This window comes from Capricornis sumatraensis, chromosome 4 (genome assembly GCF_032405125.1).
Source record: "Capricornis sumatraensis isolate serow.1 chromosome 4, serow.2, whole genome shotgun sequence".
NCBI lineage: Eukaryota > Metazoa > Chordata > Mammalia > Artiodactyla > Bovidae > Capricornis > Capricornis sumatraensis.
The window spans coordinates 11,501,016-11,644,796 of record NC_091072.1 but is presented as its reverse complement, the minus strand read 5'-3'; the positions used below and the strand labels follow the sequence as shown (position 1 = coordinate 11,644,796).

The window sequence follows — 143,781 nt, the reverse complement described above, 5'->3', positions numbered from 1 at the left end:
CCTGTTTACCGCTCTTTCCCCAAGCTGTTTGCAGCCCCACAATGTTTTAAGATTCTCTTCATTCAGGGAGAGCCAAGAGACAAAACTGCAGTCTGCCTGAGAAACAAAAGAAACCCGGGCTCGGAGGAACCGTCTGACTCCCCGTTGCGGGGGTGGCTGCCTACCACTCTGCCCTGCGATGTGATGACTGCAGTCATTAAGCCTGTCTGGTGGTGGGGAGGCTGAGTGAAGAAAAACAACAATAAAAGAGAGAGAAATGAGTCCCGGGGACTGAGAACTGTGCAGGCAGAGGGAAAAAAAAAATCCGCTGCACTCCTTTTAGAGTTCATAGCCAGAAGGATAAACACCACTTAATTTGCAAAAGATTGCCATTTGGAGATGATAAAAAAAAAAAAAAGCAAATGTGGCTGGAAGAAACACTTACATGGAAATCGCTAGATCCTGTGCTAAGAACGTGTGTGAATTTCTCAGCGGTCTCTGTTTGCAGCTGGACTTCACGGCAGTTTGGGTTCTTGGTTTTTAACAAACAGTGTGGCGGACTTGGGTGAGAGGGTGATTCCGCCCCCACCCTTCCTGAAGTCATTTATTGATGTCCTGTAGACGTTTTCAATCGTCACAACTCCTGTGTGTGTGTGTGTTTTAAATTGTCACAACTCCTCTGTGTGTGTGTGTGTGTGTGTGTGTGTGTGTGTGCGCGCGCGCGCGCGCGTAGCGGGGGTTGGGTTGTGAACACTGGGCAGGTTCATCCCTGGTCAGGGAACTAGATCCTGCTTGCTGCAAGCAAAGATCCCGTATGCCACAACCAAGATTGAATAGCCCCGTGTGCTGCAAATAAGCCCAGTCTTAGTTCCATTTAAGCACAGTCAAATGAATAAATATTTTTAAATAATAATAATAAAATCTAGGTGAAGATATGGGCAGCCATCGCCACCTTCCATGGACCAAATGGATCAGAGGTCCATATATGTACCGCCACTGCCCTCTAGGGGAAGAAATGCATGGAGCTGCCCACTGTGAGGACGGTTTCCAGGCAATGGGCTAAAACCTCAGGAAGCCCCTTAGTCACTTTAATGGCGTCGGGTGTGTGCATGCATGCTAAGTCGCTTCAGCCGTGTCTGACTCTGCAACCCCACGGACTATAGCCCCCCGGGCTCCTGTGTCCATGGGGATTCTCCAGGCAAGAATACGGGGCTGGGTAGCCATTCCCTCCTCCAGGGGATCTTCCCGACCCAGGGACAGAGCCCGCGTCTCCCGTGTCTCCTGTATTGCAGGCCGATTACCGCTGAGCCACCGGGGAAGCCCAGTGGCATCCGGTAAAGGACCCCAATTTTTAAAATTTTATTATTTATTTATTTTTGACCGTACGTCCCTGCTGCGTGGGCTTTTCTCCAGCTGCAGCGAGTGGGGATGACTCTTCGTTGAGGTCTGTGGGCTTCTCATTGCGGTGGCTTCTCTTACTGTGGAGCGTGGACTCTAGGATATAGAGGCTTCAGTAGCAGAGCACAGGCCCAGGAGTTGTGACGGACTGGTGCCTGTGGGATCTTCCTGGACCAGGGATCGAACTCATGTCTCCTGCATTGACAGGCGTATTCTTTATCACTGAGTCACAAGGGAAGCCCCCCAAACCCTAATTTTATGGTCAGGAGACTGGTTTCAAGCTCTATCACTTGCTCAGACTGACAGACCTCCTAACCTCTCTTAGCCCCCAGTCATGCCCTTTGTACTTAGTCGGTTCCAGGCATCTCACAGGAGCTTGGCTGAGCCAGTACTGGAGAGGCAAGAACATAGCACATAAATAAACATACACTGTTATGGTAACTCTAGGATTATAAGGTCGTGCATGCCTGCTAAGTCACTTCAGTTGTGTCCAACTCTTCGTGACCCCATGGACTGTAGCCCGCCAGGTTCCTCCGTCCATGGGATTCTCCAGGCAAGAACAGTGGAGTGGGTTGCCATGCCCTCCTCCAGGGAATCTTCCTGACCCGGGATCGAACCCGAGTCTCTCATGTCTCCTGCATTGGCGGGGGGTTCTTTACCACTAGCGCCACCTGGGAAACCCATAAAAAGTAAAAGTGAAAGTGTTAGGTGTTCTCTGTGACCCCATAGGTTTATCACCAGCCAGGTCCCTCTATCCATGAAAATCTTCAGGCAAGAATAAAGGAGTGGGTAGCCATTCCCTTCTCCAGGGGGTCTTTCCCACCCAGAGATCGTACTTGGGTCTCACGCATTGCAGGCAGGTTCTTTAGCATATAAGGTCAGAGATGCTCAGTTATTAACAGTAGTTACTGAAGGCCTGTCACGTACCACACTCCCTTGTAAAAGCTGAAAATGTAAAGTAGACCTGACTAAGTCCATTGCTGGGGGAGACGGATAACAAACTGTCAACAAATAAGGTAAAATTGTTCTACCAGCTGGTGTCCATGGCTGTGGGGAAATGCATTTAGGATGATGGCATAGAGTAAGACTGGGGTTGGGAGGTGGACACTGCTTCAGTTAATCCAGGTGGTCAAGAAAGGGACAGAGAAGAAAGTGCCCTTATGAACAGAACGACCCTTGGACCAAGGCACGTGGCAGCCTCTGGGCCCTGAGTGAAGAGGGCTCTAAGCATCCTCACTACTTTACTGTTTGGACGCCAGGGAAATGCTTTTCCACTCTGCTGTCATGAGGCAAAGTAACACGGAGAGGATTAGCATGGCGGGGGCCATTCAGGAGAGGGAAAGGACAATGGACTAATGAGTTAATGGTTAAACTCCTCTCAGATGGCATCGGTGCAAAGAATACTGCCTAAAGAATTGTTTCCCAGAACTCCGAACATCCGTTGGTTTTTCCGTTGGTTTTTTTTTTTTTTTTTTGGGGGGGGGGGTTCTTTGTGTTCTGGAGATGCCCATGGTGCAATGTTAATAACTCATATTTCTCTTAAAGTTGTATGTAGGTTGGTCTAAAGGTTAGATGCCTGATGCATACCAATCATTTTCCTTGACAACGACATCGACATGCAAGACTCATCAAAGAAGAATTTTTAAGAAGAAGAATATTCAAGGCTTCCTTGGTGGCTCAGTGCTAAGAATCCACCGGCCAATGCAGGAGACACGGTTTCGATCCCTGGTCTGGGAAGATCCTATAGACCTCGGAGCAACTCAGCCCGTGCACCGCAGCTCCTGAGCCTGTGCTCTTGAGCACATATTCCACAACATGAGAAGCTCGTGCATTTTAACAAAGAGCAGCCCCGACTCACCACAACTGGAGAAAGCCCCCGCAGCAGAAAGACCCAGCACAGCCCCAAAGTAAATGATGAATATTTTTTAAAAATTAATACAACTTTGGTAAATACTCCTCCAAAGTTCTTCAGCTTTATTTAAATAATTCTAAGTTAAAATGGTCACACCTGCCAACTATCATATGTATTTATGTCATCTTAAATAATTTTGAATGTTTGAGGAAAATAACTTCTTGAAAACATACATGAGAACATTTTTAACTTTTCATTGTGTACACTTAACGTTCAGTTACATTTTTAATGACAATATATTCAGATTTTGTACCTCTGAAGACAATAACATTTAAAGCCTTTTAGATCATTCATCTCAATAGAATACAAATTATTCAAAGATGATTTTATTAGTGATTTCACTTAAAAGCAAAACAATGAATTTTTGTGAAGTAAACATATAAGTTATGAATAATGTATGTCTCTCTCGCTCATTCTAATGCCACCCGCCAACCCACAGACCCCTCAAATATGCACAATAATAATTAGATTCAATTTTGTTTTGTATTTTACTAACATATAGTCGTAAAAACCATAACTCTATGCATATTTTTCCATTTTGCCATTAGAAAGTCATTTGTCACGGTAAGAGGACACAGCATACCTTATGTTAGAGTTTAGTGGTGTGGGGGCCTCCATTTGCAGTCTCTTCCTGGGCCCCTCGAATGTTAGAGGTGAGCCTATGGGGAAGGAGGCAGTAACACAGTCAAAGGTCCTGAAGCAGCAAAGCATTTGGTGTATTGGTGCGGCCCAGCCTCGGTAGTTGAGGTTGGAAGGGTGGGCCGGGCCTTGTGACATGGTGAGGGGTTTAGAGCTCCCTATCCTGAGAAACCAGGGGAGGGTGTTAGGCTGGAGAAGATGGTTCTGGCTGCTGTGCAGAGAGTGATGTCTGGGGAACCAGGGACCTGACTGTCAAGCGGCTGCATTAGTCCCAGCAAATGAGAGTGCCTTTGACTTGGGTGTCAGGAATGGAGGTGATGAGCTGGTCATTTGAAGGAATTCAAATACAGAATTACTGATGAATTGAGTGTTGGAGTAGGGAAAGAGGGAATGATTTCTAGGGCTTTGGTTTGAGCAACTGGTGTATAGTGGAGGGAACCTAGAAAGCAGAATGAGAACGTGGAGAAGACCTTGTACAGTGAGTCCCCTACATACGAACCTTCAAGGTTCGAACTTACAAAGATCTCAATGTGTGTTCCATCAGTGTCAGGCCTGAGTGACATTGCAGCTTGTCCTTTGACTCCTATTGTTGACAGTCCTTCAGCTCCACCATCTCCCACCTCCCCTCCCTTCTCCAGTCAGTCAGTAACTCTTCTTGCCTGTTCACGCAATGCTAGCCCCTAGATGCCAGCTGTTGTATTGTACTTTTATTAACTTTATTTTTTTGCCGTATTGTACTAACTTTTAAAAGTATGCTATACTTTTTAAGGTACTGTAATGTTAGATTGGAGAAGGCAATGGCACCCTACTCCAGTACTCTTGTCTGGAAAATCCTATGGATGGAGGAGCCTGGAAGGCTGCAATCCATGGGGTCGCTGAGGGTCAGACACGACTGAGTGACTTCACTTTCCCTTTTCACTTTCATGCACTGGAGAAGGACATGGCAACCCACTCCAGTGTTCTTGCCTGGAGAATCCCAGGGACGGGGGAGCCTGGTGGGCTGCCGTCTATGGGGTCACACAGAGTCGGACACGACTGACGTGACTTAGCAGCAATCTTAGATTTAAAATGTTTGTTTTTTGTGTTTGTCTTTACATATTATTTGTGCTAAAATATTATAAACCTATTGTAAAACAGTGCTATACAGCCAATTGTGTTAGTTGGGTGCCTAGGCTAACTTCATTGAACTTATGAACAAATTTCACTTACCAATATACTCGTGGAATGGAACTGGTTCACACGTAGAAGACTTACTGGGTTTGGAAGAGAAGTCCTGCTTAGGTATAAGTGCTTATGCTACAGGAGAAATCAAGAAGCTAGAGGAAATTTTAGTATTGTAACTTCTGTTCCTATCAACAGCCTTGCAGGTCTCACTGGGGTTTGTGACCCAGGTGCCAGGTGGAGCCTGACCATCATCCCTGCCAGATTTTGACAGGATAACTAAACAATTGGGCTTCCCTGGTAGCTCAGCTGGCAAAGAATCCGCCGGTAATGCAGGAGACCCCAGTTTGATTCCTGGGTCAGGAAGATCCCCTGGAGAAGGGATAGGCTATCCACTCCAGTGTTCATGGGCTTCCCTGGTGACTCAAACAGTAAAGAATTCACCTGCAATGTGGGAGACCTGGGTTTGATCCCTGGGTTGGGAAGATCCCCTGGAGGAGGGCATGGCAACCCACTCCAGTATTCTTGCCTGGAAAATCCCCATGGACAGAGGAGCCTGGAAGGCTACAGTCCATAGGGTCCAAAGAGTCAGACACGACTGAGCAGCTAAGCACCACACATCGGAACTATCAGCCACTGAACTCCTTCCCAACTTTGAAATTCTATGATTTTAAGATGACAAGGTAGGCCCTCAAAGTATTTAAATTTGAAGAGGAGGCTTTTTGAAGAGAGAAGAGGAGTCAGTCTGTAAACGTGGAGATGTGTGTGTGGCAGACTTTACACCAAAGGGGTTGCACCTTCACGCAGACGTCCTACAGCCAGAACTAGAAGCCTAGATTAGACGTCGCCGTGCGCTCTTCTACGAGCCCACAGCGCTAGCCCTGAAAGCCACGGACCACGAGGACCAGGAAGAAGCTTAGGGCACAGCTGCTCTGTTAGTTGTCCTGATAAAGAAAGTGGGGCTAAGCTGCCACTTGATGGTGGATGGTACTGTTACTGAGAGGTCTGGCTCAAAAGCCAATGAAGAGGCCACGTTGGTGGACAGTTCGCTTTATTTTGGATGCCAGCCACTAAGGTGGGGGCAGGGGGAGGGCGAATGTCTGTCCAAAGGCCGACTCCACCCCCTGGGCGGGGCAAGAGGTTTAATAGAGAAAGGGAGGGGGCTCCGCGCAGCAACAGCAGTCAGCTCTGACAGTCAATTTGAAATTGGTCATCAGTGGTCTGACCAGCATCATCTTTTGATTGTTTTAAGTACAGTTAATCTTCAGTTCCAGGGTTGGTTTGTTTCCGTTTCTTTGAGGCCAGTTCTTGGAATTGTGCAAGATGGAGCAGCTTATGTCATGCCTGTAGTCCGGTCATCACACAGCTAACTTTTCCACCTGGTGGGGTTTCAGTATCTATGAGACAGCTCACAGGATATGGCTCAGAATAAGATCTATAGCCCTTGGGAAGGAACTAAAGGTCCCTGAGTATGCGTAATGACTGCATTATTTGGTCTCCTCTATTTCCTTTGTTTCTGTATTTAAGCATTTTGATTAAACTTATTCTTCAGCTAAAGTTTTTCCATAGACAAAAAGCAGGCAGAGGACATGGGAGGCTGCTGTGTTTCGATACGATCACACAGCCAGCTGGTGCTGGACGTAAGCCCTGAGCCCAGAAGCTGGGACTTCCAGCCCAGCGTGCTTCCCACAAGTAGAGTCTCTCTTCCTGGGGTGAAGCAAGGGGTTGTGCAGGGCCAGGACCTGACTTCAAAACAGGTCTCAGATTTCTTGCCGTGACAGCACATTCAGGCCATTTTCAGCTCTGTAGAACCTTATCATAAATCCCAAGAGCTCAGAGTTCTTTCATAAATATAGCAGCAGCATCCCCACTGTCATTCATTCAATCGACCATTCAATGGAACATTTAGATGAGTGGCAAGCTCAGCAGTACTCAGGACACAAAAAAGAACACAGCGTGTCCTCAAGGCACTGCCCACGTCTGTGTGTGATGGGGAGGGTGGAGGCGGGGGACACACTGACATCGAAGATTCCAGTGCAGTGCGTTCGGTTGGGAACCGTGGTGGCAGCGTGCCCAGGGTCCCCAGGGATGGCCCAAGACTGGCAGCAGAGAAGGGTAGGTACCGCACCTGCCAACACTGAGCCCTGGGCTGCAGTCAGGGGCTGCTACTGCTGCTGCTAAGTCACTTCAGTCGTGTCCGACTCTGTGTGACCCCATAGACGGCAGCCCACCAGGCTCCCCCGTCCCTGGGATTCTCCAGGCAAGAACACTGGAGTGGGTTGCCATGTCCTTCTCCAATGCATGAAAGTGAAAAGTCAAACTGAAGTCGCTCAGTGGTGTCTGACTCCTAGCGACCACATGGACTGCGGCCCACCAGGCTCCTCCATCCATGGGATTCTCCAGGCAAGAGTACTGGAGTGGGTTCCCATTGCCTTCTCCTGAGAGTTAAACACCCGATCAGTTGCTCAGTCGTGTCCAACTATTTGCAACCCCATTGACTGAAGCTCATCAGGTTCCTCTGTCCATGTAATTCTCTAGGCAAGAATACTGGAGTGGGTTGCCATTTCCTTCTCCGAGTTAAATAGGAGAGAAGGGAAAAGTGTTGAAAGCCGTTTTGGGAAAAGGGAACAGAGCGCGCAGAGGCAAAGAAGGAAGGCAGAACCTGACACATTTGAAAATTTTCCTGTACTTGCTCCGGAGGCGGGGCGGGGGGGCGGGACATGGGATGAGGAGTGGGCGGGGCCAGGGACTGTCGCTTCAAGACGCTGGTGCTTCAATCCGAAGCAGGTGAGATTCCCAGGCCTTCAGGCTATTCGCTCCAGGGTCAAGAAATGCCTCCTCCTCCGGGGTGAGGGGGGGGGGGGTGGGGTGGCGGTGATGCTTAACCAGTGGAAATCTTCGGAACTAATATCAAGGATAAGCACTGGCTCAGCAGACCAGGAACCTATTCATCACCAGGTACCCAGCATGTCAGTATGTGCTTGCTATATTTTCGTCATATGAACGAACGATGTGAATGCATCCGTAGAGATTCTTTTGCTTTGTTCCCCCACCGCCCCTTTCTCTCATGGGCCAGGCCCCAGATCTGATTAGCTGGGGTTGGAGAGAGAGGAGCCCCATGGGTTTTGTGTGTTAGACGGCTTCAGGCAAGCCGTCAACTTTTATCCTCAGGACACCCTTGCGGTCCATACTGCAAATCCACAGTCTCTTACCCAAAAGCCAGGTGTGCTTCGGAATTCTGATTCATTTCAGATTATGGAAAGGTAGCGCTGACATTTTATGATAGTAAGCCCCCAGTGGACCCAGGGAGCACTCTACTCAGAGTCAAACTCTACTCGGAGAGGGGGGATCTGAGTTAGCACACAACTTCGCCCAGCTCCAAAGCCCATGCTCTTTCCACAGCACATTCTGGGCTCCTCTGCTGGTCTGCTGCCTGATGCAAAAAGGGGTAAAGGGCAGACATTGCTGATTCTCAGCTGCCCCAGCAATCAGTCAGTTCAGTCACTCATTTGTGTCTGACTCTTTGCGACCCCACGGACTGCAGCACGCCAGGCTTCCCTGTCCATCACTAACTCCCAGAGATTACTCAAACTCACGTCCATCATGTCGGTGATGTCATCCAACCATCTCATCCTCTGTCATCCCCTTTTCCTCCCATCTTCAATCTTTCCCAGCATCAGGGTTCTTTCCCAATGAGTCAGTTCTTCGCATCAGGTGGCCAAAGTATTGGAGTTTCAGTTTCAGCATCAGTCCTACTGAATATTCAGGACTCATTTCCTTTAGGATTGCCCCAGTACTCTTGCCTGGCAAATTCCATGGACGGAGGAGCCTGGTAGGCTGCAGTCCGCGGAGTCACTAGGAGTTGGACACAACTGAGCGACTTCACTTTCACTTTTCACTTTCATGCACTGGAGAAGGAAATGGTGTTCTTGCCTGGAGAATCCCAGGGACGGGGGGCCGTCTTTGGGGTCACACAGAGTCGGGCACGACTGAAGTGACTTAGCAGCGGCAGCAGCAGCAGCAATACCGAGTTTGGCAAGTTTTCTTCCTGGAATAACAATGCCGCCATCTAGTGGGCAAACCTGAGAATGACATCCAATGGACACGGAGAGAGCGGTTGATTGGCATGGTGGTGGCCTCTGTAAAGGGCAGCGGAATTTTCTTTCCCTCTGTAACCTTGCAAGCCGTATTCTAGGGACCAGCAAGCTGCTAATAAATTACCTCTATGTAATCCGTCCTTCAAAACAGAAGAACGATAATAAGAATGAAACTTCTTTTACCCAATTGCCAGAAATTCTGGACCACTTTCACCATTCTCACTCAGCACCTCTCAGAGCACCTCTTCTATAACATGACTCTCCCATGCTTCAGACTTTCCATCAATTACAGAACCAACTCCATAGGCCTGCTTAAAACCACACTTGCCGCTCCAGCCATTCCCCATGACATACATTCTCTGCTTTCGCCGGGCCCTTATCTTACCTGTTCCTTCTATTGCCAATGACACTGCCTTCTTGTTTCCTTTGCCAGACTCATAACTCCTGTACATTTCAGGCTACCTGGAATATAGTAGGAGTTTGATCACTTTTGAGAGATGAAAAATGAGAATGAATGTGTTTCATTAGCTTAAAACACTCAACATTTTGTACATTAATTACATACACACAGTCAGAGCTGTCAGGATCCTAAATCTCAGGTAGTTTTACGTTCAAAGTCCTTCTTAACATGCAGTTTGGTAGAGGGCAGGATAGAGAGAGTCTGGGGATATTTGTGTCCCCAAAGAAGGAAGATTATTAAAGAATCTCAATACGCAGAATAATGTGTTCCTCTTAGAACATGATAGTTGGGAGCTCCGTGGTGGTCCAGTGGTTAAGAATCCGTCTTCCGATGCAGAGGACATGATTCAATCCCAGGTCAGGGAGCTAAGATCCAACATGCCGTGGGCTATTGAGCCCGTGCACCACATACAACTAGAGAGATGCCCCCCACACCCGCGCCGCAGTGAAGATCCTGTGTGCCACAACTAAGACCGGACGCAGCCCAAAATAAATAGTAATAATAATGAATGACTCTTTCCTCGAGTTTCCCACAACCTCTTTTCTTTTCTCAAACAGTGTCTTGAATTTCTCAAAATAAACCTTCAGATGAGTTAGTCAAGGAAACAAGAAATTATACTCAAACTATGGCACTTAAGAAGTTGAGGTTAGGTTACAAAATATACAGAAATAGTTATCTTTTCAGGGATGTGTATTATTTTTGCAATAGCTTTATTTAGATATAATTTACATGCCACAAAGTCACCTATTTAGAGTGTACAACTCAGTGATTTTTAGTATATTTACACAGTTGTGTGATAATTGCCACAATCAGCTTGAGAACATTTTTATCATCTCCCCCACTAAAACCCTGTACTTCTGTATCCTGTACTATCTCCTCCCAGCCCCCAGTTCCATCACCACCCCAATCCTTGACAACCATTAATCTATTTCCTGTCTCTAGGGATTTGCCCATTCTTGACCTTGCAGGATAAATGGAATCATATAGTTTGTTGTCTTTTGTGTTTGGCTTCTTTCACTTTAGCATGATGTATTCAAGGTTCATCCACGTTGCACATAAAGGTTTGTGCGTGTGTGCATGCTAAGTCACTCCAGTCATGTCGGACTCTTTGCAACTCATGAACTATAGCCCACCAGGCTCCTCTGCCCATGGGGATTCCCCAGGCAAGAACACTGGAGTGGGTTGCCATGCCCACCTCCAGGGGATCTTTCCCATCCAGGGATCGAAATCCAATCTCTTCCATCTCCAGTACTGGCAGGAAGTATCCCAATTTGTGGTGGCATTTGACAGTTCACAGACATGACACCCTCCAGGTGACTGTTGACAGCTAAATCTTAGGATGCCTATTTGCCCCACACATCCCCACACAGCACCTCCAAGAATCACAACCAGGAATCTTCCAACCTCATCCCTTGCAGGGGAGGTGGGAGGGGCTGAGGAAGAGGAGCTTGTAATTGGACCTGCTCTCCATTTAGGAAAGATAGCCAATTCCTGGGCTTCCATCATAGAAAGACCTAGAACTAGGAGAGAGCTGGAAGCCAATCACTACCCCTCCCCTTTGACACGCAGCACGCGTGGCCAGTGGGCAAAAGTGTGTTTGGGGGTGAGAGGAGGCTGACCCAAGAAGGACCCCAGGAGCCCACAAACTAAGAACATTCTCTCTGCCATCTTTCACCAATTTTATTATTTTTGTTATTTTTCCATTAGAGGGGTAGGGGGAAAAAGTCAGGAGGGATGTGGGTGTGTATATTTCTTGGAATCCAAAGGTTCAGAGAAGGGAGGAAATTCATCAAAAATGTCCCCAGTACAAAAGTTGGCAAAACAAATAGCTCTCTCTCTCTCTCTCTCTCTTTTTCAATCTGAACTGTGTAACAGGAGAAATTCTCTCACAAGGGGAGAGTGTTCCTGAGCCAAGTTTAGGCCTAGGGAAAATTTTTCCAGCATGTCAGGAACGAAGCTGACGGTCCATTAAGGAGGGAAAAAGGCAAAAAAAAAAAAAAAAGGTGCTGGAGGAAAGCGTAAGGCGGGGAAAGCTCCAGGATTCAGACAGAGCTTTGCATTCCAGACCGGGCCGCAGTTGAGAGACCCCCGGAAGCTCCCTCTAAAGGGAGGCTGTGGAAATGCACCCTGGGCTCCCAGCCCTACTGCACACTTCCTGTTCTGCCCCTGGACATTCAAGCCAAAACTTACAAAACATCCTTTCCCCTGGAACCAAGTGCTTGCTTAGGGAGACCCACCCCTCCCCACGTCAGTGATCTCAGCCTGCCCTCCCCTTCCTTCCGCGGAACCTCTCCCACATCAGAGGCTCTCGGCTTCCCGAGCAGAGATGCTGGATCCGCGGGAGCAGGTGATGCCCGAGGGAGCGAGGTGACTGGGGACCACTGGCCACGAGGTAGGAACGAGGGGCTGGGCGCCCTGGGTTCACTTGGCATTTATTGAGCAAAGCGAGGGCTTGACCTTTAAGCCTCGGGCTGGGGTGTTTTCTGGCTGATGGGGATATGCAGTGGGTGAGTGGACTCCGGGGGAGGTCAGCCTTTCTTTTCCCTCTTTTTTTTATTCCAAATTTAACTTTAATTCTGGAGTCTCTGGAAGCACGCCGTTATTTGCCTGGTGTGGCAAGTGCTAGGGCAGAATTCTGGGGATTCCTTGATTTCTTTTCTCTTTTGCTTTCTTTTCTTGGAGAGAGGGGGCATGGGGAGGGGAGTCCTGGAATATCAGGGAAGGTTCATAAAGACCTTCGGCTCTGAATAGATTCAGAGAGAAAGGACCACGTGGATGCACAAGGAAAAGGCATTTTTGACTTGATGAGCTGGAGTCTGGCTGTTTCCCAGGACCTGGGTCATGTGTCTTCCTGGCCCCTGATGCCCCCCTCCCACCCACCCACAGCCTGCCACCTGCTGTCTTGGAGACACACACCGTGAGCTGTTTCTCAGCATGGAGGTGTGGCACACGGCCCCAGTGGCATGTGTTAATGGGCAGAACCCAGGCATCCCTAGAGACTTAGATGTCTGTCTGTGGTAGAGCTAACTGGTCTACCTGGAAGGCAGCATGTGGCTTGTTAAGGACATGCCCCAGCTGGTGGCTGAGAGGCTGGCCTTGGCAGCACATGCTGACATTGGGCTGACAGTGAGCTCAGCAGGGCTTCTGCACAAGGAGTGCTCAAAATTTTATGAAGCAATAATAAGTGAAGCATTTCAAATGCCCTTTCTCTGAACTCCTATGGCCTTTACTTCTCTGCAGGACGCATTTGGCTCCTTATCCACATACTGCCTTGCACTGTTTTCTGGGCTTGCCTGATAGCTCAGTTGGTAAAGAATCTGCCTGCAATGCAGGAAACCCTGTTTCAATTCCTAGATCAGGAACATCTTCTGGAGAAGGGATAGGCTACCCACTCCAGTATTCTAACCAGCCAAATAAATGTGAGTGTATTGGACAAATGAGCCATAATCTGTTATTTGGTGATCCTGAGATGGGTACTAACTCTTGTTGAGTCCTGGCTGTGTGCCAGGCACCATTCTGAAGGTGGCAGATATCATTATCATCCCCACTTTACAGATGAGGAAACTGAGGCTGTAGACACAACTAGTAAGTGCAGAGGAGGAATCTGTATTAAGTCCAGGCCGCCATCCTCTGAAACCAGGATGGGGTTTGACTCTGGGGTCCTGCATTGTCTAGCTGGGTGACTTCAGACAAGTTAAATGTCTTCAGCCTCAGTTTCCTCATCTGCAAAATGAGCCATTAATAACCCCACCTGACAGAGGTGTTGTGAGAGATAAGCTAATCTTAGAAATTATTTTACTGAAGCAGGTCAAAGATTCAGGCATGCTCCTCCCAGCCCCTATCTACCCTGTGCAGTATAAACACGGAGGAAACTTTTGCAACTGAAAAGCTTCAGGGCCCTGTAGAAGGTAGCAATGGTGCCTTGCTAGGATTGCTACCTTAAACGAGGAACACTGGAGTTCACTTACCAGCCAGTGCAAACCTGTAGCCACCAGCTCACTAGACTCTAAGTTCACTAAGAGCAAAGTTCATATCGTACACAGGTTCTGCGTTCAAACAACCTCGGAAGGCCATCTCCAAAAAAATTCCAGAAAGTTCCCCAAAGTAAAACTTGAATTTGCATGTGATTATTTACATAGCATTTAGATCATATTTGAATTTAGATTGTGCTTACATTTAGGATGTATTTACATTCTTCTATTAGGTTTTAGAGATGATTTAAAGTATAAGGGAAGATGTATGTAGGTTATATGCAAGTTCTGTGCCATTTTATGAGCGTCCTAGGTGACACTAGTGGTAAAGAACCTCCCTGCCAGTGCAGGAGATGTAAGAGACACAGGTTCGATCCCTGGGTAGGGAAGATCCCCTGGGGGAGAGCATGGCAACCCACTCCAGTATTCTTGTCTGGAGAATCCCATGAACAGAGGAGCCTGGTGGGCTACAATCCATAGGGTTGCAAAGAGTCAGACACAACTGAGGCAACTGAGCTTGCATGCCCTTTTATGAAAAGTACTTGAGCACGGGTGGGTTTTGGTGCCTGCAAGCATCTTGGAACTAGTCCTGGGGGCAGGAGGAGCCAAGGGATGACTATACATTTGTTTCTCTTGGAGTATGTTTCTCAAGCTGTGGTCTAAAGACCTCAGTGCCCTTTCTAAGGGACATGGGGTTCCTCTGGGGAGGAGTTCAACAAGTAGGTGCTCCAGGAGCCTCCTCTTCCCTCTCCCGACAAAGCAGCTCCGTCTTCACCTGACGGTTAAGGGGCTGAGTCGAAAGCAAGTTTTGAAATCAATGTTCAGAACTGCTAACCTGGGACAGGTAATGTTGTGTCTCGGGAGAAAATAACTGCTTACAGGATGGGGTTGATTTACAGAGGGGTTTCCAGCTTGGCCTTGTCTGGGCTCTCACTTGCCTCTCCGCATCACCTTCTACTTAATAACCATCTCCCGCCCTGGGAAACTCACAGGTGTTGTGTGCCAGGCAGGCTTGGGGGTGACCCCTTCTGTCTCAGGCAGCTGGTCCTCAGGTTCAGGGACGAATATGGGACAGGGCCCCATAGAGCATATATGACAACCCAGGTTCTCTCTGAGTCTTCTCGGAATATGACCTTCTCGGTTCTACTCACAGTGATGGACTGTACGATCAATACTCATAATAGCTCTTATTGATCTTGCTTAATGATGACAGCTTCCTTATTGAGCTCAGCGCTGTGCTGAGCACAGATATGCTCACGCAATCCCCACAAAAGCCCTGGAAGGCAGTTTCTGCCTGTTCCCCTGCTCTACTGGTGAGCATGTGTGCGTGAAGATGTGGTGTGACTTGACTAAGGGTGCCCAGCCAGTTAATGTTGAGGTTGGACTTGGAGCCCCTCGCCCAAGTCTGAGCCACCCTGCCTTGAATATTTTTGCAGCCCCCTTTGACAGAGGTGAGAAGGACATTGTTGTTAGTAGGGTGTTTCTTTCGTGTTTTTGGTAAGGGATGCCCCCTGGGAATAGGCTGGGAGAAATGGGGCTAGGACAGAACATTCTACGGAGGAAGGGTGCTGCTGTGGACACGGAGAGTCGGAATTCTTGTGCAAACTGTGTCCCTGGGAAACGTCACCTCTCTTAGGAGAGGGGATACAGTTTGGTGGGCAAGAGCCAGCTCTGTAGCCAGACTCCCTGGCCTCAAATCTCTGCTCTGCCCCAGATCAGCTAGATTCTCTAATGCAAATTTCCAAAATAACATTTCGTGTAGAAAGATGATAATAATAGTACTTATATTATAATAACGTTATGAGAGAATGACTTACATTTAAAACTGTGTCTGGCACATAGTAAGGACTCAATAAATATGTTACTATGGAGACTTCCCTGGTGGATCAGTGGTTAAGCCTTCGCCTTCCAATGTGGGTTTGATCCCTGGTCAGGCAGCTAAGATCCCTCACACCTCAAGGCCAAAAAACCAAAACGTGAACAGAAGCAATATTGTAACAGATTCAGTAAAGACTTTAAAAATGTCCACATCAAGAAAATCTTTTTTAAAAAATATGTTATTATGTGTAAAAGAGTTTGGATTAACCTTAGGTAAAGTGGTTGGGTGGCAGGCTGGAAAGAAGAAGTAGCTAGTATTTGAAAAACTCAATACCAACAATTTCAACTGTGAGCTGGGGGTGGGGATGGGGTGTTTACCCAGACCCAGGGTCCCTGAGAGACAGCTTACAACCTGCGAGAAAAAGCTTAAATGATCTCTTGGAAGTTTAATAAAACTGGAATAACTAGTCTTCAGAATTGGACTTGCCAAATTGGATTCTTTGATTAAATGAAGTTTACCTTATTTATATTTGGAGTTCTGGAAATCAGTCTCACCTCTGACCTATTGTTATTTCTGGAGAAAAAAAAAGAACCAAAAAAACAGCTTGCTTGTAAATGCCATTGGCTGAACCACTTGTACTTTTGGAAGGATGACTTTAAGATTTCAAGCTGAGATATAAAATTTAAGAGCTAAATATAGCTGATAAAGGAAAAAAAAAAAACAAACCCAGGAAGGGATCATGACTTACAAAAAATTTTGTGGTTTTTCTCAGAGGATAAATCTGTGAGCGCCGCCTAAGTTTAGACTAAGTTTGCAATCATTTTGAGATAGCATGCACCCGTTTGCCTACCCTTACTGGAAGTAAAAGTAGGCAGGAAATAAACTGGGGGACTGCCATTTATTGAGCACTTACTATGAGTCATGCTTGGTACTAAGTGCTTCATACACAGCATCTCATGTTTAATCCCTACCTCTCCCTATCAGGGGAGTACAGTTGATCCTTAAGCAACACAGGTTTGAGCTGCGTAAGTCCCTATAAGAAAATGAAAGTTGCTCAATCGTGTCTGACTCTTTGCAACTCCATGAACTGTAGTCTATGAAATTCTCCAGGCCAGAATACTGAAATGGGTAGTCTTTCCTTTCTCCAGGGGATCTTCCCAACTCAGCGATCGAACTCAGCTCTCCTACATTACAGGTGGATTCTTTACCAGCTAAGTCACAAGGGAAGCCCAAGAATACTAGCGTGGGTAGCCTATCCTTTCTCCAGCAGATCTTCCCAACCCCGGAATCAAATTGGGGTCTCCTGTTGGTGGATTCTTTACCAACTGAGCTATCAGGGAAGCTATCATAGTTACTACCCTACCTGGGGCTGGTTGAATCCACAGATTCGGAATCTTGGATATGGAGGGCTGACTCTGTGGAGGGTGGTGGTCCTGAACTCCCCCCATGGTGTTCAGGGGTTAACAGTACTACAATTATCCCCGGTTTACAAATGAGGATAATGAGGCTTGGAGAAAGAAATAATGTGCACAGAAGCACACAGCTGCTAAGCCCTTGGTGGGAGTTCTAACTTGGGATGTCTGGGTGTGGGTGTGAGGGGTTAACTCTGCTTCCCTGGTGGCTCAGACCGTAAAGAATCTGCCTGCAATGCGGGTGACCTGGGTTCGATCCCTGGGTTGGAAAGATCCCCTGGAGAAGGGAATGGCAACCCACTCCAGTATTCTTGCCTGGAGAATCCCATGGACAGAGGAGCCTGACGGGCCACAGTCCATGGGGTCACAAGAGTTGAACACGACTGAGCAACTGTGATTCACATTCATTTATGGCAAATGGAATCCTCCTGGATTTTAGCCCATTCTGTCTGCCTGAGGAGGGCTGTATTTGGAAAGGGATGGAGGAAGCAGTTACTCACAGCCTTCTTAGGCAGATGGAGAGCAGAGGTCAGAGAATGCAAAGGTGCCTGACAGAAGAGGCCCAGCGCAGCTGCAATCCCAGCCAGCAGACGGTGTCAGACTACCAGGGGTGGGGGAACTTCTGGATGCAGGGCTTTTTTTTTAGGGTAATCTCCTTTACTTGGGCTTCCCTGATAACTCAGTTGGTAAAAAATCCACCCGCAATGCAGGAGACCCCGGTTTGATTCCGGGGTTGGGAAGATCTGCTGGAGAAGGGATAGGCTACCCACTCCAGTATTCTTGGGCTTCCCTTGTGGCTCAGTTGGTAAAGAATCCACCTGCAATGTGGGAGACCTGGGTTCGATCCCTGGGTTGAAAAGATCCCCTGGAGAAGGAAAGGCTACCCACTCCAGTATTCTGGCCTGGAGAAATCCATGGATTGTACAGTCCATGGGGTCGCAAAGAGTCGGACACGACTGAACGACGTTCACTCCCTAATCTCCTTTACTTTGGGCTTCCCTGGTGGCTCAGACAGTAAAGAATTCACCTGCAGTGCAGGAGACTCGGGTTTGATCCCTGGTTTGGGAAGATCCCCTGGAGTAGGAAATGGCAGCCCACTCCAGTATTCTTGCCTGGAGAATCCCATGGACAGAGGAACCTGGCGGGCTACAGTCCATAGGGCTGCAGAGAGTCGGACACGACAAGCAACTTAACACGCATGCAGAGTTAGGGGCGAAAGAGGAATCTGTTGTATCTCCCAGCCCACCCAAGAGAGGGGACTGGGGGTTGGGGGAGGTAACACTTTCTGCACTTTCAGCCCTGGAGAGTCTCCTGGCTTCACCTTCTATCTTCAAAAGGAGGTTCCATGAAACAGAAGCAGACAGGAGTGGTTGAAAAAGCAGCCAGAGAGCAGAACAGAATGCCCCAAGGCAGCAGGGGAAGGTTTGGTGTCTGCTCCTCGGTCAGGACCCTTGGAACTTTCCACAGTTTGGCTTTCTGGCTAATGATTACCAGCTGCGTGGAACTGGCAGCCTCCTCTATGCTGGGCCAGCCAGCCTAGAGGCCTGAGGCCTCTAGAGTTTTCTTCAGGAACAGGCGGACTTGCCCCGGAGCGCTGACTCCCCTATGGCTGAGGGGCTGGCCTCTCCCTGTTGGTTGTCCAGAGCCCCTTCTTGTTCTTCCGACCTCGGGCTTCCTTTTCCAGCCTCCCCGGCTGGCTCCTTCCCCAGGAGATGCTCTGGGCCACGTGCAGTGCGATGCCCGCCCAGATCTGTGGGGCGTCCCAGAGAAGAGAAGCAAGGAAGGAAACAGCTGTGGGACTTCAGGCACATTCGGATCTGCCTTAGCCTGGGAAGGCTATCAGTCTGCTTCTGGAACCGTGAGCCTCAGATCCCCGAAAGGGCTCTCAGAGGCTTCCTGGTCCAAACCCTTCACTGTGGGGACTTCCATGGTGGTCCAGCAGTTAGGACTCCGAGCTTCCGAGGCAGGGGGCATGGGTTCATCTCTGGTTGGGGAATGAAGATCCCACAAGCCCTGCAGCATGGCTAAAAAAAAAAACACCAAAGACAAAAAAACTCATTTTACAGATAAGGAGACCATTTCCTGTGGAGGAGCACTTGGACCCACAAAACCAGCCTGCTGGACGGGTGGTCTGGAAGAGGGTTACAGTATCTCAGGTGCTGGATGTTTCCATGGGCCCCCAAGTCCCCTCCCACCCCCTTCTCCACTCTCCTCTGCATCCAGGAGGCTGACCCGAATGGCTCCTTTGCAGCTGGCTGCTAGTTCAGGTTCAGCCAACCGAGGCCTCAGGCGGGAGGCCAGAGGGAAGAGAGAGGGACGCGAAGGCACTTATTCCCCTTGCTCCCTTTCCTGCTGTGTCGCCCGGGCTGGCCATGTCCCCTGATACTCCTGTCAGTGGCCCTCTCCCCACAGCTCTGTCCCTCCCACCCCCACAGGCCCAGGGCGGCAGCGTCTCCCTGACTGTACCCACCTGGAGAACAGCCCTGTCTCCCATCTCCTGACTGCTCAAGGCCTTTGTAAACAGTCCCTTTATTAAGCTCTCCAATTGGAGAGTGTTACCCTGCCACGTCCTGGCAGATAAAAGAGGCTTTGTGTACTAGAGAAAGAAAAGTCTATATGAAAGGAAGATGAAATTTAGCAAGAGGGTGGGTTTGCTTCCTGAGGCTGCCCTGAGAAATGATCATGAACTTGGAGGCTTAAAACAACAGGCGTGGGCTTCCCTTGTGGTTCAGCGGATAAGAATCCACCTGCCAATGCTGAAGACACAGGTTCGATCCCTGGTGCAGGAAGATCCCATATGCCGCAGAGCAACTAAACTCGTGCCCCGCAATTACTGAGCCTGTGCTCTAGAGCCCGTGGTCCACACACAACAGGAGAAACCACTGCAATAGAGGCCCATGCCCTACAGCTAGAGAGTAGCCCCCCACTCACTGCAACTAGAGAAATAGCCTGTGCAGCAATGAAGACCCAGCACAGCCAAAAGCAAGATAAATAAATAAGATTGCAATACAAAACAAAAACAGGCATTTAATATCTCAAGGTTCTGGAGGCCAGAAGTCCAACCTCAGCATCACTGGGCAGAAATCAAGGCATCCTCAGGGCCATGTTCACTCCAGCCTGTCTAGGAGAGGATGATTCATGTGGGGTGGAGTTGAGTATTTCCCTTCCCAGATCAGTTAGACTCTGATCATAGCAGGGTAGACTCTGGTTAACTAGTTTTTGCTGAAGACTCACAGAATTCAAAGGCAAGGGGGAAATGGGGGCAGGGGAGAAGTATGGGATTCACATATCAGTTCAATTCAGTCTCTCAGTCGTGTCTAACTCTTTGTGACCCCATGGACCACAGCACGCCAGGCCTCCCTGTCCATCACCAACTCCCGGAGTTCACTCAAACTCATGTCCATCGAGTCGGTGATGCCATCCAGCCATCTCATCCTCTGTCATCCCCTTCTCCTCCTGCCTTCAATCTTTCCCAGCATCAAGGTCTTTTCCAATGAATCAGCTCTTCGCATGAGGTGGCCAAAGTATTGGAGCTTCAGCTTCAGCATCAGTCCTTCCACTGAATATTCAGGACTGATTTCCTTTCAGATGGACTGGTTGGATCTCCTTGCAGTCCAAGGGACTCTCAAGAGTCTTCTCCAACGCCACAGTTCAAAAGCATCAATTCTCTGGTGCTCAGCTTTCTTTGTAGTCCAACTCTCACATGCATGCATGACTTCACTATCACTGAAAGATTGACATATGCACACTACTATATTTAAACCAGATAACCAACAAGGACCTACTGGATAGCACAGGGAACTCTGCTCCACATTCTGTAACAACTTAAATGGAAAAAAATTTGAAAAAGAATAGATATATGTGTATGTATAACTGAATCACTTTGCTATACACGTGAAACTAACACAACATTGTTAATCAACGATGCTCCAATATAAATTAAAACTTGAAAAAGAAGAACGAAATTCTCTGGCGTGTTTCAAATGGTTTCCTGCCCCTTACCTTTGCCAGAAGCCCAAGGGGATTTTTCTCCGTGGGAGTCTGGTTGAGCTCCTGGAGGTAAATCTCACAATGGTGGGTCCTCTTGGAGTTTTAACCCTTCCGAGTTGTCCATACTGAGCCCCTCACAATGCGTCAGTGACTGTTCATCCCAGCGTGATTTCCCTGGTGGTTCTGGTTGTGTATTTCTGCTCTGCTAAGTGGTGACTTCCTGCCTTCCCTTGTACGTCTCTTCAGCCCTGGCTGCAGTGGTTTGCGCTCTGTCCTCCCCTCCTCTTATGAATCCCAGACGAGTTACTGACTTTTCAGTCTGTTTATCTTTTTACCTGTTGTTAGGACAGAGTGGTGACCTCCAAGCTCTCTATATGCAGAAATGGAAAACTCCACACATGTGTTGACTTGCTTCACAGAAGCATCATTCAGTCATTGGGGGATACATGTTGCTGAGAAGGCCTTTCAGCCCCCAGACTCTCTAGTTCTCTTATCTTTGGGCCTGGCAGCTGGCCATCACGGTGACATTCCCATGCTGAAGCCAGCAGACTTGTCACCAGATGAAACACCGTAGGAGGCAAAATGCTGGCAGGTGTGATGGAGACAGCAAGATTGCGGAAGAGCCCAGCCAAGGGACATCATGGGTGCGGAGGTCGTTTGACTCCAGAGTTGAATCCTAGAACTAGGGGTTGGGGATTAACAGAAGCAAACTATTGTATATAGAATGGGTGAGGAACAAGGTCCTCCTGTACAGCACAGGGAACCATATTCAATACCCTGTGATAAACCAGAATGGAAAAGAATATAAAAAAGAATGTGTATATATATGTGTGTGTATCACTAAATCCCTTTGCTCTACAGTAGAAGTTAACACAGCACTGTAAATCAGCTACACTTCTGTAAGACTGAAGAAAAGAGTTGAATCCTGGAGCACAAAAACTAGAATGCTCCCCGAAAAACAAAACTGAAAAAAAAAAAACCACCATGGACTTCTCTCGCAGTCCAGTGGTTAAGACTCCGTGCTTTCAACGCAAAGGGCATGGACTTGATCTCTGGCTGGGGAACTAAGATCCCACATGGCACGTGGCATGGCCAGTAGACAAAAACAAAACGAAAATCCGAATACCCTCAGAAATTACCTGAATCCACCACCTTGTTTTACAGATGAGGGAAGTGAGATCTGGAGAGGGGAATGTCCTTAGTCACAGCTGGTCAATGGAGGGTCCAGGAGAAGACTGGAAGTCTCAGCATTCAGTGTGAGGGCTTTGCTACTTCTGCACGGGCACAGCTCTTCCCCGGTGCCCTCCTCTGAGCAGTCTTTGCGTACTCTTTGTAGGATTGCTACCCCAGTTAGTCCCACCTAATAGAAGCTGGTGGGCAGCAGGAATGCACTGGATGTCAACTGTATGTTACTACGTGGAAGGAGGAAGCAGTGCTGAGGGTTGTGGCCGATTAGTGACCCAGCCAACATGAGAAGAGCAGGCTGAGGCAGAGGGGAGGCCACACACAGCTCCCTTCATTGAGAAAGCCTTGCTATGGAAACAAGTCAGCCTGGCGAAACAATGCATTGACGATGTGGTGGATACGCATTCTGCTACAAGTTCTTTATCTCATCACACACTAGTGTGATGATCTCCGGATAGAGGACAACTGGAAGGGCATCACTTCACTGCTGATTAAGCAAACCACCCCCTCAAATAGGTCATATTGACAGAAGAATACATCAGAGAAGACAATAGTCCCGCTGTCCAGAGTGCATCTATTGGTAGAGTTCTGATCTGGAGCTACTCTTTAAGACTGAATGGCGTTGAGTAAAATGATTGACAGGCAGATGTTAACTAAATATAGGAAAGTTAGTTTAAACACTATAAGGGAGTGATTTTTTTAAAATAACTTTTATCTTTTACAACAGTTTCAGAAAAATTGTTGAAGGGAGTGCAGACTGTTCCAATATAACCCACCTCCCAAATCCCCTGATGTTATCATCTAACAATTGTGTGAGGCGTACATGGGCTTCCCAAGTGGTCCCAGTGGTAAAGAACACTCCTGCCAATGCAGGAGATGGATGAGACGCAGGTTTGATCCCTGGGTCAGGAAAATCCTCTGGAGGAGGGCGTGGCAACCCATTCCAGTATTCTTGCCTGGAAAATTCCATGGACAGAGGAGCCTGGAGGGCTACCATCCATAGGGTTACAGAATTGGACACAACTAAAGTGACTCAGCATGCACGCCCGTGGTGCATATGTAACAATTTTTGAAACTATTTTTTTCTGTCGACCATTTTTTAAACGTCCTTATTGAATTTGTTGTAATAATTCTTCTATTTTTATGTTTTGGTTTTTGGGCCTTGAAACACGTGGGATCTTAGTTCCCCAACCTGTACCCCTTGCATTGGAAGGTGAAGTCTTAACTAGTGGACTGCCATGAACCAATATGGATACATCATTATTATTAACTAAAGTCCATAGGTCATTTAGATTTCATTAGTTTTTGCCTAATGTCCACTTTCTGTTCCCAGGATTAAATAGGACAGCCTTCAGACAGAGATGGTACAGGTCGGACTAAGTCTCTGCTGAGCTAACGTGAAGCTCTAAAGCAAAGACTGGCAGAGAGAGACTGCCCACATTGGGCTGGAATGACCAGGAGTTTGTACCCCCACCTTGCTCAGCCATTGACTGGGGGCTGCCAGAGAAGGCTGATAGCTCAGAAGCCCAGGCATTTGCAGCAACATGGATGGAGCTAAGAGTGTCATACTGAGTGAAGTAAGTCAGACAGAGAAAGAGAAATATCATATGATATCCCTTAAATGTGGAATCTAAAAGGAAATGATATAAATGAACTTATCTACAAAACAGAAACAGACTTACAGACTTGGAGAACGCATGTATGGTTACCAGGGGAGCATGATGGGGGATGGGATGGTTAGGGAGTTGGGGGTGGACATGTACACACTGCAATATGTGAAATGGATCACCAACAAGGACCTACTGTGTAGCACGGGGAGCTCTGCTCAGTGCAATGTGGCAGCCTGGATGGGAGGGGAGTCTGGGGGAGAATGGAGGCATGTGTGTGTATGGCTGAGTCACTCTGCTGTGCACCTGAAACCATCACAACATTGTGAATCAGCTATATTGAAATATAAAAGGCTTTTGTTTAAGTTAAGATAATAAATGTTTTGTTTAGCCAGATTGTATATAAAGGAAAAAAAAAAAAATCCTGGGCAGACTCTGAAAGCAATAACAGCTGGATGTTAGCAGCTACCCATATTTCTTGATATGCTGTGTCCTCAGTTGCTCAGTTGTAGACTGTAGCCCACCAGGCTCCTCTGTCCAGGAAATTTTCTAAGCAAGAATACTGGAATGGGTTGCCATTTCCTCCTCCAGGGGATCTTTCCAATCCAGGGATGAAACCCGCGTCTCTTGTATCTCCTACATTAGCAGGCGGATTCTTTACCACTGTGCCACCAGGGAAGCCCACATTCCTTGATGCTGGGTTGCTAAATCCATTTTTCACAGGAGTTTGAGTGCTGCAACTCTTTGTCTGCCAGAAAGACCTTTGCAGTTTCCAAGGAGAAGTTGGCTGACCATTGGTCAGGAATCTTGAGCAGAGGTGGTCTCATTGGCCTCTTTCAGCTCTTGGGCCCCACGACGAGCTGCTTTGATCCTGAAGACTCAAGGATTCCATTTCTCATATTCATTCCACCTTCCTCAGGCCCCTGTCTCTCTTCTTACACTTGCTAGCTCATGCCCTGCTCTGTCCTAGAGATAAGATCAGGGACCAAGCATATTCATGGAGGATGGAAACTATGACACCCACTCTGTTGCCCACACCTTCTTAGACTCCAGATGCTCAAGACAAGGCGGGGGGCGAGGGTAGATTACAGTACCAATAGCAACATGGAGTGTAGATAAAAGGCTGTGAGTACCAGCAAGAAAAAGTTGAAAAATTCAAAGCTAAGACTACACAGGCCAAATCCTGTTTGGAAATGTCCCGTGCCTTGAACATGAAAAATTGCAGAACAACAGCACTCCCTTCTGAGTTGTGCATATGCCACACCTGGCAAGGCAGGATACTTTTATTTTCTTCCATCTTAACTCCTATGGGTGCCCCTGGATTTTTGTCTGCAGATGTGGAATCACTGCAGTGCAACTCTGGTCTTTCAACCTGCAGGAAAGTGGAAAACTTCCCGAAGAAAGTGTGGCTCTGATGCTTTGTTCTACCCGTGTTACTTTTTCTTTTATTTAACTTATTTAAAAGGTTAAAAGCCTGTTTTATTCTTGCAACTTGGCAGCCCTGCCTGGCTCACAAATGTCCTAAGATAAACAAGCAAGATCTGTACATAACCTCTTAGGACAGTCTTAGCTTCTGAGCCAAAAGGACTTTTAATATTTACTTTGTTTCTCTTTAAAGATTTCCTTTTAATGTTTGTTTCTGCTTTGAAGTATTTTCAGATTCCATAGACCCTGTTTGTTTTGCCCAGCCAGAGAATAGATTTTTTTTTTCTTATATTCACTCTGCTATTTTTATACAGTGAACCATGCATACTGATTTGACTCCAAAGGTTCACATATGAAAGTGCTTCCTTGAACCCAGACCCTCAGGACTTTTGCCAGGCTTCTCATTTTCATGTCTGCTTTGTCATTTTTTGGTGGAGTAACTAAAGTAAAAACCTGCTGGGTCAGGGGGTGGAAATAAAGTATTGGTGGATGAACTCGTCTGACCTTCCACTCCCAGCACCAGACAGTGGGGTGGGAGGTGGGAGGTGGTGGTGTAGTCATTCAGTCATGTCCGACTCTTTTTCAACCCCATGGACTATAGCCCACTAGGCTCTTCTGGAGTGGGTTGCCATTCCCTTCTCCAGGGGATCTTCCCGACCCAAGGATCAAACCTGCGTCTCCTGCTTGGCAGGCGGATTCTTTACCACTGAGCCACCAGGGAAGCCCAATGGAGTGGGAATCCATGTTTAAATACCCAATGGCTATTCCAGGTCACTACCCCAAAATTACATGAGACCCAGAAAAGTCCTAAGAGTTAATATTCCAAGAAGATACTTGTGGTTACTGAATCCAGGATGTCTGAATTAGAGGCAGTTTCTGTCTCTGAACACAATACCAGAGCACAAAAAAATACTCTGCCTAAAAAGTAAATCAATAAAAAGCCCACAAAGCTTGCAGTGTCCCTGAAGCATTATATAGGACTAGAAATGGCAACTAAGTGAAATTTTTTAAAAAGAAGAAGAAGGTTTTTATGTGCGTTCATTCCTCTCCCTCAGAATACGGATTGAAATCGTGAACAGCTTCTTCCGCAGGAGACCAAGGTCACAGGTCTGAAGAACGCGCTCTCTTCTGGAAACTTTCTGCTTATGATGGATGACACTTGCTTCACCTTGAAATAGGGGAACACTTTCTCCCCCCACACCCCAACTTCTACAGCGTGTTGGAGAACAGTCACACCAAGCGGCTGTTGAATTACAGAGGAATTGCTGAGAAGTCGCCTTGGGCGAAGGGCATTTGGCTGTAAACTTGCACTGAAAAGTTACCTTGTGAGTCAGCATGTGACTTCCACCTGACTTAATTTTCTTCAGTCCCAAGGGTTCCAAGCCAGAGGAAAAAAGGTCCTGGTCTGGGCTGCTGGCATGTTCATTCTTCAGAATCAATTGGGAATCAGTTCAAAGACAAATCAGCAAAGGTAACTTCTCCCTTTGATACTGAGGATATATGGGAGGGCTCTTAAAGTAAAATGTTTTATTTTCGAATCAAAATAACAGCCGTGTAATCTTTGTATCTGGATTAGGTGTGAATGAAGGAGATAAGGATTGAGGGGAGGAACAGAGGACTGTGCAGGGATCGGCAAATCTGCCTCCGGGTTCCAACCTTGGCTCTGTCTCTTGACCTTGGGCAAGTTGCTGGTGCACCAGGGCCTTGGCTGACTTATACTAAAAAAAAGAAGGTGGAACTAGATGGCCTCTAAAAGCCTTTCCAGCTCTGTTTCAGGAATCAGCCTCTTACTTTTTCATTTTTGTTCTGTTTAGGCCAAAACAATGATGCGAGGTGGAATTAGGATGTAGATTTGCAAGAAGGTCATCTTTAAAATTTTTATTTAAAAAATTTATTTTTAATGAATATAGTTGATTTACAATGTTGTATTAATTTCTGCTAGACAACAAAGTGAATCAGTTACACTGTTGTGTATATATATAAATATATATGTGAGTGGTATATATACATATATCACATATATATATATCATATATATACAAATGGGTGGTATATATACATATATCCACTCATTTTGAGACTCTTTTCCCACATAGGTCTTTACAGCATTGAGTTCCCTGTGTTGTTCAGTAGTCCTTATTAGTTATCTATTTCACATATAGTAGTGTGTATATGTGGAGAAGGCGATGGCACCCCACTCCAGGACTCTTGCTTGGAAAATCCCATGGACGGAGGAGCCTGGTAGAGTTGGACACGACTGAGGGACTTCACTTTCACTTTTCACTTTCATGCATTGGAGAGGGAGATGGCAACCCATTCCAGTCTTCTTGCCCGGAGAATCCCAGGGACGGGGGAGCCTGGTGGGCTGCCATCTATGGGGTCGCACAGAGTCGGACACAACTGAAGCGACTTAGCAACCGCAGCAGCAGCAGTGTGTATATGTGTGTACATGTCAATCCCAATCTCCCAATTTATCCCTCACTCTACCTCTTTCCCCCTTGGTAACCATAAGTTTGTTTTCTACATCTGTGACTCTAATAAGTTCACTTGTACCACTTTTTTAGATTCCACATACTAGCAATATCTTATGATATTTGTCTTTCTTGCAAGAGGGTCGGTCATCTTGAGGCTGGAAGCAGGCTTCAGGCAATTCTCACCTCATCCAGTATGTTTGCAAAGATGAACTGAGATTAAGACAGGCTTCAAAGTAGGCGTTTATATGTACTTGTCAGATGAGTGAGTGAATCAATCAGTCAGGATAGCACCAAGGGAGAAGGCAATGGAAGCATTCCATTCAGTTCAGTTCAATTCAGTGGCTCAGTCGTGTCCGACTCTGCGACTCCATGGACTGCAGCACGCCAGGCTTCCCTGTCCGTCACCAACTCCCGGAGCTTGCTCAAACTCATGTCCATTGAGTTGCTGGTGCCATCCAACCATCTCATCCTCTGTCATCCACTTCTTCTCCTGCTTTCAATCTTTCCCAGCATTAGGGTCTTTCCAGATGAGTCAGCTCTTCGCATCAGGTGGCCAAAGTATTGGAGTTTCAGTTTCAGCATCAGTCCTTCCAATGAATATTCAGGACTCATTTCCTTTGGGATGGACTGGTTGGACCTCCTTGCAGTCCAAGGGACTCTTAAGAGTCTTCTCCAACACCACAGTTCAAAAGCATCAGTTCTTCTGAGCTCAGCTTTCCTTATAGTCCAACTCTCACATCCATACATGACCAAACCATAGCCTTGACTAGATGGACCTTCGTTGGCAAAGTTGTGTCTCTGCTTTTTAATATGCGTTAGCATTCCATTGGAGGAAGTTTATTTGGAATAGGGCATAGATTTGCTTGGGCTTCCCAGGTGGCTCAGATGGTAAAGAATCTGCCTGCAATGCAGGAGACGCAGCTTCAACCCCTGGGTCGGGAAGATCCCCTGGAGAAGGAAGTAGCAACCCATTCCAGTATTCTTGCCTGGGAAATCCCACGGACAGGGGAGCCTGGCGGGCTACAGTCCATGGGGTCGCAAAAGTGCTGGGCATGACTTAGGGACTAAATGACAAATAACAACAAATAGATTTGCTTAGCAGTGATGCCTGGGAAGAAGTTTTATGGAGAGGTTCAGCCAGAGCTGAGCTTCAGGCCTGGAAATATGAAGGTTAAGACTAGCTTACATAGCACTCTTTTTATATAGAACAAAATGGGGTGATTACTGGTAGCCTGCCTAGTACAATAATTCTTACAGCTACAGGAGTTTTAAACTTCAAGACAATGGGACTCTTCTTCTCCCTGCTTTAATGACCAGAACATTGATTTGTATTTGCCTTGGCTGAGTCTTAGAGAAATCCAAACTAACAGTGGCTAAACTGTATGTAAGTTTATTTTTCGCTTACACAAAAGAAATCTGTTGGTAGGCAATTCAGGGCAGGCTTAGAGGTTCTGTGGTGTTATGGATGAGAGTCCTTCCACCTCAAGTTTATGTATGGCTGCGTGAACTCAGCGATCTCAACAGCATTCCAGCCAGCAGGGAAAAGAAAGAGCCAAAAAAAAAAAGGGTAGGGGGGATCGCCTCCTGTCTTAGCCCATCTGGACTGCTATTACAAAATACCACAGACTGGGTCATTTATAAACAACAAAAATTTATTTCTTACAATTTTGGAGGCTGGATGTCTGAGATCGTGATACCAGCATGCTGCTTTCCAATGAGGGCCTCTTCCCAATTCATAACGATGTCTTCTAGCCGTGTCCTTACGAGGTGGATGGGGCAAAGAATCTCCCTGGAGCTCTATAATAAGGGCACTGATCCCATTCATGAGGGCTCCACCACCATGATTTTAGTGTCTCCCAACGGCTCCCTCTTCTAATACCATCACCTTTGCATGTTTGGATTTTAATATGAATTTTAGGGGGATACAAACATTCAAGCCATAGTACCCTCCCCACTGGCCATGAATGATACTTCTCGGAGGTTGAATTTGACACTTTTGTTGCCATTCCATTGACCAAAATTTAGGTACTTGGTCACATCTAAGTGCAATTGAGACTGGGAAACATAGTTTTTGTTCATAATATCTAAAAGCCAGCATTGTTTTCACTTGTTTTAAGAGAGAGGGGGAAAACAGGTATTAGAGAATATTAGTCTCTGTCACCTTGAGAGATTACAAACTTATTACAGTTATGCAATGAACTACTTTGGTACTTATCTCTTAAAACATCTGCAGGGCCCATAGCAAATTATTTTTAGTATTCCAAATGAATAAACGAATCTGTATCTTGTGGAGGTGACTTTGATTTTTGAAAGCAGGCCAAAACTGTGATGAGTAAGATGTGTGATAAAGCTGAGAATTACCATTTCATAAGAATGGGCTTTTACTCCTAGATATTATAGGCTCTACTGGGCCTGAGGACCATTCTGACGGAAGTAACTCTAAGGACTTTCCTGGTGGTCCAGTGGTTAAGAATCTGCCTTCTAATACAGGAGACATGGGTTTAATACCTGGTCGGGGACTAAGATCCTCTGTGCCTTGGGGCAACTGCATCAATTAGCTGCAGCTAGAGAGAAAGCCCACCACCACGATGAAGATTCCACATGCCACAAGGAAAGATCCTGAGTGCTGCAGCTAAGACCTGAAGCAGCTAAAAATAGATTAATTAATATATATATAAAAAGAAAAGAAACTCTAGAACTTGGATAGGATACATAATGCAATTACCTAAAGGCATTGAAGAAACAGAAATAGTTAGATTCTGGTGCTACATGTCACTTGGAGAAGAGGAGATGAGGAATTAGACAAGTGGTCTCTGTGGCACAGCTTTTTTTTTTTTTTTTTTTGGCCGCACCTGCACCTCAACGCATGTAGGATCTTAGTTTCCTGACCAGGGATTGAACCCACACCCCCTGCGCTGGAAGCCTGGAGACTTACTCACTGGACCACCAGGGAAGTCCCTGCTCCCATTGCTTTCGGCACAGGGCTAAGTGTAGTCTACACAGTGGCTTGTGTGATAAAGAGGCATACATGAGAAACTCTCAAGTCCTGCCTGCTCTTCTAAGGGATGAAAGAAGTGAAGTCAGAAAATGATGAATGCTGAAAAAGTGGGGGAACCCAGAACATCAAAGAGGAGATCCCCAAACCAAATCACTGACTGACCCTTGAAACACGAGTGCAGAAAACACTCAGAGCAGCTCCGCTACACAGAAGGTCTGCACTCAGACTGGAGCTGCCACCGAAGAAGCAGGGGGTGAAGTTCAAGCCCATCGAGAAAATGATCTGCTGAAATGAAAGAAGAACAACTCTCACCAGTGAAAAGTAATGGAGCCTGAAATTGCCACAACTTAGTATTCATGATGTCCATGATACAGTCCAAAATTAGATATCTAACATACGAAGAACTATTGGGCTTCCCTGGTGGCTCAGATGGTAAAGGATCCGCCTGCAATGCAGGAGACCTGGGTTCAATCCCTAGGTTGGGAAGATCCCCTGGAGAAAAGAATGGTTACCCTCTCTAGTATTCTTGCCTGGAGAATTCCATGGACAGAGGAGCCTGGTGGGCTACAGTCCGTGTGATCGCAGAGTCAGACACGACTGAGTGACTCACACTTTCAGTTTCACTTTTCATGAAGAGCTATTAAGCCACAAGAAAGACATGGAGAAATCTGTAATGCATGTCTTAAGTAAGTCAATCTTCAAAGGCTACATATTATGTGATTCTAACTATATGATGTTCTGCAACAGGCAGAACTATGGAGACAATAAAAACATAATATCACTGGTTGCCAGGGGAGAGGGAAGGGGAAGGATGAACAGGCAGAGAACAGAGGATGTTTCGAGCAGTGAAACTATTCGTATGACATAGCAATGGTGGAGACGTGTCATTATATATTTGCCAAAACTTGTAGGCTACATACCAAGAGTGAACCCTGATGTAAACTATCAACTTTGGGTGACAATGACATGTCAGTGCAGGTTCACTGGTTGTGACATATGTATCACTCTGGAGGGAGGGGGTTGATAGTGGGGAGCCTGTGTGAGTTTGAGGCCAGGGGCCATATATAAACTCTCTGTGCTTTCTGCTCATTTTAACTCTGCACCTAAAACTACTCTGAAAAATAAAGTCCAGTTTAAAAAAAAAACAAATAGTTTAAATGCAAAGATAGAAATAGATGAAAACTAGTTAGTTGGTTCAGTCACTCAGTCATGTCCAACTCTTTGTGACCCCACGGACTGCAGCACGCCAGGCCTCCCTGTCCATCACCAAGTCCTGGAGTTCACTCAAACTCATGTCCACTGAGCCGGTGATGCCATCCAACCATCTCATCCTCTGTCATCCTCTTTTCCTTCTGCCTTCAATCTTTCCCAGCATCAGGGTCTTTTCCAATGAGTCAGTTCTTCGCACTAGGTGGCCAAAATTTTGGAGTTTCAGCTTCAACATCAGTCCTTCCAATGAATATTCAGGTCTGATCTCTTTTAGGATGGACTGGTCGAATCTCCTTGCAGTCCAAGGGACTCTCAAGAGTCTTCTCCAAAACCACAATTCAAAAGCATCAATTCTTTGGTGCTCAGCTTTCTTTATAGTCCAACTCTCACATCCATACATGACTACTGGAAAAACCATAGCCTTGACTAAACAGACCATTATTGGCAAAGTAACGTCTCTGCTTTTCAATATGCTTTCTAGGTTGGTCATAGCTTTCCTTCCAAGGAGCAAGTGTCTTTTAACTTCATGGCTGCAGTCACCATCTGCAGTGATTTTGGAGCCCAAGAAAATAAAGTCTGCCACTGTTTCCACTGTTTCCCCATCTATTTCCCATGAAGTGATGGGACCAGATGCCATGATCTTAGTTTCCTGAATGTTGAGCTTTACGCCAACTTTTCCACTCTCCTCTTTCAGATGGATAGTAAAAGATATATCAATATTAAGCACAGAAGGCTAGAGAGGCTATATTAGTATCAAACAAAAGAGAATTCCAAAAAGAATTTATTACTAAAGATAACAGAATGATGAGCGTTAGTTACTCAAAACGCCATAAAGATCACAAATTTGTCTGTGCTCAATAACAGCTTCAACATACATGCAGCAAAAATGGACATAATTAAAGGTAGAAATAGGCCATCATAACTGGAGATTTTAACGTCTCTCAGAAATTGAATAAACAAACAAAAGTGAGCAAAGACAGAAAATCTTAACAACCGTATCAGCCACCAGGACCTAATTGATATTTAGAGAAACACTTCACCCAACAACCGCAAAGTATATATGCAAGTGCACACTGTGGGTTTATCAGGATAGATTATATTCTGGACCATAAACAAGTCTCGGTAAATTTTGAACGTTTGTCCTCTGACCACAGCAAAATTAAATTAGAAACTAAGAACAATAAGAGAGCGGGGAAAATCCCAAGTATTTGGAAATGAAACAACACCCTTTTAATATTGACTGGTGTGAAGAGGAAATCACAAGAGACAGAAAATATTTTGTACTGAAGGATAACAAAAACACATTTCAAAATTTGTGGGATGTAGCTAACATAGCACTTACAGAGAAATAATTTATAGCTTTGAATGCCTTTAAGAGGAAAAAAAGAAGGGTCTCAAATCACTGATCTAAGCTTCCACCTTTAAAACTAGAAAAAGAGTGGACCAAATTAAACCCAAAGCAATCAGAAGGAAGGAAATTATAAAGATAAGACAGAAATCAATGAAATAGAGAACAGAAAAAAGAAAACCACTAAAACCAAAGGCCAGTCATTTGAAAAAGTTAATAGGATTGGTAAATTTCAAGCTTGGCTGACAAACAAGAAGAAAAAAAATTGCCAATATCAGTAATGAAAGAAGATGTTGCTATAGATCCCTCAGACATTAAAACAGATCCAAACAGCAATCCATTATTACTAGTATGAACAACTTTATGCCTTTAAATGTGACCCTAAGGACTTCCCCAGCAGTCCAGTGGTTAAGAATCTGCTTATCAATACAGATATTGTATAGAAAAAGCTAAGGGGATGTGGATTCAATCCCAGGTTGTGGAACTAAAATCCCACATGGCAACTAAGCCTGTACGCCACGACCACAGAGTCCATGCGCCCTGGAGCCTGGGTGCCACAACTAGAGAGCCAGCACCTGAATGGAGAGCCCTCGTGCTGCGAGGAAAATCCCTCCTGTAGCCACTGAGGCCAGATGCAACCAATCAACCAGTATTAAGAAAAGGAAGGCATTTAACAAAAAATGACCACTTAGGTGAAATGGACACTTTCTGGGGAAGATGTAAATTATGAAGCTGACCCAAGAAGAAACAGAATGCTTGAACAACCCTGTATCAATGACAGAATTTGGAGTTGAAAAGCCTTCTGACGAAAACTCCAGGCTCAGATGGTTTCACTGGTGAATCCTATCAAACATTTAAAGAAGAAATAATGTTAATACCATTCCTTAAAACTCTTAAAAAATAAAGGGAGAGGAAACACTTTCCAACTCATTATATGATGCCAGTATTATCTTGATTCCAAAGCCAGATGAAGACATCTTAAGAAAGAAACTACAGACCAATATCCCTCATGAATATAGATACAAAATTCCTCAACAAATATGAGCCATCCAAATATTAGCAGCATGTAAGAAAACTATAAACCATGATCAAGTGGCTATACAAGACTGATCTAACATCCAAAAAAATAACTATGTAATTCAAAAAATTAATAGAATATGGGGAAAAACAATATGGTCATTTTAATAAATGCAGAAATAGCATTTGTCAAAATTCAACATCCTTTTATCACAGAAGTGTTTTAGTAAATTATAAATTAAAAAAAAATCTTCTCAACTGCATCTACAAAATCTGACAGCTAATATACTACAATGTGAAGGATTTTATGCTTTCTACCTAAGATAAGGAATAAGGCAAGGATTACTAGTTTTATTTAACAATGTATAGAAGTGCCTAGTCAATGCAGCCAAGCAAGGGGAAAAAAGCATACAGATTATAAAGAAAGGAGTAAAACTATCTTTATTTGCAAATGATATTGTATAGAAAAACCCAAGGAACGCACAAAAAAGCTATTAGAAGTAATAAGTGAGTTTAGCAGGGCTGCACAATATAATATACAAAAATCAACTGTATTTTTATTTATTAGCAACTAACATTTAGAAAATAAAATTATAAAACAATTCCATTTACGTAGTATAAATACACTTAGGAATAAATTTAGCAAGAGATATGTAAGACCTGTTGGCTAAAAACTATTAAACTATGGGAAATTCAAGAAAATCTTCATGAATAGACAGCTGTATCATGTCCACGGATCGGAAATCTCAAAACTGTTAAACTGGGAATCTCCATTTGAATTAGTCAATAGAATCAATAGAATCCCTGTAGAAATCCAAATAGGTTTTTAAAAAAGAAATTTATAATTTTACTTTAAATTTTATTTTAATTTATTTAAATAATTTTATAAATAAATAAAATTTATTTTAATTTAAATCATTTTATTAATAAATAAAGGATCTAGAGTAGTCAAAACTATTTGGAAAATTGAGAACAGTGTTGGAGCACTACCTGATTTCAAGAACAGTGTGTGACTCTTAAGCAGTAAATCCAGTTTTATCCTGTGGCTTATAAGTTGGCATTTAAATAATTTCCAAAACAGGAAGGATGGTACAGCTCTAAGATAAGCATGTAGCTTCCCAACTTGTCTACTTTGAAGGGTATTCATTTGGCATGATTACTGGGGGGCAGTGGGGGGGGCGGGGAATACGTGTGAAACATAAGTTTCGTAATCAAGACAGAACTGGGTTTAAATACTGGATATACGACTTACCTCTCTACTTGTCAGTTTCTTCAGCTTAAGGTGGGGTGCACAGTGTAAGAATTAAGGAAATACAGCACAGAAGCTAAGCTCTGTGTGATAGCTCTGGACCTAGCCTGCCTGGGCTAGAACCTGGGCTCTGCTCTTATTTATTCGTTTACTTATTGCTGTGCTGGATTTTCTTTGCTGTGAGACGGCTTTCTCCAGTTGCGGTGCGAGGCCTTCTCATTTGTGATGCTTCCCTTGTCGCAGAGCAAAGGCTCTGGGGTGTGTGGGCTTCAGTCTTTGCAGCACGCGGGCTCAGAAGTCGTGGCGCACAGGCTTAGTTGCTTCATGGGATGTGAGATCGTCCCAGACCAGGGATCAAACTTGTCTCCCCTGCATTGGAAGGTAGATTCTTTACCACTGGACCACTGCTATTTCTTACTGAGTGGACTTAGGTGTGTTTAATCTTTCTGTGCTTCACTTCACTTTTTGTAAATTGGGGCTACTAAAATTACCTACCCAAAATGCCATGATGTACTAAATGAGTTAATAAATCTAACGCACTGAGAACAGTATCTGGCACATAAAGTGTTCAACAGATATTACCTACTGTGACCCTTCCCCAGTACTCCAAGGACTAACTGTGGTTACTTTTGTCAACTACCGAGCACAGGGTACTCTGGTACCCATTGAGCATTAGCTCCCATCCCCCTTCTGAGCAAAAGTAACCTTCAGGGGGTAGGATTTGACACTGAAGGGTGTCTTTTGCCATCTCAGGGGAAATCTTGAATATCGGTTGGTTAAATTTTCTTTTTTTACTCTTTTTTCAATGTTTAAAAAATGCCTTACTAACAGAATTACAAAGCACAAAGGGAAACCCTAACACTGGCTATCAGATACTACCCCTCTTGGTCCCCATCAGGCCTTTTCTTTGAAAAGCCCTCATTCCGTTTATTTCCCCCAAAACAGTAATTTCCTTCACTAACAGACTCACAGACTTAAAGAATAAACTTATAGTTGCCCGGGAGAAGGATGGCGGGGAGGGGGAGTTGCGGAGTTTGAAATTGACATGTACACACGACTATATTTAAAATGGATACCCAACAAGGACCTACTGTACAGCGCAGGGAACTCTGCTCAGTGTGATGAGGCAGCCTGGATGGGAGGGCAGGTGTGGGGTAGAATGGATACATGGATATGCATGGCTGAGCTCCTTTGCTGTGCACCTGAAACTCTCACAACATTGTTAATCAGCTATATTCCAATAAAAAGTTAAAAAAAAAAAAAAAAAGAATTCCCTTCACTGACTTCACTGATGACCCGTCTCTCTATCAGCCCGGGCAGCAAGAGCAGTAAACACAAGCGTCTCAGTAGAGACGCCCTTTGCGCCCCTGTGGGACTACCTTTCACATTCTTGTGCAGACTCCTTTTCCCCTTCATTCTCTCTGTTTCTCTGCACTGCAGTAGGATATAGGCTTCATTTCTTTTCCTTTCAACCATTTTAGTGATGCTACCCTCTGCTTTTCTGCAGAAACAGTAAGAAAGCTCCTCCCAACAGCTCATCTTGTCTACTGTGGGTGGGGGGAAGGGGATAAAACTTTCCCATCCTCCTTTTCCTTCTGCCGAGGCTTCCCCTCCCATTTCCCCCTTAGAATGACCCACCTTTCTCCCTGAGAGGGGCTGAAAAGTTCCTCGGGAAGGGGCCACAGCTCTGACAGGGTTGTTAGCCTTCTCAATGACACTTCAATCACATTGCCTTAATATTCTAGACAGAATGCGGGGAGAATTCGAACTTCTAAAAAAAATTATCTGCCAAGAGTTAACTTTTTTCAACTCTATGAAATCCTCCCCACAAAACCTCATTCCCCCGTCTCACTCTACTGGTGTACTAATTAATGTTTCTTTTCCCAGCCCCAAATATTCTGCTTGTTTATGTCTATCTACAATGCAGCAGCATCCTGAACGCTGGGGACTCGCTGGCTATGGGAGGGTAAAGATAATGTATAAACAGGAAGTCAACATTTGACACACAAAAAAGAGAGAGTCATTGTAAATATAGTAGAGGTTTCCCATCCTTTGTGGAAACGTGAAAATGTAGCTGCATACTTCTTTCCTAGCTGTAGCTTCCATTCAAGGAGGAAGTTACCGTTCAGCACCAGTCTGTGTGCTTAACCACAGGTTCAGTCATTCATTTGGCAAATATTTATTGTACATAAGCCAGGATACAGGCGTTGTGCCAGGCAGTAAAGTTGGGTACAGAGATAAGGAAGTTTTCTTGCCCTTAAAGAACTGAAAGACATATAAATGAAGAGATACTTGCAAAATAAGATGGGTAGGTGCTGCTGCTGCTGCTGCTGCGTCGCTTCAGTTGTGTCCAACTCTGTGCAACCCCATAGACGGCAGCCCACTAGGCTCCCCTGTCCCTGGGATTCTCTAGGCAAGAATACTGGAGTGGGTTCCCATTTCCTTCTCCAATGCGTGAAAGTGAAAAGTGAAAGTGACGTCTCTCAGTCGTGCCAGACTCTTATCAACCCCATGGACTGCAGCCTACCAGGCTCCTCTGTCCATGCGATTTTCCAGGCAAGAGTACTGGAGTGGGCTGCCATTGCCTTCTCCGCGGTAGGTGCTATGCTGGAGGAATTAACAAGTGGTATGGGAGCAGGGTGCTAACATATGTAGGATGGAGGCATTTACCAGCAATGATGGATATCTACTAGGTATGTGCCCGGCAGTATTGGGAAGACAATGAACATGAAACAAACTTCCAGACTTCGCGGAGTTTACCTTCTAGTGAAGGACAGGCAATAATAAAAAGCTGTAAGATCAGAATGCAGGATAGTGGTGTGGAAGGCAATCTGAGTTGGGTCTGGAAGGATAAACAGGTGTTAGGAAAAGAGAACATTCCATATTTTAAACTAAAAGAAACCCTGGGATGGAGGAGAGACAGCTGGAGGGGAGCGAATTCGGAGGTGGGAACGGATGAAGAAGAGCCTGAAATATTTTGAAAGGAAGTTATAAGGAGTATGGGGTGTATGTTAGCCTCTCAGTCGAATCCGAGTTTTTGTGACCCCAAGGACTGTAACCGACCAGACTCCTTTGTCCATGGAATTCTCCAGGCAAGAATACTGGAGTGGGTTGCCATTCCCTCCTCCAGGGGGTCTTCCCAGCCCAGGGATTGAACCTGGGTCTCCTGCATTGCACGCAGATTCTTTAACCATCTGAGCCACCAGGGAAGCCCTGTAAGGAGTATGAGTAGGTACAACACAGGGGTGATGGGAGGGACAGGATCTTATTTCCAACACGAGAGTTCGGAAGAGGAATCATTCATTGGTTGTCAGACCCGGAAGGGACATTAAAAGGTCAAGAATGATCATAGTCCTCTTATTTACAAATGAAAAGAGAGCAAGACTCGGGGAGAGCGCAGGAACTTGTCTCGAGTTTTGGGGGGGCACGAACAGGTCCCCTCCGTTTTCTACACGACTCTGCGCAGCCCTCTGTGCCGGACAAGCAGCTGGGGGAGGCCGCCTGGCGGGGAAGGCGGCCCGGGTCTGGGGTGGCGGCGCACACCGCCCCCTCCCGGGGCTTCTCCGCACGGTCGCCCCGCGGGGGCCCCCTCCCAGCTGCGCCGCTGGCAGCCGCGCGCGGGGGCTCCCCGGGGGCCGGCCCGCGACCCGGGCGAACTGGGAGGGCGACTGCCGCCGCCCCCCCCCCGCCCCGCCCCAGTCCACCTGTCGCCCTCCGCCGCCCGGAGGGGGACTCTCTGGCTGCGTGACCCGCGCGTTCAGCCTCCCTCTGGCGGGATCTCCGCGCGGGGGTCCCCGGGCCGCCGGGCGGGCCGAGCCCTGCGATTGGCGGAGAAGTCGCAGCGTCTCCAGCAACGCCCTTTCGCCGGCGCTCCCGGCGGCCGGGACCCTGTCCCCGGCACCCCCGCCCACCCCGCGGCCCCACCCTTCCTCCGGCGCCCGCCTCCTCCTCTCGGCGGGGTCCGGGCCGGGCCGGCGCGCCGCGGAGCAAGCACCGGTGGGCGCAGCCGGGGCCCCGCGCTCTGAGCCATGGGAGGCGCCCACTCTCAGAGCCCGAGGGGCCGGGAGCCGACCGCGGAGAGGTCCCCGAGACCCCGAGAGACCGCGTGAGTCCCAGCACCCCCTACTCCCGCCCCCCAGACCTCCGAGGCCGCTGTTCGGGGCTTTGAGTGCCGGCTCGGGATGGGAGCGCACGGCGCCCCGTCCCACCCGGGCTGGGAAAGTGGGGACTCCCGCGCGCGCCTGCAGGGCGCAGGGGTGGGCCGGGTGGGACATGCCGCCCCGAGCCTCACCTTGCGGGGCCCGGGGAACGCACGACCACGACCCCACGGGGACAGTATCGCCGCCAGGCGGGCTGCTGACCCGCGCCCGCCCTTGCTGAGCCCGGGGCGGGGGGAGGCGGGGATTAGAGGACCCCGAAGTTTTCCAGACTCGTCCAAGCAGGAACACACACGTGTCCTCAAGGGCTCAGAAACACCCCCGAGATGGAGCCAGTTGCTGCAGGAGTAGAGATTAGAAAGGGACTCTAGTCGCAAAGATAACTCGGCTCGTGTTGGCCTTCAGGGTCCAGGAACTTGATGCCGTGCTCGTTGTTCGCAAGAACTCCCTCTTGTTTGCTCCGAGGGCTTCGTGATGATCTCAGAGAAAGGACTGTATTGTAGCGGCAGCAATTAGGCTTTTGTTCTGGGACAGCAACAACTGGGGACACCAAGTACTGAAATGCAAGTTTCGAAGGGCCATTTTTAGGAACGTGATTTAGAGCAAGTTGCTGCGGTTTGAAAGATGGCCTTGCTGTCTTATCGCAGAGAGGATGACTATTTATCTGAGAACCCAAGCCATCTTTAAGCGTTTAATTAAAAATGTTTAAAGTGTGTGTGTGTGTCTTGGAGGTAGTGTCAAAGAATCCATACTCTATTTTAATTCAGCTAGTGCCAAAGCTGTTTAGTTTGAGAAAGATACACTTAGCCACCACATACAGACAGCCTGGGCCATGGGAGGGGCCTCTTTGGATTCTCTTTTCAAGACAAAGTAATTTCCAGAATATCCAGATGATAGACGTGTTACTTGCTCCTCCTGATGGTTTACATATGTTCTCGAATCTAAACTTAGTCCAGGCATCTTATTAATCGTAAAAATAGCTGAGAATTATTGAGTAGATTAAAAATGTGCCAAACCCTGTTCTAAATACTCTGCATGTTAGTCCCCAAGAACACTGAATTCGTTTCTGTTATGACCCTCATTTTATTGGTGAGGAAGCTGAAATAACAATACAAAGAGAAGTGACTTGTTCAAGGTCACAGAGCTACAAAGTAGGGGACCGAGATTCTGATTCCAGAGGTCCTGCTGCAGCCATTTCCCACGGGAATGTTGGGATTGATTTTAGGAAACAAACTTTTATCTCAGCAGGCAGAACACACCTCACTTTTTCCTTTAATTCCTCGCAAATGAGGGGGAAATCTGAATTAGCAATGCTTATAGCTAATGAGAAAAAAATTGCCAAAGTTGATTTAAGTTTATAAAAAGCAAAAGTAAGGGATGCCTCTGGTGGTCCAGTGGTTAAGACTTTGCCTTCCAGTGCAGGGGATGAGAGTTCGATCCGTGGTTTGGGAGCTAAGCTTTCATGAGGCAGGAGCAGGTTGTGGGGGGTATGGTGGGTATGGGGCAGCTAAGCCCCTGCACTGCAACTGCTGAACCCCTCTCTGGAGATCCCTGGGCCACAACTAAGACCCGGTGCAGCCAAACAAATAAATATTAAATAAACAAGCAAATAGAAGAGGCAGTGTAATAACTGAGATGATGTTCAGAGTTCGAGAGCCAGATTGCCCGGGGTTGAATTCTAGGCTCTCCTCCTTAGTATCTGGAGCTCTTTTATCTGGTCCTTAACCTCTCTGAGTCTGCTTCCTTGTATGTAAACTGGGAATGATGACAAAGTCCACTTCACAGGCTGCTCTGAGGATGACATAAAGATCATGTATTTATATGAAAACCAAGCTAATAGGTTTTATCTCTGAGCAGTAAGTTGTTTTAGCCAAGGATGACGGTTGACTATTTAATCTTGGTGAGCATGTGGCTGGTGTAACTCAAAAGTAAATATTTAAATCGTTCTCTGATAGGATGCTGGAGAAATGAACTCAGGGCTTTTTGTGCTGGATTCAGCTGTCCAGGTGAGGAATTGATTCTCGATTGTCAGATTATCCTGTGCTTTTGCAATAGAGGATCTCTTTCTCCAAGGAGATTCTGCACATGCCTTATATATTTACCAAAGCTTGCCTAAAAATAATCATTAAAGCCATCTTTGGTCTAAGCCTAGGAATACCACCCAGGAATGCCCTACTCTGCTGGAATGAGGGCATTAAGAAGGACATAAACACATGTGGGCTGTGTTGAGAGTTTCTGCCTCATCAGAATGTGCAGGCTTAATGAGTCAGCCCTACAAACCACTTGGCACAGACCGGGTGAACGATGAGAAATATGAGCTTCGATGCCTATGATATACATGAAAAGCGAAAAGCACGCTTTTTATCCTGCCTCGTTCGGATGTACAGCCACAAGTGTCTCCACGGTCATTGTTAATGTCACCGGCTACAGATTTCCTGGCGGACACATGGCGGCCATGGATAACACTGACCTCAAGGAAGTTCCCCTGCTCAGGCTGTTACATTTTCAAAATCTATTGTTCCTTTTTTAAAAAAATAAAAATACACGAAAATCTCACAAGTGATGTGTAAATACTGGCATTTGTCTTTTGAGGGAGAAAAGTATTTCAGAATGCTCACAATTTATATTTTAGAAGAATTTAATCAAGTATGAAATTTAACCAGGTAAATCTGTCTTAACAGAGTTCTACTATGAAATATCAACACATATGGGGGACTTCCCTGGTGGTCCAGTGGTTGAAACTCCACACTGCCAGTGTAGAGGGCAAGGGCTCAATCCCTGGTTGATGAACTAAGATCCCGCACACCATGAAGTGCAGCCAATAAATAAAATAAAATTACTTTAAAAAAGAAAGGTAAACAAGTATGGACATGTATGAAGAGAAAGTTCTGATTTTAAGATAAAACTGATTATTATGGAAAATTATAGCTCTATAAGCTTGTAGGAAGGTCTACCTTCCCCAAACTGGAGGAAGCAAGTGAGTTGACTTTGGTAAAAGGTACAGGGAAGTGTCATTTCAGTTATTCAGGGAGGGTGCACAGACAGTGATTAAGAGCAGAAGCTGTGGATCAGGCAGACCTAGGCGGGAATTCCAGCAGTAGCTTAGTTCAGGAAGCTTTGGAAAGTAATCATTTAACTCTTCAGTTGGGCAGATGTCCACATCTTTAAAATGGCAATAATAATCATACCTACCTTATGAACTAGTGTGTATTATTAGTGCAGGGTTGGTACCTAAAGCGTGCTTGCTTACCTGAGTTATTAATACATTCCCATATATCAGTTCAGTTTAGTTGCTCAGTCGTGTCCGACTCTTTGCGACCCCATGAATCGCAGCACACCAGGCCTCCCTGTCCATCACCAGCTCCCAGAGTTCACCCAGACTCAGGTCCATCGAGTCAGTGATGCCATCCAGCCATCTCATCCTCAGTCATCCCCTTCTCCTCCTGCCCCCAATCCCTCCCAGCATCAGAGTCTTTTCCAATGAGTCGACTCTGCGCGTGAGGTGGCCAAAGTACTGGAGTTTCAGCTTTAGCATCATTCCTTCCAAAGAAATCCCAGGGCTGATCTCCTTCAGAATGGATTAGTTGGATCTCCTTGCAGTCCAAGGGACTCTCAAGAGTCTTCTCCGACACCACAGTTCAAAACTATCAATTCTTCGGTGCTCAGCCTTCTTCACAGTCCAACTCTCACATCCATACATGACCACAGGAAAAACCATAGCCTTGACTAGACGGACCTTAGTTGGCAAAGTAATGTCTCTACTTTTGAATATGCTATCTAGGTTGGTCATAACTTTCCTTCCAAGGAGTAAGTGTCTTTTAATTTCATGGCTGCAGTCACCATCTTCAGTGAATTTGGAGCCCCCCAAAACTAAAGTCTGACACTGTTTCCACTGTTTCCCCACCTATTTCCCATGAAGTGTTGGGACCAGATGCCATGATCTTCGTTTTCTGAATGTTGAGCTTTAAGCCAACTTTTTCACTCTCCACTTTCACTTTTATCAAGAGGCTTTTTAGTTCCTCTTCACTTTCTGCCTTAAGGGTGGTATCATCTGCATATCTGAGGTTATTGATATTTCTGGTATTCCTATGTATATGTACCTATAAACCAGGTGCTATGCTTGCTTCTGTGGGATGTATATTTTGAGTAAGGCTGAGATCAGTCCTGGGCGTTCTTTGGAAGGACTGATGCTAAAGTTGAAACTCCAATACTTTGGCCACCTCATGAGAAGAGTTGACTTATTGGAAAAGACTCGGATGCTGGGAGGGATTGGGGGCAGGAGGAGAAGGGGATGACAGAGGATGAGATGGCTGGATGGCATCACTGAATTGATGGACATGAGTTTGAGTGAACTCCGGGAGTTGGTGATGGACAGGGAGGCCTGGAGTGCTGCAATTCATGGGGTCGCAAAGAGTCAGACACGACTAAGTGACTGAACTGAACTGAGTCTGTTCTGGGGCCTTTCCAGGTGGCTCTAGTGGTAAAAAAAAAAAAAAAAAGAAAAAAGAAAACCTGCCTGCCAATGCAGATGTGGGTTTGACTCCTGGGTCAAAAAGATCCCCTGGAGGAGGGCATGGTAACCCACTCCAGTATTCTTGTCTGGAAAATCCCATGGACAGAGGAGCCTGGAGGGCTACAGTCTGTAGGCTTGCAAAGAGTCAGACACAACTGAAATGACTTAGCACCCACCCACAACTCTCTTCTAAGGGGAAGGTTGACTTGCATGCTAATTCAGCGAGGCCTCTTGGAGAACCAAGACTGGCTCTTTCGAATTAACTTTTTCCTCAATTAATTTCTGTTTTCCAGAAAGAAGCACTGTCCTGAGAATGGCCCTGTGTTTGGGGATGTGGTAGTTTGGTGAAATGTTTGAAAACACTGACTCCTGAGTTGAACTGTTTTTGGCAATGGGGCCAAGATGGGTTTTCTAAGAGCAGTAAATAATTTGTGAAGCGGTTTGGACAGTGACATAAAGCAGAACCTATTTTTCTGTAAGGACTGTGGTGTGTAACTAACTCATCTAGGGCGTGTTGAGTTTGTCCATGAGGAATGAACCATAATGCACTTGTCAACGCTTTCAGTTAAATTTCTAGGGCAATCTTGGTTTGCATTTGGAATATATTCTAATGGATTAGATTATGGGCAAAGTCAGGAGTTTCTGAGAACTGGAGTGTTTTTGCCTTGGGGTTTTCTGATCACGTGAATTACATGCAGGTTCTATAAAGGTCTCATGAACTGCAGAGATAGCAACAACAACAGAGATAGCAACAACAAAAGATAGAGCCTTTTGATGAATGCAAGTCCTGACATAAAGAGGTGCCGGCTTTGAAGTTTTAGACACAACCAAACAGGATTCAAAACAAGTAATCTTAGGAGGCAATGTACTTGAAACCCATGGCTTTCAAATTCATAATGTTGTTCACCGCTCAATTTTTACTGTCATTGAAAACATTTCGGCCCCCAGTTGCTGTAGAAATTTTTCAAAACTGTTTTAGTGTACAGTTAAGAGAGAGACTTAGAGTCAGTTTGTGGAAAAGATCCAGAAAAACCTGCTCTATGAAAAAATGTTAAAAGAAGTACTTAGCTTGAAGGAGAGACTGGTGACATGGTGGAAATATATAATTTTTAGAGGATGTTGGCTGCCTCTTTCTCTCTGGTGAAGTCAACCCCCCCCAGGAAATGGTTTGCATTGCAGGACATGGGAATTATTTGTGTGTGTATGTTGAGTTTAGATAGCACAGCTTCTAGACGGTGAGGGTAGCTGATATACTAAACAAGAGTTACTAAGGGAAGAAAAATCCCTTTTTGCAAATTATTAAAAGGTAAGAGAGATACTCTCTCAAGGATTGAGACTCCAAGGAGGTTCTGGTCTGGTTTTGCTCAATTGCCTCTTTCTTTGAGCGTCAGCGCTTCCCCACCCTTAACTCCACCCCACAGCTTCTCCCGGCTGGTGTGTATTTCGTGTCAAAAATCAAGAGGTGGGGGGAGCGGGGCGGGTGGGCACAGCTGCTGGTGTCCTGGGCTAGCAAAGCGGGTTATTTAATATCTTTGTTGGCTGGTAGCCAGAGTGGGCTGCAGGCTGTGTGAATTTGTTCACCCCAGGTCAGGAGATGAATCGGTAGCATCCTGAATGGCCATGGAATGTACCATGCAGGTCCGTGTTCTGAAACTTGCTCTGAGTCCTATAGGATGCTTTTTTTTTTTTTTTTTTGCAATTTTTTATTGTAAAGTATATGTAAGATCAAATTCACAATTTTAATCATTTTTGTGTCCAATTAAGTCCATTGAGCATGTTGTGTTACTGTCACAAGTATCCGTTCACACTTTTTCATCATCCCAAAGAGAAGCTCTGCGTCCAGTAAAGAATCACGCCCCTTACTTCCATCCCCCAGCCACCGGTGACCTCTATTCTACTTTATGTCTCTATTTACCTGTTAAATAGAGTCATTGAAAACATTTAGGTCCCCAGTTGCTGTAGAAATTTTTTGAACATCCATCGAAACTGTCATATAAGTGGAATCATAGAATATTTGGGAATCATAGAATATTTGTCCTTTTATGGCTGGCTTAGTTAACTTAGAATCATGTCCTGAAGGTTCACTCAGGTGTAGCATGTTTCAGAGTTTCATTCCTTTGATTGGCTTAATAATATTCCTGTGTATGTAGAGACCACATTCTGTTTATCTATTAATCTCTTGATGGACACTTGGGTTGCCTACACCTTTTGGCAGTTGTAAATAGTGCCGATACGCACACTGATGTGCAAGTATCTGATTGAATACCTGATTTCAGTTCTTTGTGGGTATTTGCTGAGGAGTAGGCAATGGCACCCACTCCAGTACTCTTGCCTGGAGAATCCCATGGATGGAGGAGCCTGGTAGGCTGCAGTCCATGGGGTCGCTAAGAGTCAGACTCGACTGGGTGACTTCACTTTCACTTTTCAGTTTCATGCATTGGAGAAGGAAATGGTAACCCACTCCAGTGTTCTTGCCTGGAGAATCCCAGGGATGGGGGAGCCTGGTAGGCGGCCGTCTATGGCGTCGCACAGAGTTGGACACGACTGAAGCGGCTTAGCAGCAGCAGCATTGCTGGGTCACCTGATAACTCTGGGGCTTCCCAGGTGGTACAGTTCAGTTCAGTCGCTCAGTCACGTCCGACTCTTTGAGACCCCATGAATCGCAGCACACCAGGCCTCCCTGTCCATCACCATCTCCCAGAGTTCACTCAGACTCACGTCCATCGAGTCCGTGATGCCATCCAGCCATCTCATCCTCGGTCATCCCCTTCTCCTCCTGCCCCCAATCCCTCCCAGCATCCAAGTCTTTTGCAATGAGTCAACTCTTTGCATGAGGTGGCCAAAGTCCTGGAGCTTCAGGTTTAGCATCATTCCTTCCAAAGAAATCCCAGGGCTGATCTACTTCAAAATGGACTGGTTAGATCTCCTTGCAGTCCAAGGGACTCTCAAGAGTCTTCTCCAATATCACAGTTCGAAAGCATCAATTCTTCGGCGCTCAGCCTTCTTCAGAGTCCAACTCTCACATCCATACATGACCACAGGAAAAACCATAGCCTTGACTAGACGGACCTTAGTCGGCAAAGTAATATCTCTGCTTTTGAATATGCTATCTAGGTTGCTCATAACTTTTCTTCCAAGGAGTAAGCATCTTTTAATTTCATGGCTGCAGTCACCATCTGCAGTGATTTTGGAGCCCCCCAAAATAAAGTCTGACACTGTTTCCACTGTTTCCCCATCTATTTCCCATAAAGTGATGGGACTGGATGCCGTGATCTTCGTTTTCTGAATGTTGAGCTTCAAGCCAACATTTTCGCTCTCCTCTTTCACTTTCATCAAGAGGCTTTTTAGTTCCTCTTCACTTTCTGCCATAAGGGTGGTGTCATCTGCATATCTGAGGTGATTGATATTTCTCCCGGCAATCTTGATTCCAGCTTGTGTTTCTTCCAGTCCAGCGTTTCTCATGATGTACTCTGCATAGAAGTTAAATAAGCAGGCTGACAATATACAGCCTTGACGTACTCCTTTTCCTATTTGGAACCAGTCTGTTGTTCCATGTCCGGTTCTAACCGTTGCTTCCTGACCTGCATACAGATTTCTCAAGAGGCAGGTTAGGTGGTCTGGTATTCCCATCTCTTTCAGAATTTTGGTACAGTGGTGAAGAATCTGCTGGTAAATGCAGGAGACACAAGAGACACAGGTTTAATATCTGAGTCAGAAAGATCCCCTGGAGTAGGAAATGGCAACCCACTCCAGTACTCTTGCCTGGAGAGTCCCATGGACAGAGGGGCCTGGTGGGCTACAGTCCATGGGTCGCAAAGAGTCAGACACGGTTGAGCACGCATGCACTTAGTAACTCTTTGTTTAACTTTTGAAGGAACCAGCAAATTGTTTTCCAAAGGACTTCACCATTTTACCTTCCTGCCAGTTATGCATGAGGCTTGCCATTTTTGCTCATCTAAGTTAACACAGTTAATAAATATTCTTATAATTATTTGTGCATCTCTGATCAATAATTTAGAACACATTCCTCGAAGTTTAATTATAGAGTAAAAAATGCAAATATTCTAAAGGGTATATTTTGTTATGTATTACTGTATATTGTCAAATTATTCCCCCCAAAGTCATCCCAAATTATACCCCCCACCCCCACACTGCCACTTTCAGCTTAGTTCAGTCGCTCAGTCGTGTCTGACTCTTTGTGACCCCATGGACTGCAGCACGCCATGCCTCCCTGTCCAACAACTCCTGGAGTTTACCCAAACTCATGTCTATTGAGTTGGTGATGCCATCCAACCATCTCATCCTCTGTTGTCTCCTTCTTCTCCCATCTTCGATCTTTCCCAGCATCAGGGTCTTTTCAAATGAGTCAGTTCTTCACATCAGGTGGCCAAAGAATGGTGTTTCAGCTTCAGCATCAGTCCTTCCACTGAATATTCAGGACTGATTTCCTTTAGGATGGACTGGTTAGATCTCCTTGCAGTCCAAGGGACTCTCAAGAGTCTTCTCCAACACCACAGTTTAAATGCATCAATTCTTTGGCGCTCAGCTTTCTTATATAGCCCAACTCTCGCATCCATGCATGACTACCGGAAAAACTATAGCTTTGACTAGATGGACCTTTGTTGGCAAAGTAATGTCTCTGCTTTTTAATATGCTATCTAGGTTGGTCATAACTTTTCTTCCACTGCCACTTTAGCAGTGTAATAGTATCTTTTCCTATGCTAGGCACTATCATTTTCAATCTTTGCCAGTGAGGGTGAACTCCCCCCTGTATGTTTATTCGCCTTTCTTTTGGCTGCCCTGGGTCTTCACTGCAGCACACAGGCTTTCTCTAGTTTAAAGGCTTGTCCTGGAGCACAAGCTCCAGAGCTCAGGGACTCAGTAGTTGTGGAGTGTGGGCTCAGTTGCCCAGAGACACATGGCACCTTAGTTCCCTGGCCAGGAGTTGAACCCTCATCCCCTGCATTGGAAGGAAGACTCTTAACCACTGGACCACCAGTGGTTCCTTATCAGCCATTTGTAATTTCTTAATATCTTAATTTCTCTTTGCCAGTTTTGTGCCGAGGTACTGATTTTTTCAGGGCTTCCCTGGTGGCTCAGATGGTAAAGAATCTCCATTCAATGCAGGAGGAGACCTGGGTTCAATCCCTGGGTCGGGAAGATCCCCTGGAGGAGGGCACGGGAACCGCTTCAGTATTCTCGCCTGGAGAATCCCACGGACAGAGGAGCCTGGAGGGCTACAGTCCATAGCATCATACAGAGTCGGACGTGACTGGAGTGACTTAGTATGCATGCATGCACTAATTTTTCTACATTTTTTTGGTGAGAATTCTTTATACTATGAAGTCAGCTAACACTTGCTGAGCACTTACTATGTTCTTGGAAAATGTTAGTCTCCCATGTGCATTCACTAATATGATTTTTTTAAATTATTTTTTAATTGAAGGATAATTGATTTACAGAATTTTGTTGTTTTTTGTCAAACCTCTTAAAATAACCCAGTGAAAGTATCGCTCAGTCGTGTCCAACTCTTTACGACCCCGTGGCCTATACGGTCCATGGAATTCTCCAGGGCAGAATACTGGAGTGGGTAGCCTTTCCCTTCTCCAGGGGATCTTCCCAACCCAGGGATCAAACCCAGGTCTCCCGCATTGCAGGCAGGTTCTTTACCAACTGAGATATCAAGGAAGCCCCAAATAACCCAGTGCCAGGGACCAAACTCTTGTCTCTTACGTCTCTTGCATTGGTAGGAGGGTTCTTTACCACAGTGCCACCTGGGAAGCCCAAGGAAACAGATACAGAGAGGTTAATTAACTTGTCTAGAGTGTCACAGCTGGAGTGACAGAATTGAGATTCAAGCCTAGGCCGCCTGAATCCAGAGACCTACATGCCTGGCTGTTGTCTAAACAAACCCGTTAACCATTGTCCTCCGTTTTTGTTTTGTTTTGAAGGGGAGGTATTTTGTTCATTAGCTTTTTATTTTAGAACAATTTTGGATTTACAGAAAATTTCAGCAGAAGTGCCAAGAGTCCCCATAGATTCCATAAGCAGTTTTCCTTATTATTAACGTCTGATATTACTATGGTATTTTTGTTATAGTTATTGAAACCATCACTAATATACTGTTATTAACTAAAGTCCATATTTTATTTAGATTTCTTAGTTTTTAACCTGATTTTTTTTTCTGTTCTAGAGCATATTACAGTTAGTAGTCACATTACTTTTTAATATAAAACAACCTATCACACTTTGCTTTGGGGTTTTTTCCCCCTCTGTTTTATACTTAAAGTAAGCTCTTCCCTGTCCTCAAATGAGATAACTCTTTTCTTCTAGTTGTTTTATGAATTCCTTCTCTTTATAAGAAACCAATTACTCCATCTGAAATTTCTAGAATTACTAGTGTAAGATAAGGCTCTAATATGTATTTTTTCAAAATAGATAATCAGTTACTCCAGTACTAGTATTTTTAAATAATCCTTTTTCTCCCCACCGATTTGTAATACCTTTTTTTTTTTTTTTCTTTTGGCCATGTGGTGCTGCTTGTGGGATCTTAGTTCCCCAACCAGGACTTGAACTCAGGCCCATAGCAGTGAGAGCACCCAGTCCTAGTCACTGGACCACCAGGGAATTCCCTGTGCAGTAACACCATTTAAAAAATTCTTTCCTTCTGTTTAACCCTTGATGGCTTTTTCTCTATTCTCACTCATTCAACAAATTTGAGTTGACCACTTTCTTATGTTCAGGCACTGTGACTGTTATTTATTATTTACATGGAAATTTACAAGGGCCGAGGAAAGCATTTCTAAACGTATAAAATCTGAATATTCATCGATAGTATTAGGGGCAGGACATTTGCCAGAAATTACAGTCCATGGGGTCACACGACTGAGCGACTTCACTTTCACTTTTGTGCATTGGAGAGGGAAATGGCAACCCACTCCACTGTTCTTGCCTGGAGAATCCCAGGGACGGGAGAACCTGATGGGCTGCTATCTATGGGGTTGCACAGAGTCGGACACGACTGAAGCGACCTAGCAGCAGCAGCAGCAGCAGCAGGACAAGGGGAGATAACTTGTGAAAGGAGTTTGGGGAAAAAGGACATTAATAACTTCTTGTAGGTCTTACACCACCCTGGGTCACTCTGCAGTACGTCTGAAGGTTTCATTTCAAACAATTTAGCATCCTGTGCAGAAACAGTGGTACCCTCAAATGCTCTCAGGTCACCCGCATGCTTTGGCAGGCTCACATTTTTCATGTACTGTCTAGACTTTAGTTTCTGCAGTAACATGATATAAAGTCCTAGCAGATTTAGATCAAGAATGACAAATGATAACCCACTCTCCTCCCCTTCTCCTGATCATCCACCTCTTCTACCTCTGGAGACTTGGGAACTTTGGAAAGTGTGAGAATCCTTCACTTTGGCATTTCTTCATTCTCTGGATTCTTACTGTTAAGGATATTTTGGGTATCTTTATTTTACTTTGTTTTGCTGTGCCTGGTACAATTTCACCTTTAGCCAATCTGATGATGTGTATGCTGTGAATGTTATTAATAGCAATTTTAGGTAAAATAAATTATATTTGGCTTTAAAAAAGAAATTATATTTGGCTTACTTATATTTAGGGGTTAGAATCGTATCTAGTTTCTGAAGGCAAGATAGTTCTCTTTCTAATATAACCCATACATCTGTCTTGCACTGCATGTCCCCATAAAAGCCTGATAGCTGGTGAGGATGAGGCCTCTCAGGAACCTGATAAAGACGCTTCACTTTAGAGCAACACCTTTGAAAACTCATTGAGTCAGAGATCCCGTGATAACATAAAACTTTTATAGACTTTTTTCAAACAAAAATACACATCCACACAGTACAGAAGAGGCTCCCCCAGTGACTCAGTAGTATAGAATCTGCCTGGCAGTGCAGGAGATGTGAGTTTGATTCCTGGGTCAGGAAGATCCCCTGGAGGAGGAGTGGCTGGCTGGCAACACACTCCAGGATTCTTGCCTGAGAAATCCCATGGGCAGAGGAGCCTGGCAGGCCACAGTCCATGGGGCTGCAAAAGAGTTGGACACAACTGAGCAACTGAACAGCAACGAACAGTATAGAAAAGTTACGAGAGTCAGAGACCCTGGGGCCTAGGCATTAGCTCGTTTCATCCTTTCAGGGACCCTGTGAAGTCGGTCTGTTACCTCCATTTTACAGATGAGTAAACTGAGGCTTGGAAAAGTTCAGAAACTAAAGCTGCAGAGCTGGCAGAATTCAAGTGAACCTAGCTGAAAGGAAACAATTACTGGTCATTTCCGGAATGGGTCTACCGTGGAGCAAATTATTAACCAGCTCAGGCTTCTGTTTATATGCTAGAAAATAAGTTTTTATGGGTCTCTCCCTACTGATAACACAATTTCAGGAAAGTAAATATTTGAGAGAAGTAAATGTTTGAAAAATACAGCCCATTCTGTAGACAAATACCCGAACACTGTGTTGCATTTACACAGGGAGGCTAGAATGCCTCTCTGGGGTTTCTTTGCTGAATTATTTTCATCTGTGAGTCTTCTTTCCTAACAACTGCAAAATGTTATGTTTCCATGGCAACCTCAAAACTGTTCTTAAGTAGGGGGTTGAGGAAACAAAACTCGGAAGGCTTGGGCCGGACATAATGGTGGGAAGAGGGCTGACGTTTTTCCCACTGGATATCACCTTTTTGGCATTTCTCTAAGTCCAGTGGTGTCTGTCCCTTCCCCAGTTGCCTCCTTTGCCTTTTTCGATCCGTGATTCTCTGGTTCCACCACGGGTGAAGCCATGATTCCTGTGAAATGTCCACTGATGGATATTGGGGGAAACAAGTTGTGAATAAAATGGGCCACCTTTACAGGTGATACCTGGGGCTTGGCAGGTTCTATTGAGGACAAGATTAGAACTGAGAGATGTGCCCACATTTCAGGAGTGGCTGGCGGGGAGGAGGAGACAGAGATCCTCAGTGGACTTCGCCTGTTGTCCACCGGCCTGTGGCCCGGTAGAGGGTGCTGTTCTCTAGTTCTCCCACCAGGGGGCGCCAGCCACCATGTGCTTAGTTTCTGGCCTTGGTTGGCCAGAGGTGACCAGGCCGGTCTTTAGCCGGCTCCTTGGCCGGGGGGATAAAAACCAGAGAGTCTAAGGATGCTAGCTTACATGTGCATGTAGGGGAAAAGGAAACAGACTAGGGAGCGGAGGAGGATGAAGCTGAGGGTTTTGATATTTCCATTTCCTCCTGCTGGCTGGGATCCACCTCTCCTGGGTGTGCTATTTCTCATCACTCCTCCAAACCGCGTGGTTCAGAGCATATTTTTGTGGAAGTCTCCCCCCTCCTTCCCATTGTCCACCGGTTGAACTGCAGTATAAACACCCAGGCTTGGACTCAGACGGGGCTCACTGTGACCTTTTGATGGATAGAAAAACAAAGCTGAAAGAAATGCCCTTCAAAAAAATCTGCTGATTGAATGTGTAACAGAGTTTTCTGACGCCCCCTGGTGGCTACTGTGGAGTTCGGTTTCGTCCTCAGAAAGGGGGAGACCCCCCCCACCCCACAGGTCACAGCGTCCCCTTCAACAGGCCCCGGTCATCCCAGCTTCAAGGGCTACTCTTCAGAGACCAAAGCCCAGACAGTTCTAGGACTTGACTGGCTCTTCCAACGTGCCTTTTTCTCACTTTTTTTTGCCTTACACTTTCAAATTCGTCTTGTGTTTCCCATTCGGCAATCTTTGCCCAGTTCAAGGCCTTTTTCTTTTAAGGAAAAGTTGTTTTTAATCCATGACAATTGCCTGTTTTGTTTGGTTGATTCCATACCCCTGTTTGGATGGTCAGTGCGACTGGGGAGGGTTTTGTGTTTGGGACTGAAATGCTTGAGTGCGGTGTGTGTGTGACTATGTGTGGCTGAATATATATATATGTGAGGTGTGTGTGTATGTTGTGAGGTGTGTGTGTGCGTCTGTGTGGCAGTGTGTGTGTGTGTTGTGCATAGGTGTGTGCGTATATGTGGGATGTGTGTGTGACTGTAGTGTATAGGAGGTGAGTGTATGTGTAGTATGCGTGTGTGTGTGACTATGTGTGGGAAGTATGTATATATATATGTGTGGGGTATGTGTGTGACTGTGTGTGTATGTGTATGTGTGGTATGTGTGAGTGTACATGGGATGTTGTGAGGGTGTGTGGGTGTGTACATATATGTGTGGTGTGTGTGTGTGACTGTGGGTGAATATGTGTGTGTTGTGAAGGTGTGTGTGCATCTGTGGGTGTGTGTTTGTGTGTGATTAGGTGTGTATGTATATGTGGGATGTGTGTGACTGGGTAGGAGGTGAATGTATGTTTATGTGTGGTGTGTGTGAGTTTATGTGGGATGTTGTGAGGGTGTGTGGGTGTGTGTTGTGAAGGAGTGTGTGTGAGGTTGTGTAGGTGTGTACATATATGTGGGTGTGTGTGTGACTGTGTAGGAGGTGAATGTGTGTGTATGACTATATCCTGAGAGGTATGTGTGTATATGTGTGTGGGGTATGTGTGTGACTGAGTGTGTTTATGTGTGATGTGTGTGTTTATGTGGGATGTTGTGAGGGTGTGTGGGTGTGTACCTATGTGTGGAGTGTGTTGTGAAGGTGTGTGTGTGTGTCTGTGTGTGTGGGTGTTTGTGATTGTGTGTAGGTGTGTGCTTGTGTGTGGGTGTGTACAGATGTGTGTGGGGGTGTGTGTGTGACTGGGTGTGTTTATGTGTGGTGTGTGTGAGTTTATGTGGGATGTTGTGAGGGTGTGTGGGTGTGTACCTATATGTGTGGAGTAAGTTGTGAAGGTGTGTCTGTGGGGGGGTGTTGTGATTGTGTGTAGGTGTGTGATGGTGTATGGGTGTGTACAGATGTGTGTGGGGTGTGCGTGTGACTGAGTGTGTTTATGTGTGGTGTGTGTGAGTTTATGTGGGATGTTGTGAGGGTATGTGGGTGTGTGCTGTGAAGGGGTGTGTGTGTGTGTGTGTGTGTGAGATTGTGTAGGTGCGTACGTATATGTGGGTGTGTGTGTGACTGTGTAGGAGGTGAATGTATGTTTATGACTATATGTGAGAGGTATGTGTGTATATGTGTGTGGGGTGTGCATGTGACTGTGTTTATGTGTGGTGTGTAAGTTTATGTGGGACGTTGTGAGGGTGTGGAGGTGTGTACCTATATGTGTGGAGTGTGTTATGAAGGTGTGTGTGTGTGTCTGTGTGTGGGGGTATTTGTGATTGTGTGTAGGTGTGTGCTTGTGTGTGGGTGTGTACAGATGTGTGTGGGGTGTGCGTGTGACTGAGTGTGTTTATGTGTGGTGTGTGTGTTTATGTGGGACGTTGTGAGGGTGTGTGGGTGTGTACCTATGTGTGTTGTGTGTTGTGAAGGTGTGTGTCGGGGGGGTATTTGTGATTGTGTGTAGGTGTGTGCTTGTGTGTGGGTGTGTACAGATGTGTGTGTGTGTGTGTGTGAAGGAGGCCCGGTGGTGCCAGCCCTGACTTGCTGGAGCGTCCTTTGTCACGGAGCGGTGACCCTTTCACACACACACGTGTCCAGAGGCGCGGCTTCCCCGCCGGGCTGACGGTCCGCGGTGAGTCTGGTGTGGAGCGTGAACACCCCACTGACCCATCAAATCCCGCGTTCTCCCTTTCTTTACGAAGCGCGGAGGGGATTTCTGGCGCGTCCTTGTTCGCCAGCCTGAAACTCTCTCCGGGTCCCACGTCTCCCCGGCCCGCGGCCCCTCCTCGCTGCCTGTCCGCACGCATCGCCCTCACGCGGTCGAAAGCCCTCTATGGAAGCTGAGCCGTGTCACTTCCTTTTTCGGTCAGCCTGGAGCTCTCCTGCACTTGCATCACTCGAGTGTGTGCAGCACATCAGTTCCTCGCGCTGTGTGGTCTGTAACGCGTCTGCTTTATGTGTCTGGAGTTCAGAGAGTGCCAGCGGGGCCCTGGGTCCGCCCCCATAGACGCTCTTGAACAAGTAAGTTTCATCAAAGTGTGGACGCAGAGATAAAACCATCCTGAATATCTTATTTGAGAACAAGAACAACAACAACAATCAGTATCCAAGGGGAAAAGTGAAGGTCCCAGCACAAGGGCAGGTGATGGCTCTGAGTTAGGGAAGTTCTGCGCATTTGGCCCTTGATGGTGTTGGCGAGGGGGGCAGTTCTGGGAACGTCGGAGACTCAGCTTGCCCCAACAGACACCGGGAGCCCTGGAGTGAGGCTGAGGAATGTTGCCACGCGGCCTCCACACATCCACCCCGGCACCCGCCAGCCTGGGAAATGTGTCTGCCAGCTGTCGCTGCTGAAGGCTTACGGAGTGTCTCAAATAAAGGGATTATGGACCCAGGAGGCTGGTGACTAATGGAAATGCCCATCCTGGTGGCTGATCCTAGCACAGAGTCACGTTTCTGCACGTCCGGTCCCTGAATACGGCTGAAGTGAGCTCAGCCTGTCCCCCGGGGACGCAAGTGGCCCCTCTGGGCAGTGGTCAGCACACCCTCTCTCCCTTGGGAATCCTGCAGAAGGGCCTGGATTTGCTGCAGGAAGTAGGAGGGGTAGTGATGGAAGAGTTGAGAGAGGTTGTCCAGGAAACATAAACCTTCGACGGGCTTGGGTCCTGGGCCCTTGGGGGAGCTGAGCTGTCGGCGTGGGAGGACTGGGGAGAGCGGGGGGAGGTGGTGTTGAGTCAGGCCTGAGTCGCTTTCCCACCCCTGTACTAGAGCCAGACTGCAGGTCCTGAGAGTGGAGGGTCAGAGACAAGACAGATTGTGGCTCAAAAAAGGGGACCGATGCTGGGCAGATGAGAACAGGGAGTCCCTTCTCAGCATTGATTTGGCTGTTGTGAGTTAGGTGAGTTTTGTGGTGTTAATTCACAGTCTCTCTCTTTTTAAAAAAGTTTTTATTGGAGTGTGGTTGATTTACAATGTTGTGTTAGTTTCAGATGTACAGCCAAGTGAATCAGACTTAGATATACATATATCCACTCTGTTTTAGCGTTCAGCCCTGTATAGAGTATTGAAAAGAGTTCCCTGTGCTATATGATGGTGGTGGTGGTTTAGTTGCTAAGTTGTGTTGAGCTTTTTGCGACCCCATGGACTGTAGCCCATCAGACTCCCTGTCCATGGAATTCTCCAGGCAAGAATACTGGAGTGGGTTGCCATTTCCTTCTCTAGGGGATCTTCCCGACCCAGGGATGGGTCGCTACCGCTAGGCCACCAGGGTCTTAATTAATTATCTACAGAATCTTCTGGACTAAAGGTCCTTAAATGCTGATTTAAGGAGGAAATGTTGAGCATGCTGTTGATCAAAAAGCTTTGTGTCTCCAGTTTAGAAGTTAGGGACATGTTTCTTGTACAGAGAATGAGAGTCTAGTGTGACTGAAATCCCAACGACTGAAGGCATTTCAGCGTCCATCCAGAGTGGTCATCCACTGGATGACCCATGGCCAGAGTTTCTGATTCGACAAGTCCAGCGTGGGGCGTGGGAATTTGCATTTCTAATTCCCAGGTGATGATGCTACCTGGTCAGGGACCCCTCCCCCCTTCATTTTACTAATTTCAGGCAAAGGATTGAAACACTCCACTTACCAAAAAAACAAATAAAGAAGAAAAGGAAGAAAGTCCGCCAGCGTTTCAATAAACACAGGACAAGATGTTCAGACTTCATGGATAATCAGATGTGTTCAGATAAAGCATCGCATTCCTTCCCAGTTGCCAGGGTTTTAGAAGATGGACTGACGTGGCCTGGGTGAGGATTTAGGGAAGGGGCTGTCCCCTACTCACTGTTTAAAACTGTGAATCAGTACAGCCTTGCTGGTGGGCAGTCTGGCTCTGTGTCTCCAGGTACAAAGTGTGATCTAGAGTTTTAACTCTAGGAAGTAATCCTGTACATGGGACAAGATGTATTATTCATCCCAGTTTCCTTTGTAAGGAGGAACAGTGAACCGCCTAAACATCCCTCCACAGGGAGCAAGTTTTGTAAATCACATAGACACACCAAGGCTTGTTATGCGGCTGAGAGGAGATGAGAGCGTGGGCTCTGCGGGGTCAGGAAGGGTCTTGGCCCCACTGCCTGAATTCCACTTCCTCCCTTTGGGAGCAGAGCTTGTGATGAAAACAGGAGATGCTGGGAATAAGCCCTTACCGCTGAGAACAGTACATTTATTTTTTAATACATTTAAAAAATATTCTTTTTCATTATGGTCTATCTTAGGAGATGTAAGAGTTGCAGGTTCAGTCTCTGCATCAGAAACATCCCCTGGAGAAGGAAATGGCAACCCACTCCAGTATTCTTGCCTTGGAGAATCCCACGGACAGGGGAGTCTGGTGGGCTAGAGTCCATGGGGTCACAAAGAATCAGACACGACTGAGCGACTAAACACAAACATATTTCTTAATTGGAGGGTAATTGCTTTGCAATGTTGTATTAGTTTCTATTGTACAGCAATGTGAATCAGCTGTAAGTATACATGTGTGTGCTCAGACACTTCAGTTGTGTCCAACTCTTTGCGACCCCATGGACTGTAGCCTGCCAGGCTCCTCTGTCTATGAAATTTCCTAGACAAGAATACTGAAGTGGGTTACCATGCCCTCTTCCAGGGGATCTTCCCGACCCAGGGATCGAACCTGAGTCTTCTGCGTCTCCTGCATTGCAGGAGGTTTCTTTACCGCTGAGTCACAGGGGAAGCCCATACGTATAAATATATCCCCTCAATATGTATATTTAAATTTGTTTGTTTAAAAGTACCCATCTGTCTGTCTGTTGTCTGTTTAACTGCTCATCTGTCTGTCTGCTTATCTGTCTGTCTATCTGTGCTCATAGTACGTGCTCGCGTGTAGGAAAACAGCGTGATTTGGGAGGTTTCTGTCTATTCATCCGGTCGCCACATATTACAGAGCAAATAAAACAAGATAGATAAGACGCTTTGTGTTCACAGAACACACTTCTGGTTGGGAAAGACAGTAAGTGGAAAAATAGAAATAATTTCATTCCAAGTATAAAAGTTGCTTTAAGAAAAAGATAAAAATGGGGGTGTTGCTCACCATCATCTTAACAGTTGGCTGTTTAGCCAAAAACAGAACGCTGGGTAAGTTTTCCTTTCTTGCTTGTATTTTTCGGTGCCATCCAGAATCCACCGTTTCAAAGACTGTGCTCCTTGATATTCAAGGATCCTCCCCCCCCGATCACTTGGCTTAAGTCCCACTTGCTGCCGAGCTGGGGCTGCTGACCGCACAGCCCTCAGGCTCCTCCCTCAGCTGGTCCTCAGAGCAGCCTCCCCAACTCCCTGATTCATCCCCACTCGTCCTCCCTCCTCAGCCTCCTGGGGCTCTCTGGGAGGTCCTACACTTTCCTTATACATCACCCATGACAACTAATAAGTTACACACTTTCTTTGCTTACCGAACTCACCACTGTGCAGGCTCTGTGATGGCAAGAATTGGGTCTGCCTGGGCATTTGTAAAGTGTGTGGGGTAACTGAGTGAAGGAATTCTTACTGAACTCAGGTTCGGCTGCACGCCACTCAAAAGCCAATAATTCAGGAGGCAAGGGTCAATAGAAAGGAAAGGTGCTTTCATCAGAAAAGCTGGCAGTTGCAGGGAGAAGGCGGACTCATGTCCTGAGACCACCTCCAGAGATTCTGCTCAGCCATGACAGTGTTTGGGTTTTTTGTTTTTGTTTTTTCAATATTTATTTGGCCATGCTGCGTCTTAGTTGTGGCATGAAAGATCTTCCATCTTAGACGTGCCGTGTGTGATCTAGTTCCCTGATCAGGGATTGAAGCCAGGCCCCATGCACTGAGAGTGTGGAGTCCTAGCCACTGGACAACCGGAGAAGTTCCTTCTTCCTTTTTTAAGTGTACTTAAAAAAAAAAATTATTTCTCTGGCTGCATCAGGTCTTAGTTGTGGTGAGTGGGCTCTCTCCTTGTGGCATGGGGTCAGTAGTTGCTCCACAACATGTAGGATCTTAGTTCCCCAGCCAGGGATCCAACCCACATCCCCTGCATTGGAAGGAAGGTTCTTAGCCACTGGACCACTAGGGAAATCCCTTCCTTTTCTTTATTAAACAGTTCATGTTGCCTTTTCAAACGAGGTGAATTTGGGGAGATGTTGTATCTCTGTTGCTCAGGTCAACTGTGTACATTGTTCGGGAGGAAGATATTTTCCTCTGCCCTTCAGAGTTCTTCTAGCTAGTCTAGGAATTAAATGGACGTAAGGGCTTCCCTGATAACTCTGTTGGTAAAGAATCAGCCTGCAATACAGGAGGCCCAGGTTCAGTCCCTGGGTGGGGAAGATCCCCTGGAGAAGGAAATGGCAACCCATTGCAGTATTCCTGCCTGGAAAATCCCATGGACAGAAGAGTCTGGTGGGCTACAGTCCATGGGGTCTCAAAGAGTCAGACACGACCGGGCGACTAAACCACCAGCAAGACTGATTAACAGGAGAAAATCAAACAAAAGTTCAGTAACATATTGTCCATGGCAGAGACCCCGGAAAGTTGAGCCACTCACCAAAGTGGCAGAAACCCTCACCTTATATACCACCTTCAGCTGAAGATGAGAGAGGATGTTGGAGGTAATGTTTTGGGACTTCAGACGGATGGAAGGAAAGTCACATCAAGATGGAAAAGCAAATGTTTGGTAAGCAGCTGTGTGCTGGGCCTGTGGAGACACTGGGACCCAGAGAGGACCCTGGTCTTTACACCCTGTCCCCTGCCACACCAAGCCCACTTTGCAGATGACTCTGGTGACAGCTCTATCCTGGGAAGAGGACCTCTATTTGATGTTCAAAAAATAATAATTTTATTTATTTGTTTATTTTTGGCTGCGCTGGGTCTTCCCTGCTGCTTGCAGCTTTCTCTAGTTGCAGCAAGTGGGGGCCACTCTCCAGTTGTGATGCACAGGCTTCTCTTGTTGTGGAACATGGGCTCTGGGCAGCACAGGCTCAGTAGCTGTGGCTCCGGGTCTCTAGAGTGCTGGCTCAGTAGCTGTGGTGAGTGGGCTTAGTTGCTCCCCGGCCTGTGGGATCTTTCCTGACCAGGGATCAAACCTGTGTCCTCTTCCTTGGCTGGCAGATTCTTTACTACTGGACCACCAGGGAACTCCCTATCTGAATGGTTTTAATCAGTTGGGGGAAGGTCAGAATTTCTTCCTGAGTTTTGGGGCCTTGATTATTTTTACCTTAAAGTAATCCACACGCCAAAGAGACATTTTGGGGTAGTGAATTTTGCTTCCCTATAATATCCTTCAGGGTTGGGGAGAAAGCTTAGAATTCAGATGTCCTCCCCAAGAGGTCTGAGTCCCAGCCATGCAGACTTTGGTGCCTGGTACTCCTCAGACGTACTCCTGAACGCCAAGGACTCACCTGCCTGTCTGGAAACCTGAATACTGGGCCCAGTGATCTTTGGCAAAGGGCCTTTCCAGCTAAAACTTCCTGTGGTTCTGCGAGATCTGGGGTGCATGCTTAGGCTGGGAGTCAGTGACTTGTTAGTTCAGGAAACAATTGAGAACAAATACATTCTATTCAGTAGCCAGCTGTGCCTTAACCAAAGGAAATAGAAAATACATATGATATTACTATATCATATGTGGTGAGGTGCCAAAAAGAGCAAAGGGTAACCTTGCTTATACTAGGTTTGTAAGATAATTTTAACAGAATATCCTGGGAATTCCCTGTAAGTCCAGTGGTTATGACTGCACTTTCAATGCTGAGGGCCCAGGTTCAGTCCCTGGTCAGGGAAATAAGATCCTGTAAGCCATGGAGCATGGTCAAATATATATATATATTTACTAATTATGAGCCCATAAGAAAAGAGTTTCTAGGGACTGCCCTGGCGGTACAATGGTTAAGTCTTTGTGCTTCCAATGCACAGGGTGAGAGTTTGATCCCTAGTCAGGGGGTTAATATCCCACATGCCACATGGCTTAGTCAAAAAGTTAAAAGAAAGAAGAAAATACTAAGGAAATCCTTTGTTGGGTGAGTGCTGAAAATCATCAGGCTTCCCAGGTGGCTCAGTGGTAAAGTACTACGCCTGCCAATCAATGCAGGAGATGCTGGAGACACCGGTACTATCCCTAGGTCAGGAAGATCCCCTGGAGGAGTAAATGGCAACCCACTCCAGTATTCCTGCCTGGAGAATCCCATGGATGGAGGCGCCTCGCGGGCTATAGTCCATGGGGTCGCAAAGAGTCCAACATGACTGAGCGACTGAACACGCGCATGCTGAAAATCATCACTAACGCCAGTTAGTGTTACAGACACAGGATAACAATGATTAATTCGTTTATAGAGTATCGGCCAGTTCTTTTGTTGTTGAGTCACTCAGTCGTATCCGACTCTTTGCGACCCCAGGGACTGTAACCTGCCAGGCTCCTCTGTCCATGGAATTCTCCAGGCAAGAATACTGGAGTGGGTCGCCATTTCTTTCTCGAGGGGAATCTTCCTGACTCAGGGATTGAACCCGCATCTCCTGTGGCCCCTACATTGCAGGCGGATTCTTTACCACTGAGCCACCGGGGAAGCCAGTTACTAGTTTAGTCTTTGAATTGGGATAAGATTCTCATATTTATTACATAGTATCTCCGGATTTATAAAAACCGTTATTTTCAAGGAAATCTCCCCAAACAAGATAATATCCTTGTCCAATATCCAACCTTCCTTTCCCTCAATGTATCAATATTTCCACTTACCAATTTGAATTTACCATGAAGCTAATGAAGCTTGAACTTCAAGACTCCTCAGTTATGCGGCCCCTCCTTGGTCTCCAGAGGGGCTCTGGCATTCTGTTTGTAAGGTTCTTTTGTAATTTTCTTCAGAAGAGCCCCCCACCCCTGCCTGCCTCCCAAATTCCTAAGCTTCCTGCTTCACAAAATGGGGCTTTGGCAGCCTGCTCCATTGCCACCTTCCTCCGCAGAGCCCCACCACATTTCCTACTTTTTCCCAGATGGGAAGAAAAGCTCCCAATAGTGCCATCTGCCTCAGCAATGTGGTTTCCTGGAAGAAACCAACCTAATGGGAATGTTAGAAAACAATTCAACCAAGTCAACTGAAAGATCAAATTGGCTTTATTCTATGAGCCAAGAATCAAGCAGCATCCTATGGAGCAAACAGGAAAGAGTTCCCTGGAGCTGCATGAAATGAAAGGCTTTTATGGACAGAAGGGAAGGAGAGAGGAAATAGCAAAGAGTGGGTCATTTTCAGGCAAGATCACTTCCCTGGGGGGGTGCTAACTGTAGGGGCCTATGAGGCATATGCCTCCCTAGTGCTGACCAGGGAATTCCAGACTGTCTGGTTAAGATCATATTCCTGCAAGAGGCTGAAACTGCAGTCAGGTTAGGTATTAAGTCTTCATTTGGCATGGTAGGCTTAGCACAAGTGACTCCATTTGGGCCTGTTGTCTTTTTTTGAACAGTTCCCCCTTTTGATCAGACCTTGAAAGTCACTCAGTCCTGTATGACTCTTTGCGACCCCATGGACTGTAGCCCACCAGGCTCCTCTGTCCATGGAATTCTCCAGGCAAGATACTGGAGTTGGTAGCCATTCCCTTCAGGGGGTCTTTTCGGAACAGGGATCAAGCCCAGGTCTCCTGCATTGCAGGCAGATTCTTTACTGTCTGAGCCACTAGGGAAGGCCATTTGTCACTGAGAAACGTGGTAAAAATTTAAGGTGTTAGTGCCACTCTCAGATACTGTTCTCAAGTTCTCTGTTTTTGTTGATTTACAGGTTGTAACTTCAGGCTCACTGTTTTTCGGCTGGTCATTTTCTTCATTCCTTTTCTGGCCTTCCAGTCTTAGGGAGATCATTTGCTTGGTGGTTAGTGGCTGCGAACATACATTTAAACCTTTTGAGAAAATACAGCATGACAGGGAGACTACTATGATTATTACAAACAGGAAAATTTCCTAATGTTTGGAGTGCATTTTGGAGCCATGGTCCCCATGATACAAACCAATCAACATCAAGTAAGTCAAAGAAGGACTCCACTGAAGGAGTGAGAGTTTATCTATGATACCTGCAGTTTGAGTGAATTCCTCTCTTTTCAATATCCTGGGGTTCCTGAGCCTGTCAGGCAATGATTTTTTTTGTTGTTCAGTCAATAAGTTGTGTCCAGCTCTTTGTGACCCCGTGAACTGCCGCATGCCAGGCTTCCCTGTCCTTCACCATCTCCCAAAGTTTGTTTAAACTCATGTCCATTGAGTCAGTGATGCCATCCAACCCTCTCATCCTCTGTCACCCCCCGCCCCTTTCCTTCTGCCCTCAGTCTTTCCCAGGAGCAGGGTCTTTTCTAGTGAGTCAACTCTTCACATTAGATGGCCAAAGTATTGGAACTTCAGCTTCAGCATAAGTCCTTCCAGTGAATATTCAGGGTTGATTTCCATTAGGATTGACTGGTTTGATCTCCTTGCAGTCCAAGGGACTCTCAAGTCTTCTCCATCACCACAATTCAAAAGCATCAATTGTTCATCTCTTAGCCTTCTTTGTGGTCCAGTTCTCACCTGTATATGACTATTGGAAAAACCATAACTTTGACTATATGGACCTTTGTTGGCAAAGTAATGTCCCAACTTTTTAATATGCTGTCTAGGTTTGTCATAGCTTTCCTTCCAAGGAGCAAGCATCTTTTAATTTCATGGCTGCTAAAAACCTTAATTTTTAGTGAAAATAAAGTGATAAACAATTGTGAATCTTCTTTCATATTAGCATTTTGTGGCCTGTGAATTTGTAAATACTCTGTGTATGTGTCTGTATATAAATGCTTTCTATAATCTGTAGAAATGTGTTTTCATAGTAAATTTTTCAGTGTGGCACAAAACATGTTTACTAATAAACCCAAATATTTTTAGTTCCTTTGTAGAAGAAATCCCCAAATGGACAAATCTGTGTCCAATAATTGTTTTGTCTTATTTGCAAATGATTTAGATATTTGATAACTATCCACCATTTAATTTAACTTGGCAAAACTTTAAGGTTTCAGGTTACCAAAAAGATTTGTGGAAATTATTTCAAAAGTTCACATAAAATTTTTATTTTGCAGTATCGTATTTATTTCTCCTGTTCTCAATAATTATGTTTAGACTAAACACAAAACTTTCATGAGATGTTTTAACAAAATCAGCCGCCATCCCAAGCTGTTTTTCTTGCTGACAAATTTCATAGCAGAGATAACATGAACTTTTTTTTAACCAATGAACCCAACTAGGATAATGTGCTTTGGCATTATTTTAATGCTGATAATTCTGAAGACATACCTATCCAACAAATTTAAACTAGGCTTTATTTACCAAAGATTTTCTCAGATCAAGTAAACCTGGAAAATATTTGAGTTAGTTTCTATCATATGTCTGAAAGTTGTAGGTATCCTTCATATATACAAGTGCTTTATTCTCTTCAAGCCAATTAAATAGAGCTCTTCTACAAATTAATTTTAGCAATACCATCTGAAGGTGGATACCATACAACACATATACACAGACACACACACACACAGAGGCCAACAGAGAACTTATAGCTGTTGTTGAAAGATTTAGCCATGAATCAGGTAGTATAAAAGAGATTTGATCCAAATTATATTTCTAACAGCTGCAGTAACCTAAGGTGACCTGTTCAGATGGCTAAAGCTTTTAATTAATATTTATGGAGAAGACCTTTAGGATTTTTCAGTTGCCTAAGTTTCAAAATACCTTTTATCCCTTCTGTTTTCCTTCTGATAAGAATCGCCTCCTTGAAGTTGGTATTTGAAGGAGATGACCTAAATAAGAGTTGCTGGAACAGAATTTCTGGTTTTTCAAAGATATGTGAGAGAAGGACAGTTGCTTTTAATTCCTGAGGATTTGGGCTGCAACTTAAATGATATCATAGGTCGATCCACCTATAAATCCTTTTGCAGGGGCTTTAGAAGGTTTTTCTTTCCCTCTGAGTACATAGTTTTATTTTAGGGAAGCAGGCCTAAAAGTTTTTCTATCAGGCTCTGCAACGTGGCCAGTTTCTGACCACGGAGATACTTCGTAGCTGTCACCTGGGACAAACAGTAAATATTTCTGACAGTACTGAACAACCGCTTGGATTCAAGAGGTACCTGCAAAGAGGGCACAGAAGATATTTTATTTTTGGACTTCCCTGGTGGCCCAGTGGTTAAGAATCCACCTGCAGTTCAGGGGACATGAGTTCTCTCCGTGGTCTGGGGAGATTCCACGGGGCACCCAAGCCTGTGCCCAACTACTGAGCCCATGCGCCCTAGAGCCAGGGCTCCACAGCAAGAGCCAGTGCCACGAGAAGCTTGTGCACCACAACTAGAAAGGAGCCCCTGCTGGCTTCAACTAGAGAAAGCCCACGTGCAGCAACGAAGGCCCAGCACAGCCACAAATAAAGAAACAGATTTTTAAAGATATTCTAGGCGCATCTGGAAGAGCCGACTCTGGTGAGAACTGCCACCCTTAGGTGGCTTCTGCCAATTTTTCCAGGATCCCATCTAGAGGCCACGAGTGGGATTCAGAGTAGAGAGGGGAGGACCAGTAATCTACCAGAATTTAGCCCGGTTTCTCATGAATGTTAGTTTCCCTTGGCAGTTTAAGGGAATAATGTCGTGGTTTACCAGAAAATTCTGGTAAAGAACTCACCAACTCATCAAGAGACATCTCTGGTGGTCCAGAGGTTAAGAACCAATGCTGGGAAAGGCCCATAAGGGGGCGCCTTCTTTGAGAGTAGATATGGGGGTGTCTGTGAGCCTGCAAACTTGGTGGACTTTTGTTTATTGTGTTGTGGTCTCTTCAGAGTAGAAAGACATTCGGACAGAGGATTGCTAGAAAGAAGTGAGTGCTCAGAGGAGGAGAGAGGGGAGCTTTTACTGAGTTCCTTAGATAATAACAGTGCCAGCTTTGGGTTGCCACTATTTTCCTCAGCCTGTCGATTTGCCTTTTAAACGTGTATTTATTTATTCGGCTGCTTTGGGTCTTAGTTGAGTCGTGTGTGGATTCTCTAGTGGTGTGTGGGCCTAGTTGCCCCATGGCTATGAGATCTTAGTTTCCCAATTACGGACTGAACCTGCGTCCTCAGCATCGTAAGGCCGATTCTTAACCACTCGACCACCAGGGATGTCTCTTGATTTGCCTTTTAATTTGAAGGCAGACATTAGGAGTTTTCCTCTTCTTATGGAGCCAAATCTCCGATCATTATTTTTTGTGTTATTTTGTTAATTACTCCAAAGTTTGGACAGTCAGCCTTCTGACAGAGCCCTGGCAGATTCTGTTGCTTCTTGATGGTTTTCTCCCCGTGGTTTGATTTGTACTATTTAGCCATCTAATCCATCTGTAATTTATCCTGGTATATGCTCTGAGGTAAGGGTTGAATGTGATCTTTTCCCCATTGCCAACTAATTAGTCCTTCAACCACGTATTCTTCCCTTCCCCACTGTATTGTAACCTCCCCTTTATCATATAACAAATTCTTGTATCTTACCTGTAAGACAAGGTAAGATATCTTACCTTTCTGGGCTTTTTGTTCTGTTTCACAGAACCAGGATATGCCTGTTTCTGCATAAATGTTTCTAAATGTCTTGCAGAACTAATCCCCTTCTTGACTTTCAGCTAGTCACTTAGCTTGTGTTTATTAGTGAGGAAAATGAGGAATGTGTTAATATTTGGCACTTTCACAAATTTTAACACTCACAGAAAGGACAGACTTCCCTTCTCCCTGCTTTGTACTGTAACAGAGATATAAAAGGACACAGTTTCCTTGAATTTCCACACACATGTAGTTTCAGAGCCAACTTATGGCAGTGAAACTTTTACTGTAAAAGGATAAAAGCCAGAAGTAACAGAAGGTTGCATACCATGTCACGGAATTTGCTTCTTAGCTTCCTATCTTTGTCTTTGAGAAACATGAGATTTTCAGCCACAAACACATGAAGTCCTGTGATGAAATCCCCACACATGTCCAGAGTGAGCCTTTTGGTGGAGTGGGTTTCCCAATTACTCTGGAAACCTTTATGTGGTTTCATTCTTTCTTCTGAGTACATACCCTTCTCCCATCCTCCTAAAATGACTCTCTGCTGCCCTTTCTAAGTGCCGTCCCAGTCTGTACCCTCTTACTTCTTTTTTTCTTCTTTTTTCAGTATTTATTTATTTGGCTGCGCCAAGTCTTAGTAATGGCATGTGGGAGCTTCGATCTTAGTTGCAGCGTGAAGGGTCTAGTTCCCTGACTGGGAATCGAACCCAGGCATTGGGAGAGCAGAGTCTTAGCCACTGGACTGCCAGGGAAGTCTCTGTACCGTCTAACTTCTTAGTGACAATGTTTCATAAGTGAAAATGGGGACATGTATTTGTGAGGATGGTGGATGGAGTATTTGACATCAGGATGATCTTGGAAAATCTAGGCCATCTGACTAATGATCTTCTAGTCTAATAGATGGAGAGGTTTATTGGGGGAGGTTTATTCTATTTTGGAGGTAAGGTAGAAGAAGGGAGTCAAAACAGAAGAATAAATTGTATTCTATTTTGATTTCCTAGGTTCCCCAGGTTTCCCAAATTCCTTCAGCCTCCTTCACTCCAACCAGTCTCAATTGCAGTCTTCCCTCACAGGTTCATGAAGTAAAGTAGGTCTCTCAGATTTGGAGCAATGTGTATTATTAGAAACTTAAACTCATAAACAACTTAGGGTTTCAGATGGGTGTCTTGTCTAAGGTTCTGTGCGTGAAGCTCTCTGTCTTGGAGCTCTCTGACCTTTTCTAATATTTCATCTTCTGAAAAGAATGTAAGTTTCACAGAAGAAAACAAAATGTGCTAAATCAGTAACTCTGATATACCTGTTGAACAGGCTCTGCAATTGCAGTGACGTTGTTTAGCAGGAAAAACATTTATCTATTAGGACAGGTATTTCTGAATTTAAAGATAGTTCACTGCTCTCAGTGGGTCTTTTGTGTTTGTTTTCAACTGTAGATTTGTGGTAGTTGGTGGAGGATCAGTGACAATGTTTTTGTTATTTTCCTCACATAGAACGGACTGATTGACCTAAGTCTGTTTATATCTTTTGTACTCAACAGCTGTTTTTCTAGTACTCTTATATTGCAGTGAAAGTGAACTTTCTTATAAAGTCAGTAAACATATAGTCATGACATCTGGTGGGGATGAGCAGAAAACCTCACAGAATGGGTTCTTCCATGATACTGCATGCTAAGTCGCTTCAGTCATGTCCGATTCTTTGCGACCCCATGGGCTGTAGCCCACCAGGCTCCTCTGTCCATGGAATTCTCCAGGCAAGAATACTGGAGTGGGTTGCCATGCCCTCCTCCAGGGAATTTTCCTGACCTAAGGACTGATCCCACGTCTCTTGTGTCTCCTGCATTGGCAGGCAGGTTCTTTACCACTAGCGCCATCTGGGAAGCCCCTCCATGACACTCAGCTCAGTTCAGTTCAGTTCAGCGCTCAGTCCTGTCCAACTCTTTGCGACCCCATGAATCGCAGCACACCAGGCCTGCCTGTCCATCACCAACTCCCAGAGTTCACTCAGACTCACGTCCATCGAGTCGGTGCTGCCATCCAGCCATCTCATCCTCTGTCGTCCCCTTCTCCTCCTGCCCCCAATCCCTCCCAGCATCAGAGTCTTTTCTAATGAGTCAACTCTTCGCATGAGGTGGTCAAAGTACTGGAGTTTCAGCTTTAGCATCATTCCTTCCATGACACTGCTGCCACTAAGTCGCTTCAGTTGTGTCCGACTCTGTGCGACCCCATAGACGGCAGCCCGCCAGGCTCCTCCATCCATGGGATTTTCCAGGCAAGAGTACTGGAGTGGGATCCCATTGCCTTCTCCATCCATGACACTAGTTGCGTGTAAACATCGTAACATATATATCTGTTCCTTTTCCCACTTCTCTGAAAGCTGGCATGGTGTAACTCTGTTGTGTTCTCCGGTAGGTCTGATTGTGATCTAGGTGGAATGACATACTTTCTGGGGAAGTCAAACTTTGCTCTAGTGATAGAGAACAAAATAAATGAGAAAGTGGATCTGATGTGAGTCGTTCACCAGAGCAGAGCCTGGACAAGGGTCTTTGAGTAGGTCCCCTAGGTGGGATGCTTGGCCAAGTCTTTAATGAATGCAATCTGGATCCCTTTTCATCTTTCTGGAGCTCTTCAAGCATCTTAGCTGTGGACATAAATCCAGGTTTTCTGTTTTTTAAAAAAAATGAGAAAGAGGGTTCTCTTTAGGATGTAATTTTTGGTATAAACGCATAGTATTAATATAAGTCCCTGGTTTGGACATGTTGGAGGGAAGTTTGAGATTCTGTAGCCTGCAGGTAAAGGACAACATTAGATCTTGCAAGGTTTAAGACTGTAATGTTGAACTTAACCTGAATACCTCAGATGCCATTGTTGGCAATGGCATTTCTTCGTGGGTGGAGTGAGGTACTCCTAGTTGGGACTTTGTAGCCCTGGCCAGGTAAGCAGGAAGCCAAGACTGCAGCAGCAGCAAGAAGCTGAGTAGAGTGTCCCACTGATGGAATCTCAAGCCACCAAGTGGCTGCGAGTGCTTTCTGCGTTCTTCAAGAAGAGTACTGAAAGGTAGGACCAGGCTCCCGAGTCAGCCCCGTGTCACGGTTTTAGGCCGGTGACTGCCTTTTCTGCTTCAGTTACCTCATCAGCAAATTGAGGATGAGAAAACCTGCCCCACTCCCGGAGAATGTTGTAGGGATCAGAGGAAACTTGATTATGTAAGGTACTGTTATCATTGCATCTTAGAGACCTTCTGCTCTTCTATATTCGAGAAGACAAAAGTGGAGGGTTGAGGGGGCTTAGCTCAGTGTGCGGGGTGAGACGAGACCATCCAGTGGTGGGGCTGGTGGAGTGAGCACGCCCCGGGAACGCCCCACTGCGCCGTGTGTTCCGTGAACAAGGTGGCTCTCAAAGCAGGATGGGGAGGGGAGGTGGTCTACTGAGTCATCTATACTTCGTTGCCATCAGCTGTTTCAAGTCATATGGGCCAGTGCCTTTTCTCAGCCCTTTAGAGCCTCTCCTCCGCTTTGATGACATTCATCAATCTGGCATGCGTGCGCTCAGTCGTGTTCGACTCTGTGTGACCCCATGGACTGCAGCCCGCCAGGCTCCTCTGTCCATGGGTATGTCCATGGGATTCTCCAGGCAAGAATACTGGAGTGGGTTGCCATGCCCTCCTCCAGGGGATCTTCCCGACCCAGGGATTGAACTGGTGTCTCCTGCATCTCCTGCATTGGCAGGCAGGTTCTTTACCTCTAGCACCACCTGGGAATCCCTCAATTTGTCATTTCCTCTTAATTGAAGTTAGGTGTATCTTTTGCTCACCGAATTTGTAAATTGTTAGGAAATACAGATAAGTTGATGGGTTTGCCTGCCCGCCGGCCTGAGCTTTCTCTTCTCTCAGTGGTGACCTCAACTCTGTGATTTCCCTGTTGCCACCCTGAAGCCACCCTCCTCCTCTCCTGGAACATCATCTCATACACACAGCCTTCTCGTTTCACTGACTGTCGGAAAAGGTTTTGTTCACAGTAGCTGTTTTTCCTTCCTTCTGTTGTAAAAGGGTTCCCATTGTGCATGGACTGCTCGCAGCTCCAATACTGCTTGAGCGAAAGATTTGTTGTTATTGTTTAGTTGCTAAGTCATGTCCGACAAATTGTCTAGGAAGGGAGTCGTGTTTGCTTGCCTACTGCACGATCAAGTTCAGTATGAGTTAAGATCCAGTCCTTAATGGGCTTCCCTGGTGATTTAGTCGGTAAAGAATCACCTGCAATGCAGGAGACCTGGGTTCAATTCCCGGGTTGGGAAGATCTCCTGGAAGAGGGCATGGCAACCCACTCCAGTAATTCTTGCCTGGAAAATCCCATGGACTGAGGAGCCTGGTGGTCGACCTGACTGAACGACTAAACCACTACCACTTTAATTAGGTTTAGGAATTCTTCCTGGTCAGGCCCCGCCCTACCCCAACCCCCCACCAGCCCCCGAGATTCTCCCAGTAGCTGTGCCACACAAATGGATAGTTGTTTGCCTGTGTATAGTTGGCTTACTATATTATTCTATTTTTTACCAAAGAGACCCATTTCGCAGATTCCTCTGGGGCATTCATTAGTGGCAAGACATGGGTGTCTGCCCCGGCCACCACTGTGGATGTTTCAAGGAGTTCCAAAGCTTCTGTGAAGGGCAAGAAGCAGAGGAAGGAAGAGAACAGCTGGGCCCTTCCTGTGCTTCCGGTCATTTCCAAAACAAAGACATTCCATTTGCTGACATCTAGTCCTTGAAGCTAAGGGCGTAGCAGCAAAGTGATTTGATTTACCTTCTTGGTCAAACACTGCCCGTTCTTTCCAGAGTTACAGGAAAACTGACGTATCAGCCTCATTATTTGTTCTTCTAGACAATAAAATTAATTCAAGCTATTGAATGCTTACTTCACTGCTGTTCCCATTAAGTCCAGGAGTTTGCAGAGACTTTCAGAAACCTGAGCCTTTGTTTCTCCAATTTCAAGAAATTTCTGTATAAGCTTTTGTCTTGCTGGGGCCATCACTTGTCTGGTTTCCATTGTAGGCTGGTTCAAAAGCTTGATTTTGCCAGCAAGAGTCAGGCTTTAGGAATTTCTGGCACCGTAGCCAAACTTAGAAGGTCTGTTTGTAAACCGGAATATTCCTTTTCTGCACATTAATTCAACACCCTACTGACAGTGTGGTCCGGTACTGATCTCTGGGCAAACGAAAATAAATCATAACTACGATGTGGCCCCTACTGTTTAGAAGCTTATGGTTCAGACGTGGGAAAGACATGTAAACAAACATGTTGTGTATAGTGTGTAGGATGACCTTATGTCCTGGGACATCCTGATGTATGCCTCTTGTCCTGGTGATAACTATTAATAGTTGTTTAGTCCCTCAGTAGTGCCCGACTCTTTTGCGACCCCATGGACTGTAGCCCACCAGGCTTCTCTGGCTATGGGATTCTCTAGGCAAGAATACTGGAGTGGATTACCATGCCCTCCTCTGCGGGATCTTCCCAACCCAGGGATTGAACCCATGTCTCCTGCAATAGCAGGCAGATGCTTTACAACTGAGCCACAGTGAGAGTCTCTATGAATGTTTAGGGTATAGAGATGGTAGAAAGCAGGGAGAATTCCCAGAGGAGACACCTGCGCTGGTATCTTTAGACCTTCAAGGTCTGAGGGCTTGAGGTCAGGGTGGGGGTGGGGGGAAGAGTGTGCAAAACACTGCAGGCAAAAGGGAAATTGTTCCAGAAGCAACATTTAGTCAACTCAAGCTAGTCATCGTTCCCAAATTTATCCTGTGGAATAAATTCCCCAGGACACTTGGTCAAAATACAGATTTCTAGAACCTGCTGGGGCCATTTGGATTTGCATTAAAAACAAAAAAAATTTTTTTTCAGTCCCGGTGCTTGTCTTTTTTTTTTTTTTTTAAATGTTTATTTGTCTGCACTGGGTCTCAGTTGCGACATGTGGGATCTAGTTCCATGACCAGGAATCGAGCCTCAGCTCCCCTGCACCTAGAGCTTGGAGTCTTAACTGGTGGACCACTGAGGACCTCCCCTGGATTTGGATTTTTAAAGAAGGGCCACAAATGATTCTTGGACACAGTAAAGGTTCTGAACCAATTCTGTAGGGATTATGGCTACGACTATAAAGGGCTGGAGCAGAGGAGAGCAGGAACAGCAAGGCTAGAGTAGGAGTCACAGATCAGCCAGGCAAGGGTGACCTGGGCTGGAAAAACCCTCAGAGGTAGAAGCAGTTGGGAGACATTTACAGAGGATCTATGAAAAATGGGGACTGCAGGAATCATAATGGAATTGCAGAGGAATGTCCATCCTAAAGGAGATCAGTCCCGGGTGTTCATTGGACGGACTGATGTTGAAGCTGAGACTCCAATACTTTGGCCACCTGATGAGAAGAGCTGACTCATTTGAAAAGACCCTGATGCTGGGAAAGATTGAGGGCAGGAGGAGAAGGGGACGACAGAGGATGAGATGGCAGGATGGCATCACCGACTTGACGGACATGGGTTTGGGTGGACTCTGGGAGTTGGTGATGGACAGGGAGACCTGGTGTGCTGCGGTTCATGGGGTCGCAGAGTCAGACACGACTGAGCGACTGAACTGAACTGAAAGGATTCGAGAACATTCAGGAGTAAGAATGAACAGGACCTAGTACATAACAATTACTGATGTATATTTGTGTGTGCGCTTAGTTGCTCAGTCCTGTCGAGCTCTTTGCGATTCTCTGGACTGTAGCCCGCTAGGCTCCTCTGTCTATGGGATTTTACAGGCAAAGAATACTGGAGTGGGTTGCCATTTCCTCTGCCAGGGGATCTTCCTGACCCAGGAATCAAACCCACGTCTCCTATGTCTCCTGCATTGCAGGCAGATTCTTTACCCACTGAGCCATCACGGAAGCCCACTGATGTATGTGGACAATATCATTTCCAAGCAACAAAACGCTTGTGTCAGATCCAGGAACCTGGGGAACCTTATAATCTGAAGGGTTGTGTGGTGAGCCATAAATCTAAAAATACAAACAATGGGAGAGTGTTATGGCATATTTCATGTAGACCTAAAAAAACAACTCCTGCTTATTTCTTTGCAGTCTCCAGAACGATCAAAACTGTTGTGTTTATCTCTGGGAGCTGGATGAATTGTAAAGTATCCAGACACCCCAGCCCTCTTGTCTAGACTTCAGGCAAACCCCTGCCCTTCTGTTATGGTTAAGACCCACCCGCCAGGCCTTATCTTGCATCATTTTTTGCTTTTGTTCTTGTTATCAAAATGTGTAAGGCAGTCATGATTCATCAACAGTATGCTATGCCAACCCCTTTCAGGGGAAGACGTCTGTCTGGCAGTGTCAGCCTTTGTTCTTAATTCTGGAGCTGCTCTTTCTGTGGGAACCTGCAACTCTGAAAATTAAGAGTAGGATAAGAAACGTCTTTATCCAGGCACGGAGATCATGAAGTTGAGGCAATCCATTTGCTTGGTGCATTGGTGACTCTGAGAGGCGCCATCCTTAAGCTGAATTCCTGGAATGAAAATGAAGAAAATCTGAGGACAGCTCTACTTACTTCCCTCTCCCTTCAAACATACAGAATTTTTTTTTTTTAATTTGAAGGCTGAAATCGCCAGGTCTGTTGACCGACTTTCGAAGCAGCAATCGGAGTCAGAAACCGAATCAGAAGTTATGAAAAGAAAGCCTCAAAAAAAAAAGAGAATGGGAAACGGATCAGGCTATAATTTGTGTCATTTAGCACCCTTTACCCAAGACCTGGCCACGGCGCGTCCACCAGTGCGGACTGGGGAGCTAAAAAAAGTATCGAAAAATTCCAGCCCTTGGCTACTCTTGTACCACCTATGAGATATCTGACGGGTGAGGGTGAAAAGGCTGACATTTTCCACGCCGTTCTATCAGAGAGGGGAAAACGCCGTTAACAGCGGCCTCAAAAGTTGGTTTGGGGTTTTTTTTTTATTACAATAAGAGGCTGAACTTCTCTGTGAGCCCGTATTACCAACGCCATTAAGTCGCAGTAGCAAGATGAAAAAATAAACAGGGAAGGAGGGACACCCAGCGTGCGCCGACTCGGAAAAACGGGAAGCCGGCAAAAACCGTTGACGGCGCCCGGGTCCTCGGCCCGTCGTCGCCTCCGAAGTCGCAGCCGCCAAGCCCCTTCCACCGCAGCGCGGGCGCGACCACTGCGGCGCGAAGGCGGGGGGGGCTCGGCAGCTGAGCCGCGCGCTTCCGAGGCCCCGCCTCCGCCGGCGCCCCTCGCCGCGCGCACGGGTGGTACGGCCCGAGGGGGGCGGCTCCCGGGGCGCGGCTCCGCGGCAGCTGAGGCGCGGCCGGCCGGCCGGGAGGCGGGAGGCGGGAGCCGGGAGCCGGGCCCCTCGGAACGCAGACGCCTAGCCGCCGGGCAGCCGAGGCCGAGCTGCCGACCCGGGCTCCCCTCACCCCACCCCGAGGAGGCCCCAGGAGGGGCTTCGGCGCCGCGGCCGCGCGTTCAGGAAGGAGGACGAAGAAGGAGCGGCGCGCGGCCGGCCGGCTGAGAGGAAGCGCTGCGCCCGCGCCCCCGACGGCGCCCGTGAAACCACATCCGCGCCTCCGCTGGAAGCGCGTCCGGGCGCCTGTCACCGGGTCCCTCCATCTTGAAAGGGAGAAAAAAGCGCTTTCCCGTCCCCGCTCCCCTCCTCCCAGGAGCCGGGGCCGCAGGAACCGCGCGCATGGCGTTCAGCCCCTGGCAGATCCTGTCGCCCGTGCAGTGGGCGAGATGGACGTGGTCCGCGGTGCGCGGCGGGGGCGCCGGAGAGGAGGAGGCCGGAGGGCCGGAGGGCGACCCCGAGGACGAGGACTCGCAAGCCGAGACCAAATCCTTGAGTTTCAGGCAAGTACACGCGTTGCTGCCGAGATTCGGACGCGCTGCCATCCATCCATCCATCCGCGGCTCATTCTGTGTGTGCGCGCGCGCGCGCGCGTGTGTGTGTGTGGTCGCCACCCGCGTTAACCGTGTTCATGGCAGTGCTGCCGTCCCTGCCCGTAACCAGGTCCTCGCTGTGCAGTCGGAAGTTCAGGACGTTGTGCCCTCCCGCCGGGTGCTTTCCTCCCCTTGTTTCAGTGTGAGCTTTCTGAACCTAACCCAGAATCTGCAGTCTCTCCGCATCCCCGTGTGCCTCAGTCCCTTTCTCTAAGCTTCAAGACCGCAGCCCCCGCCCCTGCACAAACACACACACACACACGCACTGTCGTGGATCGCACCCGCTGGCACTTGGGGCCCTCCCTACGGGGAAGAAGTCGCTCCCAGGCTCTCCTGGGACTCCCCTGTGTCCCCGAAAATGCAGCCTTGGTGAAGAAGGTCGCGTGATGCAGGGCCCCCCTGGCCTCTGGGGGAGAAACGGTCGTCTCTCCTGAGCTGTCAACCCGTGTGATTGCGGGAGGCAGGTGACAGCGTCCTCGGCCTCTAGCCGGGTGCCTTGCAAACAGGTAGAGAGAGGCCTAACTCCAGAAAAAGGGCATCGAGGCGAAAGCTGGCTTCATGATTTTAGGCTGAGAGGGGCGATCTGAATTTTTAAGCCTCTGGCAAAGGGCTTTTGTGAGAAAAGGAGTCTGTTGAAGGGGCTTTGGGGGGGCTGTCAGAGGGAGGGAAGGATGACCTCAGAAATAAACGTTGCTGGAGAAAGGCCCCGGAGGATGGAAGAGATTTCAGGGAGACGGAAGCTGGAGGAGGGCGCTGCCTCAGCACTGCACCCCCCTCCCCCCCATCCCGGGCCAGTCCACACTGAGGACCCCCGCGCGGGGTGCGAAGTTAGCAAAAAATACTGGACCTTGTGGAGATGTAGCCTGTAAAGGGGTGTCGGAAATACCGTTGAAAGTGGTAATTCCTCATTTTTCCCCCTTGGCAGCTCGGATTCTGAAGGTAATTTTGAGACCCCTGAAACTGAAACGCCCATCCGATCCCCTCTCAAGGAATCCTGTGAGTCGTACCTCGGACTGGCAGGCTCCGGGGCCAAGACCCAAGGTAAGGAAAGACTTCCCTTGTTCTGCCTTTTTTTTTGCTGCTGTTGTTTCAAGTTTGAAAATGTAAATAAGAGAAGGAAAAGTGTTAATGCAGGGCCATTTTAAAAGGTGAGGGGTTGTCTCCTTACTCAGCAGAAGCTGTTTGAAAGCTCCTGGCATATTTGAAATGGTTTGTTTGTATTTTTCCAAGTGTGGAAGCCAGAATCTTTCCTCCCTAAGTAGGTTGTACATTTTGCAGTATGAAATTATCATTATCAGAACATTCCTGCTAGGCCATAAAAAACAAAAATGTGTGTAGTGATGTTGGGATGGAGGTGTGTTTAGATTTGGCTTCACACATTTCTCAGGCCTGTGCATTTTCTCCAGGGTGTGGCTGGAGACAAGAATTATAGGTAGGAGTTGAATTTTTTTAGACCAGGAGGAATCTTAAGAGGCGGTGTCAAAGTTCTCCACCGCCCCCGCTTCTGCCAGGGATGGTGGTGAGCCCCAGTCCACCCAAGAAAGCCTGGCATGGAGACGCCCTTCTGCCCTCAGATCCCAACCTTGAGCCTGCATTTCATCTGCAGAGGCTGCTGCTGTTCCTCTCGATTAGTGGAAACCGTTTTTGTCCCACAGCCAATTCTGAGTAAAATCTCACCTGGCCTGATCGCAGGCAGTTAGCTGTTCAGAGTGGCTGTGATTCAGCAGTGGAAACAGCCCCCATCTCTGCAGGCCAGCATCGTGGAGGGAGATGGGCCTTTCAGAGGTTAAGCAGAATGTACCTACCTGTCAGCTTGGCTTCCCTGGTGGCTCAGCGGTAAAGAACCTTTCTGCAATGCAGGAGACACAGGTTCGACCCCTGGGTTGGAAAAATCCCCTGGAGGAGAGCCTGGCAGCCCACTCCAGTATTCTTGCCTGGAGAATCCCATGGACAGACGAGCCTGGCGCGCTATAGTCCTGGGGTCACTATAGTCCTGGGGTCACAAAGAGTCAGACACATTGAAGTGACTTAGCACGCACGCGTGCACCTGTCAGCTTTGGCCTAAGTACAACAACGGAGAAGAATGAAGCCGGGGAAGGGGGAACAGAGTTGGGGGAGGGTTGGTAGGAGGTGCTGAAGGCTGATGGGGCTGGGGAGCCTGACTGATTAGGGGACTTGAGCAGACTCCTGAAAGAGGATTGAGGGGACATCTATGCAGTTTCCTGAGAACTCTTCTAGCAGAGCGCATGGCTCCTGGGAACGTCTGAGAGAGCACCAGCCTGAGGCAGAGGGGTGGGGAGGGAAGTGCCCGGGGGGCAGCATGTTGGAAGTCAGGGAGGAGGCCTGGTGGCTGTAGCAGCCGGAGTCAGCCAGGTAGGGGGCTTTCTGGGTCCTGTAGTCACAAGGCATTCATTTTTCCTTCTGAGTGAGATCAGAAGGGCTGCCTTTAAAAAAGGCCACAAACCGGGCAGCTTAAAACAATGGAAATTGGTTCCCTCTCTGTTCTGAAGGCTAGAAGTCTGAAATCAAGGTGTTGGCAGGGCCAGGCCCCTTCCAAAAATTCTAGGGACAAATTCTTCCCTGTTTCTTCTGGCTTCTGGTGGTTGCCAGCGATTCCTGGTGTTCCTTGGCCCGTGGCAGCAAAGCTCCCATCTTACGTGGTCAGCTTCTCCCTGTGTATCTCTGTCTCTTCATGTGGCTTTCTGAGGAGGACACAAGTCATTGGGTTTAGGGACCACTCCAATCTAAGTTGACCTCTTAGGTTGATTACATCTGCAGAGATAACTACAGTTGAGCCTTGAGCAACATGGGTTTGAACTGTGCGGGTCCACTCGATACAGATTTTTTTTCACTAAGTATGTTCTAGAGCAGGGGTCCCCAACCTCCAGGATCTAATACCTGATTATCTGAGGTGGATCTAATGTAATAATAATAGAAATAAAGTGCACAGTAAATGTAATGCAATTGGGTCACCCTGAAACCATTCCCCATCCCCTACCCCAGTCCGTGGAAGAATTGTCTTCCATGAAATGGGTCCCTGATGCCAAAAAAGTTGGGGACACTGTCCTAGATTACTACACGGTCCACGGTGGGTTGAATCCAAGGATAGAGAAATGCGGATATGGAGTGTTTTCAACTGTGCTGAGTGGTTGGGGGTGGACACCCCTAACCCCCACATTGTTCAGGGTTCAACTGTTATGTCCAGATAAGACCACATTCCCAGGTGTGGGGAGTTAGGACTTGAGCTTGTCTTTTGGGGGGAATATAGTCCAACCCGCAGCAGGGCTTTGAACAGAGGGACAGTGCTCTCACTTCCTTTTTCAAAGGATAGCTGTCTGGAGAAGGCACTCCAGGATGGATGTCCTTTTCTGTGTTTTTTCTATTTGCAGTGACAAAGTAGAGCCAACTTTCAGTTACCCGGTTACCTGATTTTTGATCGGGTCGTGAATTTATTTTCCCAACCGTTATTATGTTTCCTTGCTTAGCAACTTCCTCAAAGGTCACCTGGGGAGGTCACAGGAAGTCCGTGCTGGATTTCGTGATGGAGCTGGACTTACTGGGGAAATGTTATCAGCTTTTTGTGATTTGGTTTTGCTTTCAATGGTGAGCTCCAGGGACTTCCCTGGCAGTCCAGTGGTTAAGACTCCATGCTTCCAATGCAGGGGACGCGGGTTTGACCCCTGGTCAGGGAACTGAGATCCTGCATGCCACATGGTGTGGCCAGAAAAAAATTTTTTAATAATAAATGGTGAGCTCCATACTGGGCTGCCCTGCTGAAAATTCCTTCAACTGGCCCTGGGCCGCTTTTTTACCATGAGTTCAGGCAGAGACTGCATGGGAACAGGCAGGTTTGCGTGTTAGAGGACTTGTGTGTGCCGCTTGGCTGGGTAGCGGTCTCCATAACAGAAGATGCCGCTTCATAGCTTCCCCTTTCTTCTCTCAAGATTGGCAGATCTGAAGGGAGATTTGAAAGCCTGAGAGAGCTATTCTGTGGCCTTCCCCTCAAATTTAAATAAAGCTCACAAGACAGTTTGAAAGCCTCTTTGAATTGCTTAGCCTGGGCCGCCTGCTTCCTCACCATCCTGTCAGCTGGTGGTCTGATTCATCCTGACAGATTCTTCGCTAATTAAATGGAGGCCAGTATGGCCCAGGCCCTCAAAACCACAGAGACCCAATTGTTTGGTCCTTCCTATGCCACTGACTCATTTTTACAAGTTTTGGTCACTTACGGCTCATACTCTCTTTTCTTGGTCTCTAGAATTTTCCTTTTTAGAGAGTCAAGGACCAAGAAAGGGCTTTCCCGATGGCTCAGCAGTTAAGAATCCACCTGTAATGCAGGAGACGTGGGAGATGTGGGTTCCGTCTCTGGGTCGGGAAGGTCCCCTGGAGGAGGAAATGGCAGCCCACTCGAGTAATGTTGCCTGGAAAATCCCATGGACAGAGGAGCCTGGTGGGCTACAATCCATGGGGTCACAAAGAGTCAGATGGAGCTGAGCGTGGATCAAGAAAGCTCAGCGGAGTAGCTCAAGATTGTGGACCAAGAAAGTGGCAGGCGGTATAAACTGGGAAAAAAGCACTGCATATGAAGAAGTCTTGCCATTTAGTGTCTTTAAATAACAGGATGATTCCCCATCAACCTGGCAGTATCCTGCCCTCTGGGGCTTCTTCTCCCCAACACCAGTCCTTGTCGAGAGTTCTGTGGATGGCCTTGTTATGCATACACAGTGAGTGTAAAAATACAGTCAGGGCACAGATCTGACCAGGGAAGATGTCAGTGGGCAGAAATTCCTGGAGTCTAATGCTGAAGTCTAACTTCTCAGCCTGGAAGGTTCTCTTTCTAAAAACTGTGGTTATTCGACTGCTGATAAGGTGGTGTGCATTCTCACTTTTGCTCAGTTGTGTCTGATCCTTTTGATCCTATGGACTGCGGCCCACCAGGCTCCTCTGTCCTTGGGATTCTCCAGGCAAGAATAATACAGGAGCAGGTTACCATTTCCTCCTTCAGGGGATCTTCCCCAACCGGGGATCAAACCTGCATCTCCTGCTCACTTGACCGGTAGATTCTTGACCACTGCACCACGTGGGAAGCCCCCTGATAATACGGTTAGTCTTTGATGCAGGGGAACAGCACGTGTAGGTCATGTAAGACTCTGTCTTCTGGCAGGATGCTCTATAAGCTCTGCAAAGGGTGTTTAAGTTGCTGATGTTACTGTTGTTTCTCTTTGCTGGGAGATGTATCAGTAAGGAGACATCACTTAGGAAAGGACGTTTGAGAGGTGCAGTCTCAAGTTTATCGGTTTTTTTTTTGTTTGTTTCCAGTGCTGATGGACTGTGGTTTTGTCCTGTGTTTTAGATTATAAAAGTGAAAGCTGTAGTGGCTGTCCTCTGTTAATTGAACCTCCCCCAGCCGGCACACACAAACACACACGCCTTTGTTTACAAATTGTTACCTTTCTTTGAGAGAGGGAATTGTAATTCACACTGAAGCTCTTTCTGCCCTTGGAACAGTTATCCTGTTTGATATGTTGATTAGAGGACTAGATACACCAAACACATAAGGTAGTTCTCCAGAAGAGGAGAGAGATAAACAGGGTCAGTCCATAGGTGTTTACTGCCGGAGGGTTGTAGGGACTGCTGACTTACTTGTTGACGTAGTTTGGGTCAGTGTAAATCAGGCATCAGCCAGCAATAGCTCATAGGCCTGCCGTTACCTGTTACTGTTTTGCTGGAGAGCTGAGAACTGTTCCTACATTTTTAAACGACGGAAAACGATATTTTGTGTGAAAAGTACATGAAGTTCAAATTTCAAGGCCCATAAATAAAGTTTCATTTTGGAACGCAGCCGTGCATTTAGGTGTAGTCTGGCTGCTTTTGCAGTAAGATAGCAGATTGAATACTCAGAACAGAGGCAAATGCCTGAAATATTTACTATCTGGCTCTTTACAGGAAGTTTGCCGACCTTGATCCACACTTGCAGTGATTTTGGTAAAATGATAAAGTTTAAGTACTTTATAATTTGACCTTTATAATTGAACTTTAGTTTTAAAACAAGCTACAAGGCTTAGCTGATTAATTAGCAAGTGAACTGTGGGTACTGGGTGCCACTCCTGTAGGCCTGAATGGTCAGGGACGGCATCAAGGAGAGACTGGTTTGGGCTGAATGTTTATCTCCCTCGCAAAATGGCGTTTCAGTCTGGCTCATACTTAATTTTCAATTGTCTAAAAGATATGAGCAAAAAGGAAATTAGGGAAGAATGGGGAGAATTTGGCAATCATTTAATACAAGTACAAACGCAGAGACTTTTCACTTTTGTTTCTGATGTAACTTTGAGTGTTTGAGAATTTGTAATTTGACTGTTGCTATGGTGTATTTTTGGTATAGGTTGTATGGTTGATTGGTTTAGATTGTACCTATGTAAGAGTTAGAAGGGAAGTCTTATTAAAATCTGAGCCTTAGATGTTTGATCCTAAGGCTTTGCGCTACTTGTATAAGCAAATATGCAAACATTGAAGTGTTCTAGTCGAATCTGTGAGTGTGGTTCTTCTAGGGACTTAGTCTGGCACCCTTTCCAGGCTCCTACTGCAGGGATTGCTTTATTAGAATATCCTAGAGGTAATGGGACTAATGGGTCTCCCTGGTGGCTCAGATGGTAAATAATCTGCCTACAATACAAGAGACCTGGGTTCGATTGCTGGGTCAGGAAGATCCCATGGAGAAGGGAATAGCTACCCATTCCAGTATTCTTGCCTGGACAAATTCATGAACAGAGGAGTGTGGCGAGCTACAGTCCATGGGGTCGCAAAGCCAGACCTGACTGAGCAACTAATACACACACACGATGCGACCAATAAGGAGCCTTCATGTTACCTGACAGTTCACCCCAGTGGCTCCTTCAACACCGTGTTATTCCAGGTTAATGCTCTCATTTTCTTGGCTCTTTCACAGTTTAAGTTTTTATATTACACTACTTCATATTATTATGAAATGCACTTAAAAAACCTCTGCAGGAGGATACAGTTGCATCCCCCACCCCCTCGCCCTGTATGTTTGTAGCTCTCAGCTTGGAAATTCCCACTAGTTAGTAAACGGGATGAGGTCGTGCGGCTTTGTTGCTTTATTTTATAATAATGTAAAGGAGCCATGTGGGCATCCCTGGTGGCTCAGCAGTAAGAATCTGCTTGTCAATGTAGGAAACACAGAGACACAGGTTCAGTCCCTGGGTTGAGAAGATCCCCTGGAGAATGAAATGGCAACCCACTCCAGTCTTCTTGCCCACAGAGGGACCTGGTGGGCTTCAGTCCATGGGGTCACAAAGAGTTGGACACGACTTAGTGACTAAACAACAGCAACAACAAAGGAGCCGTGTAAGGAGCACCTCTTCCTCTGTGTGGTGCTCCACCCGAGGAGATACTTGGGGGAAGAGTATCATTTTTCCAGCAGAGACTCAGAGAGTATTAAATAAAAAACTTGGGGGCAGGGGCAAAGTCTGCATGCTGGAAATGAATATTTTATTTTAGTAACTGTCAAAGTAGTTATTATTCTTTTAAGGTGAATAGTGAATTCAAGACCTTCTTAAATATTGTGATGATTATACTCACCTCAGACCTGCCTTTCCCAATTTGGAGCTCACTTGAGTCCCAAATAAAGCAGTATAGCTTCCTTTGAGAGCTTCCAACGGTGGAAGTGTTTTCTCTTGTGTATGAGGGGGCAGCCCTGCTAAATTGCATTGCTACCACTTAATTCCCAGGTGGCACAGTGGTAAAGAACCTGCTTGCTAATGCAGGAAACACAAGAGACTCGGGTTCTGTCCCTGGGTCAGGAAGATCCCCTGGAGAACGAAGTGGCAACCCATTCCAGTATTCTTGCTTGGAAAACCCCAAGGACAGAGGAGTCTGGTGGGGCAATCTCAAGGACAGAGGAGTCTGGTGGGCTACATACAGTCCATGGGGTTGCAAAGGATCGGACATGATTTAGCAACTAAACAACAGCAGTGTTCCACCTACAGAATGGATGTCGTCTGAAGCCTTTTAACACATTTAAAGAGCAGTCATAATTTCTTTTTCAAGTGACTAGTAATACTACTTACTGTTCATAGGAAGCCCTAGCAGAATATACCATTTTGTCCCAGTCTTCTGAACTCTGGTGAGTGACAGAAGACCATGGTTTATCTACCCAAAACAGCCGTCTCTGTAGGGATTTGATAACTAGGAGTCGCTGAAGTGTCCAGTAACGGTTTAACCTTGGGCCTGGGAAGGGATTGCAGCTTATAAGTTCAAGGTCTCACCCTCACCTTCACACGTACATGAACCTAATTTCATGGGCTTGCACAAACATAATCAGATCCCCAGGGCCTAGACTGATGATGGCCAGACTTGGCAAGAGGATAGTAATCAAATGGATCTCATTAATTCACAAGTGGAAAAATGTGATCTGGCAGTTCTGTTTAGCAGATCCGGATACTGTCCTGGCCAGTCCTTGTTCCCTATGTCATTGCTGGAAATACGACAGTAAATTATTGATCTCCAGCTTTCCCACTGCAGAATTCCGACCTAACAGATTACCAACTTTCTGTTCCAGCTGCATTTATCGTATGTATCGAATGCAGTTTTTTTCAGCATCTTACTTGGTTTCATAACAATGATGCTCCGAAATAGACCACACATGATTTCCAGTCTAAAAATTGGGAAACGGAGCCTATACTGCTAGTAGTACAGTGGGGTCATAAATTCAACTTTTAAAAGGAAGATTTGTTTATTTGACTGCGGGATCTTTAGTTGCGGCCTGTGGGATCCAGTTCCCTGACCAAGATCTAGCTCTGCGTTGGGAGGGCAGAGTCTCAGCCACTGGACCACCAGGGAAGTCCCATAAATTCAGCTTTGAAGATCACACACCCAGCTTCTCTGCAGGGGATCTATGTATCTCTCTCTCTTCACTGCCTTAGGAAATGACTTATCAGAGGAAATGAAAAGTTCTTAAAATGTTACCAGGACAGAGTATGTGATGGGGGAAAGCATGTTCTTTAGTATCTTGTAAAATGATGTAATTTGAAAAAAAATCAAGAGATTACATCTTTCACACATGTTAACTTAGCATATATGATGTATGAAGGATAAAATGTATTTTAGGAATTTTGAACATCAGAAGCTTACAGTACAATTTAGACATCAAGTCAGAAGGGGAAAAAGTAAAAGCATCACTAGGTAAGCAGTGCTGTTGGATTAAAAACATTTGCTTCCTTTGTGCTCAGCGTCTGCTCATCCGTGAGAAATAAAAAGACACCGGGAACATTTGCCTTCGCTTTGCTTCCCTCTCCACCCGTGAGTCGTGTGTGGGTGAGGAGAGGCAGGTGCGTGGGGGCGTGTGCAGCCTCCTGGGACTTTGCACCCATTTTGGGGTAGAAGGAGGAAGTTCTTAAGAGGCTGGTATTGCTACATAGCTTACTCCTTGGAAGGAAAGTTATGACCAACCTAGACAGCATATTAAAAAGCAGAGACATTATTTTGCCAACAAAGGTCCTTCTAGTCAAAGCTATGGTTTTTCCAGGAGTCATGTATGGATGTGAGAGTTGGACTATAAAGAAAGCTGAGCGCCGAAGAATTGAGCTGTGGTGTTGGAGAAGACTCTTGAGAGTCCCTTGGACGGCAAGGAGATCCAACCAGTCCATCCTAAAGGCGATCAGTCTTGGGTGTTCATTGGAAGGACTGATGTTGAAGCTGAAACTCTAGTACTGCGGCTACCTGATGCAAAGAGCTGAGTCATTTGAAAAGACACTGATGCTGGGAAGGATTGAGGGCAGGTGGAAAAGGGGATGACAGAGGATGAGATGGCTGAATGGCATCACTGACTCAATGGACATGAGTTTGGGTGGACTCCAGGAGTCAGTGATGGACAGGGAGGCCTGGCGTGCTGCAGTTCATGGGGTCGCAAAGAGTTGGACAGACTGAGGGACTGAACTGAACTGATTGCTGCATAGCAGATAACTCTGAAACTGGGTAGTAGCTCAAGCCACTGGATGTTTATTATCTCACATTGTTTTCAGAGGTCTGGAACTTGGGAGCAGCCCAGCTGGGTGGTCTGGCTTGGGGTTCCTGGTGAGAATGCAGTCTCGGTGTTGGCCGGAACCCTAGTCATCTGAAGGTTGACCAGGTCTGGAGGATCCCTCCTCAGCCATGCCTGGCATGCTGGTGCTGGCGGCAGGTGGAAGATCTCAGTTCTTTACTGTGCAGTGGGGCTCTGTCTGGGGTTGCCTGAGCATTCTTGCAGTATGGCAGCTGCGGTGTCTCTGATGACAGCCTCAGAAGCCATACTCTGTTATTTCTACAATATCCTTTTGGTTACCCTAGCCCAAGGGTGTGAATCCCAGGAGGTGGGACTCCCAGGGGCTGCCTTGGAGGCTGCCTGCCATTAAGTTCTTGCTTTGCTCTGTCTCTCTGGTCCTCCTTCTGGCCCTCTTTTTAAAAAATTTTTCTGATGTGGGCTCTTTTAAGAGTCTTTATAGAATTTTTACAATATTGCTACTGTTTCATGTTTTAGTTTTCTGGCCGTTGGGCATGTGGGATCTTAGCTCTCTGACCAGGGATCAAACCGGCACCGCCCGCAATGGAAGGCAAAGTCTCACACACTGGACCGCCAGGGAAGCCCCCTGCCGCCCTTCTTAGGTACAGGAACAGAAGGGCAGGAGCAGCGATGTGGCCTCCGGCCAGGGTTCCCATCCTGCCACAGAGGTGTCTGGTCGCTCTGGAGGCTCCTCTCCTGTTGAACATTCTCCCTCTCCCTCTCTATCCTGCGTCAGCTTCTCAGCTCAGTGTGGGCGGTTGCTACTTTGCGAGAGAGGCAGTTGGTGTTGTGAACACTCTCATAATGATTTCTGGAGGTGCGCGTTGTGGTGGTTTAGCTGCAGTGAAGTTCAGGTCTCTGCAAGGAGGAGCCGTCTGTTAACACGTGCCCTTTCTCCTCTGCTCCTGCTGCTGCCTGCTGCGGACGGGGAGCAGATGACTCTGGGGGGCCTTCCGGGGCTTCTCTCTGTTTGGAGGGGTCTCGGCTCCACTGGAAATGCAGCCTTAAACAAATCTAGGTGGTTGCAAAAATCCAGGGCACCTCCTGAGTGCAAAGAGAAGGCACACCCGTCATTGGCTCAGCTTCCAGGGAGGCTTGGGTTCAGGGCGGGGAGGGCGGACTCCTACTGGTTATGGGCCCCACCCCTTTATCTTAACCTTGGCCTTCTAAAGGGAGGGTTTGGGTCTCTTTCTAAATAAAACAGCACTGAACACTCATTTGGAAATTTGAGGTACTTTCTTCATCCTTAGCACAAAGCTTTTCCAGTTTATCAAATGGCTTTCCAGATTATTCTTTACCTGTGGAGTCTTGCATGTTAGAGTGAGCCTCTCTCAGAAGTTAGAAGCTTCCAGCACCTGGCCCTGACTATTACAAAAACCAAATAAATTAATTATCCCCCTCCCACCAGCTCCTGGGTGATATTTTTGTTTGGTTTTGCGGGGAGGAGGAGATTTAGACAGTTTGTTGTCTGGGTTCGGGCATGGGTGTCTGTGTGCGTTGGTGGTGTTTCTCTGCTGTGAAGTAGTGAGACCTTAACATTGCAGCGTACCTCAGAGGCTGTTCTGCTTTTTCCCGCCTTGACTCATCCACTTGGACCCCTCTCGCCGCGCCCAGGCTCTGGGTGACCTGGGGCCCCATAGTTGTCGGGAACGTGAGTCCTGCAGCCCACACCATTGGGGTCTACCTGGCAGTCCTGGAAGAGGCCTTCTTGTCCTGTTATCCTGTCTGTGGACAATACACTGTGTCCACTTCTACTCCATTTTAAGGCTGATGTCCTGGACTGAGTGGCTAAGAGCATGCATTTATGAAGTATATTTCAACTTTGGGGGAATTCGAGGGACTGGGATCTCAGAGACATTAAACTGAAAAAAAGGTCACATTTTGGACACTTGCCTAAATGCAAATGTGTACCTTATTAACAGTCTTCTCAGATCAGACCCCCTTGTCTCCCTTCTGAAGCCCCGCCTTGGTTCAAACTTGGGAGAGCAGGAGTGGGAGGGAAGACCCTGAAAGGAGGGAGGGAAGACCCTGAAAGGAGGAAGGTCTTCACAGGGAAAGGGTCAAGTGAATAACAGGTGTTCCTCCTGTGGGTAGGAGCGCTGAGTGGCTGTAGCCCCGCTTACTCTGTGTACATTTTTCTATATGAAAGGTTATCAGGCAGCAGGGGGTCTTGTATGTATCAGCTGTCTGCTCAGCAGTGACCCTGCGCTCAGCTCTGTCTTGGGCGCTCAGTTTCTGCTTTGGGGACTCAGGGAATCGGTGGTAAGATCCCTGCTGACCTCAGTCTGGAGGGAGCTGGCTGCCTTCTGTTCCCCAGGCCCCTTGGCCTCCTTGGCTTCCCTCAATGTTTTAGCAGCCAGTAGGTAGTTTTAGCAAAGGAATGTGTGAGGGAGGCAAATGTTAGCAAGAAATAAGCGAAAGAATTTTTTTAAAAAAAACAACCCTACCCCCACCCCCAAAACAAAACCAAAAGCCTTTTGAGTGTGCCAATTGTCATGCCTCTAAGATGCTTCCTATACTTGGTTACATCTGTTACAGGAAAAAGAGTGATGTCATTTTTTTCACCTCTTTCTGTAAATAGAATTTATCTAACACATGGTAGGCTTCCTTAAGAAAAATTTGAAATCCCAAATTGATGTGACGCTGAGCCCTACCAGCTCTCTTAAGTATGGGACACGCATAACAGACTATTTAAAGCATTTTCTGAAGTGCAAGTCTGTGGTGTAATAGAACATGTTGTAGGAATTGCAAGACATGCTTTCTACCCTGTTACCCTCTGAGTCTCTTTGTTCTGTCTCTTTTGTAAGCAGTTTTATTGAGATATAATTCACTTGCATGCAGTTCACCATTTAAAAGGTTTATAGTGTATGAACAGAGTTGAACAACTATCTCATCAACCTAATTTTAAGAATGTTTTATCACCTACCCCAAAGAAATACTGTACCCATTAGCAGTCATGCCCCCATTTTTCTGCCACCCCTAGTCCTAGGCACCTGATAATCTACTGTATGATGTCTCAATATATTTATTTATTCTGGACATTTCATGTAATTGAAATTATACAATATATAGTAGTCTTTTCTGATTGGTTCTGTTCACTTACCGTAATGTTTTTCAAAGTTCATCCATGTTATAGCATATATATTGGTAGTTCATTCTTTTTTAAAATTCTTGATTAATACTTCATTCTCTGGATAAACCATATTTTATTTACCCATGCATCAGTTGATGGACATTTGAGTTGTTTTCACTTTTTGGCTGTTCTGAATAATCCCGCTGTGAACATTCATGTTCAAGTTTTTCTGTGGGTGTACGCTTTTCATTTCTCTTGCTATATACCTAGTAGTGCAATTGCTAGGTCATAAGGTAAACATTTCTAATTTTGAGGAGCTGTCAAACTGTTTTTCCAAGTATCTGCACCCTTTTACATACCCGTCAAGAGTATATGGGGGTTTTCAGTTTCTCCACATCCTAATCAGCACTAGTTATCTGTTTGATTGTATCCACCTTCATAAACATGAAGTGATGTCTCATGGTGGTTTTGATTTGTGTTTCCCTAATGACTAATGATGTTTGGCAGCTTTCCACACACTTTTTGGCTGTTTGTGTATCTTCTTTAGCAAAATGTTTATCCAGATTCCTTGCCTATTTTTCAATTAGGTTTACTTATCTTAAGAGAGTTGTAAAGAGTACTTTATGTTATCTCAATACAAGTCCCCTATAAGGTATCTGATTGTAAATATTTTGTCCCGTTCTGTGGGTTGTCTTTTCACTCTTTCGGTGATAGCATTTGAGGTGTAAACGTTTTTACTGTTGATGGAGTTCAGTTTATGTACTTCGTTTTTGTCATTTTTCCCCCCTGCTTTTGGTGTCATATTTAAAAAGTCTTTGCCTTACCACAGTCATAGAGATTTACTACAGTGTTTCCTCCTAAAACTTAATAGTTTGAACACTTACATTTAGGTCTTTGATCAGTCTTGAGCTAGTTTTTATTCACATTGTGAAGAAGTGTTACAGCTTCATTATTTTGCATGTAGACATCCAGTGCTCTAGCACTATGTTGAAAAGACTTTTTTCCCCCCTTTTTATTTAATTTTGCACCCTTGACAAAAATCAGTTGACAAGAGATGTAAGAGTTGAACTTTTGATTCTGTTTTATTGATCTGTATATGTCTCTTTAAACACACTGTCTTGATTATGGTAGATTTATAGTAAGTTTTGAAATCAGTAGGTGTCAGTCTTCCAACTTTGTTATATTTTTTTCAAGGTTGTTATAACGATTCCAGGTCTATTACATTTCCACATGAATTTTAGGATCAGCTTGTTAATTTTGCAAAGAAATCAGCTGGAATTTTGATAGCGATTGTGTTCAAACTATAGTCAAGTTTGGGACAGATTGTCACCCTAAGATATTAAATGTACATGGAATGCCTTTCCATTTATTTAGATCTTCTCTGATTTCTTCAATTAGTATTTTATAATTTTTATAGAACACATCTTGCACTTCCTTTGTTAAATTTATTTCAAAGTATTTTATTCTTTTTGATATTGCTGTAAACGGAGTTGTTTTCATAATTATGTTTTTGGATTTTTCATTGCAGGTGTATAGAGATACAGTTGATATTTGCATATTGATCCTTCCTGAAACCTTGATGAATTCATTTATTATGATAATTTTTGATGGATTCCTCAGAACTTTCTGTATAAAAAGTTGTGTCATCTGCAAATACAGATACTTTTCCTTTCCAATCTGGATGCATTTTTTTTCTTTCTCTTGCTTAATCAACCTGGCTAGAACTTCAAGTACAATTTTGAATAGAAGTGTGAGAGCTGACATTCTTACTCTTATCTCGTTCTTGATCTTAGGGTAAAAGCATTCAGCTTTTACTATTAAATATGATATTATCTTTTATATTAAATATGATATTAGCTGTGGAATTTTCATAGATGTTCTTTATCAAGTTGAAGAAGTCCTTTTTTTTTTTGGCCACACGATGCAGTATGTGAAATTTCCTCAGCCAGAGCGCGAAGCCATGCCCCCTGCAGCGGGAGCACAGGTTCAGTCACTGGGTCACCAGGGAAGTCAGAGGAAGCTCCCTTCTATTCCTTATTTGTTGAAATTTTTTTTTAAATTATGAAAGGACATTGGATTTTGTTAGATTCTTTTCCCATGTATATTGAGATGATTATATGGGTTTTGTCTTCCATTTTATTGCTATGATATGTTACACTAAATGATTTTCAGATGTTAAACCACCCTTGCATTCCTGGAGTAAATCATGCCTTTTCATGTGTTGGTGGACTTGGTTTGCTGGTATTTTGAGGATTTTTGTGTTGATTTTCAATAAGAAATAATAGTCTGTAGCTTTTTGGTTTTTTATTTTCAGTGATATCTTTGGTTTTGGCATCAGGGTGATATTGGCCTCATGGAATGAATTGGGAAGTGTTTCCTCTTCCTGTAGTCTTTGGATGTTTTTGAACAATTGATATTAATTATTTAAATGATTGATAAAATTTACCAGCCTGGTTCAGATCTTTTTGTGTGTGTGATGGGGAGTTTTTAATTTACTAATTTACTAATTCAATCTCTTTTATTTGTCTTAGGTCTATTCAGATTTTTCTATTTCCTCTTGAGTCAGTTTCAGTCATTTGTGTCTTTTTAGGTTTTTGTCTGTTATATCTAACTTATTAAATTTGTTAACATACAGTTATTCATAGTGTCATTTTCTTATTTTCAAGCAGAATTAATCAGCCCTGCCATGCCTGTTTCACAGGGTTGATTTGAGAATCAGGTTAAGCAGTATGTATGGAAGTGCCTTGAAGACCAAATGACTGTGAAGTAGTGTATTTGTGTAAATTTTTAGTTCCAGGGCACCACAGTCTGCAGTTTATGCAACTTAACATTCCTACTACATTCCCCCTTTGTGAGTTGTATTTCATGGGTGAGATTGTCGACCTTGTTACCAAAGGAATATAAGCTAAGATTGGGCTGGAGGGGAATTACAGTGGTTTGGGGGCCTGCCTCCCTGCTTCTTGAGGGGTGGCAGAACATAGCTTGTACACTTTCAGGATTGGAGGGCGTCAGTGCTGCATTAGGAACTCAGCTCCTGCCCAGCCCCGAGAGCTGCTGGTTCAGCCCCCGATGTCCTCCTCTCTCCTGTAACCTGTACCTTAGAGGCACTGCATTCATTCACCTCACCTTCTCCCAGCTTACTGCTCTGTCAGCAATAAAAGTCATTTTATAATACAACCCAGTGACTTCCTGGAGGCCCAGTGGTAAAGACTGTGCTTTCACTGTGGAGGGCTCGGGTTCAGTCCCCAGTTGGGATTAAACTAAGAATCCTATATACTTGGGATTGAACTAAGAATTCTATAAACTGCACAGCCAAAAATATAAAAATAAAAAAATAAAATACAACTTAGTTGGTTTTCAAAAATGAAGAACTACTGTAGTCTGGAAAGTTCTCTTGCTAAATACAGAGGCAGATTCATAGGAGAAATAACCCACTTAGAAAGGGAAGGCAAGTCCAGAGATGGAGCCGTGGTGATATCTTTTCTGTAAGAACAGGGGAGGTGGCCGTCACATGAGAAAGCGGTAGGAACTTCCTTAAGCTCAACTCCTGACTGTTCTCCAAAGGGGCTTGGAGTGTGGCTCTCGTCTCCTTGACGGGATTATAAACCCCACGTGCTTATTCTCTGGTCACTTCATGCCCGGTGCAGCGCGTGCTACAGGTTCACAGGGCCTGTGGTTGGTTGGCTAGATGATTATCTTAGACGTTATTTTATGATTTGATTTTAAGGCTTCAGGTCCTGATGCAGCTAAGGGTTTAAGCTAATTAAGGAGTGCTGACACTGAACATCTGGTTTGGATCTTTATGCAGGATTTCTTAGTGCTGTGACTCAAGTCAGCTTGGCTCACAGTCATAATACAATTGTCAAACTTCTCTGTCATCGCCAGACCCTCCAAGTTTGTGTTATTTCTGCGTATATCCTCTCTTTGGTCCCGAACCGCAGAGACCCACCCTGCGGGCTAGAGTTCAGAAATCCAGGCCCCAGGGTCTTGGTAACCAGGGGTCCTGTTCTCGCAGCTGTCAGATTCAGCTTTGCCAATTATGAGACACACTGCAACCTGGAGGGTTGTGTGAAACTGTGGGATCACCTCCCCTGCAGTGAGGGAGGAATAGTCCCACCTTTTTGTTTTCGTTGTGGCTGTTCCACGCATCTTAGTTCCCCAACCGGGGATTGAACCCAGGCCCAGGGCAGTGAAAGCACCAGAGGCCTAACCACTGGATTACCAAGGAAGCCCCCAGTCCCACCTGTTTGAATGTCTAGCCCAGGTTGGTCACATGGTTCCATCCCTGCCTTGTGAGCACTCAGAAGCATGACATGGATGGTTTGTTCCTAGACACGGACAGCCCCCTGCTTCCATCCTGACTCAGGTGCCCACCCCCTTCATAGATATAACCCCGTAGAGCGATGTACTTGACTGTGTCCTATTGTAGCATTGACCCTCCACCTCAAAACCTCTCTTCTTGGGCTTGTGGCCTTATTAGGGTTTTCTAAGAGTCGTCCCAGGAGTGAAGAGAAATTGAGTGATTGAAGACAGCTCTAGAATTAATTCAGAGGCTACGTAGCATGGTTGAGCCGTGACCCGCCTGTACCCTCGACCCAGCTCCCACGCCTCTCCTCTCTCCTGCTCCCTCGCTCTTGGTTCCAACCTTTCTGAGCTGTGGTCTCGTCACCTGTGAGATGCGGGTAAGGAACACCTCGTAGGGGTGTTGTGAGTGTGACATAAAGTGCTGAAACTCGCAGCACAGTGTTAACTCTGAAGAATTTTGTCAGGAGGGAGATCCTTCAAAAACAGCCCTTAATAATAATAAATCCCACCCTTCTGTCTTGGGAAGAGAAGGCGGGGTGGGGCTGGGTAGGCTTGGAACAAGAGTCCTGTGTTGAGATGAAGACAGAGGAGAAAGAGTAGAAGGGGATTAGGTTTGAGAATGAAGAGATTTTTGGGCTTAAGAAGGATTCTGGGCCTCTAAATGGGAGGATTGGCTTAATATTAGTCATTTGTTTATACATCTGAAACACTGGGGGGAAATTTAGTGCTTATCTAAGGTTTATTGCCTGAAAATCGTTACACAATGAACAGTCTGTGGAGAAGTCATTCTGAAAGTGAAGCCAAGGTTCTGGTCCCAGTGTTGTCTAGAAACTGGTTTCTCTAATAAGATATAGCCAGCATCTTTCCATGTCATTAACTACTTCAAACACAGTTTTTAATGTTTCACCACAATATGTTGTTTTGCTTTAATCATTGGCCTGGAATCAGACAGCTAGTAGTGATAAAGGTAAACAGTGCCGTGAGGAGACTTTTCCTCTGTTCTTTTTCCTGGGGTATCGGGCACGGTTATCACTGCTGGACGTTTCACAGCGTCTGCCTGGTTTCCCTTGTGAAGTTTCTCAGCCTTGGGTAATTGTGAATCAAGCTGCTTTTTCCATCACTTGGAGACAGAACCTTCATCTTGCTACTAGATAAGACTATATTTCTCTTCTGCCCATGGTCAACCTGTAGGTTATTAGCATACGTAAATATGTGAATAAATGTAAATAGCACTTGTAGTTGAGAGGGGTTTTCTTTTTGACAGCAAATATGTGGTGTCTTTTCAAACACCAGTTCCCTGAGGGCTGGACCCACTGACTGGGTGTCCTTCAGTCCAGTCCTGGTCTGGCAGTAATGCCGAGTTAGCATCGAGGCTGCCCTTGCCTGAGCTGGCAGGCGCATCCCAGGTCCCCAGGCTGCCCACATTTCCCTTCTACTTGGCTGCAGCTCTGAGGGGGCTCCCACAAGCCCCTCTCAGCTCCTATAATTCACTACAGGGACTCAAACAAAATTCAGGAAGATACGCTTACTGGTTCACTGTAAAGGGTGCGGCTGGAAACAGGCGAGTGGCAGAGATGCAGGTCCAGGTGGGGACAGGCACCTCGCCAGCGCCGCTGTGGGTTCACCAGCCTGGGGGCCCTGTGACTCTGACTGTCAAAGGCTTCTTATAACCTGACCAGTCACCAGCTCCCGAGAGTTCCCACCTTCTCCTCACCAGTTTGGTCTTTCCGGTGACCAGCCCCATCTGGACACCCTCTGGGGCCTCCATCCTGAGACACCTCATTAAACTCAGGTGTGATCAAAAGGGGCTTGTTATCAGTTGCATGACACTCCAGTCATCCAGGAAAGTTCTGAGGGTTTTAGGAGCTCTGTGCCAGGAACCTTGGACAAAGGCCATTCTTATTATACTACATCTTCTAGTATGAAGATACGTATAGAAAAATGTTCATCACAGCAGTGATTAGAACGACAAAGGAGTTTGGAGACCCTCAAAAATTGCCTGACTTGGAACTTCCCTGGTGGTCCAGTGGTTAAGACTCTGTTCCCAATTCAAGGGGCCTAGGTTCAGTCCTTGGTCAGGGAACTAGATCCCACATCTAAGAGGTCGCATGCCTCAACTGAGACCCAGCACAGCCAAATAAATAATAAGTAAATGAATAAATGTTAAAAAAAAAAAAAAAAGCAAAATTACCTGCCATGTAGTGTGACTTCAGTGTTACTGTTGTTAGTTGAACAAATGAGTGTGTATTTTAGGATGGAGGGTGGGGGAGGGGCGGGGAGAAATGCCAGGCGATGCCGAGTGTGAAGGAGGAACAGGAGAGAAGAAGTGAGGGCAGGCCCCTTTCCCGCTCTGAGAGCCTTTGCAGACAACTGCACTGGACGCATCTGTTTCCTTGGGCCTGCCTTCCATCTGTCTGTCCGTCCGGCGCTCCCGCATCCTCCACCGTCGCACAGCTGGCTCACCTCTGGCTCCGTCCCGCAGCCTGTGCTGTTCCATTTCTGCCTGAAACCGCCTGCCGTTTGCTTGCCAATTTTACACTTGCTGATATAGCCAGACTGTGATTATCCTTCCCGCTTCAGTTCTTGGAGAAATGTTTTGTCTGGTTGCATCGTGCACCAACACTGTGTTTAAGTTGCTTCTCGTCCTTCTGTGACAGGCTGTGTCTGGAGGTCGTTTTCTGAAACCAGGTTTGAAAAGCCATCAAGCGCATCCAGGCACTGGCGGGGGTGGGATCACGGGGATCCGGGCTTCTGTTCCTCAGCGTTGTGCTGGGGGTGGGAGGCAGAGGGTGCTTGGAAAGAGGGAATTTGTCTTGAACTCTCTGGAAATATGTATTATTGTATGTGGCTGTGGAAAATTATCTTAAGTCCTATTAATTGTAGACACCAAGTAGAAAATAACAGATAAATAAGAGAGAAAAAATAATAAAAATAAGCCATTGTCCCAATTGAAGGGATGAACTATTTAAAAATACACATCCTTCCAAAGTTTTTTCTAGATATTCTTATTTTTTTAATCTTATGAAAAGTGTAGGATGTAATAATAGAAGAGAATAATGAATCTGCATGTATTTATCACCCCATTACAACAGTCAACATTTTACCATGCTTGCTCCTTTTTTTTGAAGGATTTATAAGATGAGACATTTTCTCTAAATATTTAAGTGTGTATCTCTAAACATAAAGATGTTTTTCCTGTTAACCATAAGACTGTTATCATATCAGTAAAGTTAACCTAATTAATATCATCTAACCCGGGCTGCTGTATCTAGGGTCTCACAGAGTCGGACATGACTGAAGTGACTTAGCAGCAGCAGCAGCAACCCAGGCCATGTTCAACCAGGCTTCCCCAGTTCTCCTTAGAATGTCTTTTAACATTGGATCCAAACTAAGTCACATATTGCATTTGATAGAATTAACATCTTTTTGGTCTTTGTTAGTATATTAACCTGTTTATTCCATTCCCACACCATCTCTGTGTGTTCCCCTTAACTTCCCTTGTGATTACATGAGTCTTATTTGTAAACTCCCCCGTCCCCGAGCAAACCCAGTAATCCATGCCTGACTCCCTCCTCCTCTTCTTCTCCACCGTGTTGACTTGCTGGGTACCAGTCCTGCTGGAGGCAGTCTATCTCCTGATGTCCACCCACGACCCCAGCGTCCCCTGCTCGTCTGGTGTGCACACCTGTCTTCCTGGGGCCTCAGACACTGGGCTGCTGCAGGGCCAGTCCAGGCCCTGGGTCCCTGCTGGCTGGCAGTGTGGCGGGCCCTTGAGGGCAGGCTCCTTGGGTTCTGGCAGTTAGTGGAGGTGAGGGGCTCCTTTAAGCAGAACGTGGAGAAATCTCTGTGGACTTAGGTCAGGTTTTGGCTGCCTCCTGCCCTTACTCTGCCCTCCAATCCCAAACCACCTTCCAGAGAAGGATAGTATTCACCCAGGTCTGTTCCTTGGAGGCCTGGCTTCCCACGGGGTGGTCTGTCCCAGCGCCCCTTCCTTCCACACCAGTGCCCCGGGACCACCTCCACCAGCTTTCACCACACGTTCGGTGCCCCTTCGGGCCTGGCCACACACCCCCCAACCCCTCATCATTCCCATCTTAATGTCAACATATGCAGAGCCAGTGAATTGGTCCTGTTTACACAGACTATTGAAATGTGTGTTTTGGTGAGTGTTCCCTCTCAGAGGTTCATTCCACACTTAAAACTGCTTAAAACAGCACTCGAAGCATTCCCTTGGAATGTTCTGGGAGGTGGTGAGCTTCGTTCTTTGATGTTAGGGTATTTTCCCCAGCAGCTAGGGGCCCTTTAAACCTCGATGTGGTGATTGCAGGGTGGATGGTGGGTGGGGAGGCAGTTGAAGTTGTAACTCTCAAGTAAAGAGAGGAGCCCTTCGAGGTGCCCTAAACATGCTGCTGAAATACCGGCTTCTGCTCCGTGGCTTCTGAGGCTAGGCTTTGGCGAAGGCTGTGGATTTTCTTCCCTGGAGAAGGCTCTGATGTAATCTTTCACTGAGTTTCTGGGGCTTCATGGACCCTCTGAACATTTATCTGAGACCCTTTTGTCCTGAATTATTGTACATTCATTTGTTTTCATGTACTCAGAGATTTTGTTTTAGCCTCAGAGTCAGACCTTGCATCCTAGACTCGGATGTGAGATGCTGGTTAAATTTTGAGGTTAAGAGGCCGGAATGTGTGTTGACACAGGAGGCCTGTTCAAATTTTGGTGGATTTATTACTTTACATGTTCAGTATTTGTTTGTTTTGATTTTTGGCCCCACTGCAAAGCATGTTGAATCTTCATTTCCTAACCAGGGATGGAACCCGGGCCCCCTGCAGTGGAAGTGCAGAGTCTTAACCAGTAGACCACCAGGAGAGTCCCACATGTCCAGTACATAAAAACCCATAAAAGAGAGGACTTCCCTGGTAGTCCAGTGATTAAGATGTCACCTTCCAATGCTGGGGGTGCAGGTTCCATTCCTGGTCAGGGAACTAAGATCTGACATGCCTCAGGACCAAAAATACTAAAACAGAAGCAATCCTATAACAAATTCAGTACTTTAAAAATGGTCCACACACAAAAAAGAAAGAGCCGTAAAAGAGACCTCTTATAGCTGAAGCAGAAGTAGTGATGGGCAGATCCAAAAGGAGCTTGCTGACAGCGTTTCACCCAAAAGTTAAAATCTGAGGTGGAAGAGTCAAGCATATTTGAGAAAAATGCCAAAGCTGCAGTGTTAATATACAATGTTTTCTGAGTGGTTGCGGTTCACCTCCTATTAAATGAGGGTATCCATGTGGAAGCAGCCAGCTGAGCAGGTTCTCAGTATCTGCTAGCTGAATACATTTCTGAGTTTCAAAAATATTTTCTGTGCATGGCATTTTCTCCTCTTCTAAAGGGAAACCTTTTCAAGGTTTTTCATACACTTGTATTTGAACCCAGTGTGTTTTCAACATGCCGCAACTACTGCTTAGTCTCTTCAGTCGTGTCCAGCTCTCTGCAGTCCTATGGATTGCAGCCCGCAAGGCTGGGATTTTCCAGGCAAAAATACTGGATGGGTTGCCATGCCCTCTTCTAGGGGATCTTCCCAACCCAGGGACTGAACCTGTGTCTGCTGCAGTACAGGCAGATCTTTACCACTGAGCCACAAGGGAAGCCCATGTTTTCATCGTACCAGAGTGCAAAGCAGAAAGCCAAGCTGTTACCTCAGCCTTTTGAATTTTGGCGTTCTGTGCCTTTTCTTTTAAAAGTATTATAAAGGCGGGGTGGGGGCCGGGGAAGGGAAGATCCCTTTTTACAAGAGACTAGCCTACATCCTGAATAAGCATAAGAGGCATCTGTGTTAGAGCACCCATGGGTGCATCACACATTTAGATCTAGGGGAGGGTGCTTGTTGAAAGAAGAGTTTGATTAACAGCAACAGACGTGGCAGAAGTGGAAATGTCGGTCTATTTTTGGATTTCCTCAGTGTTTGCTTTGAAATCATCCACTGATCTCATCTCTCTCTGTTCACCATGCCGCCAGGCAGTGCCGTGCTTGTCAGAGTCATCCAAACGCATGAGACTCATTCCAGGGATAGAGCTTATCAGCGCCCCTGGAAGGAAGGTTCTGAAGGAGAGCAGAATTTGCGTAAAAATGGAAGGATGAATAGAGGTTAGTTACATAACGGGCTCTGAGATGAAAGCCAGGACTGAAGACCCGAGGTTAGAACTCATGCTAACCAGTGGGAGACCTACCCGGAGCCTGAGGACACTGGCTGTTTTACTTCTTCCAGTTACTAGTGGTGCGGTGCTTGCCCTTTAGGTCCTGTTTTAGGGCAGCCCCAGGTAGGGGGTGTCAGCTGGCACCGGGACGCTTGCTGACGGAGAGTATAAATGCAAATAAAACGTCACTCAGACGTATCACTTCAAGTTAGGTGAGAAGCTTGGGTTTAGCTTTCACATTTTCACAAACTGCCCACCCTGGCTTAAATCATTGAGCTGCCCTCCCCCTCCTCCCACCACCCCCCCTACCCCCCACCACCCCCACCTCCTGCCCCGTGGTGCTCTGTCCTGGTGACTGATGATGCTAGACCAGGCTGGGGCCTGCAGGGAGTGCACTTAGGATGGGCAGGTTTGCCCACTTGGTACCTGCCTAGAGTTGGACAAGAAATGCTGGGGTGGGGGTCTTCTGCTCAGACTGGGGGAGTGAATTCAGATGAGGGGTCTTGTCTGCCTTCCCCTCCCCCTTGCCAGGTGGCATGCTCTAGGATGCAGCGGCCCTCCAGGTGTCCCCAGGTTGTGAAGGCATATCCGTCCTCATCCCTCATCCCTCATGGCCGGTGGACATGGGGAAGGGTGGGGTCTGGAGGAGTAGAGGCAAGTGGAGGGGGGTGGGAAGTGGGAAGGCCCTGCCTTTGCTAATAGGGGAGACTAGGACAGAAGTAGAAAGCTAGGAGAGACTCAGAAGGTGACTCCAGAGGTCTTTCCTCCATCTTTGGGAGGTGCGGGATTGATGGTGAAGGAATCAGGAAATGAAGACCAAATGTTGCCAGAAGGGACAGGGCCGCTGGGCTGGAGACACTGTCCTCTCCTGTCTCAGCCTCACCCTTCCCCTCAACTGATCTCCAGCCTGTGGGGGAAGAACACAGAGGACAGGGCTCCCATGAGAGAGACCAGCCATAAACATTTAGAATGTCTCAATGGCAAGGGGAGATTGGGAGAGAAGTTGTGGAACAAAAGACAGTGTTTCTTTGATTGTCCTCAGCTCCCAATGTCATATGGAAAAGCGGAGCCTCTGTGTTCCTACCTCCTAGGTTAAATCATTGTCCAGATTTTCTCAGACTTGGTCCCATCGTCCCCTCATCTTCTTTTTCTTCTGTTTTATTACTTCAGTTATTTTTAAAACAAATTCCAGATAGCATGTCACAGATGTTTCAGTAAGCATCTTAAAGATGTGTGGACATGTTCTTATGTAGCTGACATTGTATTGTTATTAATAAAGATACAGATGTCATTATTAATAGCATTACTTTTAATTGACAAAAGATACACTTCAAGTTTTTGTTTAATCTTTTTTAGGTTTACCTTCTTTTGAGAGAAAAAGATAATCAGCTTCTATCTAAAAAATTTAGAATAAAATATGCTAAGGCTCAAAGATGAAAGTGTGTAGAAGGGAGATACCGTTCAGTTTTGTAGCATCCAGTGTGACTTTGAAGGTAATGACATGAACGTCATCACTTCAGTTATGTCCCGTACTCATCGCAGTTTAGATTTCTCTGTGCTCACTCACTTCCTACTCAGCTTCTCTGCTTCAGGGTCCCAGACAGCTCTCAGTGTCCAGGGGCCGACCTTGAGCCCCATTCCAACAGCCCCAAGCTCCTTGGCTGGTACCCCCAAGTCTCACTGAGTAGTAGCACCATCCTGTTTCACGAGCGGGAAACGTACATGCCACCTCTGATGCCTCCTCCCGCTTCAGCTCTGCATCCAGCGCCTCACAAGCCTTCTCCATCTCACCTCATTTTCTCAGTTGCTGTGCACGTCTCTTCCCTTCCATTAGCACTGCCCTAATCAAAGCCCCAGAATAACACACTAGCGGTTCTGTTTGTTCCTTTTTTGAACTCCTTCCATCCCTTCCCTGCATTTCAGCTAGAGATGTTGAGAACATAAATCTGATTTATAAGTAAATCTGCTTAAACACTCTCTGTGGCTCATGTAAAATAAGTAGTCACTTTCTGTACTTTGTGATAATAAAGACTTTATTTTTTTCAACTGACTGATGCTAGGGTATGAGCAGGCGTGCCCAAACCCAGCCTGGCTTCTAACCAAGACTGTCACATGTAGATTTTTGCAGCTCCGGGTTTTTGATGGCATGTTTTCACTGTTACTTGTCTACCTACCTCCCATCAGCACAGAGAAACAATCAGTAACACCCTCATCACAGCTCAAATATGTAGAAAGAGATTAGAGAATCTATATGCACACAAGTTAAATTGTCAGTACACTTTAAAATGTTTTTGTTAAAATTCTGTGTGTAAGGCAGTTGAGTTTTGAAATTTTTTATTTTGCAAGATTTCAAGCGTATACGATAGAGGAAATAGTACAATGAAAACTCCAATTTACCCAGCCCTGGATTCAACAGTTACCAAGATTTTGCCACACTGGCTTTGTCTTTTAAAAGAAAATCCTTTTGAAGTATGTTCAATCCGAGATACCACACACTGAGAGTTTTATTAAAAATTCCAGCATTGGGGACTTTCCTGGTGGTCCAGTGACAAAGACTCTGCGCTCTCAATGCAGGGGTCCCAGGTTCAATCCCTGGTCAAGGAACTAGATCCCACATGCTGCAACTAAGACCTGATTCAGCCAATAAAAGTAAATTTTTTTTTTAATTCCAGCATTCAGTTCAGTTCAGTTCAGTCACTCAGTCGGGTCCGACTCTTTGCAACCCCATGAACTGCAGCACTCCAGGCCTCCCTATCTATCACCAACTCCCAGAGCATGCTCAAACTCATGTCCATTGAGTCGGAGATGCCATCCAACCATCTCATCCTCTGTCATCCCCTTCTCCTCCTGCCCCCCATCCCTCCCAGCATCCGAGTCTTTTCCAGTGAGTCAACTCTTCCCATGAGGTGGCCAGAGTACTGGAGTTTCAGCTTTAGCATCATTCCTTCAAAGAACACCCAGGATGATCTCCTTTAGAATGAACTGGTTGGATCTCCTTGCAGTCCAAGGGACTCTCAAGAGTCTTCTCCAACACCACAGTTCAAAAGAATCAATTCTTCGGTGCTCAGCTTTCTTCACAGTCCAACTCTCACATCCATACATGACTACTGGAAAAACCATAGCCTTGACGAGCATTAATAACAGTTAAATATATCTTTAAGAACAAAACAAAACAAAAAAAGAACAAGATATATTGAACATTAGTAGAATATCTGAAGTATCTGTGCAGAAAAGTTTGTAAATGCACTGCCCAGTTCCAACCATAAAGGAATCATGTAAAAAGATGTGTGAGTGCTTTCAAAACCTCTCCCAGTGATACTCAGCTCTTTGATCCTGGATTATGATTAGGAAGTATGACAAGATGGTCATTTCTGAGTTTTTGTTAAATCATGAGATACTATGATAATAACCAGTTTACTCGGTTTTTGCTGCTACTCTATTGTCACTTCAGATACTAAGTCAGGAAAGCACTATCTTAATTTGTGCTTTGAAGAAATACCCTCATTTACACAACTTCTTGGTAGCAGTGTTTCTCCTTCAGTTCAGTTCAGTTGCTCAGTCATGTCCGACTCTTTGCGACCCCATGAACTGCAGCACGTCAGGCCTCCCTGTCCATCACCAACTCGCGGAGTTTACCCAGACTCATGTCCATCGAGTCACTGATGCCATCCAGCCATTTCATCCTCTGTTGTCTCCTTCTCCTCCTGCCCCCAATCCCTCCCAGCATCAGGGTCTTTTCCAATGAGACAACTCTTCGCATGAGGTGGCCAGAGTATTGGGATTTCAGCTTCAGCATCAGTCCTTCCAATGAACACCCAGGACTGATCTCCTTTAGGATGGACTGACCCCAATTAAAAAGGATCTTTCATTTTCACAAATGATTTGAGAGAATTCCTGGCCAGTTGAGAGACAAAGCTTCTAAAGACGTAAAATTTTTTATGATTTGTGTCTTAGTAAAATAAGGACTGTTTGTTCCTGAAACCACTTTGCTATCTCTGCTTTTTCTAATTAGCTTTTTTATTTGCTTCTTTTGGTTTTTACATGTACAGAGAAGTTATTCTCAGCAGACCATGATGAGTGTTTCATTTAATTTTAAAACAGTCCAGTTATTTAAATTCTATCCTGGGGAAGAAGGAATTCTTATTTTTAACATCCAGAGATTAAAATCCATTTGCTGCATAAAATCCAGACCCTGAACCTCTCAGGCAGTGCCTGGGAACCATGTCCATGCCAGATGAGATCCCTGTTTGTGAGCTGTCAGGGTCCAAAGCTTCTTCCAAACCAGTTGTTTTAACCTGTGGAATTTCAGCATAATTTTAATATGCTTTGCAGAGGACCCATGATCTACTTCACCTTTTCTCAAATAGCTCTGTTTGGTATAATTACTATTTGTATAACTTTTTTTTTTGGCCGAAGTACGTAGCATGGGCTATCTTTAGTTCCAGGGACTGAACCATGTGCCCTGCAGTGGAAGTGTGCAGTCTTAGCCACCAAACACCAAGGAAGTCCTAGTACATTATCATGACTTGGGTAATACACAGGCACCCTTTAGAGCGTAGCACCAAGTCTCCCCTTTCAGGCCTCACCACCATCGATACAGAACCTTAGGGATGCTTGTAAAAGCAAAACGGGGAGAGCCTGCCATCTGTCTGCGTGGCTTCGGCTAGTAGAGAAGATTCACTAATGCCGAAAAGGTCATCTGTTAACCGACGGCTTTTGTGTTTTGTTTCAGACTCACAAGAAGAGGACGAAGAGCTGGTGGCTGAAGTGGTTGGAAGCTGTTCATCTGCGGCCGCTTCTCGACCCTCAGGGCAGGAGGCAGCGTCGCCCGCCGGCGGGCCTCGCCCAGTCAAGGATTTCAGAGAAGAGCCCGAACATGACGTGAGCAAGATCTCCGTCGTGAGGCCGTTTTCCATAGAATCCAGGAACTGCGGGGACGTCCCCGGGGCGCCTGGCACAGCCGTGCTCCTCGGCCCAGCCGCGGGCGTGCAAGACAGCGAAGCCATGACCGCCGGCGCCACCCTGGAAGCTGACCCCGGGGCGGGCAGTCCACGTCCAGAGCCCGGGGCTGGCCGGAGCCGCCTGCGGAAGCCGCGGCCCGTGCCCCTGCGGAAGAAGGCGCTGGGCGGCGAGCTCTCGGAAGCGGCCCCTGCCCTGGAGGGTGTGCGTCCCGACGGGGAGGATGGGAAGGCCGGGAGCCAGAAATGTGCCCCGGAGATGATGGAAACGCCAGGCGGAGATGCCCACGACTCGGGGGCCGAGCGGCCGGAGGATGCGAGGAGCCCCCTGCTACAACGCGAGTTCGATTTCGTCGAAGACGCGGAGACCGTGGAGTCCAGGAGAGCCCTCCAGAGGAAGCCTGGCCGGAAACCGGGCAGCAGAGTCATGCCGCAGGTTCATGGAGCCAAGGCGCCACCGGAGCCGGGCCCCGGGGCGAGCCCCACCCTGCGGCCCTGCGGCAGCCCCCTGGCGCGGCAGCACTCGCCCCAGCTCTCCGCCCAGGGCTCCTACTGCTTTGACCCGGACCACTTTGACGAGTCCGCAGATCCCTTTAAACCCAGTATGACTTTCACCAGCGGTGACTTTGGTTCTCCCGCCGGTAATCAAGTTAATGAAATCTTAGAATCACCCAAGAAGGCCAAGTCGCGTTTAATAACGTGAGTGGGGCCGGGCGTGGGCGTTGTGTTCTGTGTCCTCTCCGAGAATCTGGCCACTGCTTTTGGTTTGGGGGGAGGCCCCCCGGGGCAGACACACAGCTTGTAGCCTCTGACGCAGCCTTCACTGTTGTGCCTGACTCTGCTGTGGAATCAGAGATGCCAGAGGTCTCCTTTATAGATGTCTGCCTTGCTTCTGAATCCTCAGCTTATTCAGCTGAGTTCTTTACCCCCTAACCTTGGATATGTTTTTTCCTGTTTTTAAAAAGAAAAAAAAAAAAGAATATCATGAGCTAGGCAGGAAGAGATCTGATGGTTTTCAGAAATCCTGTCTGAGCTGTGGGGTGTCATAGACAGAACTCAGGGATCAGTGCCAGCCACCGTCTGCAGATTCTCTGGATGGAACAAAGCTCCCAGGGCTGCAGGGTGCCCGTGTAGTGTCAGTAACCTGGGGGAAGGGGCATATAGAAGTCTTTTCACTTGAACGGAAAGCTGTGATTCCTGTTGAAAACAAACCTACCACTCAGAGCTACTGTGAATTCTTACATCTCCTGGTCAGACTTCTGGCTCTTATCAGTAAGGAAGTGAGTTTCCAAAAAGAATCAAGAATCTTTTAACCAGTTGCCTGAATCTGACTCACCTCTTTAACAGCCTCAGAATATGAAAGGTCATCTGTTCTTACTCTGTTCTTTGATTGTTAAGTGGTTGCTGAGCCAGACAGGCAGTTAAACAGTTGCCAAAAAATATTGATCAGCTGTCCTCAGGATGCTCTTCTGTGGCTCGGGTTAGTTACCTGTATCTAGTTACCTGTTGCCTGGGGGATGCGATGGCCAGGTCTTTGCCTAGGTGCTTTCTAATATGGGGTCCTCTAAATATCAGTGACCCTACCTCTCAGGGTTGATAAGGGCTCATTGGGAGCCTCTCTTTTAGTCGCTTATTGAAGGTGCGTAGCCCGTGCATTCATGTGGCATAAAACTAAATCCAAAGGGAGGAAAGTTTATCCTACATCTTGTTTTCGGTAGCAAGAAGTACCCTCTCCCAGCCATACTTCCCTCACTTGCTAGCATTTTCCTCCCATTCTGTTTTTTTTTTTAATTTTTATTTTTACTTTATTTTACTTTACAATACCCCATTCTGTTTTTGATGAATTAATTTCTTGGTCTAAAATACCTTATGTATTAAAAAAAAAAAAAAAAAACTCACATGCAACCAAGACTTTTGCCTCCTTCTTTCCACAGGAGAAAGATGCTTGACCTGTTGTGTAACTCTGGGGTTTTATTTAGCAAATTCCATTATTGTAGAAAAGAGTGGAAGTAAACAGGTAGAAGTAGATAGCACCTAGAAGAGAGTTCGAAGTTCTGATAACAGGGTCCTTGTGTGACTTCTTAAAAGATGATATGACTGACATCTCAGAGTCTTCTCCCGTAATATAGACATCCAGTATAAAGACAGTTTAATGCATGGTAAAGTTTCTTTACTAATCTTTTTAATTTTAACTTAATTTTTTTTAAATTTCAAATAATATTTAAATCTTCTTGGCCAAGTCTATCAAAATCTCACTGACTTTGCAGATAGAGGAAGACAAATATATGACATCACTTAGTATGTGAAATCTGAAAAAATGATACAAATGAATTTATTTACAAAACAGGTGTAGACCAACAGACATAGAAAACAGTCTTCCACAGAAGAAAGGTGGGGGAACAGGGATAAATTAGAAGTTTGGGATTAACAGATACACACTCCTATATATAAAATAAACAGCAGAGACCTAATGTATAGCACAGGGAAATAGAGTCACTGTTGTATAATAAAAATGAAATAAAAAATGAAAAAGATCATCCTATGATTGGGATTTTGTCGGGCAAATAAAATAAATTAGGTAAGTCACTTTGAGTGTCTGAGTGATAGACACTGACAGGTATAAGCAGATATATTTTCAATTATATTTTTATTCATGCATTGATTGTCTTTAATCTGGATGACTAGACATTTAAGAGTAAACATACTCAGCAGTAATGTTAATTTTTTTACATTTACAACTATTTGGTTTACTTTTCATCCTTAAATTTGACCATGTGGCATTTCTGAATGTTTCCACCACTCTCTTACTCCTGAGAGTCATTCACTCACTAGAGGTCATATTGACAAATCTGACGTTTATAATTTCTGTCTCATCTCATAGAACTTTGCAGCCTTTACATCTGCCAGACTAGAGATAAATATTCCAGGCTTTACATGATTTTTTTCTCCATCTGTCTGTCTCTTTCCCGTCTCTAATTTTGTTGGTGCATCAGGACTACTGAACAAGTGAAATTTCTCTGTTTTCTGTTGTAAGTACTCCTGCTGTTTCTGGCTCCCTCGGGACCCTTGGCAGTTCCTCCCCCGCCCTCCCTGGACCATCTCCTCCACAGCATGTTGGCTTCCCTTTCTGAGTTGAATCTTCTGATGACTTTTCGCATTTCATTTGCCACTTCATGAGTCAGCTTAGCCTTGCCATCTGTACCCAAAGGCTTGGAGACAGGCCCTCCCACCTTAGGTGTGAGAGCTTGCGTCCCTGGCTTGGCACGCCCCGTGTGGCGCTGTGATGCTGCGTGCTGGCTTGGCCGCCTGGTCATCCCCACGGTGGTTTGAGGAACTGCTGGGCTGTTTAGTGTCAGAAACAGTTGACTTTTTTGATAAGATAAGGCTGCCGCCTCGGAGCACAGGGGATACATTTTCCTGAGTCAGCTCAGCTTGAGTTTGGTAGCAGGGTGACACTCAGGCATTGGGAAAGAAAATCAGGCACTGACGAGGTGGGGGCCCCATATTCTGGTACCATCTATGCTGGTCTTTGTTTTTGTCCCACAAAACGAGAAGAGCTTGCAATTTGGTGATGGGGGTGGGTGGGTCAGAGTGGTGGTATTGGAAGTTTTAGGTTCATTAAAACAGAACGGAATCTGGACTAGTCTTCAGATCACAAATTACATGCGAGTTTAAACATAGCGGGAGGTGTGAGTGTCCGCAGTACCGACCATGATGTTCATTTTCTATCTTACTACTGTGGTAACAGATTGCTCAGATATTTTTATCTTCATATTTTCTGTTGCCCACAGCCCTCTGTGAGCACACAGGTCTGGAGCTGTCTTACCAGACTTCTGTGGCTTTTAGCACAATAAAGAATTTTTAAAGAATGTGGTCCGGCGTGGTAATTTTTCTGGTGACTGTCAAAGCCAGGTGAGCGCGGATCACGTGACCCGCCGTGTCTAGGTGCTGGGGCTGCTCTTGGGAACGCTGTTGCAGTTAAAAACCATAGGGGCCTGAGAGCCAGTGTTTAGCATCCCGCAGAAACAAGTGAGGGGATCACTGAATTACAGTTTTCGCTTGCCCTGTCTCTCGGGAGAGGATTCAGAGGCGCCAAGGTGTTCCCGTCTCTGGCGTGTGGCGGTGTGACTCGTGTGGGGCTGTGCGCTTTGGCTGGTTTCTGCACACACCGCTATCTGCTCCATCTCACGGCTTGGGAGCTTGTCCGTGTGATGCCAAACCAGCCTGGTGTTCTGTTTGTTTTTCCCCCAGGAGTGGCTGTAAGGTGAAGAAATATGAAGCCCAGTCTCTTGCTTTGGATGGGTGTTCTCAGGTAAGTCTGTCCCTTTCATCAGCTTATCTCTTAGACCAGTGTTCCCCATGAGGGTGGTGGCTAATGAAGATTTTTCCAGTGGGATCTGAGTACTCTCTTTAAGGAAGCCGATTCCCAGTCCCTTGACTTCCTAAGTGGATCTGAGAAAGGGCCCTATTCCTTCACAGTTACTTTGTTCCCACTTTTTTTGGGGAAAAGTTCCTTCTCACCCATTCTCTGTCTTGTTGTACTATTGGATATGGAACCTCTGAGCACCAAAGAGGGATTTGAAATGTTGGTGTAAGTTTTAAGGTGATTGACTGCAATGACTGGATAATATATTTTTAAAAGTCAGATGGTTTTCCAGTTCATTGCTTTCCACCAAATAGGAGAACCTGAATTGTCAGCTGATACATGATTAAAAATAACTTTTGACACAGTGATATATGTCACTTATATTTCCATTAAAAAGAAAATTATTGATGATAGAATTTCTTGGTACATAACTTGGAAAGGGGTTCAAAGAATTGAGACTTTTCTGTTATCAAACTTTCTTCTATTTAACTTATTTATTAATTGATTATAAAAATGGAAAGCAGGAATAAAATTGATGCTGACCTTTGCTTTATTCTAGCAGTAAATATTTATCCTTGACTATATGAATTAATTGGGAAACACAAATAAACCCCCCCAAACCCAGGCCCATTTGATTGCAGTGAGATGCTTTATTTTTCCTTTTTAAAATTTTATTTCAGTATAACCGTTACAGAAATACATTCATTGATTAATAGAATGCATTTTAAGGTGAACTTACACAGGACCAAAAGCTTGGTACATAGTTTAAGATTAAAGAAAAGATTTGCAATTTGATTTTTCATCTATTACAAATGTATGAACTATCTACTTTCAAATGCTGCTAAAGAGCAGACAAAAAGAACCATGAAAATTTTACCTTTTTTTAGTTTGTTTGCCTTTGTTTTTAAACTTTATTTTACATTAGAATAAAGCCAGTTGACAATGTTGTGATAGTTTCAGGTAGACCGCAAAGGAACTCAGCCATCCATATTTCATGTATCTATTCTTCCCCAGACTCCCTTCCCATGCAGGCTGCCACATAACAATGAGCAGAGTTCCCTGTGCTGTATAGTAGGATCATTTGAAAATTATCCACATGAAAAATTTACCTTGGACTTGCTTCGGAAAAATAACACATATTACTTTGTAAAATTACTTTTAAGATTGGTGCAACAAAATGTTATAATTTCCATTTTTAAAAAATTTACTTTTGTGATTGATTGTACTTATAAAACACTAATATTTTTAGAATAAATTGTATATTTGTAAATGAAATAACTTTCCAGAAGAAAAAAAATGTTGACACTTAAAGACTTAGGCTTGTAGAAAAAAAATTTTTTTAATAAATATAATAGCAGAACTTCAAAAGACTTTCAAGCATGCAAATACATTTCTTTGGGATAATTTCTTAATGGAAGTAGAGAGGAAATACAAATTTATAGAGGAAAAGGAATGATGTAAATTTCTGACCATTAAGAACATATTTATGTTCAATTTTAAATAGATGATAATGTATCGGATCACTAGAGTAACTAAATTGAATTAATAAGCAAAATCAATATTTAAAATAGAACAAAATTTTTTTCCTTTATTTTGTATTGATATGAGAGGATAGATTTTCTCTGAACTTACTGTAATAATTTCATGATATCTGTAAGGTCATTATGCTGTACATTTTCAAGTTATATAGTACGGTATGTCAATTACATCTGAATAAAACTGGAAGGAAAGATAAATAAGCAAATAAATAATATATAGCAGATATTATATCCTTTCTGACTGTTTAAACTCATACTGAAAGGTTCTAGATGACACCTGAAAATACAATGGATTACACAAATTTTCCCAAGTAATTTAGTAACTATTGGAGCAAAAAATATGAAGACCACTGCCTTCGGCCACTTAAACTTCTTTCTTATAATTTAGGCTAGAAAAGCCTAATTTTTCAAACCCTGGAGTTGAATCACAGAGGGTAATCCCTAGAAAATACACCTTCCATGGTTCAGAGGCTGCAGCTTCTTCCTTGATTGGTGCCCAGGTCCGTGGAGAGCATCGTATAGTATGGCGGCTGCTTTGCTGTTCCTGACGTGTTAGTTTCCCTCCTAAATGGCAGCATCGCCTCTGTTGCCTTTCTCAGGATGAAGGAGCAGTGATCTCCCAGATCGCAGACATTTCTAACAGGGACGGTCATGCTACCGATGAGGAGAAGCTGGCATCCACGTCATCGGGTCAGAAACCCACTGGGGCCGAGGGGAAAGGTGAGCCAGAGGACGACCTGGAGTACTTTGAATGTTCCAATGTTCCCGTGTCTGCCATAAATCATGCATTTTCATCCTCTGAAGCAGGTACGGAAGCAAATCTTCATCTTTCTTACTTACATAAGCATAAAAATGCCTGGAAGCCTAGGGCAAGGAGGCAGCTTAGAGCGACTGGAGAACTGGGCCCCCAAAGGATAGGTTAGACTGCTGGTCTGTGCTTTGCTTCTTTGCCTGGAGAGGAGACACCAAGGGGCATCCATGGAATGCCAGGCAACATGTGGATAAGTGTGACAGAGTGTGCGGAGACACTCGTGTGTGGGACTGCTTGATTTCTTTAAATAATTTATTTGTCTGGCCACAGCTTCCAGTGTAGTGATCTGCAACCATGTTGTGATTTTTGAGCTCCTTGTTTCATGTATAGAAATAGTAGTAACTAACAAATATAATTACTTCCACATGTAGGCACAGGTTAGAGTGCTTTTTGCATAGTAAGTCATGTCTCCTCACTAGATAGTGTTCTTTTTTTTTTAATTGCAGTTGATTTACAATGTTGTGTTGCCTCCAGCTATACAACAAAGTGATTCAATTATATATATATATGTAATATGTGTGTGTGTATATATATGTATTTTTCAGATTCTTTTCTAATATAGGTTATTACAAGACATTGAATATAGTTCCCTGTGCCATGCAGTAGGTCCTTATTGTTTATCTGTTTTATATCAGGCAGCGCAGGTAGTTCCCTGTGCTGAAGCTTCTTGCTGTTTTCCACCTTAGAACATTCTAGATCCGAGGCCCTTTGCCAGGTCCCAGATTGTATCTGTGGCCTTAACCTTGACTTGTGAAGTGCTTGGCACCATGATCCTGACTTCATTAACCATTATTGGAAACTCAGTATCTTCAGCAACGTAATTTAATGTGAGGCTTTTATACTTAGATTTTAAAAGATCGTGATCTATCAAATCAGAGAAGCAGGTGGAAATCTGCACTTCACAAGAGTTATCTCCCCAGCCACCACCACCCCTACCCCTATCCAGATCTCAGTTTCCCGTCTGTAAAATAAACACTCCAAGGACTGTTCCAGATTTCTTCCCAGGTCTCTTTCTGCTTTGACATTTTCCCCAAAGACCCTTTTTGCCTTTTCCCCCCGTGCCCCTTTAGCTGTTACTCAGGCTCACCCCGAGGACTCATGCCCACACTTATTTCTTATGTATGAAACACTCTTCTGCACCCTCACCCTGTAGAAATTCTGCCCCTCCTTGCAGGTCTCTCAGAAAAGTCACTTGGTTCCCACTGCATTTCTTCTTCCGTTCCCGTTCCGTGTAGTAGTTACAGAAGGTCATCTTTAATAACTCCTTGAGGTTAAGGACTGTGAATGAATGATTCATCTTCCCAAGTTTTCCCTGGTGTAGGGGACTTGTCCATATCTGTTGAATTACGCCCTCCCCTCACTAGGAGGAGATTCCTTTGGCAGAAGCTTACAGAGCCAGGGTTCTGCTAACAGAACAGCTACTCCTGTTAACTCTGTTGATGCCTTAGTAGTGAGCAGAGGCCCGGTTGCATGGGGTGGGAGGGTGTGAGTGCACCATGCTTGAGCTGTTCCCAGGGGCCACCTTTGGGCTGGGTCCTGATGGATACATAGGCAGAGGTGCCCCAGGGGATCTCTGCACAGCTAAAATGCTCAGCAGTTCTCCGTGAGTCCTGGGCAAGTGGGAACTCGAGGCAGGGTTGTCCTGAGGAATCAGGGCTTTTGACTATAGGGTTTTTAAGTGGAATACCAATGGTCCCATTTGTGTTCTGAATAATTCACTCTTGACAGTGCCCTAAAATAATAATTTGTGATTGTAGGTGGAGGATTGTAGCTTTAGCATTTTGTGTGTTTTTCCATATTTAAAATTTTTCTTTGGCAGATGCGTATACCTTCATTAGAAAAAGCATAGTGTTGGTTTTTTGTAAATGTTGATTCCTGTGGTAGAGTAAGAATGAGGAAACCAACTTAAAGGGTGTGGAGAGGATATTGCGTTTCCAGGCATCAAAATTTAGAGCTTTTTTTTTGATCTGCTACATTAATTCCATTGAGGGTACCCTTCAGGGCTGGAGTTTAGATTCTCTCCTCAATTTGGTAATAAAATACTTTTCAGTGTTACTATTGGAGAAGGCAATGGCACCCCACTCCAGTACTCTTGTCTGGAAAATCCCATGGACGGAGGAGCCTGCTAAGCTGCAGTCCATGGGGTCGCTAAGAGTCGGACACGACTGAGCAACTTCACTTTCACTTTTCACTTTCATGCATTGGAGAAGGAAATGGCAACCCACTCCAGTGTTCTTACCTGGAGAATCCCAGGGACGGTGGAGCCTGTTGGGCTGCCGTCTATGGGGTTGCATAGAGTCGGACACGACTGAAGCGACGTAGCAGCAGCACCAGCAGTGTTACTGAAGCGACGTAGCAGCAGCACCAGCAGTGTTACTATTTCCTTTTTGTGAAATGATCCTGTGGTTAGTACAGCTCATTTGCAAAACTCTTAATGGACACAAGGGGGCAGTCTTGCCGTTCTCTCCACTTGACACGATTCTGCCTGTGGACGACTGGCCCTGACCGCTCTTTCCTCTGGGCGTTCGGGACTTTGAACACAGCACAGCGGTCAACAGAATGTAGTGTGCCTTTAAGGGTCTTGAGATACTGGGGTTTAGGGGTCCATAGATGTCCTTCCAGGCCCACACTGGGGTTTCCCGGAGTCTCTCAGTGGGAAGGAAGGGACCCACCTCTTGTGATGACTATAAAAATGACCCTCTGTGTTTTAGGCACTGAGAAGGAACCGTGTCAGAAGATGGAGAAGGATGGATCCACCGTGCCCGTGAGTTCCCAGGCTCATGGGGGTGCAGGGTGGGCATGGGAGCTTTCAGTCTTTATTTTGAAGCCCATGTTAACTCAGTATTTAAATTCTCGTCGGTGTTTAGTGATGGGCGCGAAATAGAAATAAAGCTCAGTTCCTTCAGCTGGGGAGCTTAGCGCCTGTCTGAGGTGTCTTGAGCAAGACCATCAGCACTCAGACGGCAGCTGAACATCCCCAGATGTCCCCCAGGTGTAAAGTACAGCCAGCATTTGAAGCCACAGTACCAAAAAGAAAGGAAAATGAAATGCCTGTAGCTTTTTATATTGATGACATGTTGACATTTTGGATCTGTTGTAGTAACAGAACTATATTATTAAAATTAATTTCGCCTATTTATTTTTACTCTGTAAATGCGGCTTCTGAGAATTTTTAACTTCTACATGGCTTCCGTTATTTTCCTGGCCACAGATGCAAGGTGGAAACGGTTCCCCTGTGGGGAATGTCGCACAGGGTGCGTCCCCAGGGCGGACCCACTATATGGCAGGTGTCAGGAAGGCTGGATTTGAGCTAACTGAGCTAGAAACTTTTTTTAACTTTTAGGCCTACGAAAATAGTACAGAGAACTCCTGTACCTCCTGTACCCATCCATGCTTCTCAAACGTTAACCTTTTCTGTGATCACAATACAGTTATCAGAATTCATTAACACTGGTGCAGTATTGCTATCCCGTCTGTAAACCGTATTCAGGTATTATCAGCTGCTCCAATAATGCCCTTTTCTGGTGCAGGATCCAGGGCAGGACCCCACAAGGCATTTGTTCCCGTGTTCTCAGTCTCCTTTAATCTGTGATAGCTCCCAATCTGTCTCTGTCCTCCCCGACCTTGACTCTTTTGAAGAGTGCTGGTCAGTTGTTTTGTCAACTTTCTTGCAATTTGGGCTTGTCTGGTGTTTCCTCCAGAGGAAATTCAGTTCGTGCATTTTTATCTCAAGTGCGTCAGAAGTGACCTTGTGGGTATCAGTGTATCCATTTGTCCGTTATTGGTGCAATTAACTTTGATTAAGTGTTGTAAATCCATCCACTTTTGTCAAACCCGTGGCCACCACCAGCCTTTTTAAATATGGTGCCAGTTTTCTAACAAACTTCCCTCTTCCTGGGGTTTTTCTGTCCTCCTTTTCCATAAGCTGGAGTCATTCCCTTTTGCTTAAACTGTTTCTTTGGCTTTCCTTGTCTCTAGGCTCAGCTCAGACTCAACTGCTGCTGACTTGGTTTTCCGCACGAACCCTGCCTCCTTCCCACATCACATACGTGCCCAGGCAGACGGGGTTTCGTTCAGTTCTGTGGACCTGCCCCTTGGCTCTCTTTGGCTTCCTCCCTGGCTTCCTCCATGAGGTGGGGCCATGACTGTGCTCACTGCTGTATCCCAGCCTTGACCACAGTGAACACTGCTGAACATAGAAGCCGGGATACTAGGACTACAGGGAGAGCTGAGTCGTGCAAGTTCAGTGTTAGACGTGTGGCCTTGAGACGTCTGTGTGACCAGCTTCTCGGTTCACATTTGCTGTAGACTATGAGAAGCACTCAGCACGAGCCCGAGAAAAGTGTGGCTTGGCTTTAATAGGTCTCAGGGGCCTTAGGATGGTTGAAGCTGCAGGAGTAGGTGACGTTGTCATGGAAACATTCTTTACATTGATCCACAGTAAAAACGCATGTTTGCATCTTTTTCTGGCCACTCCAGTAGGCTTGCAGGATCTTAGTTCCCTGACCAGTGATTGAACCTGGGTCCCCGGCAGTGAGAGCATCGAGTTCTCACCACTGGACTGCCGGGAATTCCCATGTTTTGCATCTTAACTAATAGATACATAGGAAACTGTCTCCACACGTGCATTTGTATTTTTATAAAACAAACTGCTCAAGACAGTATCCGTGTTTCTTCCAGTGGTTCATTCTGATTTTTTTTGATTGCGTTTCCATTTTTTAATGCACATTGTTTGCTCCAGGAACTGTTTTCATGACTCACTGTTGGGCCGTGACCCATGTGTTTCCCTGGAGGGCGCAGAGTGAGTGATGTGGGGCGGGGGAGGGGCCTGTGGACACCAGGCAGGAGGACATGCACACAGGGGTCAGGGACGTCACAAAGGACAGTTGTTTCTCGACAGAAGCACTCCTCTGGGATTTGAGGGGGTTTCTCTGCAGTGCCCCCTGCAAAGAGCACGTCCTGGGTCATGATTTCTGAATGGTAATCCCAGTTGAACTGGCTGAAATTAATTTCTACTTCCTTAGAATGTTGAATAAACACTGCATAGAGAACTTGCAATATTCGAAACGCCATGTAAGAAACCAGTTCAGGGCTTCCCTGGCGGTCCATTGGTTAAGAATCCACCCAGGTGCTCGCTTTGGCAGCACATATATAAAAAAAGAATCCCCCCTGGAGCAACTAAGCCCGTGTGCCACACTACTGAGCCCCCACGCCTAGAGCCCATGCTCCGCAACAAGAGAAGTCACCACAGTGAGAAGCCCGTGCTCTGCAACGAAGAGTAGTCCCCACTCGCTGCAGCTTGAGAACGCCTGCTCACAGCAACAAAGAGGTCAGTTACTTAAAAAGAAGAGAGAGAAGTCTGTTCGATCTAGCCTTTGCCTTTGTGAGCCTCTGGGTGTTGCTCTGAAGGGCGTTCCTGTTGCATCCTCCATCCAGCTCTGGGGAACGGCCGGGGTGAAATTATTCAGGCCAGAGGACAGTCGTCTCACTTCTCAGCAGCTGGTGTGCAGCATCTCTCACTTAGGATTGAGTTTATTATTTTTTTCAGAGAAACCTTAAACTTCTCAAACGTTGAGTTCACCGTGTGTCTCTGTTAGAAGTGGTGGGGGCCGGGGGGGGGTCCCTGCTCTGACAGGTTCAAGGACAAATGGGATGAGCCTGACAGATGAGGAACCCGGATTCTACCATCGCCAGGACAAGTACAGGAATTACTTTGTAGCATCTGTGCTCACTGTCAACTTGCAGCCAGGACATCCCTGGGCCCCGCTGTCTGTAGACAGGTCTTCATGGATCCTCAAGGTAGATGCTTTGTGGGATGGGGATAAGGACTAGGAGATGTGAAGCAGGACCCTTTCGGAAGGACGTAAGTGATACGTGATCTGATTGGTTTAACATCTTTATTAAACACATACTAGGTTGCCCAGCCTGGAGGAGATGGCTGGGCCAGTTTCTGATGATGGTAAATTCTGTAGGCTTTCTGTGTTGTTTGAGAAACATTATGAAGGACTGAGGAATGTAAAAAAGCTAAATAAATCCTAGAGGACCGGGAAAGGCAGCTAAAATAGGCCACAGCTATAAATTCCTCATAAGAGCCATTGCATTTTGAGCCACTAGGCTTGTGGCGTGTGGCCAGGCAGTGGGGGTGGCCAGGGAGAGCCCACGCCTCTGGGTGTGTTCACTCCCATCTAAGGTCTGTCTGATCTTCCAGCACAGACCGCTGCCCCTTCCAGATACCTCATCTGTTTAGAGCGAAGTCGTTAAACAAGCAAGCAGGCCGAGTTCATTTATCCCCTCACAGATGACGGAGATGCACAACTCCAGAAGAGACAAGTATTTTACCTACCAAGAAAACTTGGCTTATTTCCCAAATTCTTGCTAACATGAGGGTCATGGAAGGCACAGGGGGCCAGTTTCCCAGAGTTGACTTGACTAAGTTAAAGTAATGAAAGACAAAAGACTGATATAAAATGTACTAATTCAAAATCAGCAGTGTAACAAGATGAACCAAAAGTGTGGGGAGTACCTAGTAGGCGAGTTACACAGGGGAAGCAAGGCTGCTGCGGGGAGGTTTCTTCATTTAGTTTTTGTTTTGTTTTGTTTTTTGCTGCATCGGGCCTTAGTTGTGTCATGTGGGATCTTTCATCTCAGTGCTTGGACTCTAGCTGTGGCTCGAGGGCTCAGTAGTTGCAGCTTGAAGGCTTAATTGATCCGTGGCATGTGGGATCTTAGTTCCCTGACCAGGGACCAAACCTGAGTCCCCAGCATTGCCAGGTAGATTCTTAACCACTGGACCTACCAGGGAAGGCCCCAAGGGGAGGTTTCTTGATGAGTGCGTGGCACAAGAGGTAAGGGGCTGACTCAGATGTGCAGTGTACTAGTGATCAAGTGACACGCTCTCAATCTCCTCATTTTGGGGTCAGGAATCCTGGGGTGGCTGGGCTGGGTGCCTCTGACTCAGGGTCTGTCACCAGCTGTGGTCACCTCCGGGCTCGATTGGGGTGGATCCGCTTCCAGGCCCTCTCACCAGGCAGAATCTCCTCATGTGGCTTTTCCATAGACCTTCTCACAGCCTGAAGCCTGTTTGTAAACCAGTGACACCCTGTGACGTTTACCATCTTCTGTTCTTACACGAGCGTCACTGGCTCCAGCCTAACTCAGGGTGGTGGGAGGCTGCATGAGAACCCATACAGGAGCTAGGGTCACTGGGGGCCATTTTGTTAGAGATTGCCGACCGTAAATGCCTTCTGGCTCTGGTGACAGGTCTCTCCCAAGATAAGAGTGTTTCTGGGGGACCTCGGGCTTCTGTCAGATGGTGGGCTGCCCTCCCCCAAATGCTGCTGGAATGGGCACTGCCAGCCTGTGGCTTTTGCGTTTCCCGTATCTGTGGCCTCAGCCCCGGATTTCTGTGTTAGGCCCTCGGCTGAGGGCTGTGAAGCTGTATGCAGAAATGGTGTGTGTGTCTCTGAGTGTTTGCTAGAGTGGGGATGAGTGTGTCTGAATGTTTTCTAAAGTGAGGGTGAGTCCATAATGACCTTGAAAAGTTTACAAACCCCTGGTCTAAGTTGACCTTGGATTTCCTATTCAAATTTGATTCAAACAAGACACCAGAGAACTGGATCAATTATAATCAGTAACTGATTGGTCAATCATGCTGACATTTTAGATTTAAGATTATTCCAGAATCCTAACCCTAATTCTAATAATTAAAAAAAAAAGATTCCCAGGTCACTTTGACTGGCATTTTAGGTGTTACTGGATCAGATTTTTCTCCAGTTTATACAAAAAGTTAACATAGGTGGGAGGAAATAACCCTCAAAAATGCTTTTTAGGGAGAAAAGTGGTACAGAGCCCACATTCCTGTGAAAAACAAAATCCTAACCACACGTGGCTCCCGGGAATGCATGTTTATGGTAAAAAATCAGGCTGGCACCTCAGAAGGTGACATGTTCGCCAAAGGAGCTAAAAACTCTGGCAGGAAGGCCCGAAATGAGGAACTGCAGCCCAGACCCTGATGCCTGTGCCCCTGACGGCACCGCTGGATCCGCATGCCAGTCCTCGGGGCCTCTGCCCTTCCCAATGACCTGGGGGCATTGGCGTTCACTTATCTTCACCATTTGTGCCTGCCTAGGCCTGAAAGTCATTTTAGAAGCATTTCCATCCAAAGTGGCTAAAGTATAGTACACAGGAGGCAGTATGTAAAAAGGTTGACACTCGTTTTGAAATTTATTTCCATGGACCACGTCATCCCCAGAGATCCCCAGGTTCACAGGATATTAACAGCGGGTGTTTTTCTCTCTTCTGCACATGACTGTCTGGTGACTGACCTCTGAGATAATTACACTTTCTCCTTTTTGAATGAGAAGAAAACTTCTCTAAGTCACCTGTTAAAAGAGAATCTAAGACCTGCCTGATACTCATTAGAATGTTTTTCCCTTTTTAAAAAAATTTTTTACTTTTTATTTTTGTATTGGGGCATAGCCAGTTAAAAATGTTGTGATAGTTTCAGGTGCACAGCGGAGGGACTCAGCCACACACGCACATGTATCCATTCTCCCCCGAGGGCTTCCCTGGTGGCTCAGAAGTAAAAGAATCCGTCTGCCAGCGCAGGGGACGAAGGAGACTCGGGTTTGATCCCTGGGTCAGGAAGATGCCCTGGAGGAGGGCATGGCAACCCACTCCAGTGTTCTTGCCTAGAGAATCCCACGGACAGAAGATCCTGGAGGGCTACAGTCCCCGGGGTTGCAAAAAATCAGATACGACTGAGCAGCTTAACACACACATTCTCCCTCAAACCGCCCTCCCATCCACGCTGCAACATAACATTGAGCAGAGTTCCCTGTGCTGTATACAGCAGGTCCTTCTTGTTGGTCATCCACTTTTAAATACAGCAGTGTGTACCTGTCCATCCCCAACTCCCTAACCATCCCTTTCCCCTGTTCTCCCCTCTCCCCCCACTCACAACCATAAGGTCATTCTTTAAGAATGGTTTTTCCTTTAGATTATACTGTAGCTAGATTTGTTGTTTTGTTTTTAAGCTTGCCCCCTGCTGGTTCCTGCCCCACTTCCAACCTGTTTTTAAAGGATGTGATCGTTCTCATCAGGAGGAAGTCACGGAAGGGTATTTGGGGTTAAGCAGCCGAGGCCCATACGTCTTACCTGCGCCCACTCCCCCCACAGGCACTGCTGGAATCCCCGGTGGAGAAGACCCCCGTGTCCGTGGCCTGCGGGGTAGAGAGCCCCCTGGACGGCATCTGCCTCAGCGAATCAGATAAGACCGCCGTGCTCACCCTGATAAGGGAAGAGGTGAAGGCTTCCCCGCCACGTCGTCTGTTGTTCATTTCTTTGTCAAGCCTGTGTGCCAGTGGGGAGGTTCCATCTCTGCTGGCTGGAGTTCTTGCTCCCCAGCTGGAGAGCTCATATAAAGGGCTCCCAGTAAAACAACCCTTTGGAGCTGGAGTCCTGGCCTTCTGGTGTCCAAGGGGCAAAGCTGACGCTTGGAAGTGTCCTTGAGAACTTCAGGACACTTCTTTATCGCTTATCCTTGAAGTTTTAAGTACCCAATTTTCCCAACTTTACCCACATACGTAACTAAGTCAGCACCCCTTTGTTTTACAGAGGATATAGGCTCATGCCTAAAAGTTCCTCAAATTCTAGACTTGTAGGAATATAAAATTGCTAATTAACTCTCAACTTCCTCTGTCGTGTTTATTGAATGTCTTCTGTTTGAAATAGATCACTGCTGGGCCTTTCCTGGGTGATCTGGAAAATAGAAAGACACTTGTTATGTACCCTTAATTCGTTTCCACCCTCCCCTTACACCTCTGTGCTGTGTTTGATATGTTTGGTTTATATGTTTCTTGGATTGCTTCCACTTTTTTAAAATAAGGTAATTCCCTTGGTGTAGTGATTTTATTTTTATAATGTGATGAAAATGGTTAATTAAGTACCGCTGACCTAGGTCTTTCAAACCTTTAAAACAGAGCAATAACTTTGGTAATTAGTGGTGTCAGCTAGTCCTGTTGTCAAAACGCTGTGGTCAGGAGGCTCCACAAAGTCTTGTAAATGAGAAAAGTGTCTTCTTTCTTCTGAGAGTTACAATTATGAGATAACTACTGACCAGATGCATCAAAGCAAAGATGTGCTAGGACTTCCCTGGTGGTCCAGTGGTTAAGACTTTCCCCCCTGCAGGGGGATCTAAGAAAAGACCCTGTATGCCATGCAGAGTGGCCCGAAAAACAAAGATGTGCCTGCTTCCTCCCTGAAGCAAAGAGGCTGGCTTCTGGTTCTTGAAATCCTGCTCCATGGCACCAAAATAAAGATTGTACCAATTAGAAAGAACCACAGGAAAGTATAATCACAGGAGAACAATAGTTTCCCATCTGAGCCTTGTGCAGGGGAAGAGCCATTTGAGACCGTGAATCTAGAGTGTTTCTTTCCAGCTAGCATGGGCCTCCCAAATGTAGGATATGGGTCTTGGTCTAACAAGCAGGATCTTGCCCACCGTGAGTTGGATGCCTCTGCCTGGAGGCACTGACTTTCTGGGCCCTATTCTGACTCAATCTGAAATCTCTGCAGAAAGAGACTACCTGGCCAGGCCAGCTCCCCCCGCTCTGATCCTGTGATGGTTTCATGTCTCAGTCTAATTACTAATAAAGTAGGGCTCTGGCGTCTTACCTTTAAGAGGAGTCTGCCAGACTAGTGGCTCAGCTGTTGGCTTCCTGACCCAGCAGGGTTCTAGGCCGAGAGCCAGACCCTGGACCAACATGGAGTTTACAGAGATGGTAATTCCCACCTGGGGCTTTCCTGGGAGGGGTTCTCTTCTCCTTCACCCTGGTGACCGCGTTCCAGCATCCTTATGTGGCTGACATTTCCCCAGTGTCTGTGTGCAGTACACACAGAGGTTGAGGTTTTTTATTCCTAATGTAGAATATCTTGGGATGAACATTGGCTGTGTGTTGTCTTCAGGCTCTAGTCTTGAATTCAAACTGTAAAGAGACAGAGCCAGTAAAACTAAGCTTTGTCTGCATTATAATCTAGATAATCACTAAAGAGATCGAAGCAAATGAGTGGAAGAAGAAATACGAAGAAACCCGACAAGAAGTCTTGGAGATGAGGTTAGACTGGAGTTTTGAGGGAGGGGTGGGTACCTTTATGTATTATAGATTTAGTGCAAAGGAAGTGATGACAGTACTTGCTTACATAGAACCAGCTCTTGAGAACTTGAGGGTTTTGCTGTTTGCACCTTAATTTGTGATGGGTAAGGTCATTTCCTGAGGATTGCTGACCAGTTACTATATTCAAATGTGGGAGTTTATTTTGGGTTGTTCAGAAAATGACAAGTAAGCAAAACCCACAGAATCCTTGTCTTTTGAAAAGACAAATTTGTGCAAAAATACCCATTCAAAACACAGAGTAATAAGATTTTTTGACATCTTCAGTTATGGAGGCATTACGATCCATAATCCTTTTCTAAAACGAATTATACATGGTAGCTTCAAATTTCATAGCCACGAGATAGAGTATAAAAAGCATTTTAACAGGAAACAAAGCTGACTGACTCTAACTTGGAATCTGTTTACTTTTACTATTCACTCCTACATTTAGGAGCTGCGACATAACTAAAAATGGCATCAAAGAGTGGGGGGCATAAATAATTTACAGACTGTCCAGTGGGCACTTGGATGAAACATTTTAAATGGGTCCACTCTAGTTTGTGGCTCTTGTATTATTTGGTGTTTCGAGTGCTTGCTGGGTCCCTGTGCCGGCTTGCTGGGGAGGAAGGCATAGCCCCTGATCTCAGTGAGCTTTCAGCTGCCTTCATGAGAACTTGGATGCCTGGTCAGAGTGAGGACCAGAGTTCTTCTCACCAGGGGTCTCAGGGAGGGGCACCCACCACTGGAGGGTCAGGAAAAGACTGCACTTTTCCTGCATGAACAGGACAGGGTGATCTTTAAATAACTTTGAATAACTAAAATGTTTCTGGAATTAGGGCAATAAAATAAAACCTGGATCTGAATCACAGGAGACCCACTGCCTGTAAGGGTGGATTGGGGCCAGGAAAGCCTGAGCTCAGATCAGGCCTCTTAGAAGGAGCCCCCAGGAGATCATTAACTCATTGTGTAAAAGAGTCACTTCTCTAAGCAGAATTCATGGACTGCCTTGGCGTCATTCACAGAGGTGCAAAGAAAAATGAAGGCAGTTGTTTCGGCGGATTCTTTACCAACTGACCTATCAGGGAAGCCCAAATAAAATGCAAGCCTTGTTAAACAGAACCTTGAGAAAAGCCTTTCTGAACATTAACAAATCTTCTGTTAAATATTTAAAAAGCAGGGGGGCACCCCAAAGCAGGTAGCTGGGTTACGCAAGATTGTCGGTACATGTTACTGTGTTGCATTGTTTAGAGCAGCATTTGTGCAGCTTCCCTTGTCTGGATATTCTCTTCTGATGAGACTTTTTGTCTGTTTGTTGAAGGAAAATTGTGGCTGAGTATGAGAAGACCATTGCCCAAATGATTGGTAAGGAAATTTTTCTTTAGAATATGAACCTCAGGATCCAAAGACGATTTTCAAATCAGAATATAAATCTCAGTTTATCCATGCCTGAGATACAGTTGATTCTCATTATATGCAGTTCTTGTTTTTATAAAATTGCCACAAACACTGAATTAGGCAGTTCTAACCCATTGATCCGCAGGAAGGCAAAGCAGGTGCCTATGAGCCTGTGGTCACAACAGTTTTGTCAATACATAACCTTATTTAAGGTGTATTGTCGTTTCATTAATACTGAGCTCATGCCTGGACGAAGCTCATCTCACATGTGTTTTCCCCCAAGACACCTCCAACCTTGTAGCTTTTAAAACAGAAGACAGCTCCACAGTACCAGGTTTGGGGCCCATTTAAAATTCCTCAACAGGAAGCACAAAAGTGCAAAAATAAGGCCCGAAGTAGACTAAATAGGGCCCTTGTTGGCAGTATGCAACATGGCAGAGCATCTCCTGGTCCAGCCTTAGGCAAGAATGTGCTCGGCGGGTCACCTCAGTTCTCTGCCACCCGACACGTGCCCCTGAACGGCCAGGAACCCACCACACGTCTTGACTTGGAGGCAACATGGGAATTACAGCGAGCAGGCGAATTCACAAATACAGAATCTGCAAATACTGAGGCTCCATTAAGATTAGATTCCTTGTAGAGGATGAACACTTGCAACACCAGGGTGGGCAGCCCTCTGCACATCCTTCCTCCCCGCCCCCTCCGGTGGGACGTCTCTGGGCCTCACTCCACTGCAGGTCCTGCTTTCCCTGCGTCAGACCCATCAAGGCCTTTAGAAAGGACAGCACTTCATCCTCCTGCATTGAATTTAGAACCTCTTGTAGCCGCTGTTGTAAGGACTGACTTCCCAAGTCACTTCAGGTCTCTCTGCATTAACCGAAGTGCTGAGATGATAATTTATGCCGTCCACGCCACCTGACACCTGGGAGCTGCCTGGCTCCTGCCCTTGGCTCCTCTGGATCTCTGCTTGCATCTCTCCTCTGACAGAGGCCATTTGGTATAAAAGGCACCCAACCCGCTTGCCCTGCTTTGTTCTTTTCCCCATCATCTGTTGCCTGTCTCCCCCACCAGAGTGTCAGACCTTGAGGGCAGAAACTTGTCACCTTCCTTGCTGGGTTCCCCTCCACCCACCCAGAGGAGTGCCTCGCAGCTCAGGAGGGCAGCTGTGGACTGTCTGTTGAGTGAATGTGTGTTCTCTGATTGTGACTCACAGAAGATGAACAGAGGACAAGCATGAGCTCTCAGAAGAGCTTCCAGCAGCTGACCATGGAGAAGGAGCAGGCCCTGGCTGACCTCAACTCGGTGGAAAGGTCCCTCTCCGACCTGTTCAGGAGATACGAGAACCTGAAGGGCGTCCTGGAAGGGTTCAAGAAGGTACCTGTCCTTTGCCTTCTGTCTCCTCAGTGGCGTGTCTTCTTGCTGATGGGTCGTCAAACCCATGTGCCCAAAGTGTGGATGGCCCAGAAATGGAATCAGGGACTCTGGGCAGCATGTCTGAATCCTTCCTCTTCTCAGTCAGGGCAACAAGCCCTGGACATGACCAGAGTGTGGCACAGAGTGTAAGAACCTGGGGCCCTCAGACCTTAAGAGAGTTCTAGAAATGTTCTTTTTGATCATTCACCAATTTGTCAAAAATAAAAGGGAGTCAAGCCATAGCACTGAAAAATTCAAGCTGAAAGTATCAAAGAAGGAAGTATGAGGTTTCAAATACAGGTGTAAGTGGGCATATTGACTTAATTTGGTCACTCACTATCACTAAAGATACACTTACAGCAGTGAGCATTCTTTTTTTCATATTAAAATAAAAATGACTGTCCAGTATGTCCAAAACAGGAATCAGATTGCCCTCAGTTTTTGGTTTGTTTTCGGCTGCCGAATTTTTCGTGGCTCTGCTCAAGCCTTCTCTGATTGCTGCAAGCCACTCTTGGCTGCAGTGCTCCGGCTTCTCTTCCTGTGGAGCTTGGGCTGCAGGCATGTGGGCTCCAGCAGCTGCTGCACTCGGGCTCAGAGGCTGTGGCCCACGGGCTCAGTTGCTCCCCGGCATGCGGAATTTTCCCTGACCTGGAATCGAACCCATGTCCCCTGCACTGGCAGGTGGATTCTTATCCCCTGCGCCACCAGGGAAGTCCTGCCCTTCAGTTTTGAATAACTTTGGCCTTCCTAAAGCCAGGTGGTGCTACTGGAAAAGAACCTGCCCGCCTCTGCAGGAGACATAAGAGATGAAGGTTCGATCCCTGGGTGGGGAAGATCCCCTGGAGAAAGGGCATGGCAACCCACTCCAGTATTCTTGCCTGGAGAATGCCGTGGACAGAGGAGCCTGGCGGGCTACAGTCCACAGGACCACACACAGTCAGACACAACTGAAGCGACTTAACACAACGTGTGCACACTTCCTGAAGCAGGTGTGTCAGTGTAACTCACTATCTGATTTGAAAGTTAATGCATGCTGTTATCTACAGTTTCCTCAGTGGGAATTATTTGTGCCTTTTTCAAAGTACCATGGAATCTTATTTGAAGGCATCTGAAAGTAATTAGGTTTTCTCATGTTTTAAAAAAAGAAAGCTGTTGACACATGGCAGGTTACTAGTCGAAGAGAAACAAAATGACCTGTTTCTTTCCTTTTATATTGTCACTTGGTAACAGAATGAAGAAGCCTTGAAAAAATGTGCTCAGGATTACTTAGCCAGAGTTAAACAAGAAGAGCAAAGGTATCAGGCCCTGAAGATCCACGCCGAGGAAAAACTAGACAAGTAAGAGACTGTGCGGAAGAATTTCATTTTTCATATTGTTGCAGGAAGACTGACACAGGAAAGAAGAAAAAGAATTACTGTTTTGCATTTGTGTGTGTGTGTGCTTTTTTTTCGTTTTGTTTTTCTGGAAAGGCGTTTTATTTTAAATAAAGTACTGTGTACCTGTTAGTCCCACACTCCCAGTCTGTCCCTCCCCCTCTGCCCTTCCTCCCTGGTGACCAGAAGTTCATTTTCTAAGTCTGTGAGTCTGGTTCTGTTTTGAAAATCAGCTCATTTCTTTTTTTTTTTTTTTTGAATAGGTAAAATCTTCCTCTAGTTCAAACATTAAAAAGAACAAAGAGGATACTGAGTAAAGTAAGTCAGACAGAGAAGGAGGAATATCATATGACATCCTTTATATGTGGAATCTAAAAAGAAATGATACAGATGAACTTACTTGCAAAACAGAAACAGACTCACAGAGTTAGAGAACAAACTTACAGTCACTGGGGTAAGGGTGCGGGGAAGGGATAGTTAGGGAGTTTGGGATGGATGTGTACACATGACTATTTAAAACGGATACCCAACAGGGACCTACTGTACCGCACAGGGAACTCTGCTCAAAGTTATGGGGCAGCCTGGATGGGAGGGGCGTTTGGGAGAATGGATGCAGTATGGCTGAGTCCCTTTTACTGTCTACCTGAAACTGCCGCAACATTGTTAATCAGCTGTACCTCAATATAAAGTGAAAATTTTTTTTAGAAGAATAAAAAGATAGTCTCTCCCTCCCACCCTGTCCCCCCGCAGAGTTCCCTCCTCATCCCTCACCCCAGGAAATCGCCATCCTTTTACCCTTCCAGACATGCTCCCCTCCTTGTCCCCCACCCAGCTGCACTGGGCAGTGAGCGGCAGCGTGGAAGGCTGAGGTGTGCAGTGCTGATGTGATGCCCTTAGCTTTGCACCGCCATCGAGCTGGCTCAGGCTGTCACAGTCCTTTTTTTTTTTAATGTGATGAGACTCTCCTTTTTTTTTTAATATACAGATGGTAGCATACTCACTTTTTTTCACTCAGCAGTTTATTTTGGAAATCTTTCCGTGTCAACCCATGAAGAGCCTCTTTATTTATTTATTTTTAAATCTGGTGTTCCGTTGTCGGAATGTATCCTTTACTTAACCAGTCCTGCCTCTTGGACACTTAGGTTATTCAGCACCTCCTGCTACAAACAGTGCTGCAGTAAAGTAACCTCAGACGATTACTGTCTGGGAGGCAGGTGAGATCCCTGTATGTGAACTGCTGGGCAAAGGGATTTATGGATTTATAATTGTGATCATATTGTCCAGTTGCCCTCGTTAGACTTTTATTACTTTACAACCCTGCAGTGTGTGAAAGCAGCTCTTTTCTCAAAGCAGCTCTTTTCTCATACACCTTCACCAACAGATCAGGATTCAGGTTTTCAATACATCTAACCAGCGAAAGATGGTTATTTCAATTTAGTTGAGTTTTTTCTTTTATTTTGGCAAGCAACACCGCATTTCTTTCATTCAATGTAGTTTTGATTTATATGTATTTTATGAGTGAAATTGAACATATTTTAGTAGCAGCAGCAGCATACATATATTTAGGCAATGGCCACCCACTCCAGTACTCTTGCCTGGAAAATCCCATGGGCGGAGGAGCCTGGTAGGCTGCAGTCCATGGGGTTGGGAAGAGTCGGACACGACTGAGCAACTTCACTTTCATGCATTGGAGAAGGAAATGACAACCCACTCCAGTGTTCTTGCCTGGAGAATCCCAGGAACGGGGGAGCCTGGTGGGCTGCCGTCTGTGGGGTCGCACAGAATCAGGCACAACTGAAGCAACTTAGCAGCAGCAGCAGCAGCAGACATATGTTTGCTTTTCCATGAGTGACTCTTCTTTGCCTGGTTTTCTAGTGTCAGCTTATGTATTTTAAATATAAATATATTGCAGATGACAGTCCGTTGTGATATGAGTTGTGAATAATTTTTCTAGTTTGTAACCTTTGGGCTCTGCCCATAGTGTTTTTTGATATGCAAAAATTTACTTTTATGTAGTGTAATTTCTCAATCATTTCTTTTAGAGCTATGAGATCTTCTGTCATAGTGACAAAGATCTTCATCATGCTCAATGTAAAACAATTTCCCATGTTTGCCTTCCAGTACTTTTAATGGCTTAGTTTTCTCTTTGTTGTTTAAAATTTGTTTTGACTTCCGTTGAAGTATAGTTGATTTACAGTGTTGTGTTAGTTTCAGTTATACATATGTATATTCTTTTTCAGATTCTTTTCCATTATAGGTTATTAAATAAGGCTTAATTTTTTTATGCTTAAGTCTGATGCGTTTACAATTTATCCTGGGGAATAAAGGATCTATGAAGGATGTACCCAACTCTCTTTTTTAACTAAAGTGTAATATGTCCTTGTACATTCTGCCACCTTCCTGTTTGTAAAGCCTTGTAAGTTCCCCTTTTCCCTCCCCACCCCCAGAGGTATTGGTATTAAAGGTTTATTTTGCATCTTTCTAATCTTTTGTATGAGCCTTTACAAATACTACCCAATGGCTTTGGGCTTTTTAAAAAAAATAATACAGTATTATACAGGTTTCTATTTTCACTTAATCGTATATTATGGCCCTTTTTTTTCACGTTAGAACATATTGCTCAATCTAATTATTAGTTTTTAGACTATTTCATGCCTTTAGTGGACAGGCATTTCACCCTTTGCCTGTTGCAAACAGTGCGGCAGTGAACACCCTGTGCCCTCAGTGTGGTGCTGGGGAGCGTGCTCCTCAGGGGAGATTGCTAGGATGGACTCGCTGGGCCGGAGGCATGCGGCAGTTCCCGCCACACCACATCCACAGAGAGGGCTGTGTGGGTTTTCTTTGCCTGTCAGCACCCGAGCCAGTTACCTTGCATCTTGGCCAACACAGGCCAAGGTCATCCTGGCTAATTTCTGCCAAGCTGATAAATTTTAAAAGTTTATCATTTTAATTCGCACACCTCCGATTACAGTGAGTTTTTAGCATCTTTTCATCAATTAACTGTTTCTCAAATGACATCTGTGGTATTTAAATTTTCCTTTTGCATCTCTTCAGTAAAGTTACCTGTAGGTCTGTGTTTCATAGATGCCAGCAGTTAGTATCCTGGCTTGTTAGCTGTTAATCCACAAAGATCCTGCTTACTGTTGTCCTGGGTTTTAAAAAAATCTAAGGTTGTTGTAGAAACTGGCCTGTGATTCCACTTCCGGGTGGCATGTGAATTTTGAAGGGCACTGTGTGCCTAGAGATGAATTCTGCCAGTAGTTTGCACCAGGGAAATCTCCTTAGCAGTCATGTGTAATTAAATTTTTATAAGTTAAAATTGAATCCTGTAGCTCACTGATTCCTGTCTTCCCTCTATGGTGAAGTCAGCTGACTTAGTCCCGTGTCACAGATGGCAGCTGTTAGCATCCTGTCTCTTGCGCCGTGACCAATGACGAACTGTGTGTTTTTTATCCCTTCCTTCCATAACAGAGCCAATGAGGAGATTGCTCAGGTTCGAACAAAAGCCAAGGCTGAGAGCGCGGCTCTCCACGCGGGGCTCCGGAAGGAACAGATGAAGGTGGAGTCCTTGGAGAGGGCTCTTCAGCAGAAGGTACGAGGGGTGGGATGTCATGCCCAGGAGACCTTTGGTTTTCCTCCTCATCTTGGGTCTGGATGAAGGAACCTTGTCTCTCTGCTCAGACACTTCAGTCCACTGACTCGAGTGAAGACAAAGGAGGGGAGCGTGAGTGGGACCCACCCACAGAGGGGTCAGAGGGAAAGTTGCGTTCACGGAAGCTCGGTGGACCCGAGGCTTAGGCTCCGAGGCTTTTTTTTTTCTTTTTTTTTCTGTAACACATGAAGCTGTTGTCCTACTTCATTGCAATTTTGCCCTCCTGGAGCCATTAGGCAAAATCTGGAGGTGTATGTGATTGTCTGGACTAGGAGATGCTATGGGCATCTTGGGGGTAGAGGCCAGAGATGCTGCCAAACACCCCAAGGTGCACAGGACACCCCACAATCAAGACCCTCTTGCCCCGATGTCAGCGGTGCCACAGTCTAGAAACTGCTGTTGTCGTTGTTGCTAAGTCGCTTCAGTCATGTCCGACTCTGGGCAATCCCATAGACGGCAGTCCACCAGGCTCCCCGTCCCTGGGATTCTCCAGGCAAGAACACCGGAGTGGGATGCCATTTCCTTCTCCAGTGCATGAAAGTGAAAAGTGAAAGTGAAGTCGTGTCCGACTCTTCAAGACCCCATGGACTGCAGCCTTCCAGGCTCCTCCGTCCATGGGATTTTCCAGGCAAGAGTACTGGAGTGGGGTGCCATCGCCTCCTCCACTAGAAACTGCTACATAAGCAAAAACCATGCTGCCCAGTGATTCTTAGACTTCATTCCTTGTACCTCTTCTGTTTTTGTTACTGTGTTTCCAAACATGTTTTCAGGCCTGTGGCTTCTGTTCCACCAGGGCAGGGGTTTTATTGGGGGATCTGATAACCCCAGAGAAGGTGGCCCTTGGCATTCTTAGCCTCCAGAATCCCAGGTCCCTAGAGATGCTGATGGAGCAAGTGAGGCCCAGATATCTAGCATTTCTAACAAATACCCCCAAGTAATTCTCACGATAGCAAGGAAATTTGAGAAACAAACTTTAGAGGGCCAGTCATTTCACTCGCCCCTTACTCAGTCTAAGCAGAACTTGGCAAACACATGACCATTTCCTAGGAGGGAAGGTATAGAGCCTTCCTTTCTTTAAGGGGCTTCCCAGATGGCTCAGTAAAGAAACTGCTTGCAGTGCGAGAGACTGGGATTTGATCCCTGGGTCAGGAAGATCCCCTGAAGAAGGGAGCGGCAACCCAGTCCAGTATTTTTGCCTGGAGAGTCCCCGTGGACAGAGGTGCCTGCCAGGCTACAGTCCATGGCATCACAAAAAGTTGGACACAGCTGAGGCAACTAACAAAAAGCTTTCCTCCAAAGGGTTTCTGATGCAGAACAGTGAAGAACCATCGAGTCAGGTGCCTAGAGAGGGTATGGGCAGTCTAAGGACAGTTTCACCATAATCCTTTCATCTTGGGACATACAGTGCATCATCCCATTGTTTGTTTTTCAGAACCAAGAAATCGAAGAACTGACAAAAATCTGCGACGAGCTGATTGCCAAGCTGGGAAAGACGGACTGAGTTTCCCCTGTAAGCTCAGCAGATCTGCATTCAGCTGCTTCTCTCGTGACCACAATTTTCTTGCCTTATCCAGGAATAATTGCCCCTTTGCAGAGAAAAAAAAAAACTTTATGAAAGCACATGCCTACTGCTGCCTGTCCCGCTTTGCTGCCGACACGCCCGCCCCGAGAAAACGCTGGAGGATTCATCACGCAGACATGGAAAGAGTGGCCCGACCATCCTGTCGATGGGCTCTGGGCAGGATTCTATATCTTTGGTTTGTTTTAAAGTCTTCTTTACTTTGCCCAGGTGCGTTCAGTTTATGATTTGATGGCTATTACTTGGGACCATATCCTGTCCACCTGATTTTTTTAAGTTTATTTATTACATCTTTTACATTTAATTTTTAATATTAGTGTTTTATTTGAGGAGATGATTTGGCCTATTGTTACTTCCAGTTGAGTACCTATTTATAGACACATTCACTCTCTCACACACATACATGCATATTTATACATGATGCTGGTTTGTTCCCGCCACCCCCCAGAAGCATAGTCAAATAAAAACTTCTCTACAGAAAGGCATATTCCCATAAACCATAAAACCCTATTTGAAAACAGAGTCCTATTTGAAAACAGAGTCCTGGCTCAAAATGCTGATTGCAGAATGTGAGGGGTTGAAGAGGGGAAGCCTGCAGACTCCATGTGTGGCATGGCTCCTAACCTCAGACTCAGGTGTCACATGGGGGGCACTCTTGGCCACAGCGTCCTGTCCCCCCCCATTTCTGGATGACCCTCAGCCTGGGTGCCGCCGCCCCTCTGGGGTTAGTTCTCAGACCCAGGGGATCTACTTTGTTCCCTCACAACTGGGGTTCGGCAAGTCTGTCCTAGAGCCATATTGCTACAGAGTTGACATTTGCTCTCTATTGTCTTTCTGTTTGAAATATGCAAAGGAAATCTGCTTATAAAAGGTTTAGACACCCTTCTTTAATGAACCCCATTAGCAATTGTAAGGTAAAGCAGCAGTTGGATTTTTGCAAGTGTGATGAATTATTCTTCAGATTTTTTTCCCCAAAGGCTGCCCCACCCCCCACCCCCCCACCCCCCCGCAAAAAAAATCCTTTCAAGCTGAAAGATAGTAGAATTTAGAATTTTCAACCAAATGGGCAGGAAAATCACATGAGCCACTCCCCAAATTCAGTGCATTTTGAGTATTTTAAAACCACACTCCTTTGAATACTGGTGGAGGGAGCAGACCCCTACTCACAAAACCAAATTCCTCAAGCTGTTCCTGGGCTCCATTCAGAGTGGCGGGGAACCTTACTCCCGAATGGAAATTTCCTGTGTGAACCCCCTCCCGTTCAATAGGCAAAACCAAATCCACGCAGGCGTCTTAAAGCGCTCTTTTGTCTTAATCTGAACACCCGGAGCGTCTTCATGGTGACGTGTGTGATCTCCAGTGCACGTAAGTTGTGGTACTTTTCCTGTACAACTACTGCATGGTCCAGCTTCAGCAGTGAAGTGTGCCTCGTGGAGACCCTCCCTCGCTCTCTTAAGGTGACCTTTTCTTTAGCCATGTACTGTTCACATGGTGCAATCTTTAGCCCCAGGGAGGTCAGTAATGTCTTTTAAAGCCAGAAGTCCCGTTTTACTGATATGCATTTCCCATAATTGGTGCTTAGGCTGTATTTTAAAGCCTACTGTCTTAACATTTTGTACAAAAAAAAAAAAAAACAGCAACAACAAACCAGAAGAGCAGAAATGACCTGTGCTTGGAGAAGTGATAGGACAATCATTCAGGCCCTGGAAGCAGTCCCCGCTGTGTGAAGCGAGTGCCCTGCGGTAGCCTTTGCCCTGGAGGAGCAGGTGCCTCAGGTGTGACCTGCCCTCTTCCAACCCTTCACAACTAGAGAAACTCACTTCACAGTTTTGCAGAAAGAAATGTTGCTAAACCTCTTTGCTGCTGTGTTTTGGTGACGTACCCATGTTTACTTATTTCATATTGCTCTGTTGGACACATGAAAGGCTTATTATCATAGTCTCCATTAGAATCCCACAGTCCTCTTTTTTCAGGCTTCTTGCTTACATAGAAAGAGAAAAAAGTAGCTGTGTGTTGAAACAGAGGTGATGACAATCCTTCCTGAGCACGCTGCTGGGAAGAGACCGCTGAGAAACTAGACCCTACCAAGTAAAGTCACTGCGCAAGGAAAGCGAAACAGCCCACATTAAGTAACATTTGCCACTGGCCACTCTGCCGTGGCCATTACAAGGAAGTCATCTTCCCTCTGATTTAGTGGACGGACAGTCTCCTGCAGGAAGGAAAATGTAGCGTGTACAACTGTCACATCAAGAGAATATACTAAGCAGAATGAAGTATGTTTATTTAAAAAAATAAGGGAAAGAGACCTACTCTGGGGAATAAAAATATAGCCTAGAGTTTTGCTTCAAAACACCCGTGGGCCATATTACTTGTGAATTGGGCAGTAATTCACCCCTTGACAAACATGAGAGGGAAATGAGAAAAAGCCGCAGGCCTGGACAGTGGTTTGGGAGTGTGAGTGGTCTGCTTGAGGCTCTTGATCCAGAGACGTTTTTGTTTTTGTTTTTTAATTTTCGAGTTTGCCAAAGTGTAGCTAGTCTTTACCTAAAAGTGTTTTAACTGGAGGATCTAATGTAACCAGACTCCTCAGTCTGTCACTTGGCTGGCTAAGTCATTGACAGACCTCATGACATTTACTTTATTTGGAGATGCTCCTGAAAACAATGAGAAGCCCACTTTGCTCATGGCTTCTAGCGTCCTCGGACCCAGCCCTGATTAGGAAGTGCTGAGGCGCCGAGGACCTGGTGGCCTTCCCAGGTGGCGTGGAATCCAAGGAAAGCTTCACTCTGTGTTTTGGAGGATGGCTCAAGTCAGATCTGCTTACCAGCCAGTTACCCTTTCTTCCCATCCCACCCTTTCTGCAATTCTCACAGAAGTACCTAGACACTTTTTACCTGGGTCCCCGATTCATCCTGACTGGTTATAAGCTGGGAGATTGAACTGCCCCAGATATCCCTGGGCTGACTCAATGCAGCCAGAGGGAAGCAGTCATTGTACCGACAGGTAACACAGGACTTGATGACTCTGAAGCTCAAAACCGAGTTGTGAGGGTCAGGAGTGTGGCAAGTCAGTGCACTAACTGGAGATGATCCAGCATGTCCTTTTTTAGTGGAGTAGAATCCGTAAAGCTCCCCCTTTTTTTTCCTCCCCTTTTTGGTCTTTTGCTGCAGTTCATAGCTGTCTCGTGAATCGTCCACGACTGGTGTTCTTTGTAGTTTTGTGGACCGTGCAAGTTTGCTCTCAGACTCGGGTGGTTTCTTATTTTATCCCCTTGTTGGGAGAGAGAAACTAGACGTTGGAAGGATTCAGTGATTCAGGCAAAGCATTTTAAAGTAAAGATGTATATATTCTGAAGAATTGAAAAGATGGCAGATTATTATTTCCTTATTAAAGAACAAATAACAGTCTGGGAATCCCAGAATGTCAAGCCAAAGGTCTATAGGGTCATCTTCTTCAAAGCTTTCATGAAGAAGTATTTCAAGGAGACTTCTGTACAAAAAGGTTTGACTGGCCTCCAGTTCCCAGTGACTTAAAGAAAGCAGTCTGTCTCTCAAACCTTGAGTCTCCCATGTAGAAAAAGCAAAGGAATAGATGTAATAGAGCCCTCTCTCTAAGGATCTCCTCCGGAAGGTCTAAGAATGACACTTTCCGAGGAAGACTTCCTCCCTAGTGCCCAGAGCTAGCATTCTGGAGACTAAAGATTGCACTTTTCATAGTTTTTTTCATCCAAATGCAATCCCATTTCTGTGCCTCTTTGCATGCAGTTAGATTTGGACTAACAAGATTCCTAAGGAATGACTTTATTAACTATAATATGGTTACAGCTACTATATATATATACACACACACACACATCTGTACACACCCTCTGGTTATAGTTGTCCCGTGGAGATGGGGCGGGCGATGCTGGCCATGGCAGTCGTCCATCCAGCACTCTGACTGAGGCGGCGAAGGCCAGGCACGGCGCTGAGGTGTGGCCTGAACCTTCCCAGTACCCATTTCGTCACTTTAGAATCGTAAAAATGCCACTTTTCTCCCCTTCTGCCTTTTAGCAGCATCTGAAACATGCTCCACAAAGTATCTCCCTGTCCTGCCATTAAGTGATGCTCTCTGGATAATTTTCAAGGGGACATATAAAAATGAGAGCTCTGAAACCCTCCCCCACCTTCCCCCGCCCCCACCCCCGCCTTGCCCACCCCCTACCCCCCGCCAGTGCAGGGTGGTCTGCAGGTTTTGCACCCTCAGCCTCGCGCTCGGCCCTCCCGCCCAGTGAGTCAGGGTCCTGGCATCTCTTTCTTCTCAGAGGTGGCAGACTTTTCAGTGTTGCTTGTAGCAAGTGTGTCTTTGCCAATAGACACCCCTGTGTACTTCCTAATGTGCCAACAAGTACATGTTAATTAATTGCACATCTGCTTCCACTGTGTTTCCATGGGTGCCATGAAGTGTGTGAGGAGCCTCGTCCGGAGGAATCTAACGCTGCATTGACTACTGCTGTCAGGATCGTGTTGTGTGGAATAATCATCAACATAAATTTTATATGCACAAGTGATTTCCCTTTTATATGTCAGGTAAATATTTGTAAAAGTTATACTCACAAATGAAATTATTATAATGATTACTAATATATTTTTTCCATGTTTCATTGCCTGAATAAAGACTGTTTACCACTGTTAGATGTGGCTTGTGTAGAGACTTCTTACCGCCGCCCCCACCACCCACAGTTATAAGTCACTTTATCCCCAAACATGAAGATTCATGACAGCCTCGCTTTTACAGGCTCCATATTTCAGTCTAAAAATAGAAAAGAAGACATTTCCACTACACTCATTTTGTGAGGTTTTATGCATTTGGTTGGGTGTGTTAATTAAAAAACGAATTTTGGAATTCGGACCTTGCCATATAAATTTCCATGCCTTTGTATCTGTGCAGACAAAGTGTTTGACTGGGTACTTGTTGCTTTTGCTTACAGACCACCTGTCTGCCCCGGCATATGTCAAGCTGTAAAATCCTAAGTCACTCCAAGCTTTCCAGCTCTTGAAGGACACAGGGCCAGCCCGAACCGTGTACTCATTGCAGCGCAGCCCACAGAAACGAGATGATGTTTTCTGGTTTTCCCAGGTTAATATCAGGAGAAAAGTTTCTCACTATTAACCAGACCAACTCTCTGCTTCAAGGAGGGGAAGGACTGGTCAGGAAATGTCATGAGTTTTTTTTACACGAAAAGATAAATTAAGAGGCCAGTTGAGGCTCCATCTACAGCTTAGGTGGGTATCCTGAGGAAAACCAAAGCACTGTCACTCTCTTAGACGTGGCAGCCTCTGAAGCTCTTAAAAAGAATATTTCTCACTCACGAGCCCCCTCAGCTGCCCAGAGGGAATCCTATAAAATGACCAAAGGAAGGACTTCCCAGTGTCTGGGACTCTGCACTTTAGGTGCCGGGGGCCTGGGTTCGATCCCTGGTCAGGGAACTAGGTCCCACATGCCTCCACTAAGACCTGGTGCAACAAAATAAATACATTTTTTAAAAGAAATGACCAAACGAGGTGGCATGGCACTTAATAAATTAATACATAATAGCACAGTAGGAAGCAGCGTGCGTTACACAAAAGAAGGGTGAGTATTCATGGAGTTTCAGCTATAAGCAAATGTGTGCTAGGTCATGATGAAAAATTATTTTCTTGGGACTTCCCTGGTGGTGTAGGAGTTAAGACTCCATCCTTCCACTGTAGGGGCACAGGTTCAATCCCTGGCCAAGGAAATTTCACTTGCCGCTCACGTGGTATGGCCAAAAAAAAGGAAAAACAGAATTTCTTGCTGTGGCTGGTGGTCAAGTATGAAAAACTTTCTTGTCAACAGAGTCACTTTACTGTGGGAAACTCCGAGGCCCAAAGAGAGCACTGCAGTGCCAGGACTGCAGAGCATCAGTGCTGTTACTCAAAATGGGCAACAGAATTCCCTGCCTCTTGGTCCTTTGTTCTGCCTGCAAGTGCTCCCAGGTTTGGATGGTGGTATATGTATGCCAGTTTCTAAGTCGAGGCATTTAAGGACTAATCAAAAACCAAAGACCTTTTTTTTTCTACCTTCATTCATTTACCATATACTGCATTTGCAGAGTTAAAGTTAAACAGGCAAAAATCTCTGAGGCTAACTGGGAATTTGCTATGTGAGTCAGGAGTACTCAAAGTGGGGCTCTGTAACAACCTGGAGGGGTGGGGAGTGATGGGAGGTGGGAGGGAGGTTCAAGAGGGAGGGGACATGTGGGTGACTGAATCTGAGTGAACTCCGGGAGTTGGTGATGGACAGGGAGGCCTGGTGTGCTGCAATTCATGGGGTCGCAAAGAGTCGGACACGACTGAGCGACTGAACTGAACTGATGGCAGAAACCAACGCAATATTGCACAGCAGTTATCTTTCAGTTAAAAATAAAATCAATTAAAAAGATTAAAGAGAAGCGATTGAATCTTGTAACAGGGTATCATTTCCCATCATTTAAACATCTACGAATAAGTGCTGGAGAAGGTCTTGGGAAAGGATGACCTGTACTGTCCGAGAAAATGAAAAGGTGTAGAGCTGCATGCGGAACACTGTGGAGCTCCTTTAAGACACCAGAAGTCAAGCTATCAGAACACTGTGGAGCTCCTTTAAGGCACCAGAAGTCAAGCTATCAGAACACTGTGGAGCTCCTTTAAGACACCAGAAGTCAAGCTATCAGAACACTGTGGAGCTCCTTTAAGGCACCAGAAGTCAAGCTATCAGAACACTGTGGAGCTCCTTTAAGACACCAGAAGTCAAGCTATCAGAACACTGTGGAGCTCCTTTAAGGCACCAGAAGTCAAGCTATCAGAACACTGTGGAGCTCCTTTAAGGCACCAGAAGTCAAGCTATCAGAACACTGTGGAGCTCCTTTAAGGCACCAGAAGTCAAGCTATCAGAACACTGTGGAGCTCCTTTAAGGCACCAGAAGTCAAGCTATCAGAACACTGTGGAGCTCCTTTAAGGCACCAGAAGTCAAGCTATCAGAACACTGTGGAGCTCCTTTAAGGCACCAGAAGTCAAGCTATCAGAACACTGTGGAGCTCCTTTAAGACACCAGAAGTCAAGCTATCAGAACACTGTGGAGCTCCTTTAAGACACCAGAAGTCAAGCTATCAGAACACTGTGGAGCTCCTTTAAGACACCAGAAGTCAAGCTATCAGAACACTGTGGAGCTCCTTTAAGACACCAGAAGTCAAGCTATCAGAACACTGTGGAGCTCCTTTAAGACACCAGAAGTCAAGCTATCAGAACACTGTGGAGCTCCTTTAAGACACCAGAAGTCAAGCTATCAGATGATGAGGCGACTCTGCCTGGGTACATACGCTGTGGTGCTGGTTTAGTCGTTGTGTCCGACTCCTGTGACGCTATGGACTGTAGCCCACCAGGCTCCTTTGTCCATGGGATTTCCCAAGCAAGAATGCTGGAGTGAGTTGCCGGAGAAAGCTTTAATTTGAAAAGGTGTGGGCACCACAGCACTCGGTACTTAAAAGAACCAAGTCACAGGTGCAATGAAAATGTCCATGGAAAGACGAGAGCATAAGGAGAAAGTGATGCAGAGAGAAAATGGACTCTGAGCCACGAAGAGGAGTGAAGTCCACCCCGGTAACACGAATGGACCCATATAGGATCATACTAAATAAAAAAAGACATAGGAAGACATCATGTAATGTCACTTAGTGGTGGAATCAAAAACGCAACAAAATGAACTACATTTCAAAAGAGAAACAGAAAGCAAACGTATGCTTACCAATGGGAAAAAGTGGGGGAAAAGATAGAAATTAGGAGGTGGGAGAAACCTAGACGCACTAAAACATATGTAAATAGTTCACGAGCAAAGGTACTTAAGAGTAAAAGGAATGCTAGTCAACTTGCTTCAATAACCTGTACTAGAACATAAGCTCCAAAAACTTCTTTGCGACCCCATGAACCGTAGCTGCCAGGCTCCTCTGTCCATGGGGATTCTCCAGGCCAGAATACTGGAATGGGTAGCCTTTCCCTTCTCCAGGGGATCTTCCCAAGCCAGCAATCGAACCTAGGTCTCCGGCATTGCAGGTGGATTCTTTACTATCTGAGCCACAAGGGAAGCCCTGGTGTGTGTAGATGTCAATGAATCTGTCTGCCCACATAATAGAAGCAACACGCTGTAAGTCAATGATATACCTATTTAAAAAAAAAAGATTGGCTTCCCTGATAGTTCAGGTGGTAAAGAATCCACCTACATTGCAGGAGACCCCAGTTCGATTCCTGGGTCGGGAAGACCCCCCCGGGGAAGGGAAAGGCTACCCACTCCAGTATTCTTGGGCTTCCCTTGTGGCTCAGTTGGTAAAGAATCCTCCCGCAATGCGAGAGACCTGGGTTCGATCCCTGGGTTGGGAAGATTCCCCAGGGAAGGGAAAGGCTGCCCACTCCAGTATTCTAGCCTGGAGAATCCCATGGACTATACAGTCCATGGGGTCGCAGAGTTGGACACAACTGAGTGACTTTCATAAAAATTAAATAGAGAAAAATAAAATCTCTGAGGCTAGTCACCTAAACAAAAATGTTTTGAAGTTTCCCTGAAACTTCACTCCACTATAAACAGTGTGCTAATGGAAGCTATTCTTTCCCAGAAACTAAAAAGCCCTTCATATCAGCCAGGAACATGGCTGGCGTGTGAACCCAGGTCTCTGATCTCGAATCCCACTGTTCTTTAGGCCACTACGTGTCGTGTCGGGCACACTTTGGAAAACGTTCCTCACCAGGACTCAGGAGCAACTCTGTCTTCACCAAGTGAATTTTCTTGCTGTTTTCTCCTCTCAAGTGAGAGTATTTCAGTGACTGTCAGAGAAGCCATTGCATAATCATCCCACCAAAGTTTAATAAGAACACAAAACCTAAAGATGCATAATTCATTGTTGTCTTGGAAAGGCACCGGGAGGGAAATCAGAGCTCCAGTTCTCCTTTCTGCCCTCCTTGTTTGCAGAAAGAGCTTTAGCGTGAAGGCTGAGATGTGCTTTCTAGTCCTGGTTTTGGTTAGACCCTTAACCCCCTCCTATGCACTCAGGATGCTAGCAGGCCCTTTCCTGTGATCTGTGATTTTACAAGTCTGCCTCAAGTGCTAACTATAAGGTCACAGTCCCCCAGGTTTTCTTTAAAAATCATTCTGAAAACGCTGGTTGTGAGATGCCCTGAGTAGTGGACTTGCCATAAGATGGTGAATCCACCGGACTTTTTGCTGTGTTCACTGTGGCTACAGTGTTGAGAGAAGTGAATGCCAGCCCACGTCACCTGGAAAGGGAAGAGGCCTGGACCCAAGTCCCAGGTGAACACCTAAGCCCATGCCCTTGTGTTCTCTAGCCATTGCAGCTCCCTGGCTCTGCTTTGTCCGAAGGATGGACAAGCTGGGTTCTATCCTCTGAGGCCTCCCCCAAGAGCGAAAGTGTCATGTTACCGGCCCTTTCCTCAGACAGCAATACCGTAGAAATGAGTATCACTTCCCCAAGACTCAGGCAAGAAAAGCTTTTAATTAGACAGCTGTGCTTTTTAATAAAAGAGTTTGTGCCCAAGACTGAAGGTGGAAAAAAGTGCCAGCTCCTGGAGTAGAGGGAGCAAAAGTGAAAGTGTTAGTTGCTCAGTTGTGTCCGACTCTGCGACCCCATGGACTATAGCCCACCAGGCTCCTCTCTCCATGGAATTCTCCAGGCAAGAATACTGGAGTGGGTTGCCATGCCTTCCTCCAGGGGATCTTCCTGACCCAGGGATCGAACCTGCGTCTCTGGCATTGCAGGCAGGTTCTTGACTGTCTGAGTCACCAGGCTTCTAAAAGGGAGGTTTGCCTTAGGATCACTGGTAATTTCTAGAAATCGTCATACTTCTTTGATCAACTTCAAGTGGCTCTTTTGGTGGCTGTCAGGAACAGGAAAGGCTTCTCTGAGGGGAAAGAAATACATGAGCATTTTCTTCAATAAAGCACCAGAACAGAGAGAAGTTTAAAATTTATAGTGGAACTTCTTGTCTTGTGGCAACTAGGTATACTGGTGAGTGTAACAGAGATAAAGTGAATCTTTTATTCCTTCAAGCCTGTTTTTTGTTTTTTCCTCTGGACTCAGGCCTCAGAATCTTTGTTTTCAGTTTCCAAGGCCTGTTTTGCCCCACGCCATTCCCCGGTCCTTTTCCAGAATGGCTGTGCTCTTGTCCTCCCGCCTGAACTACAGCTGCTGGATCCACCGCCCAGCGTTCCTCCACTAACGTGCCCACAAACCCAGCAGCTCAGTTGCACGCCCCGTGAAGGAGGCCAGCCTGTCTCGTCTGCATTTCTGAGAATAAGCTGACTAAATGTGTTCAGGTCTTAAAATATGCAAGCTCATAATCACAAATATTCAACCAGAAGACACTCTGTAGATTCAAAAAGGCATTTTGGTGCTAGATACCAAAACTAACAGCACAATGAGCGAATTCGGTGCATTCAGGCACACTCGCAATATTTTGCTGAAGTCTCTGCATCCCCAGACAGACCAGTCCAGGCTTTGTGGTGACCTACCATGATGTGCCTTCTACTTCCCTGGAAAACTGGCACTGAAAGTGTGTCTTTTATGAAATCCTAATTTTTTTTCCCCTTGACGTTGTTTTTCTTTCTCCCTTTCAATTGATCTTTGTAACATCAGTTTTAGGCAAAAATACGTTGGGGAATTCCTTGGTGGTCCAGTGGTTAGGACTCCATGCTATCACTACCAAGGGCCCGGGATCAATCCATTGTTGGGGAACTAAGATTCCACAAGCTTCACAGTGAGGCAAGAAAGAAACAAAGGAGGGATGTAGGGAGGAAGGAAGGAAGAAAAAAAGAAAATAATAGAAAAACACGATTGTATTTGCTGCATCAGTTTCTAATGCACATGTGTGAGACTGGTCACTGGGGGGCCCCAGTCCCACAGCTTACAGTCAGCCTTTTGGACCGTGGTTTTTAAACTGGCAGGTCAAAACCCACTTAAGAGGATATGGATTAGAAAACTGCAGAAAACTGCTTTTGTAAGAGTAAACAGTGAAGGCAAACATTATTTTCTGAGACTTTTATTTCACTTAAACATGCACACGTGTGTACTGGCTTGCAATTTTTAATGTCTTAGCTTGGGGGCCTAAAAAGGCCAAACAAAAAGTTTGAAAGCCACTAACTTTAGGTTATTGGGGCAAAAGGGGTTGTGGATTGAGTCAGGGTTTTATGGGAGGAAAAATAACTTCTGTTCATATTATCCATCTTTTAAAAGTAAACTATAGAGTTAGTAACCAGCAACCACACAGTTTATAGTAACTTAAAGAAATCAAAACTTTAGCACATGAAGCTGCGTTCAGGAAAGAGGTCATGATAACCGTTTCTTTCTAATGCTCATTTGCATATTACATGGCAGAAACCA

General features: G+C 45.9%; 1 protein-coding gene across 10 annotated transcripts; it reads left to right on the top strand.

Moving 5' to 3' along the window:
• Positions 1–39,378: 39,378 nt before the first annotated feature.
• Positions 39,379–133,320, top strand: TACC1 (transforming acidic coiled-coil containing protein 1). 10 transcript variants are annotated; one of them, XM_068971724.1, is made up of 14 exons: positions 75,999–76,401; positions 77,417–77,532; positions 104,853–105,777; positions 108,072–108,107; positions 109,330–109,390; positions 111,582–111,702; positions 114,505–114,557; positions 120,971–121,096; positions 122,831–122,907; positions 124,265–124,308; positions 125,555–125,715; positions 126,985–127,091; positions 130,599–130,719; positions 132,212–133,320. In XM_068971724.1, exons 1-14 carry the CDS (start codon positions 76,241–76,243, stop codon positions 132,278–132,280), a joined length of 2,178 nt encoding a protein of 725 aa, XP_068827825.1. In that variant the 5' UTR covers positions 75,999–76,240; the 3' UTR covers positions 132,281–133,320. The 10 variants fall into 10 exon arrangements, with proteins under 10 accessions (XP_068827826.1, XP_068827823.1, XP_068827830.1 ...); XM_068971721.1 differs by having other exon boundaries at positions 111,582–111,789; XM_068971725.1 differs by lacking the exons at positions 75,999–76,401; positions 108,072–108,107 and adding an exon at positions 39,379–39,455.
• The last annotated feature ends 10,461 nt before the right edge of the window (positions 133,321–143,781 follow it).

What these genes read in the sequence shown, in the direction of transcription:
- TACC1 (XM_068971721.1), top strand. Translation starts at nt 76,241, where the DNA reads ATGGCGTTCAGCCCCTGGCAGATCCTGTCGCCCGTGCAGTGGGCGAGA. An exon ending in CTCCGGGGCCAAGACCCAAG is followed by an intron (nt 77,533 to 104,852) that starts GTAAGGAAAGAC and finishes GTTTTGTTTCAG; the next exon opens with ACTCACAAGAAGAGGACGAA. An exon ending in AGGATGGATCCACCGTGCCC is followed by an intron (nt 114,558 to 120,970) that starts GTGAGTTCCCAG and finishes CTCCCCCCACAG; the next exon opens with GCACTGCTGGAATCCCCGGT.